General features: G+C 39.3%; 8 protein-coding genes, 7 long non-coding RNA genes, 1 other non-coding gene and 1 pseudogene across 25 annotated transcripts; 9 read left to right on the top strand and 8 right to left on the bottom strand.

Annotated features, from left to right (window-relative positions):
- Positions 1-57355: 57355 nt before the first annotated feature.
- On the top strand, positions 57356-60241 carry LOC124340449. Of its 2 annotated transcripts, XR_006918048.1 has the most exons (8): positions 57360-57402; positions 57471-57669; positions 57776-57867; positions 57929-58053; positions 58155-58286; positions 58357-58456; positions 58526-58613; positions 58794-60241. It is a non-coding gene; the product is annotated as an uncharacterized LOC124340449 (long non-coding RNA). The 2 variants fall into 2 exon arrangements; XR_006918049.1 differs by lacking the exon at positions 57471-57669 and having other exon boundaries at positions 57356-57402.
- Positions 60242-60247: 6 nt separating this feature from the next.
- LOC124340448 lies at positions 60248-72011 on the top strand. 4 transcript variants are annotated; one of them, XR_006918046.1, is made up of 8 exons: positions 60248-61590; positions 61656-61812; positions 61907-62454; positions 63220-63363; positions 64288-64381; positions 64444-64570; positions 71620-71732; positions 71801-72011. It is a non-coding gene; the product is annotated as an uncharacterized LOC124340448 (long non-coding RNA). The 4 variants fall into 4 exon arrangements; XR_006918047.1 differs by having other exon boundaries at positions 60248-61812; positions 61907-61996; positions 62092-62454; XR_006918045.1 differs by having other exon boundaries at positions 60248-61812.
- On the top strand, positions 66054-68699 carry LOC124340440 (annotated as a pseudogene).
- On the bottom strand, positions 68681-70292 carry LOC124340446. Of its 2 annotated transcripts, XR_006918040.1 has the most exons (7): positions 70141-70290; positions 69908-70065; positions 69676-69834; positions 69483-69604; positions 69353-69415; positions 69119-69280; positions 68681-69054 (listed from the first exon to the last, which is right to left on the bottom strand). It is a non-coding gene; the product is annotated as an uncharacterized LOC124340446 (long non-coding RNA). The 2 variants fall into 2 exon arrangements; XR_006918039.1 differs by having other exon boundaries at positions 69353-69604; positions 70141-70292.
- Positions 72012-72456: 445 nt separating the features above from the next.
- LOC124340447 lies at positions 72457-76961 on the bottom strand. 3 transcript variants are annotated; one of them, XR_006918042.1, is made up of 6 exons: positions 76661-76961; positions 74407-74591; positions 73587-74350; positions 73384-73523; positions 73115-73336; positions 72457-72727 (listed from the first exon to the last, which is right to left on the bottom strand). It is a non-coding gene; the product is annotated as an uncharacterized LOC124340447 (long non-coding RNA). The 3 variants fall into 3 exon arrangements; XR_006918041.1 differs by having other exon boundaries at positions 73115-73326; positions 76661-76960; XR_006918043.1 differs by having other exon boundaries at positions 73115-73326; positions 73649-74350; positions 76661-76960.
- On the bottom strand, positions 75168-76312 carry LOC124340445. Of its 2 annotated transcripts, XM_046792970.1 has the most exons (4): positions 75887-76312; positions 75726-75817; positions 75606-75614; positions 75168-75524 (listed from the first exon to the last, which is right to left on the bottom strand). In XM_046792970.1, the coding sequence occupies exons 1-4, from the start codon at positions 76176-76178 to the stop codon at positions 75276-75278; spliced, it is 642 nt and encodes a 213-aa protein (XP_046648926.1). In that variant the 5' UTR covers positions 76179-76312; the 3' UTR covers positions 75168-75275. The 2 variants fall into 2 exon arrangements, with proteins under 2 accessions (XP_046648926.1, XP_046648925.1); XM_046792969.1 differs by lacking the exon at positions 75606-75614 and having other exon boundaries at positions 75651-75817.
- Positions 76962-78264: 1303 nt separating the features above from the next.
- On the bottom strand, positions 78265-79675 carry LOC124340746. The gene is made up of 7 exons (XM_046793353.1): positions 79571-79675; positions 79385-79516; positions 79245-79308; positions 78879-79177; positions 78681-78814; positions 78500-78590; positions 78265-78436 (listed from the first exon to the last, which is right to left on the bottom strand). The coding sequence occupies exons 4-7, from the start codon at positions 79160-79162 to the stop codon at positions 78265-78267; spliced, it is 681 nt and encodes a 226-aa protein (XP_046649309.1). The 5' UTR covers positions 79163-79177; positions 79245-79308; positions 79385-79516; positions 79571-79675.
- Positions 79676-79783: 108 nt separating this feature from the next.
- On the bottom strand, positions 79784-80390 carry LOC124340450. The gene is made up of 4 exons (XR_006918050.1): positions 80352-80390; positions 80230-80293; positions 79998-80061; positions 79784-79831 (listed from the first exon to the last, which is right to left on the bottom strand). It is a non-coding gene; the product is annotated as an uncharacterized LOC124340450 (long non-coding RNA).
- On the bottom strand, positions 79892-79966 carry LOC124341643. The gene has a single exon (XR_006918559.1). It is a non-coding gene; the product is annotated as a small nucleolar RNA SNORD36 (small nucleolar RNA).
- A 602-nt stretch (positions 80391-80992) lies between the features above and the next one.
- Positions 80993-82027, top strand: LOC124340451. The gene is made up of 4 exons (XR_006918051.1): positions 80993-81307; positions 81369-81568; positions 81633-81878; positions 81938-82027. It is a non-coding gene; the product is annotated as an uncharacterized LOC124340451 (long non-coding RNA).
- Positions 82028-84583: 2556 nt separating this feature from the next.
- Positions 84584-88772, top strand: LOC124340745 (serine/threonine-protein phosphatase 6 regulatory ankyrin repeat subunit A-like). Its single transcript, XM_046793352.1, has one exon. It carries the CDS (start codon positions 84584-84586, stop codon positions 88493-88495), a length of 3912 nt encoding a protein of 1303 aa, XP_046649308.1. The 3' UTR covers positions 88496-88772.
- Positions 88773-90320: 1548 nt separating this feature from the next.
- LOC124340444 (prostatic acid phosphatase-like) lies at positions 90321-92546 on the top strand. The gene is made up of 8 exons (XM_046792968.1): positions 90321-90713; positions 90787-90885; positions 90949-91183; positions 91246-91436; positions 91493-91616; positions 91688-91902; positions 91969-92149; positions 92218-92546. Exons 1-8 carry the CDS (start codon positions 90609-90611, stop codon positions 92340-92342), a joined length of 1275 nt encoding a protein of 424 aa, XP_046648924.1. The 5' UTR covers positions 90321-90608; the 3' UTR covers positions 92343-92546.
- Positions 92547-94725: 2179 nt separating this feature from the next.
- LOC124340441 lies at positions 94726-97357 on the top strand. 2 transcript variants are annotated; one of them, XM_046792966.1, is made up of 6 exons: positions 94726-95089; positions 95166-95365; positions 95427-95577; positions 95641-95878; positions 95943-96551; positions 96607-97357. In XM_046792966.1, the coding sequence occupies exons 2-6, from the start codon at positions 95188-95190 to the stop codon at positions 97240-97242; spliced, it is 1812 nt and encodes a 603-aa protein (XP_046648922.1). In that variant the 5' UTR covers positions 94726-95089; positions 95166-95187; the 3' UTR covers positions 97243-97357. The 2 variants fall into 2 exon arrangements, with proteins under 2 accessions (XP_046648922.1, XP_046648921.1); XM_046792965.1 differs by having other exon boundaries at positions 94726-95094.
- A 49-nt stretch (positions 97358-97406) lies between these two features.
- LOC124340442 (serine/threonine-protein kinase Sgk2-like) lies at positions 97407-100525 on the bottom strand. Its single transcript, XM_046792967.1, has 9 exons — positions 100285-100525; positions 100058-100155; positions 99701-99796; positions 99492-99628; positions 99133-99423; positions 98774-99047; positions 98262-98711; positions 98057-98197; positions 97407-97991 (listed from the first exon to the last, which is right to left on the bottom strand). Exons 1-9 carry the CDS (start codon positions 100325-100327, stop codon positions 97821-97823), a joined length of 1701 nt encoding a protein of 566 aa, XP_046648923.1. The 5' UTR covers positions 100328-100525; the 3' UTR covers positions 97407-97820.
- A 103-nt stretch (positions 100526-100628) lies between these two features.
- LOC124340439 (importin subunit alpha-like) lies at positions 100629-113007 on the top strand. The gene is made up of 11 exons (XM_046792964.1): positions 100629-100774; positions 100977-101098; positions 102915-103016; positions 109367-109514; positions 110168-110359; positions 110425-110608; positions 110674-110929; positions 110988-111494; positions 111554-112106; positions 112170-112450; positions 112626-113007. The coding sequence occupies exons 5-11, from the start codon at positions 110191-110193 to the stop codon at positions 112677-112679; spliced, it is 2004 nt and encodes a 667-aa protein (XP_046648920.1). The 5' UTR covers positions 100629-100774; positions 100977-101098; positions 102915-103016; positions 109367-109514; positions 110168-110190; the 3' UTR covers positions 112680-113007.
- On the bottom strand, positions 106845-109025 carry LOC124340744 (girdin-like). The gene has a single exon (XM_046793351.1). It carries the CDS (start codon positions 109023-109025, stop codon positions 106845-106847), a length of 2181 nt encoding a protein of 726 aa, XP_046649307.1.
- Positions 113008-130621: 17614 nt separating the features above from the next.
- LOC124341638 lies at positions 130622-131259 on the top strand. Its single transcript, XR_006918555.1, has 3 exons — positions 130622-130729; positions 130918-131016; positions 131133-131259. It is a non-coding gene; the product is annotated as an uncharacterized LOC124341638 (long non-coding RNA).
- The last annotated feature ends 12920 nt before the right edge of the window (positions 131260-144179 follow it).

Below are 144179 nucleotides of genomic sequence, written 5' to 3'. Positions count from 1 at the left end.
AGTTCCAAAACTTGCAACTAGATGGCGCTAATTTCAATACTTAGAAAAACAATTTCACGCTGAGCACGATGCGATCAAAATAACATTTAGTTCCAAAACTTGCAACTAGATGGCGCTAATTTCAATACTTAGAAAAACGCACTTCTACTGCTCAGAACAATTTGAAACAAAAATATTCTTGATCAGAATTTCACGCCGAGCACGATGCGATCAAAATAAAATTTAGTTCCAAAACTTGCAACTAGATGGCGCTAATTTCAATACTTAGAAAAACGCACTTCTACTGCTCAGAACAATTTGAAACAAACATATTCTTGATCAGAATTTCACGCTGAGCACGATGCGATCAAAATAACATTTAGTTCCAAAACTTGCAACTAGATGGCGCTAATTTCAATACTTAGAAAAACGCACTTCTACTGCTCAGAACCATTTGAAACAAACATATTCTTGATCAGAATTTCACGCTGAGCACGATGCGATCAAAATAACATTTAGTTCTAAAACTTGCAACTAGATGGCGCTAATTTCAATACTTAGAAAAACGCACTTCTACTGCTCAGAACAATTTGAAACAAAAATATTCTTGATCAGAATTTCACGCCGAGCACGATGCGATCAAAATAAAATTTAGTTCCAAAACTTGCAACTAGATGGCGCTAATTTCAATACTTAGAAAAACGCACTTCTACTGCTCAGAACAATTTGAAACAAAAATATTCTTGATCAGAATTTCACGCTGAGCACGATGCGATCAAAATAAAATTTAGTTCCAAAACTTGCAACTAGATGGCGCTAATTTCAATACTTAGAAAAACGCACTTCTACTGCTCAGAACCATTTGAAACAAACATATTCTTGATCAGAATTTCACGCTGAGCACGATGCGATCAAAATAACATTTAGGTCCAAAACTTGCAACTAGATGGCGCTAATTTCAATACTTAGAAAAACGCACTTCTACTGCTCAGAACAATTTGAAACAAAAATATTCTTGATCAGAATTTCACGCTGAGCACGATGCGATCAAAATAAAATTTAGTTCCAAAACTTGCAACTAGATGGCGCTAATTTCAATACTTAGAAAAACGCACTTCTACTGCTCAGAACCATTTGAAACAAACATATTCTTGATCAGAATTTCACGCTGAGCACGATGCGATCAAAATAACATTTAGTTCCAAAACTTGCAACTAGATGGCGCTAATTTCAATACTTAGAAAAACGCACTTCTACTGCTCAGAACAATTTGAAACAAAAATATTCTTGATCAGAATTTCACGCTGAGCACGATGCGATCAAAATAAAATTTAGTTCCAAAACTTGCAACTAGATGGCGCTAATTTCAATACTTAGAAAAACGCACTTCTACTGCTTAGAACCATTTGAAACAAACATATTCTTGATCAGAATTTCACGCTGAGCACGATGCGATCAAAATAAAATTTAGTTCCAAAACTTGCAACTAGATGGCGCTAATTTCAATACTTAGAAAAACAATTTCACGCTGAGCACGATGCGATCAAAATAACATTTAGTTCCAAAACTTGCAACTAGATGGCGCTAATTTCAATACTTAGAAAAACGCACTTCTACTGCTCAGAACAATTTGAAACAAAAATATTCTTGATCAGAATTTCACGCTGAGCACGATGCGATCAAAATAAAATTTAGTTCCAAAACTTGCAACTAGATGGCGCTAATTTCAATACTTAGAAAAACGCACTTCTACTGCTCAGAACCATTTGAAACAAACATATTCTTGATCAGAATTTCACGCTGAGCACGATGCGATCAAAATAACATTTAGTTCCAAAACTTGCTACTAGATGGCGCTAATTTCAATACTTAGAAAAACGCACTTCTACTGCTCAGAACAATTTGAAACAAAAATATTCTTGATCAGAATTTCACGCTGAGCACGATGCGATCAAAATAAAATTTAGTTCCAAAACTTGCAACTAGATGGCGCTAATTTCAATACTTAGAAAAACGCACTTCTACTGCTCAGAACCATTTGAAACAAACATATTCTTGATCAGAATTTCACGCTGAGCACGATGCGATCAAAATAACATTTAGTTCCAAAACTTGCAACTAGATGGCGCTAATTTCAATACTTAGAAAAACGCACTTCTACTGCTCAGAACAATTTGAAACAAAAATATTCTTGATCAGAATTTCACGCCGAGCACGATGCGATCAAAATAAAATTTAGTTCCAAAACTTGCAACTAGATGGCGCTAATTTCAATACTTAGAAAAACGCACTTCTACTGCTCAGAACAATTTGAAACAAAAATATTCTTGATCAGAATTTCACGCTGAGCACGATGCGATCAAAATAAAATTTAGTTCCAAAACTTGCAACTAGATGGCGCTAATTTCAATACTTAGAAAAACGCACTTCTACTGCTCAGAACCATTTGAAACAAACATATTCTTGATCAGAATTTCACGCTGAGCACGATGCGATCAAAATAACATTTAGTTCCAAAACTTGCAACTAGATGGCGCTAATTTCAATACTTAGAAAAACGCACTTCTACTGCTCAGAACAATTTGAAACAAAAATATTCTTGATCAGAATTTCACGCTGAGCACGATGCGATCAAAATAACATTTAGTTCCAAAACTTGCAACTAGATGGCGCTAATTTCAATACTTAGAAAAACGCACTTCTACTGCTCAGAACAATTTGAAACAAAAATATTCTTGATCAGAATTTCACGCTGAGCACGATGCGATCAAAATAAAATTTAGTTCCAAAACTTGCAACTAGATGGCGCTAATTTCAATACTTAGAAAAACGCACTTCTACTGCTCAGAACCATTTGAAACAAACATATTCTTGATCAGAATTTCACGCTGAGCACGATGCGATCAAAATAACATTTAGTTCCAAAACTTGCAACTAGATGGCGCTAATTTCAATACTTAGAAAAACGCACTTCTACTGCTCAGAACCATTTGAAACAAACATATTCTTGATCAGAATTTCACGCTGAGCACGATGCGATCAAAATAACATTTAGTTCCAAAACTTGCAACTAGATGGCGCTAATTTCAATACTTAGAAAAACGCACTTCTACTGCTCAGAACCATTTGAAACAAACATATTCTTGATCAGAATTTCACGCTGAGCACGATGCGATCAAAATAACATTTAGTTCCAAAACTTGCAACTTGATGGCGCTAATTTCAATACTTAGAAAAACGCAATTCTACTGCTCAGAACAATTTGAAACAAACATATTCTTGATCAGAATTTCACGCTGAGCACGATGCGATCAAAATAACATTTAGTTCCAAAACTTGCAACTAGATGGCGCTAATTTCAATACTTAGAAAAACGCACTTCTACTGCTCAGAACAATTTGAAACAAAAATATTCTTGATCAGAATTTCACGCTGAGCACGATGCGATCAAAATAAAATTTAGTTCCAAAACTTGCAACTAGATGGCGCTAATTTCAATACTTAGAAAAACAATTTCACGCTGAGCACGATGCGATCAAAATAACATTTAGTTCCAAAACTTGCAACTAGATGGCGCTAATTTCAATACTTAGAAAAACGCACTTCTACTGCTCAGAACAATTTGAAACAAAAATATTCTTGATCAGAATTTCACGCCGAGCACGATGCGATCAAAATAAAATTTAGTTCCAAAACTTGCAACTAGATGGCGCTAATTTCAATACTTAGAAAAACGCACTTCTACTGCTCAGAACAATTTGAAACAAACATATTCTTGATCAGAATTTCACGCTGAGCACGATGCGATCAAAATAAAATTTAGTTCCAAAACTTGCAACTAGATGGCGCTAATTTCAATACTTAGAAAAACAATTTCACGCTGAGCACGATGCGATCAAAATAACATTTAGTTCCAAAACTTGCAACTAGATGGCGCTAATTTCAATACTTAGAAAAACGCACTTCTACTGCTCAGAACAATTTGAAACAAAAATATTCTTGATCAGAATTTCACGCCGAGCACGATGCGATCAAAATAAAATTTAGTTCCAAAACTTGCAACTAGATGGCGCTAATTTCAATACTTAGAAAAACGCACTTCTACTGCTCAGAACAATTTGAAACAAACATATTCTTGATCAGAATTTCACGCTGAGCACGATGCGATCAAAATAACATTTAGTTCCAAAACTTGCAACTAGATGGCGCTAATTTCAATACTTAGAAAAACGCACTTCTACTGCTCAGAACCATTTGAAACAAACATATTCTTGATCAGAATTTCACGCTGAGCACGATGCGATCAAAATAACATTTAGTTCTAAAACTTGCAACTAGATGGCGCTAATTTCAATACTTAGAAAAACGCACTTCTACTGCTCAGAACCATTTGAAACAAACATATTCTTGATCAGAATTTCACGCTGAGCACGATGCGATCAAAATAAAATTTAGTTCCAAAACTTGCAACTAGATGGCGCTAATTTCAATACTTAGAAAAACGCACTTCTACTGCTCAGAACAATTTGAAACAAACATATTCTTGATCAGAATTTCACGCTGAGCACGATGCGATCAAAATAACATTTAGTTCCAAAACTTGCAACTAGATGGCGCTAATTTCAATACTTAGAAAAACGCACTTCTACTGCTCAGAACCATTTGAAACAAACATATTCTTGATCAGAATTTCACGCTGAGCACGATGCGATCAAAATAACATTTAGTTCCAAAACTTGCAACTTGATGGCGCTAATTTCAATACTTAGAAAAACGCAATTCTACTGCTCAGAACCATTTGAAACAAACATATTCTTGATCAGAATTTCACGCTGAGCACGATGCGATCAAAATAACATTTAGTTCCAAAACTTGCAACTAGATGGCGCTAATTTCAATACTTAGAAAAACGCACTTCTACTGCTCAGAACAATTTGAAACAAAAATATTCTTGATCAGAATTTCACGCTGAGCACGATGCGATCAAAATAAAATTTAGTTCCAAAACTTGCAACTAGATGGCGCTAATTTCAATACTTAGAAAAACAATTTCACGCTGAGCACGATGCGATCAAAATAACATTTAGTTCCAAAACTTGCAACTAGATGGCGCTAATTTCAATACTTAGAAAAACGCACTTCTACTGCTCAGAACAATTTGAAACAAAAATATTCTTGATCAGAATTTCACGCCGAGCACGATGCGATCAAAATAAAATTTAGTTCCAAAACTTGCAACTAGATGGCGCTAATTTCAATACTTAGAAAAACGCACTTCTACTGCTCAGAACAATTTGAAACAAACATATTCTTGATCAGAATTTCACGCTGAGCACGATGCGATCAAAATAAAATTTAGTTCCAAAACTTGCAACTAGATGGCGCTAATTTCAATACTTAGAAAAACAATTTCACGCTGAGCACGATGCGATCAAAATAACATTTAGTTCCAAAACTTGCAACTAGATGGCGCTAATTTCAATACTTAGAAAAACGCACTTCTACTGCTCAGAACAATTTGAAACAAAAATATTCTTGATCAGAATTTCACGCCGAGCACGATGCGATCAAAATAAAATTTAGTTCCAAAACTTGCAACTAGATGGCGCTAATTTCAATACTTAGAAAAACGCACTTCTACTGCTCAGAACAATTTGAAACAAACATATTCTTGATCAGAATTTCACGCTGAGCACGATGCGATCAAAATAACATTTAGTTCCAAAACTTGCAACTAGATGGCGCTAATTTCAATACTTAGAAAAACGCACTTCTACTGCTCAGAACCATTTGAAACAAACATATTCTTGATCAGAATTTCACGCTGAGCACGATGCGATCAAAATAACATTTAGTTCTAAAACTTGCAACTAGATGGCGCTAATTTCAATACTTAGAAAAACGCACTTCTACTGCTCAGAACCATTTGAAACAAACATATTCTTGATCAGAATTTCACGCTGAGCACGATGCGATCAAAATAACATTTAGTTCCAAAACTTGCAACTAGATGGCGCTAATTTCAATACTTAGAAAAACGCACTTCTACTGCTCAGAACCATTTGAAACAAACATATTCTTGATCAGAATTTCACGCTGAGCACGATGCGATCAAAATAACATTTAGTTCCAAAACTTGCAACTTGATGGCGCTAATTTCAATACTTAGAAAAACGCAATTCTACTGCTCAGAACCATTTGAAACAAACATATTCTTGATCAGAATTTCACGCTGAGCACGATGCGATCAAAATAACATTTAGTTCCAAAACTTGCAACTAGATGGCGCTAATTTCAATACTTAGAAAAACGCACTTCTACTGCTCAGAACAATTTGAAACAAAAATATTCTTGATCAGAATTTCACGCTGAGCACGATGCGATCAAAATAAAATTTAGTTCCAAAACTTGCAACTAGATGGCGCTAATTTCAATACTTAGAAAAACAATTTCACGCTGAGCACGATGCGATCAAAATAACATTTAGTTCCAAAACTTGCAACTAGATGGCGCTAATTTCAATACTTAGAAAAACGCACTTCTACTGCTCAGAACAATTTGAAACAAAAATATTCTTGATCAGAATTTCACGCCGAGCACGATGCGATCAAAATAAAATTTAGTTCCAAAACTTGCAACTAGATGGCGCTAATTTCAATACTTAGAAAAACGCACTTCTACTGCTCAGAACAATTTGAAACAAACATATTCTTGATCAGAATTTCACGCTGAGCACGATGCGATCAAAATAAAATTTAGTTCCAAAACTTGCAACTAGATGGCGCTAATTTCAATACTTAGAAAAACAATTTCACGCTGAGCACGATGCGATCAAAATAACATTTAGTTCCAAAACTTGCAACTAGATGGCGCTAATTTCAATACTTAGAAAAACGCACTTCTACTGCTCAGAACAATTTGAAACAAAAATATTCTTGATCAGAATTTCACGCCGAGCACGATGCGATCAAAATAAAATTTAGTTCCAAAACTTGCAACTAGATGGCGCTAATTTCAATACTTAGAAAAACGCACTTCTACTGCTCAGAACAATTTGAAACAAACATATTCTTGATCAGAATTTCACGCTGAGCACGATGCGATCAAAATAACATTTAGTTCCAAAACTTGCAACTAGATGGCGCTAATTTCAATACTTAGAAAAACGCACTTCTACTGCTCAGAACCATTTGAAACAAACATATTCTTGATCAGAATTTCACGCTGAGCACGATGCGATCAAAATAACATTTAGTTCTAAAACTTGCAACTAGATGGCGCTAATTTCAATACTTAGAAAAACGCACTTCTACTGCTCAGAACAATTTGAAACAAAAATATTCTTGATCAGAATTTCACGCCGAGCACGATGCGATCAAAATAAAATTTAGTTCCAAAACTTGCAACTAGATGGCGCTAATTTCAATACTTAGAAAAACGCACTTCTACTGCTCAGAACAATTTGAAACAAAAATATTCTTGATCAGAATTTCACGCTGAGCACGATGCGATCAAAATAAAATTTAGTTCCAAAACTTGCAACTAGATGGCGCTAATTTCAATACTTAGAAAAACGCACTTCTACTGCTCAGAACCATTTGAAACAAACATATTCTTGATCAGAATTTCACGCTGAGCACGATGCGATCAAAATAACATTTAGGTCCAAAACTTGCAACTAGATGGCGCTAATTTCAATACTTAGAAAAACGCACTTCTACTGCTCAGAACAATTTGAAACAAAAATATTCTTGATCAGAATTTCACGCTGAGCACGATGCGATCAAAATAAAATTTAGTTCCAAAACTTGCAACTAGATGGCGCTAATTTCAATACTTAGAAAAACGCACTTCTACTGCTCAGAACCATTTGAAACAAACATATTCTTGATCAGAATTTCACGCTGAGCACGATGCGATCAAAATAACATTTAGTTCCAAAACTTGCAACTAGATGGCGCTAATTTCAATACTTAGAAAAACGCACTTCTACTGCTCAGAACAATTTGAAACAAAAATATTCTTGATCAGAATTTCACGCTGAGCACGATGCGATCAAAATAAAATTTAGTTCCAAAACTTGCAACTAGATGGCGCTAATTTCAATACTTAGAAAAACGAACTTCTACTGCTCAGAACCATTTGAAACAAACATATTCTTGATCAGAATTTCACGCTGAGCACGATGCGATCAAAATAACATTTAGTTCCAAAACTTGCAACTAGATGGCGCTAATTTCAATACTTAGAAAAACGCACTTCTACTGCTCAGAACAATTTGAAACAAAAATATTCTTGATCAGAATTTCACGCTGAGCACGATGCGATCAAAATAAAATTTAGTTCCAAAACTTGCAACTAGATGGCGCTAATTTCAATACTTAGAAAAACGCACTTCTACTGCTCAGAACCATTTGAAACAAACATATTCTTGATCAGAATTTCACGCTGAGCACGATGCGATCAAAATAACATTTAGTTCCAAAACTTGCAACTAGATGGCGCTAATTTCAATACTTAGAAAAACGCACTTCTACTGCTCAGAACAATTTGAAACAAAAATATTCTTGATCAGAATTTCACGCTGAGCACGATGCGATCAAAATAAAATTTAGTTCCAAAACTTGCAACTAGATGGCGCTAATTTCAATACTTAGAAAAACGCACTTCTACTGCTCAGAACCATTTGAAACAAACATATTCTTGATCAGAATTTCACGCTGAGCACGATGCGATCAAAATAACATTTAGTTCCAAAACTTGCAACTAGATGGCGCTAATTTCAATACTTAGAAAAACGCACTTCTACTGCTCAGAACCATTTGAAACAAACATATTCTTGATCAGAATTTCACGCTGAGCACGATGCGATCAAAATAACATTTAGTTCCAAAACTTGCAACTTGATGGCGCTAATTTCAATACTTAGAAAAACGCAATTCTACTGCTCAGAACCATTTGAAACAAACATATTCTTGATCAGAATTTCACGCTGAGCACGATGCGATCAAAATAACATTTAGTTCCAAAACTTGCAACTAGATGGCGCTAATTTCAATACTTAGAAAAACGCACTTCTACTGCTCAGAACAATTTGAAACAAAAATATTCTTGATCAGAATTTCACGCTGAGCACGATGCGATCAAAATAAAATTTAGTTCCAAAACTTGCAACTAGATGGCGCTAATTTCAATACTTAGAAAAACAATTTCACGCTGAGCACGATGCGATCAAAATAACATTTAGTTCCAAAACTTGCAACTAGATGGCGCTAATTTCAATACTTAGAAAAACGCACTTCTACTGCTCAGAACAATTTGAAACAAAAATATTCTTGATCAGAATTTCACGCCGAGCACGATGCGATCAAAATAAAATTTAGTTCCAAAACTTGCAACTAGATGGCGCTAATTTCAATACTTAGAAAAACGCACTTCTACTGCTCAGAACAATTTGAAACAAACATATTCTTGATCAGAATTTCACGCTGAGCACGATGCGATCAAAATAAAATTTAGTTCCAAAACTTGCAACTAGATGGCGCTAATTTCAATACTTAGAAAAACAATTTCACGCTGAGCACGATGCGATCAAAATAACATTTAGTTCCAAAACTTGCAACTAGATGGCGCTAATTTCAATACTTAGAAAAACGCACTTCTACTGCTCAGAACAATTTGAAACAAAAATATTCTTGATCAGAATTTCACGCTGAGCACGATGCGATCAAAATAAAATTTAGTTCCAAAACTTGCAACTAGATGGCGCTAATTTCAATACTTAGAAAAACGCACTTCTACTGCTCAGAACCATTTGAAACAAACATATTCTTGATCAGAATTTCACGCTGAGCACGATGCGATCAAAATAACATTTAGTTCCAAAACTTGCAACTAGATGGCGCTAATTTCAATACTTAGAAAAACGCACTTCTACTGCTCAGAACAATTTGAAACAAAAATATTCTTGATCAGAATTTCACGCTGAGCACGATGCGATCAAAATAAAATTTAGTTCCAAAACTTGCAACTAGATGGCGCTAATTTCAATACTTAGAAAAACGCACTTCTACTGCTTAGAACCATTTGAAACAAACATATTCTTGATCAGAATTTCACGCTGAGCACGATGCGATCAAAATAAAATTTAGTTCCAAAACTTGCAACTAGATGGCGCTAATTTCAATACTTAGAAAAACAATTTCACGCTGAGCACGATGCGATCAAAATAACATTTAGTTCCAAAACTTGCAACTAGATGGCGCTAATTTCAATACTTAGAAAAACGCACTTCTACTGCTCAGAACCATTTGAAACAAAAATATTCTTGATCAGAATTTCACGCTGAGCACGATGCGATCAAAATGAAATTTAGTTCCAAAACTTGCAACTAGATGGCGCTAATTTCAATACTTAGAAAAACGCACCTCTACTGCTCAGAACCATTTGAAACAAACATATTCTTGTTCAGAATTTCACGCTGAGCACGATGCGATCAAAATAACATTTAGTTCCAAAACTTGCAAATAGATAGCGCTAATTTCAATACTTAGAAAAACGCACTTCTACTGCTCAGAACCATTTGAAACAAACACATTCTTGATCAGAATTTCACGCTGAGCACGATGCGATCAAAATAACATTTAGTTCCAAAACTTGCAAATAGATGGCGCTAATTTCAATACTTAGAAAAACGCACTTCTACTGCTCAGAACCATTTGAAACAAACATATTCTTGATCAGAATTTCACGCTGAGCACGATGCGATCAAAATAACATTTAGTTCCAAAACTTGCAACTAGATGGCGCTAATTTCAATACTTAGAAAAACGCACTTCTACTGCTCAGAACCATTTGAAACAAACATATTCTTGATCAGAATTTCACGCTGAGCACGATGCGATCAAAATAACATTTAGTTCCAAAACTTGCAACTAGATGGCGCTAATTTCAATACTTAGAAAAACGCAATTCTACTGCTCAGAACCATTTGAAACAAACATATTCTTGATCAGAATTTCACGCTGAGCACGATGCGATCAAAATAACATTTAGTTCAAAAACTTGCAACTAGATGGCGCTAATTTCAATACTTAGAAAAACGCACTTCTACTGCTCAGAACAATTTGAAACAAAAATATTCTTGATCACAATTTCACGCTGAGCACGATGCGATCAAAATAAAATTTAGTTCCAAAACTTGCAACTAGATGGCGCTAATTTCAATACTTAGAAAAACGCACTTCTACTGCTCAGAACCATTTGAAACAAACATATTCTTGATCAGAATTTCACGCTGAGCACGATGCGATCAAAATAACATTTAGTTCCAAAACTTGCAACTAGATGGCGCTAATTTCAATACTTAGAAAAACGCACTTCTACTGCTCAGAACCATTTGAAACAAAAATATTCTTGATCAGAATTTCACGCTGAGCACGATGCGATCAAAATGAAATTTAGTTCCAAAACTTGCAACTAGATGGCGCTAATTTCAATACTTAGAAAAACGCACTTCTACTGCTCAGAACAATTTGAAACAAACATATTCTTGATCAGAATTTCACGCTGAGCACGATGCGATCAAAATAAAATTTAGTTCCAAAACTTGCAACTAGATGGCGCTGATTTCAATACTTTGAAAAACCCTTCTACTGCTCAGAATCATGCAATCTAGGGTATATTCTTGATCAGAATTTCACGCTGAGCACGATGCGATCAAAATGAAATTTAGTTCCAAAACTTGCAACTAGATGGCGCTAATTTCAATACTTAGAAAAACGCACCTCTACTGCTCAGAACCATTTGAAACAAACATATTCTTGTTCAGAATTTCACGCTGAGCACGATGCGATCAAAATAACATTTAGTTCCAAAACTTGCAACTAGATGGCGCTAATTTCAATACTTAGAAAAACGCACTTCTACTGCTCAGAACCATTTGAAACAAACATATTCTTGATCAGAATTTCACGCTGAGCACGATGCGATCAAAATAACATTTAGTTCCAAAACTTGCAACTAGATGGCGCTAATTTCAATACTTAGAAAAACGCACTTCTACTGCTCAGAACAATTTGAAACAAAAATATTCTTGATCAGAATTTCACGCTGAGCACGATGCGATCAAAATAAAATTTAGTTCCAAAACTTGCAACTAGATGGCGCTGATTTCAATACTTTGAAAAACCCTTCTACTGCTCAGAATCATGCAATCTAGGGTATATTCTTGATCAGAATTTCACGCTGAGCACGATGCGATCAAAATGAAATTTAGTTCCAAACTTGCAACTAGATGGCGCTAATTTCAATACTTAGAAAAACGCACTTCTACTGCTCAGAACCATTTGAAACAAACATATTCTTGATCAGAATTTCACGCTGAGCACGATGCGATCAAAATAACATTTAGTTCCAAAACTTGCAACTAGATGGCGCTAATTTCAATACTTAGAAAAACGCACTTCTACTGCTCAGAACCATTTGAAACAAACATATTCTTGATCAGAATTTCACGCTGAGCACGATGCGATCAAAATAACATTTAGTTCCAAAACTTGCAACTAGATGGCGCTAATTTCAATACTTAGAAAAACGCACTTCTACTGCTCAGAACAATTTGAAACAAAAATATTCTTGATCACAATTTCACGCTGAGCACGATGCGATCAAAATAAAATTTAGTTCCAAAACTTGCAACTAGATGGCGCTAATTTCAATACTTAGAAAAACGCACTTCTACTGCTCAGAACAATTTGAAACAAACATATTCTTGATCAGAATTTCACGCTGAGCACGATGCGATCAAAATAAAATTTAGTTCCAAAACTTGCAACTAGATGGCGCTGATTTCAATACTTTGAAAAACCCTTCTACTGCTCAGAATCATGCAATCTAGGGTATATTCTTGATCAGAATTTCACGCTGAGCACGATGCGATCAAAATAACATTTAGTTCCAAAACTTGCAACTAGATGGCGCTAATTTCAATACTTAGAAAAACGCACTTCTACTGCTCAGAACAATTTGAAACAAAAATATTCTTGATCACAATTTCACGCTGAGCACGATGCGATCAAAATAAAATTTAGTTCCAAAACTTGCAACTAGATGGCGCTAATTTCAATACTTAGAAAAACGCACTTCTACTGCTCAGAACCATTTGAAACAAACATATTCTTGATCAGAATTTCACGCTGAGCACGATGCGATCAAAATAACATTTAGTTCCAAAACTTGCAACTAGATGGCGCTAATTTCAATACTTAGAAAAACGCACTTCTACTGCTCAGAACCATTTGAAACAAACATATTCTTGATCAGAATTTCACGCTGAGCACGATGCGATCAAAATAACATTTAGTTCCAAAACTTGCAACTAGATGGCGCTAATTTCAATACTTAGAAAAACGCACTTCTACTGCTCAGAACCATTTGAAACAAACATATTCTTGATCAGAATTTCACGCTGAGCACGATGCGATCAAAATAACATTTAGTTCCAAAACTTGCAACTAGATGGCGCTAATTTCAATACTTAGAAAAACGCACTTCTACTGCTCAGAACAATTTGAAACAAAAATATTCTTGATCACAATTTCACGCTGAGCACGATGCGATCAAAATAAAATTTAGTTCCAAAACTTGCAACTAGATGGCGCTAATTTCAATACTTAGAAAAACGCACTTCTACTGCTCAGAACCATTTGAAACAAACATATTCTTGATCAGAATTTCACGCTGAGCACGATGCGATCAAAATAACATTTAGTTCCAAAACTTGCAACTAGATGGCGCTAATTTCAATACTTAGAAAAACGCACTTCTACTGCTCAGAACAATTTGAAACAAAAATATTCTTGATCAGAATTTCACGCTGAGCACGATGCGATCAAAATAAAATTTAGTTCCAAAACTTGCAACTAGATGGCGCTAATTTCAATACTTAGAAAAACGCACTTCTACTGCTCAGAACCATTTGAAACAAACATATTCTTGATCAGAATTTCACGCTGAGCACGATGCGATCATAATAAAATTTAGTTCCAAAACTTGCCACCAGGTGGCGCTGATTTCAATACTTAGAAAAAGGCACTTCTACTGCTCAGAACCATTTGAAACAAACATATTCTTGATCAGAATTTCACGCTGAGCACGATGCGATCATAATAAAATTTAGTTCCAAAACTTGCCACCAGGTGGCGCTGATTTCAATACTTAGAAAAACGCACTTCTACTGCTCAGAACCATTTGAAACAAACATATTCTTGAACAGAATTTCACGCTGAGCACGATGCGATCATAATAAAATTTAGTTCCAAAACTTGCAACTAGATGGCGCTGATTTCAATACTTTGAAAAACCCTTCTACTGCTCAGAATCATGCAATCTAGGGTATATTCTTGATCAGAATTTCACGCTGAGCACGATGCGATCAAAATAAAATTTAGTTCCAAAACTTGCAACTAGATGGCGCTAATTTCAATACTTAGAAAAACGCACTTCTACTGCTCAGAACCATTTGAAACAAACATATTCTTGATCAGAATTTCACGCTGAGCACGATGCGATCAAAATAACATTTAGTTCCAAAACTTGCAACTAGATGGCGCTAATTTCAATACTTAGAAAAACGCAATTCTACTGCTCAGAACCATTTGAAACAAACATATTCTTGATCAGAATTTCACGCTGAGCACGATGCGATCAAAATAACATTTAGTTCAAAAACTTGCAACTAGATGGCGCTAATTTCAATACTTAGAAAAACGCATTTCTACTGCTCAGAACAATTTGAAACAAAAATATTCTTGATCACAATTTCACGCTGAGCACGATGCGATCAAAATAAAATTTAGTTCCAAAACTTGCAACTAGATGGCGCTAATTTCAATACTTAGAAAAACGCACTTCTACTGCTCAGTACCATTTGAAACAAACATATTCTTGATCAAAATTTCACGCTGAGCACGATGCGATCATAAAAAAACTTGCCACCAGGTGGCGCTGTTTTCAACACTTAGAAAAAGACACTTCTACTGCTCAGAACCATTTGAAACAAACATATTCTTGATCAGAATTTCACGCTGAGCACGATGCGATCATAATAAAATTTAGTTCCAAAACTTGTCACTAGATGGCGCTGATTTCAACACTTAGAAAAAGGCACTTCTACTGCTCAGTACCATTTGAAACAAACATATTCTTGATCAGAATTTCACGCTGAGCACGATGCGATCATAATAAAATTTAGTTCCAAAACTTGTCACTAGATGGCGCTGATTTCAACACTTAGAAAAAGGCACTTCTACTGCTCAGTACCATTTGAAACAAACATATTCTTGATCAGAATTTCACGCTGAGCACGATGCGATCATAATAAAATTTGGTTCCTAAACTTGTCAATAGATGGCGCTGATTTCAACACTTAGAAAAAGGCACTTCTACTGCTCAGTACCATTTGAAACAAACATATTCTTGATCAAAATTTCACGCTGAGCACGATGCGATCATAAAAAAACTTGCCACCAGGTGGCGCTGTTTTCAACACTTAGAAAAAGACACTTCTACTGCTCAGAACCATTTGAAACAAACATATTCTTGATCAGAATTTCACGCTGAGCACGATGCGATCATAATAAAATTTAGTTCCAAAACTTGTCACTAGATGGCGCTGATTTCAACACTTAGAAAAAGGCACTTCTACTGCTCAGTACCATTTGAAACAAACATATTCTTGATCAGAATTTCACGCTGAGCACGATGCGATCATAATAAAATTTAGTTCCAAAACTTGTCACTAGATGGCGCTGATTTCAACACTTAGAAAAAGGCACTTCTACTGCTCAGTACCATTTGAAACAAACATATTCTTGATCAGAATTTCACGCTGAGCACGATGCGATCATAAAAAAACTTGCCACCAGGTGGCGCTGTTTTCAACACTTAGAAAAAGACACTTCTACTGCTCAGAACCATTTGAAACAAACATATTCTTGATCAGAATTTCACGCTGAGCACGATGCGATCATAATAAAATTTAGTTCCAAAACTTGTCACTAGATGGCGCTGATTTCAACACTTAGAAAAAGGCACTTCTACTGCTCAGAACCATTTGAAACAAACATATTCTTGATCAGAATTTCACGCTGAGCACGATGCGATCATAATAAAATTTAGTTTCAAAACTTGTCACTAGATGGCGCTGATTTCAACATTTAGAAAAACCCCTTCTTCTGCTCAGAAACATGCAATCTAGGGTATATTCTTGATCAGAATTTCACGCTGAGCACGATGCGATCATAATAAAATTTAGTTCCAAAACTTGTCACTAGATGGCGCTCTTAGAAAAAGGTACTTCTACTGCTCAGAACCATTAGAAACAAACATATTCTTGATCAGAATTTCACGCTGAGCACGATGCGATCAAAATAACATTTAGTTCTAAAACTTGCAACTAGATGGCGCTAATTTCAATACTTAGAAAAACGCACTTCTACTGCTCAGAACCATTTGAAACAAACATATTCTTGATCAGAATTTCACGCTGAGCACGATGCGATCAAAATAAAATTTAGTTCCAAAACTTGTCACTAGATGGCGCTGATTTCAACACTTAGAAAAAGGCACTTCTACTGCTCAGTACCATTTGAAACAAACATATTCTTGATCAGAATTTCACGCTGAGCACGATGCGATCATTATAAAATTTAGTTCCAAAACTTGTCAATAGATGGCGCTGATTTCAACACTTAGAAAAAGGCACTTCTACTGCTCAGAACCATTTGAAACAAACATATTCTTGATCAGAATTTCCCGCTGAGCACGATGCGATCATAATAAAATTTGGTTCCTAAACTTGTCAATAGATGGCGCTGATTTCAACACTTAGAAAAAGGCACTTCTACTGCTCAGTACCATTTGAAACAAACATATTCTTGATCAAAATTTCACGCTGAGCACGATGCGATCATAAAAAAACTTGCCACCAGGTGGCGCTGTTTTCAACACTTAGAAAAAGACACTTCTACTGCTCAGAACCATTTGAAACAAACATATTCTTGATCAGAATTTCACGCTGAGCACGATGCGATCATAATAAAATTTAGTTCCAAAACTTGTCACTAGATGGCGCTGATTTCAACACTTAGAAAAAGGCACTTCTACTGCTCAGTACCATTTGAAACAAACATATTCTTGATCAGAATTTCACGCTGAGCACGATGCGATCATAATAAAATTTAGTTCCAAAACTTGTCACTAGATGGCGCTGATTTCAACACTTAGAAAAAGGCACTTCTACTGCTCAGTACCATTTGAAACAAACATATTCTTGATCAGAATTTCACGCTGAGCACGATGCGATCATAAAAAAACTTGCCACCAGGTGGCGCTGTTTTCAACACTTAGAAAAAGACACTTCTACTGCTCAGAACCATTTGAAACAAAAATATTCTTGATCAGAATTTCACGCTGAGCACGATGCGATCATAATAAAATTTAGTTCCAAAACTTGTCACTAGATGGCGCTGATTTCAACACTTAGAAAAAGGCACTTCTACTGCTCAGAACCATTAGAAACAAACATATTCTTGATCAGAATTTCACGCTGAGCACGATGCGATCAAAATAACATTTAGTTCTAAAACTTGCAACTAGATGGCGCTAATTTCAATACTTAGAAAAACGCACTTCTACTGCTCAGAACCATTTGAAACAAACATATTCTTGATCAGAATTTCACGCTGAGCACGATGCGATCAAAATAAAATTTAGTTCCAAAACTTGCAACTAGATGGCGCTGATTTCAATACTTTGAAAAACCCTTCTACTGCTCAGAATCATGCAATCTAGGGTATATTCTTGATCAGAATTTCACGCTGAGCACGATGCGATCAAAATGAAATTTAGTTCCAAACTTGCAACTAGATGGCGCTAATTTCAATACTTAGAAAAACGCACTTCTACTGCTCAGAACCATTTGAAACAAACATATTCTTGATCAGAATTTCACGCTGAGCACGATGCGATCAAAATAACATTTAGTTCCAAAACTTGCAACTAGATGGCGCTAATTTCAATACTTAGAAAAACGCACTTCTACTGCTCAGAACTATTTGAAACAAACATATTCTTGATCAGAATTTCACGCTGAGCACGATGCGATCAAAATAACATTTAGTTCCAAAACTTGCAACTAGATGGCGCTAATTTCAATACTTAGAAAAACGCACTTCTACTGCTCAGAACAATTTGAAACAAACATATTCTTGATCAGAATTTCACGCTGAGCACGATGCGATCAAAATAAAATTTAGTTCCAAAACTTGCAACTAGATGGCGCTGATTTCAATACTTTGAAAAACCCTTCTACTGCTCAGAATCATGCAATCTAGGGTATATTCTTGATCAGAATTTCACGCTGAGCACGATGCGATCATAATAAAATTTAGTTCCAAAACTTGTCACTAGATGGCGCTGATTTCAACACTTAGAAAAAGGCACTTCTACTGCTCAGTACCATTTGAAACAAACATATTCTTGATCAGAATTTCACGCTGAGCACGATGCGATCATAATAAAATTTGGTTCCTAAACTTGTCAATAGATGGCGCTGATTTCAACACTTAGAAAAAGGCACTTCTACTGCTCAGTACCATTTGAAACAAACATATTCTTGATCAGAATTTCACGCTGAGCACGATGCGATCATAATAAAATTTAGTTCCAAAACTTGTCACTAGATGGCGCTGATTTCAACACTTAGAAAAAGGCACTTCTACTGCTCAGTACCATTTGAAACAAACATATTCTTGATCAGAATTTCACGCTGAGCACGATGCGATCATAAAAAAACTTGCCACCAGGTGGCGCTGTTTTCAACACTTAGAAAAAGACACTTCTACTGCTCAGAACCATTTGAAACAAAAATATTCTTGATCAGAATTTCACGCTGAGCACGATGCGATCATAATAAAATTTAGTTCCAAAACTTGTCACTAGATGGCGCTGATTTCAACACTTAGAAAAAGGCACTTCTACTGCTCAGAACCATTTGAAACAAACATATTCTTGATCAGAATTTCACGCTGAGCACGATGCGATCATAATAAAATTTAGTTTCAAAACTTGTCACTAGATGGCGCTGATTTCAACATTTAGAAAAACCCCTTCTTCTGCTCAGAAACATGCAATCTAGGGTATATTCTTGATCAGAATTTCACGCTGAGCACGATGCGATCATAATAAAATTTAGTTCCAAAACTTGTCACTAGATGGCGCTGATTTCAACACTTAGAAAAAGGCACTTCTACTGCTCAGTACCATTTGAAACAAACATATTCTTGATCAGAATTTCACGCTGAGCACGATGCGATCATAAAAAAACTTGCCACCAGGTGGCGCTGTTTTCAACACTTAGAAAAAGACACTTCTACTGCTCAGAACCATTTGAAACAAAAATATTCTTGATCAGAATTTCACGCTGAGCACGATGCGATCATAATAAAATTTAGTTCCAAAACTTGTCACTAGATGGCGCTGATTTCAACACTTAGAAAAAGGCACTTCTACTGCTCAGAACCATTTGAAACAAACATATTCTTGATCAGAATTTCACGCTGAGCACGATGCGATCATAATAAAATTTAGTTTCAAAACTTGTCACTAGATGGCGCTGATTTCAACATTTAGAAAAACCCCTTCTTCTGCTCAGAAACATGCAATCTAGGGTATATTCTTGATCAGAATTTCACGCTGAGCACGATGCGATCATAATAAAATTTAGTTCCAAAACTTGTCACTAGATGGCGCTGATTTCAATACTTAGAAAAAGGCAGTTCTACTGCTCAGAACCATTTGAAACAAACATATTCTTGATCAGAATTTCACGCTGAGCACGATGCGATCATAATAAAATTTAGTTCCAAAACTTGTCACTAGATGGCGCTCTTAGAAAAAGGTACTTCTACTGCTCAGAACCATTAGAAACAAACATATTCTTGATCAGAATTTCACGCTGAGCACGATGCGATCATAATAAAATTTAGTTCCAAAACTTGTCACTAGATGGCGCTGATTTCAACACTTAGAAAAAGGCACTTCTACTGCTCAGAACCATTTGAAACAAACATATTCTTGATCAGAATTTCACGCTGAGCACGATGCGATCATAATAAAATTTAGTTCCAAAACTTGTCACTAGATGGCGCTGATTTCAACACTTAGAAAAAAGCACTTCTACTGCTCAGAACCATTTGAAACAAACATATTCTTGATCAGAATTTCACGCTTAGCACGATGCGATCATAATAAAATTTAGTTCCAAAACTTGTCACTAGATGGCGCTGATTTCAACACTTAGAAAAAAAGCACTTCTACTGCTCAGAACCATTTGAAACAAACATATTCTTGATCAGAATTTCACGCTGAGCACGATGCGATCATAATAAAATTTAGTTCCAAAACTTGTCACTAGATGGCGCTGATTTCAACACTTAGAAAAAGGCACTTCTACTGCTCAGAACCATTTGAAACAAACATATTCTTGATCAGAATTTCACGCTGAGCACGATGCGATCATAATAAAATTTAGTTCCAAAACTTGTCACTAGATGGCGCTGATTTCAACACTTAGAAAAAAGCACTTCTACTGCTCAGAACCATTTGAAACAAACATATTCTTGATCAGAATTTCACGCTGAGCACGATGCGATCATAATAAAATTTAGTTCCAAAACTTGTCACTAGATGGCGCTGATTTCAACACTTAGAAAAAGGCACTTCTACTGCTCAGAACCATTTGAAACAAACATATTCTTGATCAGAATTTCACGCTGAGCACGATGCGATCATAAAAAAACTTGCCACCAGGTGGCGCTGTTTTCAACACTTAGAAAAAGACACTTCTACTGCTCAGAACCATTTGAAACAAACATATTCTTGATCAGAATTTCACGCTGAGCACGATGCGATCATAATAAAATTTAGTTTCAAAACTTGTCACTAGATGGCGCTGATTTCAACATTTAGAAAAACCCCTTCTTCTGCTCAGAAACATGCAATCTAGGGTATATTCTTGATCAGAATTTCACGCTGAGCACGATGCGATCATAATAAAATTTAGTTCCAAAACTTGTCACTAGATGGCGCTGATTTCAATACTTAGAAAAAGGCAGTTCTACTGCTCAGAACCATTTGAAACAAACATATTCTTGATCAGAATTTCACGCTGAGCACGATGCGATCATAATAAAATTTAGTTCCAAAACTTGTCACTAGATGGCGCTCTTAGAAAAAGGTACTTCTACTGCTCAGAACCATTAGAAACAAACATATTCTTGATCAGAATTTCACGCTGAGCACGATGCGATCATAATAAAATTTAGTTCCAAAACTTGTCACTAGATGGCGCTGATTTCAACACTTAGAAAAAGGCACTTCTACTGCTCAGAACCATTTGAAACAAACATATTCTTGATCAGAATTTCACGCTGAGCACGATGCGATCATAATAAAATTTAGTTCCAAAACTTGTCACTAGATGGCGCTGATTTCAATACTTAGAAAAAGGCAGTTCTACTGCTCAGAACCATTTGAAACAAACATATTCTTGATCAGAATTTCACGCTGAGCACGATGCGATCATAATAAAATTTAGTTCCAAAACTTGTCACTAGATGGCGCTCTTAGAAAAAGGTACTTCTACTGCTCAGAACCATTAGAAACAAACATATTCTTGATCAGAATTTCACGCTGAGCACGATGCGATCATAATAAAATTTAGTTCCAAAACTTGTCACTAGATGGCGCTGATTTCAACACTTAGAAAAAGGCACTTCTACTGCTCAGAACCATTTGAAACAAACATATTCTTGATCAGAATTTCACGCTGAGCACGATGCGATCATAATAAAATTTAGTTCCAAAACTTGTCACTAGATGGCGCTGATTTCAACACTTAGAAAAAAGCACTTCTACTGCTCAGAACCATTTGAAACAAACATATTCTTGATCAGAATTTCACGCTTAGCACGATGCGATCATAATAAAATTTAGTTCCAAAACTTGTCACTAGATGGCGCTGATTTCAACACTTAGAAAAAAAGCACTTCTACTGCTCAGAACCATTTGAAACAAACATATTCTTGATCAGAATTTCACGCTGAGCACGATGCGATCATAATAAAATTTAGTTCCAAAACTTGTCACTAGATGGCGCTGATTTCAACACTTAGAAAAAGGCACTTCTACTGCTCAGAACCATTTGAAACAAACATATTCTTGATCAGAATTTCACGCTGAGCACGATGCGATCATAATAAAATTTAGTTCCAAAACTTGTCACTAGATGGCGCTGATTTCAACACTTAGAAAAAAGCACTTCTACTGCTCAGAACCATTTGAAACAAACATATTCTTGATCAGAATTTCACGCTGAGCACGATGCGATCATAATAAAATTTAGTTCCAAAACTTGTCACTAGATGGCGCTGATTTCAACACTTAGAAAAAGGCACTTCTACTGCTCAGAACCATTTGAAACAAACATATTCTTGATCAGAATTTCACGCTGAGCACGATGCGATCATAAAAAAACTTGCCACCAGGTGGCGCTGTTTTCAACACTTAGAAAAAGACACTTCTACTGCTCAGAACCATTTGAAACAAACATATTCTTGATCAGAATTTCACGCTGAGCACGATGCGATCATAATAAAATTTAGTTTCAAAACTTGTCACTAGATGGCGCTGATTTCAACATTTAGAAAAACCCCTTCTTCTGCTCAGAAACATGCAATCTAGGGTATATTCTTGATCAGAATTTCACGCTGAGCACGATGCGATCATAATAAAATTTAGTTCCAAAACTTGTCACTAGATGGCGCTGATTTCAATACTTAGAAAAAGGCAGTTCTACTGCTCAGAACCATTTGAAACAAACATATTCTTGATCAGAATTTCACGCTGAGCACGATGCGATCATAATAAAATTTAGTTCCAAAACTTGTCACTAGATGGCGCTCTTAGAAAAAGGTACTTCTACTGCTCAGAACCATTAGAAACAAACATATTCTTGATCAGAATTTCACGCTGAGCACGATGCGATCATAATAAAATTTAGTTCCAAAACTTGTCACTAGATGGCGCTGATTTCAACACTTAGAAAAAGGCACTTCTACTGCTCAGAACCATTTGAAACAAACATATTCTTGATCAGAATTTCACGCTGAGCACGATGCGATCATAATAAAATTTAGTTCCAAAACTTGTCACTAGATGGCGCTGATTTCAACACTTAGAAAAAAGCACTTCTACTGCTCAGAACCATTTGAAACAAACATATTCTTGATCAGAATTTCACGCTGAGCACGATGCGATCATAATAAAATTTAGTTCCAAAACTTGTCACTAGATGGCGCTGATTTCAACACTTAGAAAAAGGCACTTCTACTGCTCAGAACCATTTGAAACAAACATATTCTTGATCAGAATTTCACGCTGAGCACGATGCGATCATAATAAACTTTAGTTTCAAAACTTGTCACTAGATGGCGCTGATTTCAACATTTAGAAAAACCCCTTCTTCTGCTCAGAAACATGCAATCTAGGGTATATTCTTGATCAGAATTTCACGCTGAGCACGATGCGATCATAATAAAATTTAGTTCCAAAACTTGTCACTAGATGGCGCTCTTAGAAAAAGGTACTTCTACTGCTCAGAACCATTAGAAACAAACATATTCTTGATCAGAATTTCACGCTGAGCACGATGCGATCATAATAAAATTTAGTTCCAAAACTTGTCACTAGATGGCGCTGATTTCAACACTTAGAAAAAGGCACTTCTACTGCTCAGAACCATTTGAAACAAACATATTCTTGATCAGAATTTCACGCTGAGCACGATGCGATCATAATAAAATTTAGTTCCAAAACTTGTCACTAGATGGCGCTGATTTCAACACTTAGAAAAAAGCACTTCTACTGCTCAGAACCATTTGAAACAAACATATTCTTGATCAGAATTTCACGCTGAGCACGATGCGATCATAATAAAATTTAGTTCCAAAACTTGTCACTAGATGGCGCTGATTTCAACACTTAGAAAAAGGCACTTCTACTGCTCAGAACCATTTGAAACAAACATATTCTTGATCAGAATTTCACGCTGAGCACGATGCGATCATAATAAAATTTAGTTTCAAAACTTGTCACTAGATGGCGCTGATTTCAACATTTAGAAAAACCCCTTCTTCTGCTCAGAAACATGCAATCTAGGGTATATTCTTGATCAGAATTTCACGCTGAGCACGATGCGATCATAATAAAATTTAGTTCCAAAACTTGTCACTAGATGGCGCTCTTAGAAAAAGGTACTTCTACTGCTCAGAACCATTAGAAACAAACATATTCTTGATCAGAATTTCACGCTGAGCACGATGCGATCATAATAAAATTTAGTTCCAAAACTTGTCACTAGATGGCGCTGATTTCAACACTTAGAAAAAAGCACTTCTACTGCTCAGAACCATTTGAAACAAACATATTCTTGATCAGAATTTCACGCTGAGCACGATGCGATCATAATAAAATTTAGTTCCAAAACTTGTCACTAGATGGCGCTGATTTCAACACTTAGAAAAAAGCACTTCTACTGCTCAGAACCATTTGAAACAAACATATTCTTGATCAGAATTTCACGCTGAGCACGATGCGATCATAATAAAATTTAGTTTCAAAACTTGTCACTAGATGGCGCTGATTTCAACATTTAGAAAAACCCCTTCTTCTGCTCAGAAACATGCAATCTAGGGTATATTCTTGATCAGAATTTCACGCTGAGCACGATGCGATCATAATAAAATTTAGTTCCAAAACTTGTCACTAGATGGCGCTGATTTCAATACTTAGAAAAAGGCAGTTCTACTGCTCAGAACCATTTGAAACAAACATATTCTTGATCAGAATTTCACGCTGAGCACGATGCGATCATAATAAAATTTAGTTCCAAAACTTGTCACTAGATGGCGCTCTTAGAAAAAGGTACTTCTACTGCTCAGAACCATTAGAAACAAACATATTCTTGATCAGAATTTCACGCTGAGCACGATGCGATCATAATAAAATTTAGTTCCAAAACTTGTCACTAGATGGCGCTGATTTCAACACTTAGAAAAAGGCACTTCTACTGCTCAGAACCATTTGAAACAAACATATTCTTGATCAGAATTTCACGCTGAGCACGATGCGATCATAATAAAATTTAGTTCCAAAACTTGTCACTAGATGGCGCTGATTTCAACACTTAGAAAAAAGCACTTCTACTGCTCAGAACCATTTGAAACAAACATATTCTTGATCAGAATTTCACGCTGAGCACGATGCGATCATAATAAAATTTAGTTCCAAAACTTGTCACTAGATGGCGCTGATTTCAACACTTAGAAAAAGGCACTTCTACTGCTCAGAACCATTTGAAACAAACATATTCTTGATCAGAATTTCACGCTGAGCACGATGCGATCATAATAAACTTTAGTTTCAAAACTTGTCACTAGATGGCGCTGATTTCAACATTTAGAAAAACCCCTTCTTCTGCTCAGAAACATGCAATCTAGGGTATATTCTTGATCAGAATTTCACGCTGAGCACGATGCGATCATAATAAAATTTAGTTCCAAAACTTGTCACTAGATGGCGCTCTTAGAAAAAGGTACTTCTACTGCTCAGAACCATTAGAAACAAACATATTCTTGATCAGAATTTCACGCTGAGCACGATGCGATCATAATAAAATTTAGTTCCAAAACTTGTCACTAGATGGCGCTGATTTCAACACTTAGAAAAAGGCACTTCTACTGCTCAGAACCATTTGAAACAAACATATTCTTGATCAGAATTTCACGCTGAGCACGATGCGATCATAATAAAATTTAGTTCCAAAACTTGTCACTAGATGGCGCTGATTTCAACACTTAGAAAAAAGCACTTCTACTGCTCAGAACCATTTGAAACAAACATATTCTTGATCAGAATTTCACGCTGAGCACGATGCGATCATAATAAAATTTAGTTCCAAAACTTGTCACTAGATGGCGCTGATTTCAACACTTAGAAAAAGGCACTTCTACTGCTCAGAACCATTTGAAACAAACATATTCTTGATCAGAATTTCACGCTGAGCACGATGCGATCATAATAAAATTTAGTTTCAAAACTTGTCACTAGATGGCGCTGATTTCAACATTTAGAAAAACCCCTTCTTCTGCTCAGAAACATGCAATCTAGGGTATATTCTTGATCAGAATTTCACGCTGAGCACGATGCGATCATAATAAAATTTAGTTCCAAAACTTGTCACTAGATGGCGCTCTTAGAAAAAGGTACTTCTACTGCTCAGAACCATTAGAAACAAACATATTCTTGATCAGAATTTCACGCTGAGCACGATGCGATCATAATAAAATTTAGTTCCAAAACTTGTCACTAGATGGCGCTGATTTCAACACTTAGAAAAAAGCACTTCTACTGCTCAGAACCATTTGAAACAAACATATTCTTGATCAGAATTTCACGCTGAGCACGATGCGATCATAATAAAATTTAGTTCCAAAACTTGTCACTAGATGGCGCTGATTTCAACACTTAGAAAAAAGCACTTCTACTGCTCAGAACCATTTGAAACAAACATATTCTTGATCAGAATTTCACGCTGAGCACGATGCGATCATAATAAAATTTAGTTCCAAAACTTGTCACTAGATGGCGCTGATTTCAACACTTAGAAAAAGGCACTTCTACTGCTCAGAACCATTTGAAACAAACATATTCTTGATCAGAATTTCACGCTGAGCACGATGCGATCATAATAAACTTTAGTTTCAAAACTTGTCACTAGATGGCGCTGATTTCAACATTTAGAAAAACCCCTTCTTCTGCTCAGAAACATGCAATCTAGGGTATATTCTTGATCAGAATTTCACGCTGAGCACGATGCGATCATAATAAAATTTAGTTCCAAAACTTGTCACTAGATGGCGCTCTTAGAAAAAGGTACTTCTACTGCTCAGAACCATTAGAAACAAACATATTCTTGATCAGAATTTCACGCTGAGCACGATGCGATCATAATAAAATTTAGTTCCAAAACTTGTCACTAGATGGCGCTGATTTCAACACTTAGAAAAAGGCACTTCTACTGCTCAGAACCATTTGAAACAAACATATTCTTGATCAGAATTTCACGCTGAGCACGATGCGATCATAATAAAATTTAGTTCCAAAACTTGTCACTAGATGGCGCTGATTTCAACACTTAGAAAAAAGCACTTCTACTGCTCAGAACCATTTGAAACAAACATATTCTTGATCAGAATTTCACGCTTAGCACGATGCGATCATAATAAAATTTAGTTCCAAAACTTGTCACTAGATGGCGCTGATTTCAACACTTAGAAAAAAGCACTTCTACTGCTCAGAACCATTTGAAACAAACATATTCTTGATCAGAATTTCACGCTGAGCACGATGCGATCATAATAAAATTTAGTTCCAAAACTTGTCACTAGATGGTGCTGATTTCAACACTTAGAAAAAGGCACTTCTACTGCTCAGAACCATTTGAAACAAACATATTCTTGATCAGAATTTCACGCTGAGCACGATGCGATCATAATAAAATTTAGTTCCAAAACTTGTCACTAGATGGCGCTGATTTCAACATTTAGAAAAACCCCTTCTTCTGCTCAGAAACATGCAATCTAGGGTATATTCTTGATCAGAATTTCACGCTGAGCACGATGCGATCATAATAAAATTTAGTTCCAAAACTTGTCACTAGATGGCGCTCTTAGAAAAAGGTACTTCTACTGCTCAGAACCATTAGAAACAAACATATTCTTGATCAGAATTTCACGCTGAGCACGATGCGATCATAATAAAATTTAGTTCCAAAACTTGTCACTAGATGGCGCTGATTTCAACACTTAGAAAAAAGCACTTCTACTGCTCAGAACCATTTGAAACAAACATATTCTTGATCAGAATTTCACGCTGAGCACGATGCGATCATAATAAAATTTAGTTCCAAAACTTGTCACTAGATGGCGCTGATTTCAACACTTAGAAAAAAGCACTTCTACTGCTCAGAACCATTTGAAACAAACATATTCTTGATCAGAATTTCACGCTGAGCACGATGCGATCATAATAAAATTTAGTTCCAAAACTTGTCACTAGATGGCGCTGATTTCAACACTTAGAAAAAAGCACTTCTACTGCTCAGAACCATTTGAAACAAACATATTCTTGATCAGAATTTCACGCTTAGCACGATGCGATCATAATAAAATTTAGTTCCAAAACTTGTCACTAGATGGCGCTGATTTCAACACTTAGAAAAAAGCACTTCTACTGCTCAGAACCATTTGAAACAAACATATTCTTGATCAGAATTTCACGCTGAGCACGATGCGATCATAATAAAATTTAGTTCCAAAACTTGTCACTAGATGGCGCTGATTTCAACACTTAGAAAAAGGCACTTCTACTGCTCAGAACCATTTGAAACAAACATATTCTTGATCAGAATTTCACGCTGAGCACGATGCGATCATAAAAAAACTTGCCACCAGGTGGCGCTGTTTTCAACACTTAGAAAAAGACACTTCTACTGCTCAGAACCATTTGAAACAAACATATTCTTGATCAGAATTTCACGCTGAGCACGATGCGATCATAATAAAATTTAGTTCCAAAACTTGTCACTAGATGGCGCTGATTTCAACACTTAGAAAAAAGCACTTCTACTGCTCAGAACCATTTGAAACAAACATATTCTTGATCAGAATTTCACGCTGAGCACGATGCGATCATAATAAAATTTAGTTCCAAAACTTGTCAATAGATGGCGCTGATTTCAACACTTAGAAAAAGGCACTTCTACTGCTCAGTACCATTTGAAACAAACATATTCTTGATCAGAATTTCACGCTGAGCACGATGCGATCATAAAAAAACTTGCCACCAGGTGGCGCTGTTTTCAACACTTAGAAAAAGGCACTTCTACTGCTCAGAACCATTTGAAACAAACATATTCTTGATCAGAATTTCACGCTGAGCACGATGCGATCATAATAAAATTTAGTTCCAAAACTTGTCACTAGATGGCGCTGATTTCAACACTTAGAAAAAAGCACTTCTACTGCTCAGAACCATTTGAAACAAACATATTCTTGATCAGAATTTCACGCTGAGCACGATGCGATCATAATAAAATTTAGTTCCAAAACTTGTCACTAGATGGCGCTGATTTCAACACTTAGAAAAAAGCACTTCTACTGCTCAGAACCATTTGAAACAAACATATTCTTGATCAGAATTTCACGCTGAGCACGATGCGATCATAATAAAATTTAGTTCCAAAACTTGTCACTAGATGGCGCTGATTTCAACACTTAGAAAAAGGCACTTCTACTGCTCAGAACCATTTGAAACAAACATATTCTTGATCAGAATTTCACGCTGAGCACGATGCGATCATAATAAACTTTAGTTTCAAAACTTGTCACTAGATGGCGCTGATTTCAACATTTAGAAAAACCCCTTCTTCTGCTCAGAAACATGCAATCTAGGGTATATTCTTGATCAGAATTTCACGCTGAGCACGATGCGATCATAATAAAATTTAGTTCCAAAACTTGTCACTAGATGGCGCTCTTAGAAAAAGGTACTTCTACTGCTCAGAACCATTAGAAACAAACATATTCTTGATCAGAATTTCACGCTGAGCACGATGCGATCATAATAAAATTTAGTTCCAAAACTTGTCACTAGATGGCGCTGATTTCAACATTTAGAAAAACCCCTTCTTCTGCTCAGAAACATGCAATCTAGGGTATATTCTTGATCAGAATTTCACGCTGAGCACGATGCGATCATAATAAAATTTAGTTCCAAAACTTGTCACTAGATGGCGCTCTTAGAAAAAGGTACTTCTACTGCTCAGAACCATTAGAAACAAACATATTCTTGATCAGAATTTCACGCTGAGCACGATGCGATCATAATAAAATTTAGTTCCAAAACTTGTCACTAGATGGCGCTGATTTCAACACTTAGAAAAAAGCACTTCTACTGCTCAGAACCATTTGAAACAAACATATTCTTGATCAGAATTTCACGCTGAGCACGATGCGATCATAATAAAATTTAGTTCCAAAACTTGTCACTAGATGGCGCTGATTTCAACACTTAGAAAAAAGCACTTCTACTGCTCAGAACCATTTGAAACAAACATATTCTTGATCAGAATTTCACGCTGAGCACGATGCGATCATAATAAAATTTAGTTCCAAAACTTGTCACTAGATGGCGCTGATTTCAACACTTAGAAAAAAGCACTTCTACTGCTCAGAACCATTTGAAACAAACATATTCTTGATCAGAATTTCACGCTTAGCACGATGCGATCATAATAAAATTTAGTTCCAAAACTTGTCACTAGATGGCGCTGATTTCAACACTTAGAAAAAAGCACTTCTACTGCTCAGAACCATTTGAAACAAACATATTCTTGATCAGAATTTCACGCTGAGCACGATGCGATCATAATAAAATTTAGTTCCAAAACTTGTCACTAGATGGCGCTGATTTCAACACTTAGAAAAAGGCACTTCTACTGCTCAGAACCATTTGAAACAAACATATTCTTGATCAGAATTTCACGCTGAGCACGATGCGATCATAAAAAAACTTGCCACCAGGTGGCGCTGTTTTCAACACTTAGAAAAAGACACTTCTACTGCTCAGAACCATTTGAAACAAACATATTCTTGATCAGAATTTCACGCTGAGCACGATGCGATCATAATAAAATTTAGTTCCAAAACTTGTCACTAGATGGCGCTGATTTCAACACTTAGAAAAAAGCACTTCTACTGCTCAGAACCATTTGAAACAAACATATTCTTGATCAGAATTTCACGCTGAGCACGATGCGATCATAATAAAATTTAGTTCCAAAACTTGTCAATAGATGGCGCTGATTTCAACACTTAGAAAAAGGCACTTCTACTGCTCAGTACCATTTGAAACAAACATATTCTTGATCAGAATTTCACGCTGAGCACGATGCGATCATAAAAAAACTTGCCACCAGGTGGCGCTGTTTTCAACACTTAGAAAAAGGCACTTCTACTGCTCAGAACCATTTGAAACAAACATATTCTTGATCAGAATTTCACGCTGAGCACGATGCGATCATAATAAAATTTAGTTCCAAAACTTGTCACTAGATGGCGCTGATTTCAACACTTAGAAAAAAGCACTTCTACTGCTCAGAACCATTTGAAACAAACATATTCTTGATCAGAATTTCACGATGAGCACGATGCGATCATAATAAAATTTAGTTCCAAAACTTGTCACTAGATGGCGCTGATTTCAACACTTAGAAAAAGGCACTTCTACTGCTCAGAACCATTTGAAACAAACATATTCTTGATCAGAATTTCACGCTGAGCACGATGCGATCATAAAAAAACTTGCCACCAGGTGGCGCTGTTTTCAACACTTAGAAAAAGACACTTCTACTGCTCAGAACCATTTGAAACAAACATATTCTTGATCAGAATTTCACGCTGAGCACGATGCGATCATAATAAAATTTAGTTCCAAAACTTGTCACTAGATGGCGCTGATTTCAACACTTAGAAAAAAGCACTTCTACTGCTCAGAACCATTTGAAACAAACATATTCTTGATCAGAATTTCACGCTGAGCACGATGCGATCATAAAAAAACTTGCCACCAGGTGGCGCTGTTTTCAACACTTAGAAAAAGACACTTCTACTGCTCAGAACCATTTGAAACAAACATATTCTTGATCAGAATTTCACGCTGAGCACGATGCGATCATAATAAAATTTAGTTCCAAAACTTGTCACTAGATGGCGCTGATTTCAACACTTAGAAAAAGGCACTTCTACTGCTCAGAACCATTTGAAACAAACATATTCTTGATCAGAATTTCACGCTGAGCACGATGCGATCATAATAAACTTTAGTTTCAAAACTTGTCACTAGATGGCGCTGATTTCAACATTTAGAAAAACCCCTTCTTCTGCTCAGAAACATGCAATCTAGGGTATATTCTTGATCAGAATTTCACGCTGAGCACGATGCGATCATAATAAAATTTAGTTCCAAAACTTGTCACTAGATGGCGCTGATTTCAACACTTAGAAAAAGGCACTTCTACTGCTCAGAACCATTTGAAACAAACATATTCTTGATCAGAATTTCACGCTGAGCACGATGCGATCATAATAAACTTTAGTTTCAAAACTTGTCACTAGATGGCGCTGATTTCAACATTTAGAAAAACCCCTTCTTCTGCTCAGAAACATGCAATCTAGGGTATATTCTTGATCAGAATTTCACGCTGAGCACGATGCGATCATAATAAAATTTAGTTCCAAAACTTGTCACTAGATGGCGCTCTTAGAAAAAGGTACTTCTACTGCTCAGAACCATTAGAAACAAACATATTCTTGATCAGAATTTCACGCTGAGCACGATGCGATCATAATAAAATTTAGTTCCAAAACTTGTCACTAGATGGCGCTGATTTCAACACTTAGAAAAAGGCACTTCTACTGCTCAGAACCATTTGAAACAAACATATTCTTGATCAGAATTTCACGCTGAGCACGATGCGATCATAATAAAATTTAGTTCCAAAACTTGTCACTAGATGGCGCTGATTTCAACACTTAGAAAAAAGCACTTCTACTGCTCAGAACCATTTGAAACAAACATATTCTTGATCAGAATTTCACGCTGAGCACGATGCGATCATAATAAAATTTAGTTCCAAAACTTGTCACTAGATGGCGCTGATTTCAACACTTAGAAAAAGGCACTTCTACTGCTCAGAACCATTTGAAACAAACATATTCTTGATCAGAATTTCACGCTGAGCACGATGCGATCATAATAAAATTTAGTTTCAAAACTTGTCACTAGATGGCGCTGATTTCAACATTTAGAAAAACCCCTTCTTCTGCTCAGAAACATGCAATCTAGGGTATATTCTTGATCAGAATTTCACGCTGAGCACGATGCGATCATAATAAAATTTAGTTCCAAAACTTGTCACTAGATGGCGCTCTTAGAAAAAGGTACTTCTACTGCTCAGAACCATTAGAAACAAACATATTCTTGATCAGAATTTCACGCTGAGCACGATGCGATCATAATAAAATTTAGTTCCAAAACTTGTCACTAGATGGCGCTGATTTCAACACTTAGAAAAAAGCACTTCTACTGCTCAGAACCATTTGAAACAAACATATTCTTGATCAGAATTTCACGCTGAGCACGATGCGATCATAATAAAATTTAGTTCCAAAACTTGTCACTAGATGGCGCTGATTTCAACACTTAGAAAAAAGCACTTCTACTGCTCAGAACCATTTGAAACAAACATATTCTTGATCAGAATTTCACGCTGAGCACGATGCGATCATAATAAAATTTAGTTCCAAAACTTGTCACTAGATGGCGCTGATTTCAACACTTAGAAAAAGGCACTTCTACTGCTCAGAACCATTTGAAACAAACATATTCTTGATCAGAATTTCACGCTGAGCACGATGCGATCATAATAAAATTTAGTTCCAAAACTTGTCACTAGATGGCGCTGATTTCAACACTTAGAAAAAAGCACTTCTACTGCTCAGAACCATTTGAAACAAACATATTCTTGATCAGAATTTCACGCTTAGCACGATGCGATCATAATAAAATTTAGTTCCAAAACTTGTCACTAGATGGCGCTGATTTCAACACTTAGAAAAAAGCACTTCTACTGCTCAGAACCATTTGAAACAAACATATTCTTGATCAGAATTTCACGCTGAGCACGATGCGATCATAATAAAATTTAGTTCCAAAACTTGTCACTAGATGGTGCTGATTTCAACACTTAGAAAAAGGCACTTCTACTGCTCAGAACCATTTGAAACAAACATATTCTTGATCAGAATTTCACGCTGAGCACGATGCGATCATAATAAAATTTAGTTTCAAAACTTGTCACTAGATGGCGCTGATTTCAACATTTAGAAAAACCCCTTCTTCTGCTCAGAAACATGCAATCTAGGGTATATTCTTGATCAGAATTTCACGCTGAGCACGATGCGATCATAATAAAATTTAGTTCCAAAACTTGTCACTAGATGGCGCTCTTAGAAAAAGGTACTTCTACTGCTCAGAACCATTAGAAACAAACATATTCTTGATCAGAATTTCACGCTGAGCACGATGCGATCATAATAAAATTTAGTTCCAAAACTTGTCACTAGATGGCGCTGATTTCAACACTTAGAAAAAAGCACTTCTACTGCTCAGAACCATTTGAAACAAACATATTCTTGATCAGAATTTCACGCTGAGCACGATGCGATCATAATAAAATTTAGTTCCAAAACTTGTCACTAGATGGCGCTGATTTCAACACTTAGAAAAAAGCACTTCTACTGCTCAGAACCATTTGAAACAAACATATTCTTGATCAGAATTTCACGCTGAGCACGATGCGATCATAATAAAATTTAGTTCCAAAACTTGTCACTAGATGGCGCTGATTTCAACACTTAGAAAAAAGCACTTCTACTGCTCAGAACCATTTGAAACAAACATATTCTTGATCAGAATTTCACGCTTAGCACGATGCGATCATAATAAAATTTAGTTCCAAAACTTGTCACTAGATGGCGCTGATTTCAACACTTAGAAAAAAGCACTTCTACTGCTCAGAACCATTTGAAACAAACATATTCTTGATCAGAATTTCACGCTGAGCACGATGCGATCATAATAAAATTTAGTTCCAAAACTTGTCACTAGATGGCGCTGATTTCAACACTTAGAAAAAGGCACTTCTACTGCTCAGAACCATTTGAAACAAACATATTCTTGATCAGAATTTCACGCTGAGCACGATGCGATCATAAAAAAACTTGCCACCAGGTGGCGCTGTTTTCAACACTTAGAAAAAGACACTTCTACTGCTCAGAACCATTTGAAACAAACATATTCTTGATCAGAATTTCACGCTGAGCACGATGCGATCATAATAAAATTTAGTTCCAAAACTTGTCACTAGATGGCGCTGATTTCAACACTTAGAAAAAAGCACTTCTACTGCTCAGAACCATTTGAAACAAACATATTCTTGATCAGAATTTCACGATGAGCACGATGCGATCATAATAAAATTTAGTTCCAAAACTTGTCAATAGATGGCGCTGATTTCAACACTTAGAAAAAGGCACTTCTACTGCTCAGTACCATTTGAAACAAACATATTCTTGATCAGAATTTCACGCTGAGCACGATGCGATCATAAAAAAACTTGCCACCAGGTGGCGCTGTTTTCAACACTTAGAAAAAGACACTTCTACTGCTCAGAACCATTTGAAACAAACATATTCTTGATCAGAATTTCACGCTGAGCACGATGCGATCATAATAAAATTTAGTTCCAAAACTTGTCACTAGATGGCGCTGATTTCAACACTTAGAAAAAAGCACTTCTACTGCTCAGAACCATTTGAAACAAACATATTCTTGATCAGAATTTCACGATGAGCACGATGCGATCATAATAAAATTTAGTTCCAAAACTTGTCACTAGATGGCGCTGATTTCAACACTTAGAAAAAGGCACTTCTACTGCTCAGAACCATTTGAAACAAACATATTCTTGATCAGAATTTCACGCTGAGCACGATGCGATCATAAAAAAACTTGCCACCAGGTGGCGCTGTTTTCAACACTTAGAAAAAGACACTTCTACTGCTCAGAACCATTTGAAACAAACATATTCTTGATCAGAATTTCACGCTGAGCACGATGCGATCATAATAAAATTTAGTTCCAAAACTTGTCACTAGATGGCGCTGATTTCAACACTTAGAAAAAAGCACTTCTACTGCTCAGAACCATTTGAAACAAACATATTCTTGATCAGAATTTCACGATGAGCACGATGCGATCATAATAAAATTTAGTTCCAAAACTTGTCAATAGATGGCGCTGATTTCAACACTTAGAAAAAGGCACTTCTACTGCTCAGTACCATTTGAAACAAACATATTCTTGATCAGAATTTCACGCTGAGCACGATGCGATCATAAAAAAACTTGCCACCAGGTGGCGCTGTTTTCAACACTTAGAAAAAGACACTTCTACTGCTCAGAACCATTTGAAACAAACATATTCTTGATCAGAATTTCACGATGAGCACGATGCGATCATAATAAAATTTAGTTCCAAAACTTGTCACTAGATGGCGCTGATTTCAACACTTAGAAAAAGGCACTTCTACTGCTCAGAACCATTTGAAACAAACATATTCTTGATCAGAATTTCACGCTGAGCACGATGCGATCATTATAAAATTTAGTTCCAAAACTTGTCACTAGATGGCGCTGATTTCAACACTTAGAAAAAGGCACTTCTACTGCTCAGAACCATTTGAAACAAACATATTCTTGATCAGAATTTCACGCTGAGCACGATGCGATCATAAAAAAACTTGCCACCAGGTGGCGCTGTTTTCAACACTTAGAAAAAGACACTTCTACTGCTCAGAACCATTTGAAACAAACATATTCTTGATCAGAATTTCACGCTGAGCACGATGCGATCATAATAAAATTTAGTTCCAAAACTTGTCACTAGATGGCGCTGATTTCAACACTTAGAAAAAAGCACTTCTACTGCTCAGAACCATTTGAAACAAACATATTCTTGATCAGAATTTCACGATGAGCACGATGCGATCATAATAAAATTTAGTTCCAAAACTTGTCACTAGATGGCGCTGATTTCAACACTTAGAAAAAGGCACTTCTACTGCTCAGAACCATTTGAAACAAACATATTCTTGATCAGAATTTCACGCTGAGCACGATGCGATCATAAAAAAACTTGCCACCAGGTGGCGCTGTTTTCAACACTTAGAAAAAGACACTTCTACTGCTCAGAACCATTTGAAACAAACATATTCTTGATCAGAATTTCACGCTGAGCACGATGCGATCATAATAAAATTTAGTTCCAAAACTTGTCACTAGATGGCGCTGATTTCAACACTTAGAAAAAGGCACTTCTACTGCTCAGAACCATTTGAAACAAACATATTCTTGATCAGAATTTCACGCTGAGCACGATGCGATCATAATAAAATTTAGTTTCAAAACTTGTCACTAGATGGCGCTGATTTCAACATTTAGAAAAACCCCTTCTTCTGCTCAGAAACATGCAATCTAGGGTATATTCTTGATCAGAATTTCACGCTGAGCACGATGCGATCATAATAAAATTTAGTTCCAAAACTTGTCACTAGATGGCGCTGATTTCAATACTTAGAAAAAGGCAGTTCTACTGCTCAGAACCATTTGAAACAAACATATTCTTGATCAGAATTTCACGCTGAGCACGATGCGATCATAATAAAATTTAGTTTCAAAACTTGTCACTAGATGGCGCTGATTTCAACATTTAGAAAAACCCCTTCTTCTGCTCAGAAACATGCAATCTAGGGTATATTCTTGATCAGAATTTCACGCTGAGCACGATGCGATCATAATAAAATTTAGTTCCAAAACTTGTCACTAGATGGCGCTCTTAGAAAAAGGTACTTCTACTGCTCAGAACCATTAGAAACAAACATATTCTTGATCAGAATTTCACGCTGAGCACGATGCGATCATAATAAAATTTAGTTCCAAAACTTGTCACTAGATGGCGCTGATTTCAACACTTAGAAAAAAGCACTTCTACTGCTCAGAACCATTTGAAACAAACATATTCTTGATCAGAATTTCACGCTGAGCACGATGCGATCATAATAAAATTTAGTTCCAAAACTTGTCACTAGATGGCGCTGATTTCAACACTTAGAAAAAAGCACTTCTACTGCTCAGAACCATTTGAAACAAACATATTCTTGATCAGAATTTCACGCTGAGCACGATGCGATCATAATAAAATTTAGTTCCAAAACTTGTCACTAGATGGCGCTGATTTCAACACTTAGAAAAAGGCACTTCTACTGCTCAGAACCATTTGAAACAAACATATTCTTGATCAGAATTTCACGCTGAGCACGATGCGATCATAATAAAATTTAGTTCCAAAACTTGTCACTAGATGGCGCTGATTTCAACACTTAGAAAAAAGCACTTCTACTGCTCAGAACCATTTGAAACAAACATATTCTTGATCAGAATTTCACGCTTAGCACGATGCGATCATAATAAAATTTAGTTCCAAAACTTGTCACTAGATGGCGCTGATTTCAACACTTAGAAAAAAGCACTTCTACTGCTCAGAACCATTTGAAACAAACATATTCTTGATCAGAATTTCACGCTGAGCACGATGCGATCATAATAAAATTTAGTTCCAAAACTTGTCACTAGATGGTGCTGATTTCAACACTTAGAAAAAGGCACTTCTACTGCTCAGAACCATTTGAAACAAACATATTCTTGATCAGAATTTCACGCTGAGCACGATGCGATCATAATAAAATTTAGTTTCAAAACTTGTCACTAGATGGCGCTGATTTCAACATTTAGAAAAACCCCTTCTTCTGCTCAGAAACATGCAATCTAGGGTATATTCTTGATCAGAATTTCACGCTGAGCACGATGCGATCATAATAAAATTTAGTTCCAAAACTTGTCACTAGATGGCGCTCTTAGAAAAAGGTACTTCTACTGCTCAGAACCATTAGAAACAAACATATTCTTGATCAGAATTTCACGCTGAGCACGATGCGATCATAATAAAATTTAGTTCCAAAACTTGTCACTAGATGGCGCTGATTTCAACACTTAGAAAAAAGCACTTCTACTGCTCAGAACCATTTGAAACAAACATATTCTTGATCAGAATTTCACGCTGAGCACGATGCGATCATAATAAAATTTAGTTCCAAAACTTGTCACTAGATGGCGCTGATTTCAACACTTAGAAAAAAGCACTTCTACTGCTCAGAACCATTTGAAACAAACATATTCTTGATCAGAATTTCACGCTGAGCACGATGCGATCATAATAAAATTTAGTTCCAAAACTTGTCACTAGATGGCGCTGATTTCAACACTTAGAAAAAAGCACTTCTACTGCTCAGAACCATTTGAAACAAACATATTCTTGATCAGAATTTCACGCTTAGCACGATGCGATCATAATAAAATTTAGTTCCAAAACTTGTCACTAGATGGCGCTGATTTCAACACTTAGAAAAAAGCACTTCTACTGCTCAGAACCATTTGAAACAAACATATTCTTGATCAGAATTTCACGCTGAGCACGATGCGATCATAATAAAATTTAGTTCCAAAACTTGTCACTAGATGGCGCTGATTTCAACACTTAGAAAAAGGCACTTCTACTGCTCAGAACCATTTGAAACAAACATATTCTTGATCAGAATTTCACGCTGAGCACGATGCGATCATAAAAAAACTTGCCACCAGGTGGCGCTGTTTTCAACACTTAGAAAAAGACACTTCTACTGCTCAGAACCATTTGAAACAAACATATTCTTGATCAGAATTTCACGCTGAGCACGATGCGATCATAATAAAATTTAGTTCCAAAACTTGTCACTAGATGGCGCTGATTTCAACACTTAGAAAAAAGCACTTCTACTGCTCAGAACCATTTGAAACAAACATATTCTTGATCAGAATTTCACGATGAGCACGATGCGATCATAATAAAATTTAGTTCCAAAACTTGTCAATAGATGGCGCTGATTTCAACACTTAGAAAAAGGCACTTCTACTGCTCAGTACCATTTGAAACAAACATATTCTTGATCAGAATTTCACGCTGAGCACGATGCGATCATAAAAAAACTTGCCACCAGGTGGCGCTGTTTTCAACACTTAGAAAAAGACACTTCTACTGCTCAGAACCATTTGAAACAAACATATTCTTGATCAGAATTTCACGCTGAGCACGATGCGATCATAATAAAATTTAGTTCCAAAACTTGTCACTAGATGGCGCTGATTTCAACACTTAGAAAAAAGCACTTCTACTGCTCAGAACCATTTGAAACAAACATATTCTTGATCAGAATTTCACGATGAGCACGATGCGATCATAATAAAATTTAGTTCCAAAACTTGTCACTAGATGGCGCTGATTTCAACACTTAGAAAAAGGCACTTCTACTGCTCAGAACCATTTGAAACAAACATATTCTTGATCAGAATTTCACGCTGAGCACGATGCGATCATAAAAAAACTTGCCACCAGGTGGCGCTGTTTTCAACACTTAGAAAAAGACACTTCTACTGCTCAGAACCATTTGAAACAAACATATTCTTGATCAGAATTTCACGCTGAGCACGATGCGATCATAATAAAATTTAGTTCCAAAACTTGTCACTAGATGGCGCTGATTTCAACACTTAGAAAAAAGCACTTCTACTGCTCAGAACCATTTGAAACAAACATATTCTTGATCAGAATTTCACGATGAGCACGATGCGATCATAATAAAATTTAGTTCCAAAACTTGTCAATAGATGGCGCTGATTTCAACACTTAGAAAAAGGCACTTCTACTGCTCAGTACCATTTGAAACAAACATATTCTTGATCAGAATTTCACGCTGAGCACGATGCGATCATAAAAAAACTTGCCACCAGGTGGCGCTGTTTTCAACACTTAGAAAAAGACACTTCTACTGCTCAGAACCATTTGAAACAAACATATTCTTGATCAGAATTTCACGATGAGCACGATGCGATCATAATAAAATTTAGTTCCAAAACTTGTCACTAGATGGCGCTGATTTCAACACTTAGAAAAAGGCACTTCTACTGCTCAGAACCATTTGAAACAAACATATTCTTGATCAGAATTTCACGCTGAGCACGATGCGATCATTATAAAATTTAGTTCCAAAACTTGTCACTAGATGGCGCTGATTTCAACACTTAGAAAAAGGCACTTCTACTGCTCAGAACCATTTGAAACAAACATATTCTTGATCAGAATTTCACGCTGAGCACGATGCGATCATAAAAAAACTTGCCACCAGGTGGCGCTGTTTTCAACACTTAGAAAAAGACACTTCTACTGCTCAGAACCATTTGAAACAAACATATTCTTGATCAGAATTTCACGCTGAGCACGATGCGATCATAATAAAATTTAGTTCCAAAACTTGTCACTAGATGGCGCTGATTTCAACACTTAGAAAAAAGCACTTCTACTGCTCAGAACCATTTGAAACAAACATATTCTTGATCAGAATTTCACGATGAGCACGATGCGATCATAATAAAATTTAGTTCCAAAACTTGTCACTAGATGGCGCTGATTTCAACACTTAGAAAAAGGCACTTCTACTGCTCAGAACCATTTGAAACAAACATATTCTTGATCAGAATTTCACGCTGAGCACGATGCGATCATAAAAAAACTTGCCACCAGGTGGCGCTGTTTTCAACACTTAGAAAAAGACACTTCTACTGCTCAGAACCATTTGAAACAAACATATTCTTGATCAGAATTTCACGCTGAGCACGATGCGATCATAATAAAATTTAGTTCCAAAACTTGTCACTAGATGGCGCTGATTTCAACACTTAGAAAAAGGCACTTCTACTGCTCAGAACCATTTGAAACAAACATATTCTTGATCAGAATTTCACGCTGAGCACGATGCGATCATAATAAAATTTAGTTTCAAAACTTGTCACTAGATGGCGCTGATTTCAACATTTAGAAAAACCCCTTCTTCTGCTCAGAAACATGCAATCTAGGGTATATTCTTGATCAGAATTTCACGCTGAGCACGATGCGATCATAATAAAATTTAGTTCCAAAACTTGTCACTAGATGGCGCTGATTTCAATACTTAGAAAAAGGCAGTTCTACTGCTCAGAACCATTTGAAACAAACATATTCTTGATCAGAATTTCACGCTGAGCACGATGCGATCATAATAAAATTTAGTTCCAAAACTTGTCACTAGATGGCGCTCTTAGAAAAAGGTACTTCTACTGCTCAGAACCATTAGAAACAAACATATTCTTGATCAGAATTTCACGCTGAGCACGATGCGATCATAATAAAATTTAGTTCCAAAACTTGTCACTAGATGGCGCTGATTTCAACACTTAGAAAAAGGCACTTCTACTGCTCAGAACCATTTGAAACAAACATATTCTTGATCAGAATTTCACGCTGAGCACGATGCGATCATAATAAAATTTAGTTCCAAAACTTGTCACTAGATGGCGCTGATTTCAACGCTTAGAAAAAAGCACTTCTACTGCTCAGAACCATTTGAAACAAACATATTCTTGATCAGAATTTCACGCTGAGCACGATGCGATCATAATAAAATTTAGTTCCAAAACTTGTCACTAGATGGCGCTGATTTCAACACTTAGAAAAAGGCACTTCTACTGCTCAGAACCATTTGAAACAAACATATTCTTGATCAGAATTTCACGCTGAGCACGATGCGATCATAATAAAATTTAGTTCCAAAACTTGTCACTAGATGGCGCTGATTTCAACACTTAGAAAAAAGCACTTCTACTGCTCAGAACCATTTGAAACAAACATATTCTTGATCAGAATTTCACGCTTAGCACGATGCGATCATAATAAAATTTAGTTCCAAAACTTGTCACTAGATGGCGCTGATTTCAACACTTAGAAAAAAAGCACTTCTACTGCTCAGAACCATTTGAAACAAACATATTCTTGATCAGAATTTCACGCTGAGCACGATGCGATCATAATAAAATTTAGTTCCAAAACTTGTCACTAGATGGCGCTGATTTCAACACTTAGAAAAAGGCACTTCTACTGCTCAGAACCATTTGAAACAAACATATTCTTGATCAGAATTTCACGCTGAGCACGATGCGATCATAATAAAATTTAGTTCCAAAACTTGTCACTAGATGGCGCTGATTTCAACACTTAGAAAAAAGCACTTCTACTGCTCAGAACCATTTGAAACAAACATATTCTTGATCAGAATTTCACGCTGAGCACGATGCGATCATAATAAAATTTAGTTCCAAAACTTGTCACTAGATGGCGCTGATTTCAACACTTAGAAAAAAGCACTTCTACTGCTCAGAACCATTTGAAACAAACATATTCTTGATCAGAATTTCACGCTTAGCACGATGCGATCATAATAAAATTTAGTTCCAAAACTTGTCACTAGATGGCGCTGATTTCAACACTTAGAAAAAAGCACTTCTACTGCTCAGAACCATTTGAAACAAACATATTCTTGATCAGAATTTCACGCTGAGCACGATGCGATCATAATAAAATTTAGTTCCAAAACTTGTCACTAGATGGCGCTGATTTCAACACTTAGAAAAAGGCACTTCTACTGCTCAGAACCATTTGAAACAAACATATTCTTGATCAGAATTTCACGCTGAGCACGATGCGATCATAATAAAATTTAGTTCCAAAACTTGTCACTAGATGGCGCTGATTTCAACACTTAGAAAAAAGCACTTCTACTGCTCAGAACCATTTGAAACAAACATATTCTTGATCAGAATTTCACGCTGAGCACGATGCGATCATAATAAAATTTAGTTCCAAAACTTGTCACTAGATGGCGCTGATTTCAACACTTAGAAAAAAGCACTTCTACTGCTCAGAACCATTTGAAACAAACATATTCTTGATCAGAATTTCACGCTGAGCACGATGCGATCATAATAAAATTTAGTTCCAAAACTTGTCACTAGATGGCGCTGATTTCAACACTTAGAAAAAGGCACTTCTACTGCTCAGAACCATTTGAAACAAACATATTCTTGATCAGAATTTCACGCTGAGCACGATGCGATCATAATAAAATTTAGTTTCAAAACTTGTCACTAGATGGCGCTGATTTCAACATTTAGAAAAACCCCTTCTTCTGCTCAGAAACATGCAATCTAGGGTATATTCTTGATCAGAATTTCACGCTGAGCACGATGCGATCATAATAAAATTTAGTTCCAAAACTTGTCACTAGATGGCGCTCTTAGAAAAAGGTACTTCTACTGCTCAGAACCATTAGAAACAAACATATTCTTGATCAGAATTTCACGCTGAGCACGATGCGATCATAATAAAATTTAGTTCCAAAACTTGTCACTAGATGGCGCTGATTTCAACACTTAGAAAAAAGCACTTCTACTGCTCAGAACCATTTGAAACAAACATATTCTTGATCAGAATTTCACGCTGAGCACGATGCGATCATAATAAAATTTAGTTCCAAAACTTGTCACTAGATGGCGCTGATTTCAACACTTAGAAAAAAGCACTTCTACTGCTCAGAACCATTTGAAACAAACATATTCTTGATCAGAATTTCACGCTGAGCACGATGCGATCATAATAAAATTTAGTTCCAAAACTTGTCACTAGATGGCGCTGATTTCAACACTTAGAAAAAGGCACTTCTACTGCTCAGAACCATTTGAAACAAACATATTCTTGATCAGAATTTCACGCTGAGCACGATGCGATCATAATAAACTTTAGTTTCAAAACTTGTCACTAGATGGCGCTGATTTCAACATTTAGAAAAACCCCTTCTTCTGCTCAGAAACATGCAATCTAGGGTATATTCTTGATCAGAATTTCACGCTGAGCACGATGCGATCATAATAAAATTTAGTTCCAAAACTTGTCACTAGATGGCGCTCTTAGAAAAAGGTACTTCTACTGCTCAGAACCATTAGAAACAAACATATTCTTGATCAGAATTTCACGCTGAGCACGATGCGATCATAATAAAATTTAGTTCCAAAACTTGTCACTAGATGGCGCTGATTTCAACACTTAGAAAAAGGCACTTCTACTGCTCAGAACCATTTGAAACAAACATATTCTTGATCAGAATTTCACGCTGAGCACGATGCGATCATAATAAAATTTAGTTCCAAAACTTGTCACTAGATGGCGCTGATTTCAACACTTAGAAAAAAGCACTTCTACTGCTCAGAACCATTTGAAACAAACATATTCTTGATCAGAATTTCACGCTTAGCACGATGCGATCATAATAAAATTTAGTTCCAAAACTTGTCACTAGATGGCGCTGATTTCAACACTTAGAAAAAAGCACTTCTACTGCTCAGAACCATTTGAAACAAACATATTCTTGATCAGAATTTCACGCTGAGCACGATGCGATCATAATAAAATTTAGTTCGGTTTGTTTCAAATGGTTCTGAGCAGTAGAAGTGTCTTTTTCTAAGTGTTGAAATCAGCGCCATCTAGTGACAAGTTTTGGAACTAAATTTTATTATGATCGCATCGTGCTAAGCGTGAAATTCTGATCAAGAATATGTTTGTTTCAAATGGTTCTGAGCAGTAGAAGTGCTTTTTTCTAAGTGTTGAAATCAGCGCCATCTAGTGACAAGTTTTGGAACTAAATTTTATTATGATCGCATCGTGCTCAGCGTGAAATTCTGATCAAATAATAAAATTTAGTTCCAAAACTTGTCACTAGATGGCGCTGATTTCAACACTTAGAAAAAGGCACTTCTACTGCTCAGAACCATTTGAAACAAACATATTCTTGATCAGAATTTCACGCTGAGCACGATGCGATCATAAAAAAACTTGCCACCAGGTGGCGCTGTTTTCAACACTTAGAAAAAGACACTTCTACTGCTCAGAACCATTTGAAACAAACATATTCTTGATCAGAATTTCACGCTGAGCACGATGCGATCATAATAAAATTTAGTTCCAAAACTTGTCACTAGATGGCGCTGATTTCAACACTTAGAAAAAAGCACTTCTACTGCTCAGAACCATTTGAAACAAACATATTCTTGATCAGAATTTCACGATGAGCACGATGCGATCATAATAAAATTTAGTTCCAAAACTTGTCAATAGATGGCGCTGATTTCAACACTTAGAAAAAGGCACTTCTACTGCTCAGTACCATTTGAAACAAACATATTCTTGATCAGAATTTCACGCTGAGCACGATGCGATCATAAAAAAACTTGCCACCAGGTGGCGCTGTTTTCAACACTTAGAAAAAGACACTTCTACTGCTCAGAACCATTTGAAACAAACATATTCTTGATCAGAATTTCACGCTGAGCACGATGCGATCATAATAAAATTTAGTTCCAAAACTTGTCACTAGATGGCGCTGATTTCAACACTTAGAAAAAAGCACTTCTACTGCTCAGAACCATTTGAAACAAACATATTCTTGATCAGAATTTCACGATGAGCACGATGCGATCATAATAAAATTTAGTTCCAAAACTTGTCACTAGATGGCGCTGATTTCAACACTTAGAAAAAGGCACTTCTACTGCTCAGAACCATTTGAAACAAACATATTCTTGATCAGAATTTCACGCTGAGCACGATGCGATCATAATAAAATTTAGTTTCAAAACTTGTCACTAGATGGCGCTGATTTCAACATTTAGAAAAACCCCTTCTTCTGCTCAGAAACATGCAATCTAGGGTATATTCTTGATCAGAATTTCACGCTGAGCACGATGCGATCATAATAAAATTTAGTTCCAAAACTTGTCACTAGATGGCGCTCTTAGAAAAAGGTACTTCTACTGCTCAGAACCATTAGAAACAAACATATTCTTGATCAGAATTTCACGCTGAGCACGATGCGATCATAATAAAATTTAGTTCCAAAACTTGTCACTAGATGGCGCTGATTTCAACACTTAGAAAAAAGCACTTCTACTGCTCAGAACCATTTGAAACAAACATATTCTTGATCAGAATTTCACGCTGAGCACGATGCGATCATAATAAAATTTAGTTCCAAAACTTGTCACTAGATGGCGCTGATTTCAACACTTAGAAAAAAGCACTTCTACTGCTCAGAACCATTTGAAACAAACATATTCTTGATCAGAATTTCACGCTGAGCACGATGCGATCATAATAAAATTTAGTTCCAAAACTTGTCACTAGATGGCGCTGATTTCAACACTTAGAAAAAGGCACTTCTACTGCTCAGAACCATTTGAAACAAACATATTCTTGATCAGAATTTCACGCTGAGCACGATGCGATCATAATAAACTTTAGTTTCAAAACTTGTCACTAGATGGCGCTGATTTCAACATTTAGAAAAACCCCTTCTTCTGCTCAGAAACATGCAATCTAGGGTATATTCTTGATCAGAATTTCACGCTGAGCACGATGCGATCATAATAAAATTTAGTTCCAAAACTTGTCACTAGATGGCGCTCTTAGAAAAAGGTACTTCTACTGCTCAGAACCATTAGAAACAAACATATTCTTGATCAGAATTTCACGCTGAGCACGATGCGATCATAATAAAATTTAGTTCCAAAACTTGTCACTAGATGGCGCTGATTTCAACACTTAGAAAAAGGCACTTCTACTGCTCAGAACCATTTGAAACAAACATATTCTTGATCAGAATTTCACGCTGAGCACGATGCGATCATAATAAAATTTAGTTCCAAAACTTGTCACTAGATGGCGCTGATTTCAACACTTAGAAAAAAGCACTTCTACTGCTCAGAACCATTTGAAACAAACATATTCTTGATCAGAATTTCACGCTTAGCACGATGCGATCATAATAAAATTTAGTTCCAAAACTTGTCACTAGATGGCGCTGATTTCAACACTTAGAAAAAAGCACTTCTACTGCTCAGAACCATTTGAAACAAACATATTCTTGATCAGAATTTCACGCTGAGCACGATGCGATCATAATAAAATTTAGTTCGGTTTGTTTCAAATGGTTCTGAGCAGTAGAAGTGTCTTTTTCTAAGTGTTGAAATCAGCGCCATCTAGTGACAAGTTTTGGAACTAAATTTTATTATGATCGCATCGTGCTAAGCGTGAAATTCTGATCAAGAATATGTTTGTTTCAAATGGTTCTGAGCAGTAGAAGTGCTTTTTTCTAAGTGTTGAAATCAGCGCCATCTAGTGACAAGTTTTGGAACTAAATTTTATTATGATCGCATCGTGCTCAGCGTGAAATTCTGATCAAATAATAAAATTTAGTTCCAAAACTTGTCACTAGATGGCGCTGATTTCAACACTTAGAAAAAGGCACTTCTACTGCTCAGAACCATTTGAAACAAACATATTCTTGATCAGAATTTCACGCTGAGCACGATGCGATCATAAAAAAACTTGCCACCAGGTGGCGCTGTTTTCAACACTTAGAAAAAGACACTTCTACTGCTCAGAACCATTTGAAACAAACATATTCTTGATCAGAATTTCACGCTGAGCACGATGCGATCATAATAAAATTTAGTTCCAAAACTTGTCACTAGATGGCGCTGATTTCAACACTTAGAAAAAAGCACTTCTACTGCTCAGAACCATTTGAAACAAACATATTCTTGATCAGAATTTCACGATGAGCACGATGCGATCATAATAAAATTTAGTTCCAAAACTTGTCAATAGATGGCGCTGATTTCAACACTTAGAAAAAGGCACTTCTACTGCTCAGTACCATTTGAAACAAACATATTCTTGATCAGAATTTCACGCTGAGCACGATGCGATCATAAAAAAACTTGCCACCAGGTGGCGCTGTTTTCAACACTTAGAAAAAGACACTTCTACTGCTCAGAACCATTTGAAACAAACATATTCTTGATCAGAATTTCACGCTGAGCACGATGCGATCATAATAAAATTTAGTTCCAAAACTTGTCACTAGATGGCGCTGATTTCAACACTTAGAAAAAAGCACTTCTACTGCTCAGAACCATTTGAAACAAACATATTCTTGATCAGAATTTCACGATGAGCACGATGCGATCATAATAAAATTTAGTTCCAAAACTTGTCACTAGATGGCGCTGATTTCAACACTTAGAAAAAGGCACTTCTACTGCTCAGAACCATTTGAAACAAACATATTCTTGATCAGAATTTCACGCTGAGCACGATGCGATCATTATAAAATTTAGTTCCAAAACTTGTCACTAGATGGCGCTGATTTCAACACTTAGAAAAAGGCACTTCTACTGCTCAGTACCATTTGAAACAAACATATTCTTGATCAGAATTTCACGCTGAGCACGATGCGATCATAAAAAAACTTGCCACCAGGTGGCGCTGTTTTCAACACTTAGAAAAAGACACTTCTACTGCTCAGAACCATTTGAAACAAACATATTCTTGATCAGAATTTCACGCTGAGCACGATGCGATCATAATAAAATTTAGTTCCAAAACTTGTCACTAGATGGCGCTGATTTCAACACTTAGAAAAAAGCACTTCTACTGCTCAGAACCATTTGAAACAAACATATTCTTGATCAGAATTTCACGATGAGCACGATGCGATCATAATAAAATTTAGTTCCAAAACTTGTCACTAGATGGCGCTGATTTCAACACTTAGAAAAAGGCACTTCTACTGCTCAGAACCATTTGAAACAAACATATTCTTGATCAGAATTTCACGCTGAGCACGATGCGATCATTATAAAATTTAGTTCCAAAACTTGTCACTAGATGGCGCTGATTTCAACACTTAGAAAAAGGCACTTCTACTGCTCAGAACCATTTGAAACAAACATATTCTTGATCAGAATTTCACGCTGAGCACGATGCGATCATAAAAAAACTTGCCACCAGGTGGCGCTGTTTTCAACACTTAGAAAAAGACACTTCTACTGCTCAGAACCATTTGAAACAAACATATTCTTGATCAGAATTTCACGCTGAGCACGATGCGATCATAATAAAATTTAGTTCCAAAACTTGTCACTAGATGGCGCTGATTTCAACACTTAGAAAAAAGCACTTCTACTGCTCAGAACCATTTGAAACAAACATATTCTTGATCAGAATTTCACGATGAGCACGATGCGATCATAATAAAATTTAGTTCCAAAACTTGTCACTAGATGGCGCTGATTTCAACACTTAGAAAAAGGCACTTCTACTGCTCAGAACCATTTGAAACAAACATATTCTTGATCAGAATTTCACGCTGAGCACGATGCGATCATAAAAAAACTTGCCACCAGGTGGCGCTGTTTTCAACACTTAGAAAAAGACACTTCTACTGCTCAGAACCATTTGAAACAAACATATTCTTGATCAGAATTTCACGCTGAGCACGATGCGATCATAATAAAATTTAGTTCCAAAACTTGTCACTAGATGGCGCTGATTTCAACACTTAGAAAAAGGCACTTCTACTGCTCAGAACCATTTGAAACAAACATATTCTTGATCAGAATTTCACGCTGAGCACGATGCGATCATAATAAAATTTAGTTTCAAAACTTGTCACTAGATGGCGCTGATTTCAACATTTAGAAAAACCCCTTCTTCTGCTCAGAAACATGCAATCTAGGGTATATTCTTGATCAGAATTTCACGCTGAGCACGATGCGATCATAATAAAATTTAGTTCCAAAACTTGTCACTAGATGGCGCTGATTTCAATACTTAGAAAAAGGCAGTTCTACTGCTCAGAACCATTTGAAACAAACATATTCTTGATCAGAATTTCACGCTGAGCACGATGCGATCATAATAAAATTTAGTTCCAAAACTTGTCACTAGATGGCGCTCTTAGAAAAAGGTACTTCTACTGCTCAGAACCATTAGAAACAAACATATTCTTGATCAGAATTTCACGCTGAGCACGATGCGATCATAATAAAATTTAGTTCCAAAACTTGTCACTAGATGGCGCTGATTTCAACACTTAGAAAAAGGCACTTCTACTGCTCAGAACCATTTGAAACAAACATATTCTTGATCAGAATTTCACGCTGAGCACGATGCGATCATAATAAAATTTAGTTCCAAAACTTGTCACTAGATGGCGCTGATTTCAACGCTTAGAAAAAAGCACTTCTACTGCTCAGAACCATTTGAAACAAACATATTCTTGATCAGAATTTCACGCTGAGCACGATGCGATCATAATAAAATTTAGTTCCAAAACTTGTCACTTGATGGCGCTGATTTCAACACTTAGAAAAAGGCACTTCTACTGCTCAGAACCATTTGAAACAAACATATTCTTGATCAGAATTTCACGCTGAGCACGATGCGATCATAATAAAATTTAGTTCCAAAACTTGTCACTAGATGGCGCTGATTTCAACACTTAGAAAAAAGCACTTCTACTGCTCAGAACCATTTGAAACAAACATATTCTTGATCAGAATTTCACGCTTAGCACGATGCGATCATAATAAAATTTAGTTCCAAAACTTGTCACTAGATGGCGCTGATTTCAACACTTAGAAAAAAAGCACTTCTACTGCTCAGAACCATTTGAAACAAACATATTCTTGATCAGAATTTCACGCTGAGCACGATGCGATCATAATAAAATTTAGTTCCAAAACTTGTCACTAGATGGCGCTGATTTCAACACTTAGAAAAAGGCACTTCTACTGCTCAGAACCATTTGAAACAAACATATTCTTGATCAGAATTTCACGCTGAGCACGATGCGATCATAATAAAATTTAGTTCCAAAACTTGTCACTAGATGGCGCTGATTTCAACACTTAGAAAAAAGCACTTCTACTGCTCAGAACCATTTGAAACAAACATATTCTTGATCAGAATTTCACGCTGAGCACGATGCGATCATAATAAAATTTAGTTCCAAAACTTGTCACTAGATGGCGCTGATTTCAACACTTAGAAAAAAGCACTTCTACTGCTCAGAACCATTTGAAACAAACATATTCTTGATCAGAATTTCACGCTTAGCACGATGCGATCATAATAAAATTTAGTTCCAAAACTTGTCACTAGATGGCGCTGATTTCAACACTTAGAAAAAAGCACTTCTACTGCTCAGAACCATTTGAAACAAACATATTCTTGATCAGAATTTCACGCTGAGCACGATGCGATCATAATAAAATTTAGTTCCAAAACTTGTCACTAGATGGCGCTGATTTCAACACTTAGAAAAAGGCACTTCTACTGCTCAGAACCATTTGAAACAAACATATTCTTGATCAGAATTTCACGCTGAGCACGATGCGATCATAATAAAATTTAGTTCCAAAACTTGTCACTAGATGGCGCTGATTTCAACACTTAGAAAAAAGCACTTCTACTGCTCAGAACCATTTGAAACAAACATATTCTTGATCAGAATTTCACGCTGAGCACGATGCGATCATAATAAAATTTAGTTCCAAAACTTGTCACTAGATGGCGCTGATTTCAACACTTAGAAAAAAGCACTTCTACTGCTCAGAACCATTTGAAACAAACATATTCTTGATCAGAATTTCACGCTTAGCACGATGCGATCATAATAAAATTTAGTTCCAAAACTTGTCACTAGATGGCGCTGATTTCAACACTTAGAAAAAGACACTTCTACTGCTCAGAACCATTTGAAACAAACATATTCTTGATCAGAATTTCACGCTGAGCACGATGCGATCATAATAAAATTTAGTTCCAAAACTTGTCACTAGATGGCGCTGATTTCAACACTTAGAAAAAGGCACTTCTACTGCTCAGAACCATTTGAAACAAACATATTCTTGATCAGAATTTCACGCTGAGCACGATGCGATCATTATAAAATTTAGTTCCAAAACTTGTCACTAGATGGCGCTGATTTCAACACTTAGAAAAAGGCACTTCTACTGCTCAGAACCATTTGAAACAAACATATTCTTGATCAGAATTTCACGCTGAGCACGATGCGATCATAAAAAAACTTGCCACTAGGTGGCGCTGTTTTCAACACTTAGAAAAAGACACTTCTACTGCTCAGAACCATTTGAAACAAACATATTCTTGATCAGAATTTCACGCTGAGCACGATGCGATCATAAAAAAACTTGCCACTAGGTGGCGCTGTTTTCAACACTTAGAAAAAGACACTTCTACTGCTCAGAACCATTTGAAACAAACATATTCTTGATCAGAATTTCACGCTGAGCACGATGCGATCATAATAAAATTTAGTTCCAAAACTTGTCACTAGATGGCGCTGATTTCAACACTTAGAAAAAAGCACTTCTACTGCTCAGAACCATTTGAAACAAACATATTCTTGATCAGAATTTCACGATGAGCACGATGCGATCATAATAAAATTTAGTTCCAAAACTTGTCACTAGATGGCGCTGATTTCAACACTTAGAAAAAGGCACTTCTACTGCTCAGAACCATTTGAAACAAACATATTCTTGATCAGAATTTCACGCTGAGCACGATGCGATCATTATAAAATTTAGTTCCAAAACTTGTCAATAGATGGCGCTGATTTCAACACTTAGAAAAAGGCACTTCTACTGCTCAGAACCATTTGAAACAAACATATTCTTGATCAGAATTTCACGCTGAGCACGATGCGATCATAATAAAATTTAGTTCTAAAACTTGTCAATAGATGGCGCTGATTTCAACACTTAGAAAAAGGCACTTCTACTGCTCAGTACCATTTGAAACAAACATATTCTTGATCAAAATTTCACGCTGAGCACGATGCGATCATAAAAAAACTTGCCACCAGGTGGCGCTGTTTTCAACACTTAGAAAAAGACACTTCTACTGCTCAGAACCATTTGAAACAAACATATTCTTGATCAGAATTTCACGCTGAGCACGATGCGATCATAATAAAATTTAGTTCCAAAACTTGTCACTAGATGGCGCTGATTTCAACACTTAGAAAAAGACACTTCTACTGCTCAGTACCATTTGAAACAAACATATTCTTGATCAGAATTTCACGCTGAGCACGATGCGATCATAATAAAATTTAGTTCCAAAACTTGTCAATAGATGGCGCTGATTTCAACACTTAGAAAAAGGACCTTCTACTGCTCAGTACCATTTGAAACAAACATATTCTTGATCAGAATTTCACGCTGAGCACGATGCGATCATAAAAAAACTTGCCACCAGGTGGCGCTGTTTTCAACACTTAGAAAAAGACACTTCTACTGCTCAGAACCATTTGAAACAAACATATTCTTGATCAGAATTTCACGCTGAGCACGATGCGATCATAATAAAATTTAGTTCCAAAACTTGTCACTAGATGGCGCTGATTTCAACACTTAGAAAAAGGCACTTCTACTGCTCAGAACCATTTGAAACAAACATATTCTTGATCAGAATTTCACGCTGAGCACGATGCGATCATAATAAAATTTAGTTCCAAAACTTGTCAATAGATGGCGCTGATTTCAATACTTAGAAAAAGGCACTTCTACTGCTCAGAACCATTTGAAACATACATATTCTTGATCAGAATTTAACGCTTAGCACGATGCGATCATAATAAAATTTAGTTCCTAAACTTGCCACCAGGTGGCGCTGATTTCAATACTTAGAAAAAGGCACTTCTACTGCTCAGAACTACGTGAAACAAACATATTCTTGATCAGAATTTCACGCTGAGCACGATGCGATCAAAATAAAATTTAGTTCCAAAACTTGCCACCAGGTGGCGCTGATTTAAACACTTATAAAAAGGCACTTCTTCTGCTCAGAACCATTTGAAACAAACATATTCTTGATCAGAATTTAACGCTGAACACGATGCGATCATAATAAAATTTAGTTCCAAAACTTGCCACTAGGTGGCGCTGTTTTCAATACTTAGAAAAAGGCACTTCTACTGCTCAGAACCATTTGAAACAAACATATTCATGATCAGAATTTCACGCTGAGCACGATGCGATCAAAATAAAATTTAGTTCCTAAACTGGCCACCAGGAGGCGCTGATAGTTCCAAAACTTGCCACCAGGTGGCGCTGATTTCCATACTTAGAAAAAGGCACTTCTACTGCTCAGAACCATTTGAAACAAACATATTCTTGATCAGAATTTCACGCTGAGCACGATGCGATCAAAATAAAATTTAGTTCCAAAACTTGCCACTAGGTGGCGCTGTTTTCAATACTTAGAAAAAGGCACTTCTACTGCTCAGAACCATTTGAAACAAACATATTCTTAATCAGAATTTCACGCTGAGCACGATGCGATCAAAATAAAATTTAGTTCCTAAACTTGCCACCAGGTGGCGCTCATTTCAACACTTAGAAAAAGGCACTTCTGCTGCTCAGAACCATGTGAAACAAACATATTCTTGATCAGAATTTCACGCTGAGCACGATGCGATCAAAATAAAATTTAGTTCCTAAACTGGCCACCAGGTGGCGCTGATAGTCCCAAAACTTGCCACCAGGTGGCGCTGATTTCAACACTTATAAAAAGGCACTTCTACTGCTCAGAACCATGTGAAACAAACATATTCTAGATCAGAATTTAACGCTGAACACGATGCGATCATAATTAAATTTAGTTCCAAAACTTGCCACTAGGTGGCGCTGTTTTCAATACTTAGAAAAAGGCACTTCTACTTTTCAGAACCATTTGAAACAAACATATTCTTGATCAGAATTTCACGCTGAGCACGATGCGATCAAAATAAAATTTAGTTCCTAAACTGGCCACCAGGTGGCGCTGATAGTTCCAAAACTTGCCACCAGGTGGCGCTGATTTCAACACTTATAAAAAGGCACTTCTACTGCTCAGAACCATGTGAAACAAACATATTCTTAATCAGAATTTAACGCTGAACACGATGCGATCATAATAAAATTTAGTTCCAAAACTTGCCCCTAGGTGGCGCTGTTTTCAATACTTAGAAAAAGGCACTTCTACTGCTCAGAACCATTTGAAACAAACATATTCTTGATCAGAATTTCACGCTGAGCACGATGCGATCAAAATAAAATTTAGTTCCTAAACTGGCCACCAGGTGGCGCTGATAGTTCCTAAACTTGCCACCAGGTGGCGCTGATTTCAACACTTAGAAAAAGGCACTTCTACTGCTCAGAACCATGTGAAACAAACATATTCTTGATCAGAATTTCACGCTGAGCACGATGCGATCAAAATAAAATTTAGTTCCAAAACTTGCCACCAGGTGGCGCTGATTTCAACACTTAGAAAAAGGCACTTCTACTGCTCAGAACCATGTGAAACAAACATATTCTTGATCAGAATTTCACGCTGAGAACGAAATAAAATTTAGTTCCAAAACTTGCCACTAGGTGGGGCTGATTTCAACACTTAGAAAAAGGCACTTCTACTGCTCAGAACCTTTAGAAACATACATATTCTTGATCAGAATTTAACGCTGAACACGATGCGATCATAATAAAATTTAGTTCCAAAACTTGCCACTAGGTGGCGCTGATTTCAATACTTAGAAAAAGGCACTTCTACTGCTCAGAACCATTTGAAACATACATATTCTTGATCAGAATTTAACGCTGAACACGATGCGATCATAATAAAATTTAGTTCCAAAACTTGCCACCAGGTGGCGCTGATTTCAATACTTAGAAAAAGGCACTTCTACTGCTCAGAACTACGTGAAACAAACATATTCTTGATCAGAATTTCACGCTGAGCACGATGCGATCAAAATAAAATTTAGTTCCAAAACTTGCCACCAGGTGGCGCTGATTTAAACACTTATAAAAAGGCACTTCTTCTGCTCAGAACCATTTGAAACAAACATATTCTTGATCAGAATTTAACGCTGAACACGATGCGATCATAATAAAATTTAGTTCCAAAACTTGCCACTAGGTGGCGCTGATTTCAATACTTAGAAAAAGGCACTTCTACTGCTCAGAACCATTTGAAACAAACATATTCTTGATCAGAATTTAACGCTGAACACGATGCGATCATAATAAAATTTAGTTCCAAAACTTGCCACCAGGTGGCGCTGATTGCAATACTTAGAACCCCTTCTACTGCTCAGAAACATGCAATCTAGGGTATATTCTTGATCAGCATTTCACGCTGAACACGATGCGATCATAATAAGGTCAAGGAGAACTAGATTCAATCAATTATGGGCTTTTTTATGTTGCCACTAGTTGTCAATAGATGGCGCTGATGTTGAAACTTTTAAATTGCATTCTAACGCACTTCTACTGGTCGGATCATTTTAAAAAAAGTATATTCTTGTTTCTCAGGTCAAGGAGAACAAGATGCAATCAATCCTGGGCTTTTTTCACGTTGCCACTAGTTGTCAATAGATGGCGTTGATATAGAAAACTTTGAATTGAGTTTTAAAGCACTTCTTACTGGTCAGATAATTTTTTAAATCCTATATTCGTGTTCCCCATATCAATTATTATCTTTTAAGTACATTTTGGCAAGTTTTTAAGGTCTTTTTATTTTAAAAAAGATGGCGCTGCATAAAACTTTATTGTGTGCGATTGTCGTCTGCATTATTGTCACGTGATACCATTCGGTGTTGGCGTGTGAAACTGTGACGGCGTAGGATTGTTGGTAATGGAAAAAGAACAGTTTCTTGAGATTGCCTTGATCTTCTTATTATGTTTTTTTTTATGGTTTAGTTGTTACTGAGAGTATGTACAAGTTTAAAGGACACAGTCAAATTGTCATTATGTTGGTGCACTTTGTTCCCAAAACCGAAACAAAATTTAAACAGCAAGTTTTTGTCATGGCTAGTTGTTGTGTTGGACGTTTATGATGAAACTGATGGATCAGAACTTTGATTATCACCTTGAATGCCGAATAACTGTGACAGAATCAGTAAATTCTATGCACATCCACTCTGCTTAATGAACAATTTGTTTTTCGTTACTTGCTATTTTTCATCTCTAAACTTTTATGAAATTTTTCATTTGTTGATTAACAGATAAGGAAGGACCGTATAAAGGCATCACATGTTCACATCACTATTTACACCAAAATTTCAAAGCAAGACATTGAACCTGCCCAACTTGACAAGTAATTTTAATACTTCAGTTTCTATTCCTGTCTGAAGATCAACCTGCCTTTTTCCCTATAGGTTTTGATGGCCATTTGATGTTCAAGGTGATAATGTAGATGCTGAATTTCTGTGAATTTCAATGTCATGGCTTTCTACTAGTAGCGATTGCATGTCTCAACCCATGCTGAAACACAACAGCAAAAGTAAATGTGTTATATTGACCAATTTCTATTTAGGTTTAGTTTATCGGTGATGTTATGGTTAGTTGGCCAACCATTATAATTCATATTTTCATATATTGTAGGTATTCTTGCTCATGGACCATAGGATCTTTTCCGAATCTTGGAATTTTGGTAGTGAAACCTGTGACAGCATACTCGTTATGACTGTTTCTACATCCCTGTATGTGGTTGGAGGCAACCCATCTGAGAGATAGGTAGAATTTTATTTTCATTGATAAATTTGTAAATAATTTAGATAATTATCCTTATCCCATTGCTACTTAGAGTTTCAGTTACAGTCACATGACGAGTGTGAAGTGAATGGAATTCTCATTTACTTTGCTGTTTGTGAAAATCTTCAACACATGACATACACTAATTGAAGGTCAGTAGGTGACTGTTATCCAGTTGAGATTTTACAATAATGTGCTTAAGCTTTGATTCCATTGGTTAGTTTCAACATTTCGAAATTTCATCAAGTCAACAGCTATTACCTTCAATCACATGTGTGCTGTTGTAAAGGGGAGTTTGTTGTTCCACTGGTGAGTTTTCTATATTTCTATTGATTTGTATTTATATCTTATTGTCACCCAGTTTTGTGTAAATTTTAGTTTCAACAATACTAAAATAGATATCGGATAATATTGCCATATTATATTTGGGTTGACTATTTTAAGTGATAAAATGCAACATTTATTTTTTTATTTTATTTTTTATTGTAGGTTCATGTGTAGCAGTGATATAGCTGTCCAAAGTGTATTGTTGCAGCCTGTGGTGAAAGATATTGTGCAACGAATTGCGAAGGAAGGAGCTGCGGTGGTGTAATATCCTGTACTACTGTATGGGGCTGTGGTGTAGTAAGTTGGACTCTCTTGCAGGTACCGCGTAACTTTGTTGGCGTCATATTCAGAAGAGTCCTGCTGGTAGGACGGCGTAGCAGCTGAGTAATATGAATCAGTTTCCTCGGGTAAATCGCCGGCATTATAGTGGGAAGAAGATTCTTCGTAGGCCTACCGGGAGTAGATTCCAGGTCGTATGGGCTATAGTAATCGCTGGGCAAATAGTAGCTCGCTACAGCTTGGGTGAAGGGAGCAGGTCCATATGCGTAGCTAGAAGTAGTGGTATGGTAACCATGCTCTTCGTACCGGTAGCCATCAGTGGTAAAAGTTGGCGCTGAATAATAAGAACTCTTTGTGAGTGGCTCGTACACACTCATTTCATTGGGTGCTACTTATCTGGTAGCACTCCCTTAAGTAGCACTAAGTAGCATTTTTTTCGCAACCTAGAGAGTAGCGTCCTCTACGTATTAGGTAGAGGATCTACTTTATAGTAGTACTTTGCTACTATTGAACTACTTTCTGCTGCAAGTAGCATTTCACTACTAATAATAATACTGAAATGCTACCACAATCACAGTAGCGGTCGCTACGATCGCACTAGCCTATATGGAACCTGCATGGCCGTTCTCTTACACTAGAACACAATCATTCTAACGTGGATTTGTGTTTGAATAATAATGCTGTGCATGCGTGTGCATGCTATAGCTTTTCATCTATGAAACGAGTGTGTATGCTGAGAAACGGTCGAAGATACACAATAAAATTAAAATATACAACGCAGAAAGCATTCGAAGTTAGAATTCTTGAAAATATACAACAAGGTATTATTTGCATCAAAACTTCTAGATAAGAATTTTGATTCGATGCTGTAAATAATTTACAAAGACGGATAAGGTGCATCTATGTAGTTTATGGAACGATCAAACCCATGATGAGAGAAAAGAAGAGTAAGAAGGCAGTGCGGGGAATGGGGGGGGAGGTGACGTTAGAGGAAGGAGAGAGTTAGAACGAGGACGGGTTCTGGAGCTGTTAGATCAAGAAGTAAGAAGGATTGGGATCCGAAGAGAGTTAGAACCTAGAGCGTTATAGCAATCATAAGGAACGATGGGTGTAGTGGTTAGCGTACAGCGCTACGGATCCCAAGGTGTAAGGTTCGATCCCAGCCTCAGACAACTTTTCATTATTGAAAAAAAGGTTATTAAGTAGCCTATCTACTAATGAATTGATGGTTGCGACGGTTACTATGCAAGTAGCGTTCCTCAACTTATAAGTTGCACTGTCCATTTCGCATCTTATAAGTAGCGCTAAGTAGCACTCATTTGAATGAGAGTGTACTCGTGATGGTCGGATCAGCTCCATAATTCGGTGCAACATCGTAGTGAGGAGCAGCTGTTGTGTAAGCGAAATAGGCAGTACTCTCGTAGTAATAACCAGCTGTGGTGTAGTAGCCAGAAGTGGTGTAAGCTGTTGAAGTATAATAAGTAGCCGTTGTTGCGTAATGGGATTCGGCTTCAGCTTTGTAGCTAAGAGAGGCGTAAGATGGAGCAGAGAAGTAAGAAGCTGACGTCGAGTAGTAAGTTGGAGCCTCAGTTCTGTAGCCAGCAGTGGAATAAGACGGCAGAAAATAACGAGAAGTCGTTGACGCGGATAGTACGAAGGAGCCGGAGTGGAGTAGTACGAATTCGACTTGACAGTAGTCGTTCCGTATTTCTGTAAATAACAAAAAAAAATCTGGGTATGAATGACTCTTTTTAAAACGTTCACATCTACAGTGACGTACCTGATAAGGCGTGTTGGTTGTCGTGTAGCTCTCGCCGTAAGTAGAAGAAGGTTTTAATATATATGACGCCACTCCGATCCCGTATCCAGGTTTGACGACGCCACAGGAGACATTAACAACGCTAGTCATTAGCGGAACAAGTGAAAGAATCAATCCCAATCTTCCTAATGCATTTCAAACAGTAGGGAAGCATAACTATTGTTAAAGTACTAAAGTTTCAACTTTCAACAAAGATCAAGAAGTTTCTTAATTACAGAATTTAAAAAAAAAAGCAGACGAAATTAAATAAGGCAAAGAATGTAAACAATGGACAAGGCGAAAGCTAATTATACTTGATGGTTTGTTTGAATACACCACAATGTTAAATAATAATAATAACTTACCTATGACGATTTCAAAAAGTACCAAAGTTGAATGAAGCTCAACTAAGGGTTTTCACACGTTTCTGATTTTTATATACCTGTGCCCTCTTTGATGCAATGCCTAATTACTCCCCCAAAACAGATGATCCTTAATGGCGCGTTAAAATTTCAACATTTTTTACAGTTTTTCAGTATACAATTTTTCAGTTGATTGAAAACTGACACATTGGTACAATTCCCTTACACTGAATTAATTTTGTATTAGTCCAATCCAAATCCTATTTTTTTAGGGCATTTGTCTAAATTATAAATGTGGAATTCTCAATAGAATGGTTTTCTCAATAGATGGCGGTATTGATTCATGATTTTTGTTCTCAATAGAGGGCCTGACTGACTCTCCACCAGGAACTAGCACAACAGCAGGTGTGTGTCTGTGCTAACAAAACTGCGTATTTTGAAATTTAATTTAATCCGTTTTAAACGGGTCATTTCGATAAATGGGTTAATTCACCCACAATCTTAACATACTTCAGTACAGGTTGTAAATAGGATGTGTAGTAACAGTATTTGGGAAACTGTTAATCTGTTATGTGTTATTATTAGTCCATTATGTGCATGTGCATCCAGCATTTGGTTGACATGAGATCAAAAATGCGCTTTTCAAGTTTTGTGGGTATGTTAAGACCAGTCCTTCAACTACGGCGGTTTGCTGTCAAAAGTTAAGCTATCTTTTCTTCGAAAATTTCCAATGAATTCATAGGTAAATTCGAGTGATTTTGTCTGTAACTTGTCAGTAATGTGTTCTATTCTGTGTACATGTTGGATAACCTTAATGTTTTTCATCAAACTTACAGTCTGAGGAAACGTGAAAGTGGTGCAGCCTACCGTCAACTATTTTGTTCAAATGCATTCTATTCTACTGAATGTGCCATTGAAATGATACAGTTAACAACCAACACTAGCTTAAACTAACCTACATTCTTCTCATGTTTTATTAGAATTTATCTTAATTATCGGCTGTTTCTTTTGGACTTGCTAGATCACCGACCCCAGAATGGACCATTCTCTCATTCCATTTTCTAGAGAGCCTTGGATAACTGATTTATGGTTTCATGTGTAAGTTCACTTATCATGTTACTGAACTTTCTTCGTTCAAAAAGGTCAAAGACTACACGTTCAACAAGATTCCTTGTTTGCTAACCCGTTGTCTGCCACCCTTGAATCTCTCTGTTTGTCAACAACTGAAAAAGAGGTTCCTGAATGGATGGAAATGATGAAAAATCGCCCGGAATTGTGCCTCAAGGCCAACCAGAAAATAGCTCAACGGATGAAACACGGGCAGTTTCCTTACTCCAAAGAATTTGAACAAGATTCTGATGGCTTAGCATAATCCTGCTTGGTGGTGAGGAACTAGTAACACATTTCTACTTACTGTTCTAATTTTAATTTCCTTAATCCTTACTTTAGTCTTTAGATATCCTTTTTTGAGTTAAAGAAAGGTTTTCGGACGGCATTTCTTTTAAACCTGGAAAAGTTGTTCAAGTTACTTGGGGCTCAAAGAAAAACAGAGACATCATCTTATACAAGACACTCAATACTTCATTAAGTGCAACTGAACAGTTAAATTAATTTCAGTGTAGAATTGTGTATCTCTTTTTGAAAACAAAGCATTTCAATTTCGGCTGCCATTTTGCTTAAACTCTTCTTTTTCCTTGGTGTAAACATAGGATCAATATATTTTTGTTTGCATTAATGTAAACTGCAAGGTTGATTTTTTTTTGTAACTGATAGACTACAACTTTTCAATGCCTGTTAACTGATTTCGTCAGGGGAAACTTGTCAGCAACACAGAAAGTATCTGAAATTTGAAAATTATTCTTCTGATGTTTACATTAATAACCGATTTTTTTAAGTTAACACGTTGAATGCCACGTATTTTCCCCTGTTGTCAGTTCCTGAGGTTCACTCTGATCAGTTTTGGTGCTTCTATGAGTGGGAATGGGAAGGATCTCTCGCTGGCGTAATGGGTCTTTTTCTAACAGTTTTGTTTCGTTTCTTTGTTTTTAGTTTCTGATGCAATGGACTCTTTGTATATTGCAGAATAGATCAATAAATGTGCAAATAAAAATAATTTGCTATATGGCCTTGTTTTTTTTACTTTATAAAGGGTGTTCATGGCAGACTGAGCGGGAGCGCGAGTGTTGCAGGTCACTGGAATGATCGCCATTTGGAGTTTAGTGTTTGGCTGTTGAAGATGTGTTGCGATTTCTTGGTGATGAAAATATGATGATTCTAGTGAAGAGGATATTGCGTAAGTTTCGACGTTTCTTATGCCTTTATTATTTCAATGAGTGTCAAATTGTCAATGACCTAGAGCGGGAATTGTTTACAAACAATTTTAAACATTTCTTCTTTCTAACGCTAGACGGCCTATTTCAACGGTTTTTTTCCAATTATTTTGAATTACTTTGCACATCTCTAAAACATTTATCGGCAGTTACTGTTAGACAATTTTTAGTGAAAACTGACGAAAACGATTCCACCAACAAAGCTCACTTGTTAGAATTTTGAAAAATTGCTTTTTTTTCTACTTCCGGTTTTCTCATTTCAGACAGTAGTTCAGTAAATATTCATCCCACACACAAAAGAACCACATATTCGTGATCCTCGTCAAATTTGTGGTAAAGTTCATGTTTTGTTTTGTGCGTTTTCGTTCTTCCGGTTTCAAAAATTTTCCTGAACAATAGTTCAGGAAAATTCTCGATTTTGACCAAAATCTGGATTTCGTTTAAATAACACTTTTTCGACCCTAAATTTCATGGAGATCACGAATATTTGGTTTGTTTGATCATCAGCTCAATGGTTAAGGCGCTATCGCTTACTTCCGGTCTACTTCCGGAAAATTTGCATGAAACTAACAAGTGAGCTTTGTTCTCTGTAGAGTTCTAAAGATACCGTGCTAGGTTTAAGCAAACAAAAATCATGTTTTCAAGTTTTGTGACTATCTAAAGGTTAGCCCTTTAGATACTGAGTTTTAGATGTGTCAAACAGATGGCGTGATGATTGTAAGTTATGGGCTAATGGCGGTTCGTTGTCAAAAGTTTAGCTTTAGCTATTTTCTTCGTAAATTACCAATTAATTTGTAAGTAAATTAGATTGATTTCGTGTGGAATTTGCTGAGCATGTGTTCTTTTTCTTGAATATGTTGGATAACCTAAATATCATTAATTTGCAGGAGAAAACGTGAAAGAGGCTTGCAGGCTACTGTCAACTTTTTTTGCCAAAATCATTGTATGCCTGCTGAATATGTCAAATGATACAGCATACAGGTATTAACCAACAATAGCTTTATTAAAGTATTGCTAAAACATATTCTTCATCTTTGGTATAGGATTCAACACAATTATCGGCTGATTTTCATTGGACTCGCTAGATCACCATAACCCCAGTTTGGAGTTTGGACCAATGTTGGCTGTAGCAACATCTTTTTCTAACAAATTTACATTGGCAGTGTTGTGGTATTATATTCTTTTATCAGAAATGAAACTTTATGTTGTGTCTTAACTTGAACATTCTGTCGTAGAGAAGGTTGGCGGAGATATAGGCCCGGTCGAAATAGGCCCCGACGAAATAGGCCCGGCAAATAGGCCCGGACGAAATAGGCCCCTACGAAATAGGCCCACTTTAAAAATATTTTTAAAGTGGGCCTATTTCTCCGTCAAAGTGGGCCTATTTCTCCCAATTATTTCTAAGTTCCATAAGGTACTCTGAAATATTTTCATAAAAACATTCGACCTACTCTACATGAGCGAGCAGGCGGAATAATCTGCGAGAGATCCGCCACCGTATATATTCATTGCCGTAGCTCAAACCACGATGAGTGATTTCACACATTGCCGTTTCGTTTTTCACATGTTAGGCAGCTGATTCCCGTCTTTATTTTTTGATGAACGTATTCCCCTTGATCTTAACTGTAAAACTCATTTGTTCAAACGTCGTTTTCACTTATTAACTATCGCTAATTTAAAAAAATGAACAAATTTCCGTGTTTTCTTCGCCATTTATTTGTTCCGTAGCTCGATCCCCCCTTCAGCGGCTCAGCCTTGAACGCGTCTCTCCCCTTCAGCGGCTCAGCCTTGAACGCATCTCCCCCCTCTACCTATGCCAATGCCAGTACTCAGGTGAAGTAGGAAATGAAAATGTTTGATGAAATAAATCTTACGGATTGATTTCAAACATATCCATCTTAATTTCATGTTTTTTTTAAAGCAACAAACGCATATCACTTTTAAGTTTCTTGTTTTATGGGGCTGACGCGAGGTGCTGCTCAAGCCGCCAGAAGGGTGGTCAAGCGGGGGAGGCTGCACGCACTCATGGGAGAGCGGTGAGTGAAGGGGGGTTTACCTGGGCCATACCATACACGCCCATGTTTTCTCTTTTCCGTCTATGTCAACGGGTGGTCTAGTGGTTAGCAACTCGGGGTAATAATCTCAAGTGCCGGTGTTCGAATCTCGGACATGTCGCCAAGGAATTTTATTTACAAAATATTTTAGAAAAATTAATAGCTCAACAGCATAAAGCGGTGTGGAACTACCCTGGCGAAATTGATGGTTTTTTTTTTTTTTTTTTATTGATGATGTATACATTAATTGATTTAATATACAGCACGAAAAGAAAATTTCTATTATAGTTGATTGAATACCAAATGTGGTTTTGAAGATTTCCATCTATCGGTGATAGTGGCGTCACTAGCGTGGTTCAATAGCGTCATGAAGATGGCGTCATCTGCTCATCGTCAACTTCAGCGTTTAATTTACAAATAAGAAATAGAAATCTTATAAAAAAATTTAAATAGCTTCAACATGTGTACATTTTATTTTTAATCGTTTTAAAATTTGAATTACAATTTTCGTTACATTTGATCTGTAAGAATTCAATTTTGAATCATTTTCATTTCAAATTGATTCACACACATAGCAGACGCCAACACATCAAGCGTCATCAATAGCGTGGTCTATGGTGCAATGCTATCGCTGGAGTAAGTTGTTTACCTTCAATTCGGGTATGTTAGAGAATTATATCATGTTATTTTCAATCTTAAGTTGCTACTATTGTAATTATCAACTTGTGTGAATAGGTAGCGTCATGATCGCTGCTGATTGCCTTTCAAATAGGTTTTCAGCATTCTGCTTACACCTTTGGCATAGTCACATATTTCACAATCCAACATCAATTGGTACCAACAGCAGCCCTTCTCTCCATCATCCAGAAGGGTCTGAGATCAGTGTTGGAGATGTGAGTGACAATTTTAATATGATGAAATTTATCTACCACCAAATTTTTACTCGTTTATGTTTTTGTTTTTCAGGATGGTTCGGAACAACCCATGGAAAGCTTATCACTCATTGATGCTGTGATGCCTGATGTTGTTGCAAGTCGTCAACAGCAAACACAGAGCAATCAGAAATCAAAGTGGTAAAGACAGAACCACCAAATTCCAATGGAGATGAACCCATGCATTCCTATCGTAAGATAGTCAATACTTTTCTTTGATTGATTTGACAGCTACAAAGGAACTGGAGGCATTTTTGAAGTGTGCTGGAATTCTCGGGGCGATCTGAAGAATATCGGCCAGTTGACGGACGTCATCAGTTCCAAAGCCTTGGGTTTCATGGAGACGGGCTATCAGAAAGAGTTGACTTACAAACGGGACGATTGATCCTTCAGTGCTTTTGGGTAAATATTTAATTCCAACAAAAATGCGTCCAGTCTTTTAATTCATCATTTGAAATGTTAGTAAAAGCGATGCCGCTGGTAGCACCTGGTTAACGGCTTTTGTGGCCCGATCCTTCCGCCAAGCTCAGCCTTACATCACCATCGAGGATCACGTCATCGAAGACTCTCTCAAGTGGCTGTCGGCCAATCAAGCGCCCAACGAATCATTCCCCGAGATGGGCAAAGTATCTCACACGGACATGCAGGGCGGATCCGGCAAAGGTGTCCCTCTGAGGCCTACGTCGTTTTGGCATTCCTGGAGAACAAGGCTGGACTCAGGTACGGGCCCAGTATGCAGAAAGCGGCCGAGTTTCTCGTCAAGGAACTGCCCTCCATCACGGATCCTTATGCCCTGTCCTTGGTGACTTACGCCCTTCATTTGGCCGAGGTTGAAGAGAGGGATGAGTCCTTTGATATGCGTCAGGCTAAAGCCAACACGACGGAAGAAGAGTTCCGTTTCTAGTCGAAACCCAAGTCGGAAAAGGACAAATCCAATCCTTGGTCCAGCTTGACGACGTCTGTCGACGTGGAAATGACGGCCTACGCCTTGTTGACTTTCCTCCAACGTGGACTGGTGATTGAGGCCCTGCCCATCATGAAATGGATGGTAGCCAACAGGAACTCGAACGGCGGTTTCTCTTCCACTAAGGACACGGTAATTGGTTTGTATGCCCTGGCCAAATTAGCCGAGAAGATTACAGTGCCCAACACCAACATTAACGTCAAAATCAAACACGACACCGGTGCGGAGACATTTTCTCTCAGTCGTGAAAACGCCATGGTTCTCCAAAAGTTCGAGGTAAAACGACTGAAACTTATTCTGTTTCCATTTTAACAAGTAATTCATTTGGTTTTTCTGTAACGACAGCTTCCTCCCAAGACCACCCATGTGGAAATTTCAGCCGTTGGAAGTGGATTCTCCATTATCCAAGTGTCAACTTCTTACAATTTGAATGTCACTGGAGAGTGGCCGCTATTCACGCTGGATCCTCAACTCTTTAAGAACGCCAATCAGAACCGCATGCAGTGGACCATCTGCTCCAGGTATCAATTGAATCCCGTGTCTAATTATCGTCTCCAATTTCATTTTAAAACTTATTTGAATTGATTTCAGTTTCGTCGGTGAGGAGAGCAACATGGCCGTTATGGAAATCACTATCAGTTTGCCGTCGGGTTACGTCATGGACGAGGATTCCCTACCGAGTCTCAGAGCCACCAAAGTTATCAAGAAAGTTGAAACGAAAGAAGGTGGCACTGGAATTTCTTTGTATTTCGACAAGTTAAAAACCCCTTTTTAATGCGACAGTTTTCCTTATTTAACGAGAAGGTTAATTAAAATTTTAGATGACGAGGAATACGGTTTGCCCAACTGTTCAAGCGTATCGCGTTTTCAAAGTGGCCGAGCAACGTAAAGTACCCGTCATCATGTACGATTATTACGACAGTTGTAAGTCTCAGGCTGCTGATAATTAATTTCAGGATTTTAGTCAACTGATTTCCCCCCTCTTTCCATTAGCTCGAAGTGCTCGAGTGTTTTACGAACCAGTTCCAGCCAATGTGTACGACATTTGCCAGTCAAACGACTGCAAAAATCAATGCTCTTCTTATCCGGGTTGGAGTGGAGACGAAGAAGGAACCAAAGGATGGGGAACGCTGGACGGTCGTAGCAATAGCCGCCCCACTAGTGGCCAGCAGTCATTGCTCCCGACGTTACTCTGTTTTGTTTTGTCAGGTCTCACAAGTGCTTTACTCTTAATTTAACAATAACATAACAAAAATTATTATCTAACTTGTCTCTCATTTATCCTAAAAAATTTTTCATTGATTGATTGTTTCTCTCTCTTTTAAAAAAATAAATAATTTGAACCCTTATTTTTCCATGTGCTGATTGATCCCCCGTCAAGGCTGTATACTGTTGATTGTCGATCCAGTTTTAAAGCAAAACAACAAATTTTGCGTCCAGGAAAATGTAAAATTGATAATACACCTGATCTGAATTGATCGCTTGATAACATATGCTTTATAGTTAAAACAATCAGCCGCAATCAGCACACCGCAGTTTCATTGATTGTAGGCTACCTAGATTTTACTTCCAAACATGAATACACTGGTCAGTGGAGCATGAGGCAAAACTGACATTCGACTGCCAATCTACGTCGAGTGCTGGGGCGGAATGGAAAGCAAACTGCTGCGTGCACTGACTCGTTGAAGCGTCCCAAATGGTCGTCTAATGAAATAAATAAATTAATATCAACAGTTTTCGTTTTAAAAAAATGAAAACTTAGGTCTACTTTGTCGAATCCAGCACTAAGGATATAGTTGCCATTTTTGTTCCATTTTAGTGCGACAGTAGGTCCTTTATGCTGTCCCAAAGTGCTAGCTAATCTTCCATCAGTTGTCCAAATGCGAGCGTAATCATCGTAAGAGCCAGTTGCAAGCAGAGTTCCATCACACTAAAAAAAAAGAACTCTGTTATTAAACAGCAAACTATTTGGCGCTTAAGTTATAAGAAAAAACATACATACCAGTAAAGTGAGGTGGCATCTTTGTTGCTCGGAACTTCAGTTCCACCCTTCTGAATTAAATGCCTAATAACAAGTTGAGTTGGTGAAGACAAGTTGTCATTCATGTTCAAAATTCTGGCAGTACTATCACCAGAGCCAGAAGCCAATAAATCAGTTGTTGGGTTCAGGCGCAGATGAAAACTTCAGATTCATGGCCACGAAGTACAGTTGATTTGCTGGCAGGTATCTCTACTCCTGTTTCCTCTTCCCAGCCTTCATTAAATAGTTGAAGGGAAAATAAGTAAGCAGTTCAGGGGATCAAAAAAAAGTATTGACCATCTTACGATAGGAATGCATGGGTTCATCTCCATTGGAATTTGGTGGTTCTGTCTTTACCACTTTGATTTCTGATTGCTCTGTGTTTGCTGTTGACGACTTGCAACAACATCAGGCATCACAGCATCAATGAGTGATAAGCTTTCCATGGGTTGTTCCGAACCATCCTGAAAAACAAAAACATAAACGAGTAAAAATTTGGTGGTAGATAAATTTCATCATATTAAAATTGTCACTCACATCTCCAACACTGATCTCAGACCCTTCTGGATGATGGAGAGAAGGGCTGCTGTTGGTACCAATTGATGTTGGATTGTGAAATATGTGACTATGCCAAAGGTGTAAGCAGAATGCTGAAAACCTATTTGAAAGGCAATCAGCAGCGATCATGACGCTACCTATTCACACAAGTTGATAATTACAATAGTAGCAACTTAAGATTGAAAATAACATGATATAATTCTCTAACATACCCGAATTGAAGGTAAACAACTTACTCCAGCGATAGCATTGCACCATAGACCACGCTATTGATGACGCTTGATGTGTTGGCGTCTGCTATGTGTGTGAATCAATTTGAAATGAAAATGATTCAAAATTGAATTCTTACAGATCAAATGTAACGAAAATTGTAATTCAAATTTTAAAACGATTAAAAATAAAATGTACACATGTTGAAGCTATTTAAATTTTTTTATAAGATTTCTATTTCTTATTTGTAAATTAAACGCTGAAGTTGACGATGAGCAGATGACGCCATCTTCATGACGCTATTGAACCACGCTAGTGACGCCACTATCACCGATAGATGGAAATCTTCAAAACCACATTTGGTATTCAATCAACTATAATAGAAATTTTCTTTTCGTGCTGTATATTAAATCAATTAATGTATACATCATCAATAAAAAAAAAATAAAAAAACCATCAATTTCGCCAGGGTAGTTCCACACCGCTTTATGCTGTTGAGCTATTAATTTTTCTAAAATATTTTGTAAATAAAATTCCTTGGCGACATGTCCGAGATTCGAACACCGGCACTTGAGATTATTACCCCGAGTTGCTAACCACTAGACCACCCGTTGACATAGACGGAAAAGAGAAAACATGGGCGTGTATGGTATGGCCCAGGTAAACCCCCCTTCACTCACCGCTCTCCCATGAGTGCGTGCAGCCTCCCCCGCTTGACCACCCTTCTGGCGGCTTGAGCAGCACCTCGCGTCAGCCCCATAAAACAAGAAACTTAAAAGTGATATGCGTTTGTTGCTTTAAAAAAAACATGAAATTAAGATGGATATGTTTGAAATCAATCCGTAAGATTTATTTCATCAAACATTTTCATTTCCTACTTCACCTGAGTACTGGCATTGGCATAGGTAGAGGGGGGAGATGCGTTCAAGGCTGAGCCGCTGAAGGGGAGAGACGCGTTCAAGGCTGAGCCGCTGAAGGGGGGATCGAGCTACGGAACAAATAAATGGCGAAGAAAACACGGAAATTTGTTCATTTTTTTAAATTAGCGATAGTTAATAAGTGAAAACGACGTTTGAACAAATGAGTTTTACAGTTAAGATCAAGGGGAATACGTTCATCAAAAAATAAAGACGGGAATCAGCTGCCTAACATGTGAAAAACGAAACGGCAATGTGTGAAATCACTCATCGTGGTTTGAGCTACGGCAATGAATATATACGGTGGCGGATCTCTCGCAGATTATTCCGCCTGCTCGCTCATGTAGAGTAGGTCGAATGTTTTTATGAAAATATTTCAGAGTACCTTATGGAACTTAGAAATAATTGGGAGAAATAGGCCCACTTTGACGGAGAAATAGGCCCACTTTAAAAATATTTTTAAAGTGGGCCTATTTCGTAGGGGCCTATTTCGTCCGGGCCTATTTGCCGGGCCTATTTCGTCGGGGCCTATTTCGACCGGGCCTATATCTCCGGCTTCCGTAGAGAAAGCTGTGACCAAAGTAATTTTCTCTGGACTCATTCCGTCTATTGGAGACCTTGAGAATGGGAACTACTACATCTACTGGGGAAACCTGATTGGTGTCAACTCATCATGTGTAAGTTCAGTTGCCATGTCCTGAATTGAATTCTTGTTATTATCTTGTTGTTCTTGATCTCCATGTAGGTAATAGCCAAGAGTTGAACATGGAAAGGGGGTTGGCATCTCTACAACATCAATTTGGCGTTGACTTCTCTACAACATCAACTTGGCGTTGACTCTACGATATCAATTTGGCGGTGACATCCGACATGTGCTTCGCAGATCATCTATTGTTATTGGTATGATGTTTTGTTAGTTAACCCGTTGTCTGCCACGCCTTTGTTCTCCCCTAGCTCCTTAGTACGGGCCGCGCTGTTCGGTCTCGTGGTTTTCATGCCGCGGGGTCGGACAGTCGCACCAGCCCCAGATTCGCCGAAAGGCCCCGTTAGGCAATGCACCATAGGGACTTCCCCCTTGTCGATGCGGTGATGGATTCTAGAGGTTGTGCATTCCATCTTCTCCTGTCACCGTGTCAGCCCGGACTTGTCAGCAATGGCAAGTCCCACTTTGGTCATAGATCCTTCAGACGTGGCGCGTAGAGTAGTAGAGAGCAACCTACGGGTTGTATGGCGTGGCAGCCAACGGGTTAACTTAAGTGTATGTATGTGTGTGTGTGTATGTGATTGTAAAATGTGGTGGAATTGTGGGTGGAGGTGGGACAATAAAGCAATTCCTATTAAAGTTTCTTGTTTGCTGTGTCTTATAACTTATAATAAAATCATGTTTAGAATAAAATCATGTTTAGCACTTGACTTGTATATTTCTTACAACTTTGAAGTTTCACATAAGTTATAGTCAGAAGTGGATGATCATCTCCAAACTCTTTAAACAAACTTCTATGAGGAACCAAACACTATCTGCAACTCCTGTGGCACAGCAATTTCAGGAGAACACCAGCACAGCTACTTCAGTTCTTTTTCTTCAATCCTGTATCAGCTGCATAATCACATCTCTCAACTGGAAACAGGCTGCAAAACCACTGCACAGGCATAGTTTAAGTATCATCAAGTCCTATGGGGAAAAAGGAATATTATTTTCCATGATCAAACATCAGATGCAAAAGAAATTGTGTAAAACAAATGACAGACATTTTTCCAAGATTCCATTGGCATTTGGCAATGAAATTTTAAATGGAGATTAAATCCCAGGAAAAGAGAATTCTGTACATCTAATTCTTAAGGGTTAGAAAAAGTTTGCAATACAGAGAGGAAAATGTTGTTCTAGTTTGATCAAAATAAAGTTGTTAACTCAAGGAATCTGATATCTTTCACGGAAACTATAATTTGGAAGCAAGAAATAGTACCACTTGTTGTCTACATCAGATCAGAGTTCACTTGTCAGTTGAATTTCACAAAAATAAGACTTCCCAAGTTACAACCAATAAATTCATCAACTTACCATTTCAAAAAGTCTTCCTGCAATGACACTTCAGGATAACACCAGCTCGATAAACTGCATGCAGCAGCAGCAGCTCAACTTGACTCGATTACACCTTTTACCAGCTGGCTCCAACGAAATCACTGTAATGATGCCGACCATGTAGCTCAGACTTTGTTGAGTTCTCACATTCTGCAACAGTTAAGCAACGGGATCTCCAACCTGAACACCAACTAATAAAATCTATAGCATCATTGCAGGGAAATTTATCATCAAAATTACTCTACTACCTCTGTAGTGTTTCGGCGTGAGATGAGACGTGCATCCGAACAGGTAAAGCTAATAACCGACGACATTTCGGCAAATTGGAAAGCAGTTTCAGTCCACGTGATCGATTATTTGGCCAAATGAAAATTATATGCCAGATTGCCTGTAAATTCACACAGCAACGTCTAGGGTTAACTACATTTGAGAAATCCAAACTAGAATTTACCATTAAATTTCACTGCTGAAAATGTAGATCGACATCTCAATTCCGTAACGAATTTGGAATACCTTTTCACTTGGCGTTTCGGAACAAAATGGCGAAAATTTCGTCCCCTCAAAGACACTCGCGTCATCTGGCGGCTGGGGGGGACAACTTGATTTTAGCCACCTACTGACGGAGCCAAAAGATTCCTCCACGTTTGACTGTACGGAAAGGAATCAAGGATGGATGGATTGTCGGACACTTGGAGATATTCAAAATTCAATGAAGTTCTTCTATTCTACTATCGGACATGAAAATAGTTTTAAAATCGTTGGAGTTCTATTGTCGGACATTTAAAATTCAATGTAGTTCTATTGTTGATCATGAAAATAATTAAAGAATTTATTGGAGTTCTACTGTCTCTGAGCAGGTATCGGAATCGCATGTGCTATAAGTAAAATTTTGGCAAACAAAAATTCAAGGTCCCTTTAAGAGATAAAGAAGAAGTCCCCCTAATAAAGGTGAAGATTAGAATAAACAGAAAATCTATGGTATTAGCTATAAATACAAGAGTTAATTTCCAGGCTTAGTTTCTTGCCACAATTTTTGAAATTCAGCACAAAAAGGTTCAACGGTCCAGGGATCATTAGTGATTATGACAGATTCGTTGTTACCAGTGACAGCTTGTGAAGTCCAGTTGAAGGACCCAGAGCAAAGCAGCTCATCGTCAATAATAAAAAACTTGTGGTGCATTAGAAATGGGGGTTTGTTGGTATATACCCGGATCCCTGTTTGATAAGTGGAAAATAAGCATGCTTTCTAAAATTTGTATAAAGTCCTTTACCATCTTTCATAAAACGGTGATTCTGGGATCCGAAAGCTATCTCCATGCTCTGGTCTGTAATCACTCTGACTCTGACTCCAACTTTGTGACGTTGCAACACAACATCTGCAATCTCAAAACAAGAGATGCAATAAACAGCAATGTCGATAGATTTCCTTGCTGACTTTATGTGGGAAAGTAGTTGCCTGCATTGCAAAAAGTGATAAAATAAAGGTTATCTTCTACAGTCATAGACCGACACACAAAAAACTCATATATCTCCAACCCATGGTATAATAGGTTGAGAGGTACCTCCACTCTGAGAGGAGTCCCCACCCCGATGGGGGGCCCGATTTCAGGCGGTGTGGTGGCGCTAGTTGGAGGTAAAGTTAGTCTCAACATGGGAAAGATAGGAAATAGCATCTTATTTGTTATTCTGTTAAGTATAAAATTACAGTTTTCGAATAATTTATTTTTTTTATTGTTTAACATATTTGTAGCATCACATTTCATTATGTCATGTGATGATTCGTTAAATACAATAATTTTTAAAAATTTTAATGTTGCGCTCTTCCGTTTTTCTAGCAACAGCTAGTTTGGTAGAGGTCGCGGCGGGTATATAAAGGATAAAGGGGAAAAAAAAATTTTGATATAGAAGAAACCATGGCAACCAAGCAGAAGAACCATGTTAGCCAGCCGTCATTTACTCAGTTTCTGTTTGTTTTTATTGTGTGAAAACTACGACGATATATCGGTAATTAAATAATCAAACAACTAGGTTTTAACACATTTTGAACGCGTTTTATTGCTTGAATTGTTTCTTCAACTGTACATTAGTCAGTAAGAAACTAAGAACGGCAGTACGGTAAAATGAAACAAAGAAAAAGAGACTAAGAGATCACTTTAGCTTGTTTACGCAGTGATTTTGACTTTGATTGTTGACTGAATTCTTTAACCCACTTTTTAGTTTCCAGGTAATTTCTGATGATTAAATACTCCAAAACTAATTTTCCGACAAGTTCCTTCCGGTGTGTGTTGCAGCAAATGGTGGGATTGAATTTACTTTCCTTCACCATCACACCCAGAGTTTCCATCGATCTTTCAAACCAGTCCAGGATGTTCAATTTCCCTAAGTCAACCTATTTAATAGAGAAAAGTTAATTTTAACTGTTTGGTGGAAAGCGTGTAAGAATTTATGATTTCATGAATAATAAATGTACCATGCAATAGTTTTGAAATGTTTTTTTCTTAAAAACTAAAAGTACCTCTGCCCGATAAGCTTCTTCAACAATTATGAACAAGTCGAACATTTTCATGTTGATAATTCCCGTTTCCCAATAAAGGGCCTTCTCAGTTTCTTGTAATGGCATATGTTGAGCTTCATGTGCTTCATGTTGGCTGCATGTGACTTTTGTCATGTGAGATGGGCAATCTATAACACGATAAAAAATATTTTATTACAGTGGATAATGCAGCATAAAGACACGTAAACAATACTTACTAGGAAATATCTTAGGAATTGCACCCGGTTTCAGTATCCATCTTTTCCGTTCCTGGAAAACTTGTTGTCCTGCAACAGTCAAGAAATACCCTTTGTCTATGTCACAATCTGCAAAATGATGGGAGCAAACCCTCGACTTGTCAGTGAATATGTAATTTTTTCTAGGGATATATTTCATCCAAAGTTTTTGCATTTTTTTGTCTTTTGTCGAGAACAACGCAACTTTTTCTGGGACAGTTCCCTTTCTTACATAACCAGAAGTGCACATCGGGACACAACAATAATTCGGCATTTTTTACAACTTTTTACAACCGACTGTCACGAAGAAAAACGAAAAACACTTACAAGAAATGAAACGCCATTTCTTTTTCTAATGACAGCCATTTGTCTGCTTGGTTGCCATGGTTTCTTCTATATCAAACATTTTTTTTCCCCTTTATCCTTTATATACCCGCCGCGACCTCTACCAAACTAGCTGTTGCTAGAAAAACGGAAGAGCGCAACATTAAAATTTTTAAAATTATTGTATTTAACGAATCATCACATGACATAATGAAATGTGATGCTACAAATATGTTAAACAATAAAAAAAATAAATTATTCGAAAACTGTAATTTTATACTTAACAGAATAACAAATAAGATGCTATTTCCTATCTTTCCCATGTTGAGACTAACTTTACCTCCAACTAGCGCCACCACACCGCCTGAAATCGGGCCCAACCGGGAAGGGCCCAGTGGAGGTACCTTTCAACCTATTATACCATGCTCCAACCTGAAGCCAGTTGTTGTGTGGCTGAAATCGCAGCGAATCCTCGAACAGCCTTCGACTGAATCGAAAAAGTCTTTACAGGCAATTTGTTTATCAGGAAAGAAAATCACTTGTCTAATCACTGGCTTTGAATTTTTTCGCTGCAGGTAATTCAAGCCTTGCCGAGTGCATTCTACCAACACAATTCCTACTACGACTAGACCAAGTTTGGGGATAAAACCAGAGATTTCTACCGAATTCATTTCGTTTATCGACTTTTCTTCAACGAGTTTTGTTGTATGCCAACTTACTTAACAAGTTTCGACTAGGAAATAAATTAATAACAACGTAAACGTGTGAAGAACGAAGATGGGATTTGAAAGGGAAGGGAAAATAAATCAACGTTGCCGGGTTATTAAAAACAGTTTTCAAAGTTTCGGAAAGAATAAAACATTTTAGAAACGCGTCTGGGAAATGTATTTTCAATTTTCATAGCTTCTACACATGAAACAAAATAAAGAAAAAAAAACGAATAAAAATCCCAACAGAATCTCAATCAATCACCTTGAGATGACCTTTATTGGTTCCCAATACAAATCCCTGCCCAGCAGTAGGAAATTTAGGAATCCAGCGAATGCAATTGAGACTTGTCAATCCAACGTCAGTCGTTTGACTTAAATCACGTACGTGGAGCAAACTGCCTTGTGGCGGGGGAATGCTCTGCTTCTTTTCTAACAACGGATGCATTTGGTCTGCCGGAAGGTCGCCGACACTATTTTGGCCAGCAGCATTAGCAGCCGTAGTTGACGGATTGTTTCTCTGAGCTTGAAAGACTTTGGTAGGAATCTGATACACCTGGGCCCAGAGTGTTGGAAGAGCATGATCACGACTGGCCACAGACAGAGCGCGGGAACTCGCCAAGCCCAGCAAAAGATGGCGACAAGTTGGTGAAATGCTGACGGACACGACAAACTGGTCGACATTGACTTGTGCAAGGCACAAACCCAACCGAGACGGTTCTAAACTATGCAGACCTGGTAAAAAATACAAAAAAACACAATCAATTCAATAATAACAAATTTAAATTCTGTTTTGTTAGTACTAATGAGAGCTCCAGTGAGTGAAGTGCAAGGGACGAGCGTAACGAGGATCCGGCCGTCAGCTGAAACATCGACACTGGCGTCATTGTGGATTTTGCTTTCGGGAACGACAATGTTGGCGTAAGGATCGCGGATGTCGGGATTGCATCCGTCTTTGGCGAAGAAATTCCAGGCCTGGATGCGGTACGTCAGATGGGCGCTGACTGACACTTGTGATTCCGCATTCCGGCGGAGAGTCCAGCGCTGCTGCCCTGGTCCTTGTTCGGCTCCCCCGAAAGCAATTCCGGCAGCTCCAGTGCCTCCTCCCATGACATGTCCGACACGCGGGAAACGTAAGGGAATGACTGTGGAACGGCTGAAGTTCCAGGTCTGGGTGGAATTCCTGGAAGTGGTCTGGCCTGACTGCTTCCGGCTACTGATGTTGTCGTCGTTGCTGTTGGTGGTTGCGGAGTAGGAGCAGGAGTCGCATCGACCGAATCAGATGAATTGATTCCGTGTTGGGAAAATAAACTGGTGAGACTTTCCACCTTAGTCGAAAGCCAGAGACGATAACGAGTTCGTTCTTGGATCGTTGTTATCGCCTCCGCTATCCGGCGCTCCTGGCTGTTGAGAGCTGGGAGCGTTTCTGCTTCCGACGCCGTAACCCATATTGTTTAGCTGCACATTAACTACCTGAGACAAATACTCTCTCCACAAAAGCCTGTCAAATATAATTGGCAAGTTAAAAACTGCAGTCCCAATGAAGCGATTAACATTCGTTTACCTCATTCGCTGCTTAACGCCTCGGGGTGAACGAATGGGACTCGACTGTCGCCAACGATTCGCTGCCGTTACGTCGGACTCGGCCGTCACATCTGAAAGAGTGGGCCAGTAAATTAAAAACATGAACAGTCAAAATTTATGATAAAATGATAAATGTTCGTCCCAACAGAGACGAATTTTACCAGTGTCTGTATCGGAACTGTCTTCATCTTCAACAAGGCGAAACGGGCGATAACGTGGCGGAAATCCAATGTTTAGGCTACTATCCATCCGCCTGGGCGGTTGACAATGATCCAAGCTGCCACCCGAGGATAATCTGTTTCGAATAAAAGTGATAATATTTAACTTGTCAGCAAGTCATACAACGAAACCAAATTTACCTGGACTCGAAAGAACGAGCTCTTTCCAATGCCAATCTCTTCTGGCTCGCCAATGGCGGATGCTGTGCAGGACATAAAGAGGCCCACGGCCCGCCACGGGATGATACGCTGCTATCACTAAAACTGGCCGTGGACGCACCACCACTGTCGATCAAACTTTCTCCAGCGGCCGTGGAACTATCGGTATTTGTGCCAATGCCGTTGGCTACAGCGGCTTCGTTCAGCTGGACCAATATGCCCATTGTCTGACGCTGAAATCGGAAATGTGACTCTAGACGCTCCATCAAAGGATGAAGTGACTGAAAAAAAAATGGTAAAAATAACAAATTAATCCACGACAATTTCATTATAATCTCAAAATGTTACCTGATCGCCGGAAAATGGCTGTCAAACAATATTTGGTCAGACGGTATCCAAAGTTTCACGGCATCAGAGTGGAGTCTGAGGTATATTCGAATTCTTAAAATATAACCTGAACGAACGAGATTAACAGCTACGCGGCTTACCTCGTTACACACTTGCATGGGCTAGACAACACGCAGACGATTAAATTAACGACTTCACGAGGTCCCTGTAACCTCATTTATCATTTCGTTATCGGTTTTAAGGTAACAGCCTCGTCAACTTTTGAAACGTTCCTAAATGAAACAGAGCTACAGACAGTACAAAGCAAGCAGATCTTGAAATAATACCTTAGCATTTAAAGAATTCTATTCTGCACCATTAAAGACCTATGGAGATTCAGGAACAACAGATGGGTCCAACTAAACTTTAAAAAGCATAGCGCCGACAAATGACTGAAAGTGTTAAGATTAAATTGTAGTAAAGTAACAGGAAGATTACGAAAATAGACTTTATTGGTAGTAACCTATACAATCAGTTGAAATGTCTTGGCTTTCATTTTACAGATCCATACATTGTTAAGATCGACATCCAGTCACAAATCCAGTAACCTAGAAACAAAACAGATAGTGAGCAAAATGTCTATGGTGGAGAAAAAAAAGATAACTTTGAAAATTCAGTATTAAAAAGCTCGTAATTTGGTAGTCAACATCATGATCTGCCAAATGTTAGTTCATCATCAACTCAAAACTAAACGATAAAGAGATAGGTAGTCACCTTATGCATTTTAAGGTGATCTTTTTAACTGGTGCCAATCAGCTAATCACTCAGTAGAAGTTAACTGAAACCAAAACACAAACCATTAATACTTTATCATAAGTTAGGTGAAAATAGATGCCAATTTTGAAGTCAGTATTAAAAAGCTCGTAATTTGGTAGTCAACATTGTGATCTGCCAATAATTTGTTCATCACAAGCATAACATATAATCAACAAAGAATTCTTTTTACCTGGTTTTCACACCCGATTTTAACTCATACCAGCTATGACACTTATAACTACAAAAGACTTTACCTAGAAAAGAAAGAGCAATTAAATAAAGAATACAGGTGGAATTGATATTAACACTTACAAATTCAGGATTGCAATTCATTGTTGCTCATTTTGTGGATTAGGCATCTATAGAAATTCAATAAAAATTTAGAACCATCTCTAGAGACAAAAGCGAAAGCATGCAGAACTAAACGTGTTCTAATTGGCAAGTGTTCAGTAGACAAATAAGTCAACAAGGTTGTTCAGTATAGCGTATAACAAGGCATCACGACACTAGCAAAGAAACAGGTCAATAGAATCAATTCAAGTTTAAACATATTACCATAATTTCAATTAAGTGGGGTCTACAGCAACAGAGTCAGTCAGATTCGGAGATTCCATATTTTACTCTACAATCTTATAAGCATCCTCAATGAGTCCACTCCTTCCTGGCATGCTTGACAGAAAGAACTCAAAAAAGACTTCTGCTTATAAATGTCTTTCAAGTCCAGCCAATACTGACCAAGAGTCGGTCGCTCCCTAAACACAAATGACAAAAACACCAGAAAAATTATTTCAGATACTTTGCGTTATTCTTTTTACTTCAATTAAACTAAAACATAGATTCTCCATCAAATATATTTTCGAATTAAAAATTAAATCAAAATTGTAACAAATTAAATGTGTTCCCGCAAATTAGATTCTGCATTTTAGCAGAATTTCATCTGTAGTCTGCTACAATGTTTTTGAAAAATCACAACAATGAAATAGATTGTCAAAATGCCTTCGTGTTACGTTGCTTACTGTCAAAGTGATTCTAGATGTAATACCAGCCTTGTTTCATTCTTTGGAGTACCTAAGGACCAGTCTTTATTTGAAGAAGGGAAAAGGGTAATCCCCATCAAAAGAAAAAGCTCTCAATCCAAACTCCAAAGTCACTGGTCTGAGTGGCTCCTGTCAACTCCACTTCCAAGAAAAATGTTTTAAGAAAACCAACAGGGAACACAGTCCTAGGCGTTTGAAGGCTGGTTCCAATATGAATATTGAGCCTTATATGTAAGCAACGTGTGGATCTAACAAGTTGCCGGAAAATAATAATTTGTGTTATACATTGCAGCTGAATCAAATCATTTCTATCAGGACACAGAAAATCAAACAAGCTTGTCGAGGGTCTTCTCAGTACCTGGTGGATTGATTGTATTAAAGCAGACAAAGACTGTGCATGGATCGGCTGATACTGCCTGGGGAATCTTGGTGATCTGTAAAACAAGTGAATGACCAACGAATGAAACTCCAAGGAACTTGGAGAACCAACTTGTAAGTCAAACATTTACTTCACTTGATCATGATGACTACTAACAATTCATTTTTATGTTTGAAGTTAGTTGCTGCAGTCAATCAAAAAACAGAGAATGACCTTCTTAAACATGCCTGTTCAAAATGTAATAAAACGCTGAGGACAACTCTGCAGCCGCATCTTGACAAGACCATGCAAAGTCCAGCTAATGTTTGAAAAACCAATATTTGCCAAGGGAGGTTCTACTCGCGAAATTGACGGGACCTCCAGAAACAAAACCGGACGTTGGAATCGGCACTGAAACGTCAAGAAGAGCCTGAAATTGCCATGGTAATTTCACCGTATAAAGATGCACAATTTGGACATTTTTTTATTTTGTAAAATTCTAGACGGATGTTTTAAAAGTGGAAATGTTTCAACCGATCGATAACGACGAAGAAATCACAGCTAGGAAAGGCCAGCTGGAAATAAGAAGCGGAAATACTCGAGAAAGAATTCAGATTTATTTGGTTTTGGTTAACATTTTTGTTATTAGTTTAGTTGTCTGTAAACTAATTTAAAAACAAAAATTTTAAATTTTGTTAAATAAATCGTTTTTAAAATACCATTTACATATTTACCTTTGAAATTGATGTGTAGAAATAACGCGGCCATTGACATTTCCCGGTATAATATTCATTAATATAATTTGCATTAGCTACACGCACGAGACGTATATTATTATTATTCTACAGCAGTAGATCTAGTACATCAACATTTTCAAATGAATGGCAAGTTATGGGTTTTAAGAAGTGTACCACATATAGTTATATAGGTAACAGTTGCTTTGTGCTTACGAATGGTATCAGCATGTTTTGTTGACCATCTTGGGCTGCTATTGAGATTCAATCATACTATTGCTGGCTTCGTGCTACTGCCGGCCGAGCTCTAGTTGTTGCAGTTGCTGGCTGCTGAGACTGCCCCGTTGTTAGTTGCTGATTGACGACGACACATCGATGGAAATGGTAAACGACACAGGGCAGGGATCGTTCCAGACTGTTCACTGGGCTCTGCTGCTGCTGCTGGACCTGGTGGTACAGCAGCAGACTGCCACGGTTCTTGCTGTTGGCCTTTTTTTATGCTTTCGTAATAATCGTCCATTTTATTATTATCCGGCTGCACTACTGCAGTTGCTGAAGGTGTGGCTGCTCTTCAGACAACGACAGGGAATCCCTTAGAGCCAATCGGGTCCTTAATTTGTGAGATGATCCAATCGACAAACAAACCTAAAGAATAAAAATTGCCGGAGCAAATGGAGATGTCAACCGAATCGAAGTCTTTGATGTCGCGGCGCGCTTTGCCCTGTCGACTGGCGGATAAAAAGTCAAACGCGACAAATCCCAGACGATCCGGTTCCTCCCGTCGCCCGACACCAGGATCTCACTGGGTAATGCATCAGGTCGTTTTACCGACGTTTCGCCCATCAAGCCGGTAGACTACTCCACATCGGTCACCCACTTTTGGCCGGCTAAATACCGACTGGCTGGCTGAATAGGAAAGTGCCGTGGCCTTGGCCAGCAACCACTTGTAGACACTAAGCGGACTCTTGGCGGGAAGGCCAGCAGGTGGTTGCGGGCATCGTTAGAGAAGATCTCCAGGGCGATGATGGACTGGTGGGAGGTAGTGCAGCTCGCGGATGTCCTCGTAGCCCAGCAGGGAGCACTTGTGTACCGAATTCAATTCGTGACGGTTGTTGCGGCGGGAACGCCTCCCGGGAAATTCAAAACGTTGCGGATATCTCGCGACGAAGTCTGACCAAAGCCGTCCACCACGTACTGTAGGAGTGCTAATTTCCTGTTTTATTAAAGTAATGAGATGAAAACCCTGGCCATCAGCAATTCGGGAAAGTGCAAAGAAGTAATTAGGCACCTAAGAGGAGGAGTCCGTCCACCGATTTCAAGTTCTTGGACGCGGGTCGAGCTTGGAGCTGGGCTTACAGTTCATGGGTTCATGACGTCCAATTCCTCCTAGATGCGCTGGGCAGCCACGGCGGCTAAATGTTCAATCAAAATACTAAGAAGGAAACGGATAAAGAATTTCGATCTATATGAAATCATTTAAATGAAACAAATGGCACGCACCTGTGATTAGGCAATTGGTGAAGGACTTCCAGCAACGGCATTGGCTCGCTGATCCGAGTCGGCCGGCGAAGAGAGAGGAGGAACAGGATGCAGCGATGGAGACGGGCAGTAAATGTTGTCCAGCAACTGAGAGAGGCCAGGCCGGAAGAGCCCGAATCGCTGCTGGCGCTGTTGCCGCCGACGCTCGATGTTCGCTTCTTGGCCTGCGTGATGAGCTTGACGGCAAAAAGTCGAAGACGTGATGGACGCAGAAGACCTGAAACGCCAGGATGTTCCTCACACGCTCGACCCTGGAATAAATATTTAAAAATGTAAAAGCAAACACGAAAAAATGGCATGAAAATGGTGACAGGATTGGATATACCTTTGCCCAGCGGATGAGTGGGGCTGTCTAGAGTTTGGCTACTGAAGAAAAATCCGGCGGAAATAGGCCATGGGGACGGACTTGGTGGAATCTGCACGTATTCAACGATGAAACCAGAAAATCAAATTCCTCAGAGCCTCTTGAGATTCCACGACCGCGTCGTGTGCCGCTTTATTCCGCCAGAATTATTCCTGCTTGAAATATAATTAATCAGATGAATAAAATCAAGCGTTAAAATAACCTGCGACTTATGTGTAACAAATTAGACCAAAGCACATTTTAAACATTTTTCTTTCACATTGGCTCCCCCATGTGAGAATCTTCTTCTTTTTTGAGGAAGAATTCCTCAAAATGTGCAACTCAGCATCGATTGCACAATCCAAACTGCCACGTATTATTAGAGCCACACCCTTGGTGACAAACAGCGATTTCACGTCCGTTTGGTTAATTCTCGAATCGAGAACTGATTTTCACGGCGAAATATTTTGAAGAAATGTTTTGAAGATATCCGAAAGTTATTTGGTGCCGAGTCCCAGCCAAAATTGTTCGTCATGCCCGACGCTGATAGTGAACCTGACGTGGACCACGAAACATGGAAAGTTGATATGAACTTAACTTATTCTATGATTATTGGTATTTTAATATTTTTAGTGTTTTCTGGACTATTAAAATATTTCGTTGGCAAGTACCGGCAAAAGGTGGGAGACTTCTCAAGACATGTATTACGCCGTTATATCGAGCCGGTGCTTCTAATTATCCCGGGTGTGAAAGGCTGGATTGGTGCCGAGTTCAAGGTCAAGTTGCTTTTCGTGCCCGATGCTGATAACAAACCTGAAGAGAAACACGAAATCTCGGAACCTGCGCTATTTCGTTTTCTAATCAACGAAGAAATTTATAAAAAAATCAATGAAGCTGGAGTTAGAATGCCTGAAATGCTGAATGTTTTAAAAGACATCGACAGACAATCGAAAATCATTCAAGTCGAAGCCTACCAAAGCAGCATGATGAAAGCGTCAGATAAAATCAAGAAATTTCACGTCTTCATCGTCTTCAAATCGACAAGTGTAACAGATGAAGTCTACTGGTGGTCGTTAGAAAAAGGCCTAGAATACATCGTCTTGCAACGATCCCGCAACAAAGAAAACGTCAAGGACAAGTTAGATGGACAAACGCGAGATCAAGCGAAACCCATCAAAGAAGATTTGAAAGGAAAAGGTACGATTCAAGATCTGTTTGAAATCCTTTGGGCCAATCAGAAGATTGCAGAAAAGTACAACATCTTTTACTCAAACTGCCAGTCCTTAGTCACTTTCGTTGGCCAACAAATTACCGAAATAGGATACAAATACAAGGGGAAATCCCCTTTCTCTGCTCCTCGTGAAAGAGGCTGGAACCAAAAAATGTTGGATTTTATCAAAATCCTAAGAGGCCTTAACAGTTGTGACTGTCATCCTTTATTCCAACTCCTTTTATTGGGAAATACCGATCTGGTTGATAAAATGATAAAGAGTGGCAAGTACGACATCGACGCCTCCTGCAATGGACTCACTCCGCTCCACTTTGCCATTATGGATTCGAAAACCAAAATGGTCAAACATCTTCTCGAACCTCCACTGAATGCCGATCCCACGAGGCGCGATAAACACGGCTGGAGCGCCCTTCTATGGGCGGCCATGATCACAATGAAAGCGGAAATCTTCGATTGGCTCCTAGCTCATAGCAAAGTCAAAGTTGACGATGTAGGCGAACACGGAGAAACGGCTCTCCATTTGGCCGCTTTGGCATCCAACGTCGTCGCTGCTCAAAAATTATTAGAAAAAGGAGCCAATCCCAACATTTTCGCCAACAAAGGTGTGTCTCCTCTTCATGTAGCAGCAACGCAAAGTGATGGTGACGCGATGTTCGATTTGCTACTGGCACATGACAAAATCAACGTTGACGATGTGGACGAACACGGATTCACGGCTCTCCATTGGGCCGCTTTGGCATCCAACGTCATCGCTGTTCAAAAATTATTAGAAAAAGGAGCCAATCCCAATGCTGTAGGCAAATCGGGTGATTCTCCTCTTCATGTGGCAGCAACGCAAAGAGACGGTATCCCTATAATAGATCTACTGCTGGAAGCTCAAAAAGTCAAAGGCCTGGGCGATGTCAACGATCGAGATAAAGAAGGATGGACTGCACTTCATTACGCCGCCGCCTATTCCAATGAAATCACGGCCGAGCATTTGATCAAAAAGGGAGCCGATCTCCATTGTCGAGACAATGATGGCCTTACTCCACTTGACATGGCTGCACTTGGTGCTATAAACATGAAAATCATCGACTTGTTATTGCAGAACATTAACCAAGGAGAAATTGAACAGTACTTAAACGACGAAAGACTTTTCTTTTGCGCCATGTCTAACGTGCTCGGACTAGAAATGGAAATAGGTGAGCGGTTGGTAAAAAAGGGCATCAAACCTCCAAGTACCGAAACTGACGAGGTGACAGAAGAATCTGATGAGGAAACTCCCCTTTTTTTCGCAATACGCGCCAACAACGTGACTAGGGTTAGAACATTGCTGGAAAGAGGAGCCGATCACACCATACGCAACAACAAAGGCCTCACTCCATTTCATCTGGCAGCGGGTATCGATAGAGATTCTGAGATTCTCAAATTACTTCTGGATAGTGGAAAAGTTGACATCAATGAAACTACAACTGAATATGGACGGACTGCCCTCCATATAGCAATTGCAACACCCAACGTGACTGCCGCTCGCTTCCTGTTATCTAAAGGAGCCAACCCCAATGTGGCTGACAAATATGGATGGACTCCGCTTCATTTTGCGACAAAAATTGCAAAAGACCTGGACATTGTCGAATTACTACTCGATCACAAAGACGTGGATGTTAACCGCTTAGACAAATGGGGAAAATATGCGCTATATTACGCAACGTTCAACGAGACCAATCAAGGCGAAAAAATTGTCAACCGTTTGAAAGAGAAAGGCGCCGTGGACACAGCAAACGGACTACCCAAAGTAAACAATGAATTCTTAAAAAAACGTATGCGGACTTTCGGCAATCAAAAGCCCAGCAAATTGGAAAACATTTTAAGCGACGATACAGTACCAATTGAGGATAAATTGGATAGAATTTCCGGGGAATTTCCGGCTTCAGCAATCACAGGTTTGAACGTAGAAACACTTCGTCGCCTATTGAAAAATGGAGCAGATATCAGCAGAGCACGTGGAGAATATGGAATGAATGCGCTTCATTTGGCATCAATTTATGCAAATACGACCGATCTGATCGAATTCATTCGGGAAACGAGAGAATTCGACATCAACGGAATTGACAACGATGGAAACGCACCTCTCCATTATGCAATAGTGGGCAGCAACGTCACAACTGCTTGCTACTTGCTGGAAAAAGGAGCCGATCCCACCATACGCAACAACGAAGGTCTCACTCCACTTCATTTGGTGGCAACGTATGCAAAAGAAATGGACATTGTCAAACTACTCGTCAATCATAAAGACACAAATGTCAACTATTTAGACAATGAAGGAAACAATGCACTACACTACGCAATGGACAACGATCACGGCCTTGCCGAAGAAATTGCAAATCTGTTGAAGGGAAAAACTGTGTTGCTGAAGGCAGAAGGAAACAATCACGAACCGGAGAACATTGCGGCATTGGTTGATTCGCACATGAAAACGATTCGTTTGCTAATAGAAGATGGACAAGATATTACCGCGATGACATGGGGAGAAAACGGAGCGAACGCACTTCACCTGGCGGCAGCTGGCGAAGAGACGACAGATCTGATCAACGCCTTTCTGGAAACTGGAGAATTCGACATCAACGGAGGTGACAACGATGGATGGACACCACTCCATTACGCAATAACGGGATCTAATGCGACAACAAATGTTCCTCACCTAATTCAACTGGGAGCCGATCCCAGCAGCATTGCCAATAACACCAATAAAGTCACTCCACTGCATTTGGCGGCCAAAAATGAAGAGACGGCGGAACTTATCGACACCATACTAAAAACCGGGCAATGCGACATCAACGGAGTTGACAGCGACGGAAGGACGCCTCTTTATTACGCAATCAAGAGACCCGACCCTGTTTCAACCAATGTTCGTCATCTGATTGAAATGGGAGCCGACCCAGGCATCGCCGACAGGAATAGAGTCACCCTTCTTCACTTGGCGGCGATATATGCAGAATCGATGGATCTCATCGAGCTACTCCTCAATACTAAAAAACTGGACGTCACTGACTGCGACGACAACGGACTTACTGCTCGCGATTACGCTCGATACAACAAACACGGACTAGGCGACACGATTGTCGATCGTCTGACGAAAAATTTATTAGCTTCCCGTATAAAAGTTCTCGTTTGTTTATGCTGGATTTTCTGTTTCGTTTTTCTATTGGCAGTCTACATAGTAGAAGCCTGACAAAACAACCCCTCTAGGCCTCTACTCCTGCTGCAATAACCCCAATAATTTCTTTTTAAAATAATTCAACTTGTTTCAGTTATTACTCCTCCCGCTTACGCTTATTCATATTGCCATGCCTTACGCTTGTCGCTTACGGTTTGAGAATCTAGACACTGATGTGGTCTTTATCTGTGATTGTCTGTGATCTAGAGAAGCAAGTTAAACGGGGCGACAGCGCTAAAAGTTACAAATACTGCATCGTTGGCTGCTCTGTATTAACAATGTTATTCTTTCATTCAATGGTCAATTGTCAATAAACTTGTGACGCACCAGTGGCGTTATCCAATATTTCGTAGTGTGTAACTACTATAATTGGTTAAGAAACTGACCTGAACAAAGGCGGTTGCGGTGTGCTGTGTGAGGATCAATCTCACGTTTTCCTAGTCTTCGGCATAGACATCGTCCGACAGCAGGAGCACTGACCATAATGCGGAGTTGACGGGAGGTGAAGACGCAGCAAGAATATTTCCTGGATTGAATTGACTTTGTTATTATTAATGAAATGGGACAGTTGAAGATTTTCACATATTATCTAGATTTAGTGTAAAATCCTTGGCTTACTTAAAGACCTCATTAAATGCAATTTCCCATCGTGAATAAGCCACCCTCTTTTAAAGTTAAGTTTAATCTTTAATATAAGCTGGCTATAAAATTCTAAAAGTGAAGCATGTAAACCTTAAATTCACCCTGCTATATGCTAATCTCATAATGTAACCCCAATTAATCGTCCTATAACCCCCTTATTTCGCAAAAACACTAATATCCTACATAAAACTGCCTATCCCGATAACCTGGCAAAAATCAAGGCTGTATCTGAATGCTCTTTGGTAAATACTGTGAAATTGAATGAAATTAACTTGCCAGTCAGTTGTGTCATATGGATATCTATAATAACATCGACACCGAAAACCTTGAAAACTATGGCATTAAAAATTGTTCTCTCGTGATCCTGTTTCTCCTTTGTTTATCAACACGGGAGTCTTTATAAAGACTTTTTCAAAATTGGTAAAAAATTAAAAAAACAAACATCTTTCGTTTGCTCTAGACATCACAATCACTTATCCGAACTGCGAACTGCCAATACAAACGAAGTTGAACAGGTTTTAATGACTGGCTAGCGAGCAACGTTAGAAGTGGGAATTGAAATTAGATAATGTCATAAGTCAATACGATCAGAAAATATGAGTATTTAAACAATTTTTTTAACAGATGAGTGGGCAATCTTGATAATAATAAAAAGGATTACCTGTTACACGGGTAAATAAAACATTTTCAGTCGGCTACGAGACGACGATTGAATCGGATTGAAAAATGACCACATGGAAATGTGGAAAGAATCAGAATTCACCAGAATTATTCGTTTGTCACTCCAATTGTTTTTGTCTGTATCTCCCATGGAACATCAATGGGAAAATTTGAATCTTTCTCAATTTATAGAGTTTACCAATTCTCATCCAACAAGAACCAAATGTCCAGAATCTGTAGAGTCTGCACACGAGAAAGCAGACCAGACGACGACAATACGCAATCTGCATGATTTCTGATCATATTGTTGCCATCTGGCGCAATTTATTGATGACAATCTAAGAAATAAAGAAACAAGCTATAGGGATTTTCTGAAAATTTAACTAACCTTGATTTATGTGTGCCACTGAATTGTCAATGACTAAATAAATAAAATATTAGACCCAGATTGCGTTTGAATTCAAACCCGCACCAAAAAACGCCATCTATCAACAAACATTACACTTGATACTACACGCTTCACACAAATGTGTCGTCTGCAAAATTCTTGTCTCGTCTCAAAAATCACATCAAGATCAGATTACTAACAAAGAAATGCTAATGCGCCAATCGGCACTTTTTGCCTTTCTCTTTCAAAGTTGATCGACCCCCACACATTAATTCACTTTATCTAACGTCGTGGGCTGAGTAAGAGTGAGGCGTTTTTCCTCCGCTGCTAAACCCCATCGACCACAGGTCCACTGCAACTCCTTCACCTTCCTTTGACACTACCGATTTTACCTCGAAATATTTTCCTATTTTTGCTACTTTGTCGTAAATTTACAACATGGACTGGTTCACGTTGGCACTGAGTTTCGCCCTGTTTCTATGTGTATCAGGGGAAACAGAGTATTTAGGAAAAGCAACCAACACTCTCAGACTTGTGCACATGGTATGTAGTAACTTGTTGATTCTGTCTAAATGTTTCGTGTATGTATAACTATCAAGTTAATTTCTGTTTCTAGTTGTATCGTCATGGTGACAGGACTCCAGTGCGACCATATCCTTTGGACCCCTACCTCAACTTAACCCATTGGCCTGTATCGTGGGGCCAGCTGACCAAAGTGAGTTTCACATTCTCCATGCATATTTCTCCAAGCCTAATTATCTTGACATTTCCCTCACAGGAAGGCAAAGAGAGGCATTTTAAACTGGGACAGTTGAACCGGGAACGCTATGGAGATTTCCTCTCAGAAACTTACAACCCAGATGAAATTTACGTCAGATCCACTGATGTCGACAGGACCTTGATGAGTGCAGAATGTCATTTGGCGGGACTCTTCCAGCCCAATGACAATCAGACTTGGCATCCAGATCTAGCCTGGCAGCCCATTCCAGTCCACACTATTGCAAAAGAGCAGGGTCAGTTTGAATTTAAGTCACGTGAAATTGAGAATATTCTTTCAATTTTCTTGTCATTTAAGATCTGCTGCTGGTGTTGGAATCGGAGTGCCCTCGTTATGACGAGCTCCTCGCCCAGCTCAACTCTTCACCAGACGTTCGCAAACGCATGGACAGTAACAAGGAAATGCTGGATTATTTGGCTGTCAAGAGTGGCCTGAATATGACAGAGATTGATGACATCGAATACCTTTACGACACGCTCTTTATCGAAGTATATTTCATTTCAAAATCAATCGATTGATGAACAATGATAAACCTTTTTTACAGGATCGTTTCAACAAGACGCTGCCCGAATGGACTACAAAGTACTTTCCCAGTCCAATGAAGGAATTTTCCGACTTTAGTTTCGAGATGAAAGCTTACAATTTGGAAATGCAGCGTCTCCGTGGAGGTAAGACAAATGAGTCACAAGTTCACGTCATTTCCCTGTTGTAAAACCAAATTGATGATGTGCAATGACAGGCCCGTTGGTGAAGGAGTTGGTTGAACATCTGGGCGCTTACGCCCAGTCGAAGCTAACCCCACCCAATAGGAAGCTGTTCATGTATTCGGCTCATGACGTCACTGTGGCCACTTTTCTTTCTGCCCTCAACATCTTTAACGGCATCCAGCCACCGTACGCGTCCATGGTCCTGGTGGAGCTGCACGAACGCAAACCCAACGACTTTTACGTCAAGGTGAATTTGAAATCAATTGCGCAACATTTCTTGATCATTCGAAATTTCATGCAACTTTTAAATTAGATTTTGTACAAGAACGTGTCGGATGATGGGCGGAATCCCGAGGTTCTTTCGCTGCCCGGCTGCACGCGATTCTGTCCCCTTGACAAGTTTTTCCAGCTCGTCCAAAATGCGACGAGCGACGACATCAAAGTCGAGTGCAAATTGGTGAAGCCTGATGCCTCCACCTTTGACACCATGCTAGGTTAGTCACTTGTTAACAAGTTGACAAGCCTGAAACTAAACCGCATAATTTCTGTTTGTTTTAACTAGTCATTAGCCTGTTGGCTTCCTTGAGCTGCCTGTTGCTGGTCGCCTTGCTGGTGATTGGCGCCCTGTGGTACCGCAAAGTGAGGCAAGAGAACGGTTACGCCTACAGCACCATTCAAGCCGAATGAGCAGCCCCAAATCATTTCATTTTCCTGTGTTATTTTTCTTTCTTTCCCTCCATTGGTGACAGTATAAGTTCGAACCATCTTTTTCTTCATCTATTTTTTTTTGAAACTCTTGTGTGTTATGTTGACCGTAATTCCTCTCTCAGTTGTCAATTTAAGTGGTAAAAAATGGCGAAAAATAATAAAAAAAAGGAAGAGAAATGTAAATGGCGTCATTCCAGATGTTGAACACGCACTCCACCTTTTTTCATTATTATTTTTCATCTCTTCAAAATTCTTTTTAAAAAGGTGGAAAATGTAGGCGAATGATTTCTCTTCCGGCTCCTGGATGATGACAACTCGTCAACAACACGTTCAGTTTAAAAAAAAAAATCGTTTGGCAGTTGGCACCTTCTACCCGATTTTCTCGAAGCCCATTTTTCTGTTTGTTTGTTCAAAAAAAGATTTCAGAACGTGTTTAGTTCCTTTTTTCTACTCAACGAAAAAAGGTGAAACAGCCCCTTTTATTTTCTCCTAAACTGGAGGGGGGGACCCGCTGGCAGACAGATCCGGGAGAAAGTGGAGTAGCCCGAGTGGAGTAGTAGCTAGCTAGTAGAGAGAGCATTGGTCGTGTTTTCTTATTTCCTCGGACTCTTTTAAATATTTGTCGAAGAATAAAAGAAAAAAACCCAAAAGTTTAGAATCAGGTAAAAATTCAGACTTGAAATTATTTCCCTGTTTTAACTTGAAAAAATTCAGATGGTCCAAATTAAAAATGAAATAATAAAAGGTGTTGGTGAGTGCGTAACATAACTGGCGGTGATGAGATTAAGGAGGTTGTTGCGGGGTATATAGGGGCGTATCCGGCAGTCAGTCTAGGTGCTGTGTGCCACGCCGTCGGGAGAGACGACGACCGAGTGCAGTGACCGCGCAAGGACGTTCTCTTCTTCTTCTTTCTTCTTCTTCTGGTTTTCTCTTTTCTTTCTTGTGAGCTGAACGAACGAACGTTTGGAATGTCGGTCACAGGTGGCAAGGACGAGGACGCGACCAAAGAGTTTGGGGTTCTTGTCCTATTTATCGAACCGTCGCATCGTCGGTCGTCGTCGTTGGTCGCCCCTTTTGGCTATTCAAACACGCCAGACTACTCACGCGGGCCTTAATATTCTCTACTATACCAACTGCTGCTGCTGCTGCTGCTGCTGCTGATGGAAAGAAAGAGATCACTCCCTTTTCTTTTCTCCCGGAATAAAAAATAAGGAGAAAGAAAAATAGGCACCTTTCTCCTGGCATACCTTAGCGGTTTTTCACCTCAATCATTACTAAATATTCTTTTATTTATTTTTATTTATTTTAAAAATTAAAACGGATGTCGCCCAGTTTTGTGTGTCTACTCCCAACAGGCCATTGGACAGATAAAGAAAACACTAAAATTCCATTGAATCATCAAGTTGAATGGAGCCCATAATTAATAAAATCGGCGTGACGTAACTACCGGATTGATTGGCTCCCACATGACAGCAGAGTCGCCAAGAAGAAGAAGTTAAGAAAAAGAGAAAACGAATTGTAAAAATTGAGGGCCTTTGGAGAAAAGAGTAGTATAAGATCCGGCTTTTCCCCCAAATAAGGCGGCCGCCTCACGCCGGATGCCCCCAGTTCTCTCCTCCTTCTCCTTGTTGTATTATTCAACCGAACGAATGTTGTACAACATACGCACAAGACTGACAGCCATGTGCTGTCGCTTGAGCATTTGGGCTTTGAGAGAAGAGAGAAATGTTTTAGTAGGGCTCACGTTCGGTTATAGGTGTTGGTTGGAATGACGTCACAAACTCGGCCCCAAGACTCGCCTTTTTTCCGCTGCTGGCCCGGCACTTTCAACCGTAGGGGAAGGAGGAGAGATAGTAGGGCATCAAAGATGGGACTAGCAGCAGCAGCTCACAAGGAGAGAAATTCACAAAACAACAAACGAGACCCAACAGCAAGAAAGAGAATGCAATCCTCGACTGCATTGGCCCTTAGTCTCGCATCGGCAGCATCCGCGACATCATCTTCTTCTTGTGAAGCTCCTCATAATAATCAGAGATAATCATCGAGTCAATTTTGAAGTGTTTTCGTCACCTCCGGACAAGAGTCTTCCATCGGCCGTGCCCATTTTTGCGACAAGAATTCTCATCTCTCGACGACGGAGCATCTTTCGATTTAGTTCATTTTTTAAAATGTTGAAAAGTTTTCTCTGTTTTCGAGAGACGGAAGTCTTGCACAAGAAATTAAAAAAAACAGGTCGGTGGGACTTTCGTCCGTGTGTGATGCACTTGACAACACCGCGCCATTTTATTTTTATTAAGTATTTTTAATTTTAAAATTTTAAAATAAAATTGGTTTTATTTTTTTGAATAATTTTGTCTGTTTTAAACGGCACTGGGGCGGTGGCGCCCCAGTGGAAAACGATTCGTATCGCAACATTGACACGTTGCGCCATCTCAAGTTGAGAAACAGCTGATTCAGCTTCCGGCCTCCCGCAACCAGCCACTTCATCAGCTGTGTGTGTGTCTGTGTGTGTTGCGATAGGGAAAGAAAAAAACCCGTTAAATGGGCAAAAGATAAGCCCCAAATCGACTCTTGATTCTATTTAGTTCAGTCCCTGTCATATCGGGGAAAGCAGGGGCCATCTTGTTTGACGTTTCAGGCTGAATTTACAGGCGACAGCTGGAGAGATCTTGCAGTGCAACAGGTGTCCAAGGCCAACAGGAAATAAACAGTTGATCAAACAGGTGGTGAGGTAAAAATTTGTCATCTCTTTATAATCTTCGTGTTCTCTGCCAGTTTCATTTTTGGCTTCTCTCCTCGCAGGTGTCTTCTTCTCTGATGATGAATGCGAGCGCAAGTCCTACCAATGAGTACCTGCACCATCAGTAAACGTATTTGCCAAGATGACGAAACCCCCTACCCCGCCACCAGCTACAACTCTTGCTGGGAGTGGGTGGCCTCTTTGCCCGGTGACCAAGACAATGCCAACCTGAATGTAGATTGCAGTCCCAACAACGAACCCAGTGAGTGTCATTCCACCATTATCTTTATCCTGATTGCTGATAACTTTTTTTTCCCCTGCAGTTTTGGCTGGTAGTGATTTTATCGTCAGGAAAAAAGGTATCCTCGGACTCCACAATGGTGGAGGTAAACACAATGCAGCAGACATTTATCAGTTGGCCCAGGCCACGAGGAAAGCCAGGGACAGACCATCGGTGGTTTCTGAAGGACCCAGGTGAGTGCAAATACCGACTGCAACTCTTGATAATATAATTCCAATTTCCAATCATTTCTGCAGGGAAAGGGTCAGCCAGGACAGATCCTCAATGCTCCGTTCGGCGTTTGCAGCTCAACGTTTGGACAAGACCAATTCGGAAGGAACTTTCTCTTTCGATTCGTCCACGATGGATGCGTTTGGTGTGTGCGATGACGAGTACAGCCTTCCATCAGCTGAAGAACTTCTCTTGCAAATGGGATTTGGTGGGCCATCCCAAGGACTAGACAGGGTACCAGAACGTTTCCTCCAATCATCTCAGGTTATTACATAATTCAATCAAAACTAAACCAAAATCCTAATAGGAATATTATTTTTAAATTCAGATGCGTGGTGTGGATATTGAACAGTTTTTCTTAACCCAACAAGAATTGAACGATACGTTTGAAACGGGTTCACTCGGTTACAGGGGACTGGCCGGTCCTCCGACACGACGGCCTTCCGGAATTGTGGCCAGATTGTACGAGCGGATGCTGCGGAAGAGTTCCGGGCCGACGATATGCAGTAGTTTTGAAAATCCTCCTGGATCCAACCACCCGATGGAGCCACTCACTTTGAAACTGCCCCAGCCGGAAGTGTTGATCGAGTCGGAAGAATCAGCCGTCACGCCCACTAATAACAATCAGGGCGCTTACAATTTCAACACTCAATCGGGGACGATGATGCCGCCCAGCGGATCGCACAATTCCAGTCTGGCCAGCTCGAGAAGGTCCAGTTTGCGTCGACAGGAGTGTGTCGACGAGGAAACGTTGGCATCCGCCGAGCCGGCTGAAGAAATTCTCTGCCAGCAATCGGAGCAAAGTAGCGGATTCGTTAGTGGTCGAATGCTGGCCAACGCTTCGCAAGTCTTGCCCACCGTCTACGTGACTCCTCCCCCGTCTACAATTTTCTCACAGGCCAGTCTGGACATGCCGGAATCGGTCACTACTCACGAGGTTGATCATTTTTAATCTTTTAGAAGAATTTTGGTTAATGAAATTTGATTTCCAGATTGACCCTATCATCTCTGTGCTGCAATTGGCTGCCGAGGCGTACCGGGTCCGGATGGCCACCGCTCCACTTGCCCAGGAACTTCCTCACGAAGAAGATCCTTGCGATTGGAATCACAACTTGGAAGACGTCAAGGAAGAGTTGCGGGGCGAGCTGGATAAAACGGACGATTTGCTGCAGAGACTCCAGCAGCGTCTGTCTCACGCCCGTTCCATCCATCAAACGTACGACTCGTCGGCACTCCGCGGCGTCCTGACGGACATGACGACTTTGCTCCAGCAACAACAGCGTCTCTACCGTCGAGTCAACCAAATGAGAAACGACTCGCTGGAAACTGTCCAGCACTTTCACGTCAATCACCACGAATCCGTCATCGATCCAGCGAAAACAACGACATCCCTTCCGGCGGAAGAGTCTTCTAGTCTGCTCAAATCGAGCGCCAACGTCTCTTCCTCCTCCCCATCCAGCGACGACGACGATGAAATAATTTTCCCTTCCGGAATCCATTCACGTCTGTGGATGAAATCGTTTGAGCGCCGACTGACTACACACATTCGTAAAACGATCCGGCAAGAGTTGCGTCGAGTCCGACCATCAGCTACTAGAATAACGGCACGCTCAAAGTTAAAAAAATAATTATTACCCATCAAATTATCAAATTTTGCACAATTTTTTTTCTATAATCATGTTAGGAATTCTTTTTCAATTATTTAAAAAATATAATTATGGTACGCGTTTTTCTCCTGCTTCCCAAAATAAGCTTTTTGTTATTCTGTTTTTGAATAATTCTTCAAAAAATGTTTAAATTCAACGTGGGTTTCTTTTTTTCTCAAACATTTTGGTAATTAGGGGAAATTTCAAACCGAAAAGAAGACGAAAAAGTAGGAAAGGTAACAAAAACATGCCGGTATAAAGGGGTGGGACTATTAACACACACACAATTTTCTTTGTTTTGGCCCGTAGAGTATTTGGGTGATTGAAGTTATAATCGTGGAATTGTTTCTCAAGTGTGATGGCACAAATAGGACTAGGTAAAGTAAACGTAGGAGTGAGTAAGGTTATAATTGATATAAACGAGGGACTAGCACGAACAGTGCGGAATGATTTCCATTCGTAAAACGCGTTGGATTCTGTGGGTTGGAGGGTGGGGGGGATGACAATGGGAACGGAAATTTGTTTTTAATTAATAATTTCTCTCTTGATTCATTTTTCAATTAATTTATGAGGGTAGTGGGCACATAGGAAAATCCGGCAAAGACATTGTCGCCGTCACGGTTGCAACCCAGCGACGATGCGGCGCGGACGGAACGGGCTTGAAGCAAAGAGGCCGGCACAGGTTCTCTCGTGAATTCCGGATCAATGTTGCGCAAATCGTAAGCGTCACTCTACGTCAAAAACCCAAAATCAATTTAATCCCAGTTCTTTATTATTGGCGGGAAATTCAAATTACCAATTCGGGACGGAACGGCGGAGTCATTTTGCGCTGCATCAAATCGTCCCAATTCAAACTGCGGTAAAAGGCGTGATTGCGCACATCATCGAAATCGGCTGGACCCGAACCCAGACGAGTTCGCCCGTCTTTCTGTAACAACTAAAGAAAACAAAATTAATTTTTATTTACCAAATTGCCCAGAAATTTAAAATGAAAAACTTACGGCACTGAGTAAATCCTTGCCGGCCGTGGAGACTTGAATGTGATCACGAAAGTGGAGCGGCTTGTTGAGAATGGCGTCGTACATGACGGCCGTGTCGCGGCTGTAGAAGGGCGGCAGGCCGTAGAGCATCTCGTAGAGGACGGCGCCTAGACACCACCAGTCGACCGACCGACCGTAGGCCTCTTTGCGGATGACTTCCGGCGCCAAGTACTCGGGCGTGCCGCAGAATGTGGCCGTCGTCTGGTCGCTATCCACCAGACCTTCCTTGCACAGGCCGAAATCCGTCAACACCAAATGGCCCTCGCTGTCCAGCAAAATGTTTTCCGGCTTCAAGTCGCGGTACACGACGCCGGCAGAGTGCAAATAGCCCAAGGCAGAGGCCATTTCGGCGCTGTAGAAACGGGCCCGGGCCTCGCTGAAATGCCGTTCCCTTTGCAAGTGGAAAAATAACTATCCACAATAAAAGATGAAATTAATTCAAATTCATTTAAATATTTAATTAAAGTAGTCACCTCTCCACCATTGACAAAGTCGAGAACGAAATAAAGTTTCTCCCTGGTCTGAAAAGAGGCGTGCAGAGAGACGAGAAAGGGGTGGAGTTGATTATTGCGCAACACGTTGCGCTCGGCCATAATGTGCTGAGTCTCGTTGCGTCTCACGACGGCCCTTTTCTCCAAGACCTTGACGGCGTAGAGATGCTGGTCGGCATAACGACGGGCCAGCAAAACTTTGCCGAAACTGCCCCGGCCGAGCACGCGCAGGAATTCAAAATCATCCGGTTTCAACCTTTTATTTAAATAGTAAACAAAGAGTTAAGAGAGTTCCAACAGGAAGTGGCTCGTTTGTTTACACCAAAAGAAAAAATCCTTACGGCCGTTCGGAGGGTCCCAGATTAATGTTTCCTTTGACGATGGGGACGGAACGTTGCTGGGTGATGCTGAGATGGTGGTTAGTCGTCGTTGTGGTCGTGATGTTAATCATGGCGGAACCGGGTCGAGACTCGTCTGATTCATTTTCATCCTCTTCGCTGCTGCGGGTGGCCTGTCGGCCGTCACCGCCTGACTCATTGCCGCTACTCGTCTCGACGCCGCTATCGTCAGAATTGGCCGATTTCTTGGCGTTGCTGCGTTCGTCCAGCGACAGGAACTCCCTCACTTCCCGTCTGAATGTGTACGGAAATAAAGATTACTAACCACACGTCAAAAATGACATAACAAGGCAAATACTGACATGGAGAGGAGTCGGCCGTCGTTGATTATGAGCCGGATGTACTCTGTTAGTCCGTCACAACGTGACTTTAAAAAGGCTGGATCGAAATTACTCCCAAAGAGCCGCTTCCCTGGTAATTTCAGATTGAGTCCAGCTATCTGTTGACAATAAACGTTTGAATTCAATTAATAGGTTTTATCTGGATAAATTTGATAGAGTGGATATGATACCTGTTTCTTTAGGACGGCGTGGAGCCGGCAAAATTCAGTGTAACGCCGGTAAACGTCCCACGAGCGCCCTGCATCCTTCATTTCGACGTGATAAACCTGTCGGCGCATTTCATTAATGGAAAAAGAAAATTAATAATGCAGCGAGGAAATGATTCACAGATATTTGAAGGCTGGTCAAGTGGGAATAGGATCAAACCGGTTGTGCAATCCAAACTCTTCGTTTTGTCGGGTTTAAAGGTTATCTCCATTTAGAAAAGATTAGGAAATGCCCAAATAAGGAAAAGGAGGAAATGGTGGGCAATGCACATCAGTCGACTCGATCTCAAAATTTTGAAAAGGAAATTTTAAAACACTTACGGCGTATTTCTTGCTGGCTGTTTCCATAACCTGGGCCGAAATGACAAGGGCCGTCAGTGTGGGTTTCCTCGTGGGCGATGTGTTCTCCACCGTCAAAACTGGCCATCGTCGAAATAACACGAGGCAGGTATTAAGACAAAAGTTGCAAAAACAAAATAATGAGCAACACCGACACACACACACGTTTTGACACGACACGAGAGACAATATGGCCGACGACGACTAACCTGGTCGAACTATGGACATGAAATGTGACGTGATTTTGTGCATCTTGTTGACTCTTGATTTTTTGGCGTGCAGAATATAACTATCTTGATTCAATTAATTTTTTTTAAGGCACTATGAATTAAATGTCTTGATAAATATCACAGATGAAAATGCGAGTCGTAACGTGTTTTCTTTTAATGTGGCCGCGCCAGTTCGTGGAGCAGCACGTCGTTTGTCGACCGTTACCAACGTCGGAATGAATTGCCCACCAGCCTCTCCGTCTCATACTTGACTAGGCACCTAAGCCAGCGCTGCCTGGTGGCCGAAATTATCGACTGATTAGCACAATTAACTCGGGCGCAGTAGAGGCCCTGTGTTATCTTATTGACAATCCAACACACACGAACTGGAAACGACGAGGGGGTTTGAGTTTTTGTTTGTCTAAAAAAGAAGTTTCAAAGTCGAGGGGAACCATAGCAGCAGTTGGCTCTTCTGGGATATGAATTATTGGTAAAAGAGAAGAAGATTATTTCCATGTTGTTTCTACTATTTACACGAAGGGGCGGCCATGGCTTGTGGCTGTGACGTCACAGCCATTAAACGCCCCTCTCAGGCCTATCGACATTTTCCGTCGTGTTCATCAATGAACATTTCAAAACTAATTATTCTCCGAGCAGACTTTCAATTCAAGATGACTTCATTTTATTACCAGGCCCGAGAAATTCCTGTTTCATCAGAGCAACAGGAATGTTAAGCTCACACGAGTTGGCAGCAGTTTAATCTGGCCAAGACCTTTGCATGACTCGGCGGCATTATTCCAGTTTTCCAGCCTACGTAAGTATATTTATTTTGTTTTACGATTCATAGGCGATTAAAAGAATTGAGGGTCAATGTGTGCAACAACAACAACAGCACAAAATGAAATCTTTTTATGAAAGGTCCGGTCTAGTACTTGTTTCCATGCACAGGGACACACCAGTGATATCAACAGCACAGGTCGCCAATCTTATTTTCTCTCTGTTTTATCGACACAACAACCTCACCAAATGTTATTTGTTCACTGTCTGGCGTAGATTGATACCTTGATACCTTTTCATACTGCCGAAATCGAAATAGCCTGTAGCTACAATATCATTTTTCGAGTCTTTCGATCACGTGCTGGAATTCAATTTTATTATCTAATCATTTTCACCTGTCAATAATGCTTAATCTCTTGAGACGATGACCAAGGGCTTTTTTTCTAATTTCAAATAGATTTGACTCGAATTGGAAATCATTTCCCGGTAATAAACACTTGAAAACTGACGTGGCCAATGTCAACGTCAAGTGCCCATCATTAGCTTCAAAATGGGATGCGATTGACACTTGACGTCCATTTATTTGTTTATGTAACAGTAACATTTCCCAATCGACTTTTTTTAAATTCGTAGTCGGCGCCATTGATTCTTTAATGTGAATTTTTGATCGAGGCCAATGGCGGAAATAGATCGCCCATCTCGAATTCTTACAGTCGCCCTTGGCACGTTGAAAAGTTGACAGCATTGAATTATTTTTGACGTCATTTTTAATCATTCAATAGATTTGATCGTAACCTTGACGTTGTCCAATAACGATTGGAAATTCATCCGCTACTTTATACTTGCATTTACCTGGGACTATGCGAACTTGAATGTGATCCACTAACCCCATTCCGTGCATGTTTCAAGTGACATAATCATTATTACGACACTGCCAATGCGAGATTCTCGACTGGGCATCTCTGCCGCGTTATTGCTCGTTCCCCATGACGTTTGTGGGTAGTAAAAACAGCCGCAAACCAGTTTCTTTATTGTTTCCACTTTTAATTCTTTGATAATCCCTCAATAAAACGCTTTAATCTTAAATACCAGACGATCAGGGTTCAATCCAGCAGCTGGATTAATCCTGAATTATTTTATTTCAGTCGAGTGAGAGCATCGCTAAAGATAGACGAGATCATAAAATTAATTTGCCAGATCGAGCCGAGTAATAGTCTGATAACTAAACGTGTGGTCTTATTTCTTTTTTCGTGTGCATTAACTTGCCCTTGTGCCTTGTCTCACGTTGGATTCCATTTTTATCAGTGAAATGTGGCGCTATAGGGCAGTTCAGCAGCTCAGGGGTTGGGTTTTTTCGATGTGAGTGTAGTACGAGAGTCTAAATTACAACACCCAATGGGCCCAGGGAAAAAAATAGCCGGGCGCAGATGTGTATCGTTTCTCCCACTGTCCTCAAAAATATCCCCCAACCCGATGAAAGATCAAAAGTCCAAAGTCTCGATTGCTTACGGTGGTACCACTCGCCCGTCCGCTGCACGGCCGCACGCACTTTGCTCGTGATGGTAACTCGATACGGAAAAACAACACTCACACCGCCCGCTAAAGAAATGGACTTTTTATTATATTTAAAACATTCAAAGTCTATAACCTGAATTAGTCGAAACAAATAACGTGACATTTTAATTAACTTTTTCAAAAAACAAATTTGATGAATTTTGTTGAGCTCAAATTCCCACCCACAGATGTCGTTGATGACGGCCCAAAATGAAATTTAGTTTAAATTCTTATTTTTTGCGCGTTTTATTTCTGAATTTTGACAATAATGCTTTATTTGTATTTGTTTTACTTGACAGGTGAACATTAACCCATTGGAATTGGAACAGCCCCCATTCAACCCTTTGGATTGAATTATCCACAGGACGGCACTTGCCCTTAAATCCTCCTACTGCTCCAAGGTAGGACACAATCATTTTTCACTATATGCGGGTGCCATTGCGCATAGACCAAAGAACAATCTGCTTTATTTTAAAACAGTCAGGCATCTTTTGATCAGACAACAACAGACTAGCGATAGATTTTTTACATTTTTATTGTTTCAGACCTGGAGAGGTATCCGATCAATTCACAGTAGCCTTATTCAAACGTAAATGATATTAAATGTTTCCATTCAATTTCTTATGCGTCAACTGCTGGACTGTTGGGTTAGGCCCTACCGTTTCTTGGTTTCGTATCGGTTCGGTTGGTCTATAGGAAACGGTGATTCGACTCGACCATCTGGCGGACAGTATAGCGTTGACCTTCTCCAGCAAAAGCCAATTTTTGAATAGCGATGACTTTTTTGTCGCAAGCGTCCAGTAATTTGCCCAGGCTCTCATTGTCCAGGTGACTTGAATTCCCCGTACTGACGTCCATTTAGAACTGCGATCGATGAACTTTGGGGGTTCATCACCTCTGATAATCCCTCGAGATGTGCTATTAGTAAATCGACGCCAATTGATTAGCCACGGTCGACATTTGATTGGGTCTGACCATTTTATTTCGTATTTTCTTCCTTTCGAGACCTTTGATACCTTCGTTTAAAATCGTGTACGACCTAGTGCCGATCGTCATGTTCAGTTGCTTGATGAAATCGTGATTCCACCTTCCTGGGATGGAATCCTATCCCTCCTCTTCTCCTGGCTCCTGGTCCAATCCGCCCTCCTTCCGCCCACCCTTTACCCACCCTTTACCCACTCTCTTCCCATCCGGTACCCAACTAGACAAAACCTGAGAGACGAATATGAGCAAGTTGACCGATATTTAGTTAATAGCTCCGAAAACTTGTGGCACTGTCGACGCGTTTAACGATTCTTCGGGTGGAAATTCATTCGTCAAGAAACTCATCCAGCTTCCGCGTCAGGCTAATACGTTTTGGTACATGCGGTATAACATTCTCCACCGTTGGAGCAATCTTTTCGCCTTCCTTGTGAGCTATTGCCTTTAGACCTCTGCCGGACTGGGAATCTCCACCTCAAGACAAGCTTGGCCCACCGAGTTGCCCACTGGATTGCGAGACACTGGATTGTCGTACAGTCGCAGATGAGTGAGACTGTCGTCACAACAGGACAAGTAAATTACGGCAGAGCCGACCGTGATGCTGGACGTCTTCCAAAATGATTTCGACGACTTTTTGACTTTGAAAGTCATCATAGATCCTTCTTGATATTGAGTTTTGATGGTAAAGTTTTGATTCCATTCCGGCTGGCTACCGCGGATGATTTTGGTTTTGATTTTCTTGACCTGGTCGCGGTTCATGCCGTGCCATTCCTCGACCCGCATTGAAACGTAATATTGGTCAGAATCCTTGGCTTCTGGAAAGTTTACTCCTCTCACAATTTTGATTTGGAAATTTTTGGGCTTCCGGTTTCCTTCATCGCAATCAGGTAGCGGCTCTGGTGCTTCCGGTTTCTCATCATCCGTTGCCGGATTCTGTACAAGTTGAGATTTTTCGGGATTTGGGGGCAATGCGTGTGGGTCTTTTGTTATAAGGCGGGGCTGATTGTCAGTGGTCTTGGATTGAGCCTTCGTTGGCTGTTGCTCAACCTCGGGTATAATTGTTTCTTCGGCCATTTCAAGTAGATCAGTTTCACCCAGCACCTGCTGATCTATGTTTGTCACATATCCGATATTGTCAATAGTCTTCAGCAAATTCTCGTTCAGACTCTCCGGTACTGGGTTTATCTCGTCCATTTCAAGTTCATGTCCGTTAGCCGAAGGTACTTCAGCCGGAGTTTCCTTGGGTTCAGAAATTATATTTGGGCGTGGAATGACTTCCGTCAGGTATTCGATCTTTATATCCAGCTCAAGACAAGATTTACCCACTGGATTGTGAGACTCGTCGTACAGTTGCAGCTTATTGAGGCCGTTCTCCAAGCTGCACATGTCAAGTTGAACGAAGCCGACCGTGGACTTCTTCAAACCAAATATCGACGACTTTTTTAGTTTCATTGTCAACATCCACTTTTCCGGATTCTGAGTCTTGATACTGGTCAAGGCTTTGTTCCATTCCGGCTGGCTGCCGCGGATGGTTTTAGTTTTGTGTTTCTTGGAATGGACGTGGATCATGCCGAGCCATGCATCGACCCGAACGGAAACATAATAATTGTCCTTTGCATCCGGAAGGTTTACTCCTCCCACAACTTTGATTTTGAAATTCTTTGGTGCTGTCCGGTTTCTTTCCCCGCAATCAGGTAGCGGTGACATGTCAGTCATTTCAATTTTTTTTTCTTCGAGTTCGTTTTTGGTAGTTGCCAACTCGTCGTGTACGTTCTGAAACATTTGCAGCTTTGATGAGGAGTCTGTCAGTTTGGATTGAAGCAGACTCAACTCATTCTCCAAGCGTTCATTTTCCAATACAGTCAGGTTTTTATCATCGTCTTTCGCCATCAAAGGAAGACAACTTTGTTGGTTCAAGTCATCTCCGCTGGGAGTCGGAAGACCTTTGTCAATTGCAAGTTTGGTTGCGCATAAAACGTCAGGTTCAATCATCTTCAGGTTAACAGCCGAAAGCTGAGTTGGGGTTTCAGTCAGTCGACTGATGGATTGGATTCTGTCTTCAATTTTTTCGCCTTGGTAGCGAATGAGTTAAGCGGAGATTTTTCTCTTTAAGGTCAGGTAATACACGAATAACACGTTTGTTATTTTCGAGTTTATTCCGATTTCTGAGGAGTCTGTCGGTTGGGATTGATCAGACTCAACTCATTTATCCAATTATTCGATTTCCAATAAAATCTGGGTTTGAAAAAAGATTCGCTTTGACGTCAGTAATAAGACGTTTGTTATTTTCGAGTTGGCTTTTGGTGATTGCTAGCTCGTTCTGAGATTGTCGCAGTTTGGAGTTGGAGTCTATCAGTTGGTATTGAAGACGACTCAACTCATTTGCCAAGCGTTCTTTTTCCAATAAAATCTGGGTTTTTTCTTTGAATACTTTATCCATCAAATGATGAAGACAATTATGTTGGTTAAAGTCATCATCTCCAATGGGAGTCGATAATTCATCGTTAATCGCAGGTTTGGTTGCGCAATAACGGTCAGGTATAATCATTTTTGGGGTCACAACTGAACGCCGAGTTTGGGATTCGGTCGATCTAGTGGTGAATGCATGCAGTGCTGCGGCATACAGTTCTTTCAATGAGTCTATGAAACTCAAGAAGAAATAAGTAGCCATTTTGAAAAGCAATAAAGCACTAGCAAGTATAAGTGAAGCGACTTCCACAATTGCGATCATTTTTACCACTGGTAGATTGGGTGTTTACAATCGAAAATTGCGATATTGTCTGTTGCCTATTTTCTTGCCTTTATATAGACTTGCCAGGGGAATCCTATTTAGCATCCGTTCATTTCCTCTGTTTTAATCGGATTTCTAATTATGTTTATTCTATTTAACTTTTTCTTTTGATGTTTTATCATAGTTTAAGGTGTAACGGACATTGTTCAATTAGTTTGGAATCGATTGCAATTCATTTAAATATTTTAATGGCATTTTGAATTAAAGGTTCTCGGAATTCCGGTTGCGATTCACATGTTGCAGGTCTGGACTTGTCTGGAAATCGACAGGGCGCCCATAGCGGTGAATCCACAAACTAAAGAAGTATTACGTAATAGTATTACAGAATTTCTTAATTCTTATTACTTTTGTATTTATTGCGTTCGGTTGTACCGTGTGTATTTTAATATATTTTGAAATACGTGGGAAGAATATGTTCGTTTTTTTTAATGGTTAAAGTTTAGGTTAAAGTTAAAGTTTATTTTGGAAGTGTTTTAGCTTTCTTCTTCAACGCTTTCCCTTCTGCTTTGATGTTGTTTGCATGATCTTGCAAAATTTTGGCCCTTTCCACCATTTGGAGCCCTGTCGTTTCCAGCAAATTCGCGTATCCATCTTCATACTCTCGGGTCTTGCGCTTGGCAATCAGTTTTTTAATCCAATTTCCCTTTTCCTTGTCTTCTCCTTTGGTTTTGGTCGCACCGGATTTCAACGATTCACGTTCGGTTTTCGTAGCTTTAGCTGCGTTTTGGGTATGTTGAGTTGCTTCTTGCATTGCAGCCAGAGCTCCCGATAGCGCCTCCACTTGCTCTTTAGCCAACTTTGTCGATTTTTGCACGGAAGACAAAGTTTCCTCCTGAGTGTCCAAAAGTTTTTGATTCTCTTGTTTTAATCTCTCTAGTTCTTCTCGGCAATCTTCAGCCTCCTTCTTTAGGTTGTCATTATTTAACTCGAGTAAAGATTTATCGCTTTCCAGGTCCAAATTACGGGACGTTAATTCCTTATTTTCCCTCTCCTTTTCTGTGAGCGTAGCTTTGACAGATTCCAAGCTTATTTTTAGAAAACTGTCATCTTGTTTGATGCGCTCCAACTCCGACATCGTTGATGATAGGGTCTCATTCTGAGTTCCTATTGTAGATTTCAAATGGACGATTTCGTTTCTGAGAAGTTTTTCGGTGATTTCCCACGTCGAGGCATTGCAGAGCAGAACGGATTTTTCTTTCTTGAGCTCGTCGATTTGAGACTCGAATGCAGTTAACTCTGATTTTAGTTGAGTTATATTCGTCTGAAGGAGACCATTTGCAACTTTTCGTTCGTCGGCTAATTGTGCGGATTCTTCTGCTAATTTGTTGACTTTTTCCACGAACACGAAAGCAGCGGCTTTTTCCTCTGAAATGCGTCGAAATTCCGCCTGTATCACTTCCGTTGTCCTTTTCAATTCGGTTAACTCATTTTCTAACTGATCATTTAGACTTGTCAAAACCAGATTTTTCTGATGGGCTAGTTTAAGTTCGAGCTGCCATTTGTGCATCTCCTCGACTTTCTCATCGGCAACCTTTTTGGCCTGCAGGGTAGAATTCAAAATTGCTTCTTTTTCCTCCAAGATTTTCTGCTTCCTGTTCAACTGATCCTTTAATTCGTTTATCTCCTTTTCCAATTTCGATTCAATCTTATGAAATGTATCTGTAATTGTCAGAGCCTTATCTCGTGAAGTAGCCAACTTCAAAATGAGCTCATCATTTTTCAAAGCTTTTCTCTGCAACTTGTTGTTCAGTTCGTTGGTTCTAGCCGTCAGGTTTTTAATTTCCTCCGATTGGAAACTCATCATACAAGCTGACGTCTCGAGATTAGTTTTCAAATTGGAATTCTCGTCTCTTAGTTGCTTCACAAGTTCATTGATATCTTCCGGTTTCTCTCCATCTAGCGGCTGAATTTTTTCGCTATCCGATTCGTCCTTAGCGACTTCCGAAGCCACGTCTTTATCCATCAGCTCATCGTATTGCAATAAGGTTTCCTTCAATTTATTGTTCAGATCGTTTGTCGTATCCATCAGGTTCTGTATTTCATCCGATTGGAGACTCACCGTACGATCTGACAGCTCGAGATTAGTTTTCAGCTTGGAATTTTCATCTCTGAGTTGCGTAAGTTCATCGGAATCCAGTTTCTCTTGATTCCGGCTATCCGATTCGTACTTAGCCACAGTTTCATTTAGATATTTCACCTCGTCTTGGAGTCTCTCCTTCTCCTCTACAATCTCTTCAACACCGTGTAACATGGCGCTGACATTGTGAAGCCTATTCTGACATACCCCAATTTCGTTTTTTAGATTCTGGTTGTCGTTTTCTAAGTTTTTCACATACTCTTCGCTTATTTTCGCCGCCGGGAAATGATCGACCGGCGACTTTTCGGTATTTTTATCCATAGAATCAGTACTGTCAGGTAATACGGCGGAAGCTTGTTCCGGTTTCCACATAACAGATTGGGGTGTTATGTGTGTCCGGCTGGTTGCCTCTTGCACTTTGGTTGTCGGAACTTGATTGTGACAAGATTCCGGATTAGGTTCTAGTCTGGTTTCAGTTGTGGTATCTGATTCAGAATTTTTGACCAGTAGAAACCAGACCCAAGCAAATATGGTTGCGCAAACGAATACTAAAAGAGCCATTTTTTCAATAGACGAATTGTTCGTAGTAATAGTATTTAGACTATATACTCTTCTAGCTATATTAGCCTATATAGCTTTTGACTCTTCATTATATAGACTCTGGCCGACAATGGAGAGTACGCACGAGAGGAATTTTCGTATTTTTGTTCAATATTTCAATTTTCTATGTAATTATTTCAAAATTTTTTATCTGAATGTAATCAGCAGAATTTTACGATCAATGTTCAAAAGAAATTATTGCGTTAAAGTTAATTTTGATTATTATATCGCCGATTTAATAATCGCTTAAGCTTGATTCTTAATTTCTAAGATTGCCGTCAATTAATTTGCGATTGATGTAGTTTTTTAGCGCCAGATGGCTACGATCAGGAATCGTAACTCGTGTCGTCTGCAGTCTGCTTCCTCGTGACTAAAACATTTTTCTGAAACTACTTGGGTGTGGAAGTTCCTCGTTGGGTGTGGTAAACTGACGATTTTCTCGTTAAACAGGTAATATTTTTTTATTTTTATCGAATTCTCATCTGTTAAAAGATTGTTCACATAGTCAAATTCTGTAATGTCCTTTGTGAATTCTGACGTTTTAAATTCCCACATCAAACGTTGCTCGCTTCCCAGTTATTAACACCTGTTCAACTTCCTTTGTATTGACAGTTCAGATATGACTGATGCCTAGAACACGAGGAAACTAATTTTATGCCAAAGTTTGCAAGGTTTTTCTGTTTTGGTGTTCCCATGTTAGGTATTCACATGACATAGCTGACTGTCAAGTTAATTTCATTCCATTTTTCACTATTACCCAAGATGCCAAGAGAATTTAGGTGATTCAGCCTTGATTTCAAGTTATCGGATGGGTTTTTGGTATTGAGTTATTCATTTTCCAGGTACACAAGAACCAGGACAGTTTTACGTAGGATATTTTGGTTTTTGTAATACTAGGCCTAAACCAACGCTGTAGCTCAGTAGGGAAATGTTTTCTTATTGGGCTGAATAGCTCCCGACTGCCTTCTCAATTTTTTCTCTCTACCTTTTCCCTTCTTTTTGTGGTAGGGGCTGAATAGTAGTTGTAAGATAGGGCATTCTTAGGTTGCAAATGACGATTTGATACCATATGTTTTAATATATATATTTAAATCTATGGACAGACTGTTCATTTTCTGTAAAGGAAATGAGGCGTATTGAGGTGAATGTTGAGTTGCGGAAGTCCCAGAAGGAAGACCACCTAGGTGTTCATCGACAGCTGTCGATGAAAATAATCGATGATAAGCCCCTCAGCCCTCTTCAAAAAAGAATTCATGTGGCTGCAGCCAATATGAGCATTGAGGACATAGTTAATGGTATGTGTGTGGCAGCTTTTGTTTTCTCCATATCCTATTTTCTCATATTTTTCTACATCACGTAGGTATCAATAGTGGTGATGAAAAGGAGGAAATTACTGCCACACACGCACTGCACACACACGCTGCACATCTAATCTTCAGCAGGGGACGTAATCCCCTAAAAGTAATTGTATGTAAATTAATTGACATCCTCATCGATACCAACGTCATTCCCAAGCTGGTAGAGTTTCTCAGTCGTGTCAATAAGTATGTCGTGTCTTAATAATTTGGTTTCCAAACCTCTCTGAATATAAGATTTCTTTATGTTTTAGACCTGATCTTCAGTATGCGTCAGCCTGGGCTCTCACCAACATTGTTACACTCACATCTGATCAGACGAAAGCTGTCGTCAGTGCTGGGGCTGTTCCAGTATTAATATCTTTGTTGGGATCATCTCATCAATTTCTGGCCGAGCAAGCTGTCTGGGCTCTCGGTAACATCGCCGGAAACGGACCAGAGCTTCGAGATCACGTCATCGAGCTAGGCATTATTAATCCTTTGATCACCTTGATTAAACCCGATGCTCCAGTAAGTTTATTTTGAAATTAAATACATGTGAACATTTAATAAGTGATTTTCTTATTAGGATACATTATTGCGTAAAGTCGCTTGTACTTTGCGTCACTTGTGTTTCAACAGTTATCCTCCACCCAGTGTCCATGCAGTCCGGCAGATTCTTCCCGCCCTTGCCCAGCTTATCCACAAGAACAACAGAGATATTCTCGTCGACGCTTGCTGGGCTCTGTCGTACCTCACCGATGGTGCGAATGAACGCATTCAAGAAGTTGTCGACGCCGGAGTCGTCCCTCGTCTCGTCGCTTTGCTGGACAACAATGAATTGGCCGTCATCGCCCCCACTCTGAGTGCTATCGGAAACATCGTTGCAGGAAGTGATATTCAGACGAAAGCTGTCGTCAGTGCTGGGGCTGTTCCTGTATTAATATCTTTGTTGGGATCATCTCATCAATTTCTGGCCGACCAAGCTGTCTGGGCTCTCGGTAACATCGCCGTAGACGGACCAGAGCTTCGAGATCACGTCATCGAGCTAGGCATTATTAATCCTTTGATCACCTTGATTAAACCCGATGCTCCAGTAAGTTTATTTTGAAATTAAATACATGTGAACATTTAATAAGTGAGTTTATTTTTTAGGATACATTATTGCCTAATGTCGTTTCGACTTTGTCCAACTTGTGTCGTAACAAGAATCCTCCGCCCAGTGTCCTTGCCGTCCGACAACTTCTTCCCGCCTTGGCCCACCTGATCCACAACAACGACAAAGAGATCCTAGTCGACGCTTGCTGGGCTCTGTCGTACCTCACCGATGGTGCGAATGAACGCATTCAAGAAGTTGTCGACGCCGGAGTCGTCCCGCGGCTTGTCGCTTTGCTGGAAAATAATGAAGCGGCCGTCATCATCCCCACTCTGAGGACTATCGGAAATATCGTTACAGGAAGTGATGTTCAGACCGATTCCGTCCTTGCTGCTGGTGCCTGCCCATTGCTGGCCAAGTTACTCGTTCATGCTAACATGAAGATCGTCAAGTTTGCTGCCTGGACCGTGTCCAACATTGCTGCCGGAAATGCCATCCAGATTCAGGCTCTCTTCACCAACAACGTTGTTCGTCCGTTGTTGGACGTGCTGGGCAAAGGTGACTTCAAATGCCAAAAGAAAGCAGCTAGGGCCATCACCAACATAACCTTGAGTAATACATTTCAGTTTAACTGGTGCTGATTGATATTTTTCAACTTCGTCTTTTTAATTTTAGATGGCACTGTCGAGCAGATCGCTTTGTTGCGCCAATTTGATGTCATTCCTCCGCTGTGCGCTTTGCTAGAGGCCAAGGAAGATAGCAAGACTATCTTGGTCGTTTTGGATGGCTTGGCTAATATTTTGGCCGCTGCCGAGAAAATGGGTGAACTGGAGAAAGTTTCCCTTCACGTCGAAGATTGTGGTGGCCTGGATCGCATCGAAGATTTGCAGAGCCACGAAAACGATGAGATTTATCGCAAGGCGCATGCCATTCTGAAGCAGTACTTCTCAACTGACGTAAAAGATTCTTTTTTATTGCTTCTTTTCGGTTTTATTTCGATGATTATCACAACTGTTCACATTCAGAGTGTTTGTGTTGACAAATTCACCATGTACTGAGATTTTCAAAAATTATTTTTATTTTGAAATCCCCTTCATTTTTATGTAATATTTTTGTTTTTTGTTTCGACAGTGGGATGAAGATTCCGAGTTGGCGTTATCTCGATCGCAGAGTGCCCATTGCTAATTAAACAACCGGCCATCTCAAAAAGCCCGAATGAGGTTTATAATTCTAAATTTTGTCATCCAAAATTTTTTTTCTGCCTTTACAACGGTAAATATGTTCTTCACTTCTTTCCACGCTATCCTAATTCCTAACTTGTTTTGGCCTTTTTTAAGATTTCAAAATTTATTTTAATTTAAAGTTTCCATTTGCTTTCATTTCTGTTTATGCACGACGTCTTCTTTCCTCTTTCTGAATGCGCGATAAAAGAGCAATACAAAACAACTCAATCAAACATGGATCAACTTTGCATTGGGGTCGTTTGATGTTGCAAGTTGTTTTGTGTTTCAAATTGATTTCCTAATTGCAGGTTGTCGGTCGCTGTTTATCCATGTTCAGTCGTTTATATTTGTTTGTTAAAGTAGATATTTTCTGCAAGCATCCATGATGGAAGTCATTTCATCTGATATTGCAATCGAATTCAGGAATTATCTTACCACGCCTTATTACCAACTAAAGTCAAATTAATTTTCCGTCGTTAGTTATTTAAGTGTTAGCTAATATTTTACTGGACTCGGGACTTCCATTTCCTTTCTGAAGTTGAGCATCAAGTAGTTATCGATCCTTACGGCAGTTCCCATGCAACAACTGGGAGGAAAACTTTTTCGACTGCGTGTCACGACCTGTATACCCAAATGAAGGACAGTTAATTCAGATTTGCCACCGTCGTTGATGTCAACCTCTTCGTTTGCTAAAATTATTTAAGTAGAGAATCTCGAAATCTTTTTTCGTGTCGTTGCCACTTGCAAATGAAACGGAGGGATTCCATTCTCGTCATGCATGGTGGGATCGGTTCCTTTTTCCAGCATCCCCATCCAACCCATTCACGTTGTTGGCGAGTGTTGTAATGAAGTTTCCTCATTTTGATCGCAGTCATTGATATCGATTTCTCTTCTCAGGAGCTAATAAGTATATGACTGTATGAGTTTGAATCAGATCTCACAGGTTGCGCAACTGGTGATCCAGTTTTGTCAAAATATGGGATTTCAGGCAGATTTGTCCTATTTTTTCGCTTCGGTAATTTAAGTATTAAAGTTCTATTTTTATCAATTGATTTCGGAAATTGTTGGGTTGTTGCTGTTCCATAGACCAGGAGATGCTGAACTTGTTCGAGGTATCTTCTCATTATCTTTTTTTTTTTTACTGCACTCTTAATTAGTCTTTTTATCCAATTTCAGGTTCACCCTTCATCATTGTGCTAGGATTTTTTTAAGTTGTCCGGACGACGGATCTGGACTCTCTAGAGGCTGAGGTATTATTAGAGCTCTTTTCGTTGGTTTGCCGGCTATACTTTTTGTTGGTTGAATTCTATCCAGTTTAAATCAAGATGGAAATTTGTTTAATACGATTGCGTTTTATTCTTGATAGGATATTGTGTTCAATGCCCTAATATTAACAACGACAATTCATTCCAGGAAATATTCATCCCGACCTCAACTTCTGATTCCGCCTTGTGTTTTCTTCAACTTGTTGTGTTCCCGCCTGTGCTCCTCGACCACGAAATCTGTGATTGATACACACCACCACTATACCTTTGTTCAGGTGAAAACAGTTTATTTACTTCTGGTGCATGTTACTCCTAGTTGTTCGATGACACAGACACTTTTCTATGACTTTGGTTTTGAAAAGCGAAAACAGGTCATCTATTGTAACATTATTTAGTTAATTGCTTTGGAAATTCAAAGTTCAATGTTTGCATATAGACGTTGCCATGCCAAGAAAGGTGATGAATCCATTTTTGTTAGCAATGCCGGGGTCGGCTCCCAGTTGAATTTGTTGACGAACGTTTATCGTAGGACGTTTATTGTAGACTCTCATTATTACCATCGCATTCGCCGGTTTGTTTTCTCTTTTTCCGTTGCGCTTTTCTCTTTCAACAAATTGGCAATTTTTTCACCGTGGCCATTCTCGTTGATCGTTGTGTAATATAGCGCCTTTCTGTGTAGACTTTAAAACTCAGGAAATCAGTCATTGATCAAAAGCAATATCGATTTGCCATGACACGAGGATAATGTGTAGCTTTTTCGCCATTTTGGTGGAAGGTTCCATCCCTATTACCTACATAGTTGGATGGATTTTCTTTTCCACGTTCGTGGACGGATGCAGCTACTTGTGTTCTGGTTGTCTTTCGTTCTTGGAAAAGGTTTGGCGCTGCTGGGGGGAAAAAACTTTGCTCTTTAATTATCTTTTCCTCATTGTGTCACTTTATGGCACGAATAAACCTTGCCTATTTTCAAAAGAGGAATAATCGCAAATCAATTTTGTGCCGGGAATTTCGACGTTGCTCCCCAAGGCTTGAATTGTCGACAGCTCAATATCGCCATTTTCCATAAAGTTTTATTGCTAAAATTGACCGAAATTAGTCTTCTACATTGTCGTTTAATAGCCGGACAGCACAAGACAAAGACCTTTTTTGTTCGTTGTTATTAATCAAAAGTAAATCGTTTCATCTTTTCGTCAAGATCTTGTGACTCTGCTTCTTGACTTTTTTATTCCTCCTCAATATTCGCTTTGATGGAAAAAAAAATCTAGACATTGCAAAGACGACAACCTCTTGTTGACGTTTTCTCCTTTTTACCATTTTCGTTTAATATTCAACATAAAATCAGCTAGGAATCTGTTTTTTCTTTTTCCCCTTGGCCTAGTAAAATGAATGACACAACGAAACTAAAAGATTTGAAATTTAAAAATGAAATTTTATTTGAGTCGAAAAAGAGAGGGAAAAACAAAATCAAAGGGTAAACAAAAGAAACTACTGGACCAGCCCTACCATCGATATAGTCGTCATCTTGCTCGACTACCTCCACCCGAACGCACGTTAGAAACTGATGGACTCGTTTAAGGGTAATGAAACCCCCCGTCAAGGTGTTAGTCAACTGTACACTGGCGTGCGAGTGAAGACGATCTAATTCCTTTCACCGTGTATAGAGAAGTCATGATAACTCAACTCGTACACAAGTGCCAGGAATTTCGAAAGTCTTCACTCACATCACACCAGCGACCAGCTCACCAACTCCGTCGACGGGTTCATCCGCCAATCCCTTTGGATTGTCACGAGAGGAGGTAACGTCATCGCAAGATGACAACTATACTGATAGGCAAAACTGACGTCCAGCTTCAATTGTAACTTAACTTTAATTTAAGAAAAAAATAATAAAAAACTAGCGAGTTCCGTTTTGAAGAATTGCGTACACTCTTTTGCAATTGGCTAGTGCACCCCAGATCGTGACGTACTTATTTTCTCGACACGGACGATAAATCTGAACATTATGGTTAAACGCTAATTCGCTCAACAAATAATCCTCGGAAAAGATGTTTCTTCTCAAATTGATTGTAGGACACTCGATGGTGACTGGCAGGTTGTCGATAACGTCGTAGCAAGCGGCCAGTCGGCTTTCAGCATCTCCGCCGGTGATGAAAAGATTCCCATTGATAAAGTAGACACTTACCCAATATTCATTTTCTAGCCTTTTTACATTTGTTCCATGGCGTCCAATAACTCGCCCGCAATCCTTATTCGCTATCCCAGTCACTACGATTCGATCGACGTAGACTTCTTTTTCTATAGTGGTTGTGATGGAAAATTCGGGTAATGCAGCCTGCGGTTGTTTAGTGCACTGCTTGACGGCTTTCTTTTCATTAATGGTGCGGGCCGGGGAATTCTCCATTGCGTCAGTTACTAGAGGCTGTGGTTCGGTCAGTGGTGGTTTAGCTTGAACTGCAGTGGAATTACAAGCTAAGAATGGCGTTAAGATTTCAGTAATTTCTGTGTCTGGAGGGATGATGGGCTCTTCGATTTGGAGTTGGTTGAATACCTCCTCATCGGTGCTGCATCCAACGTCCACTGTCAATTTTGGTTTCATTTGTTTCTGATTATTTTCCATTTCTGCCAACTTCTGGAGGGCCTCGTCTTTTTCCTTTTCTAGACTTTTTACTTGATCCTGTAGTTGCTCGATTGTGTCTGTCTGGTTGGTAAGGGATGCCCGTAGTTCATCCACTTCCGCTTTACTGGATAAAAGAAGACGATTGGTATCTTCTATTTTTCGCCTCAGCTGTGAATCATTTTCGGATAAACGGAGATTGTTTGCTTCGAGTTCAGAAATGGTTCTACTCTTTGACTCCAGCTCTCGTGTAGCCACGGTCAACTGCGAGGTGTCTAATTGTTGTTCACTTAGGCAAGTCCGCAGTTTCTCCAATTCTGCTCGACTTTCTTGATTTTGCTCTTGAAGTTTAATAATGGCTCTGTTTTTGGATACCAGAGCACGTTGACTTGAAGCTAGCTCATTGTGTACCTTGTGCAATTTTTTTTCTTCATAACAATTATGAAGTTCCTGCAATTTCGTTCGTTTATATGCGATAAGTCGATCTCTGGCTTCAATTTTTCGCATTAGCCCCGAATTCTCTTTTGTCAAATGGAAATTTTCCCCTGCAATGTCAGTAATTTCACGTTTCTTTTCTTCGAGTTCGTTTTTGGTGGTTGCCAACTCGTCTTGTACATTTTGGTACTGTTGCAGCTTTGATGAGGAGTCCGTCAATTGTGATTGAAGCAGACTCAACTCATTCTCCAAACGTTCTTTATCCAAAACAAATAGATTATTCTCAATCGCTCGACTGGATGCTAAACATGCAGTTTCGATTTCGGGGATTTCAATGACTGGAGTGCTGGGCTCTTCAATTCGCATCAGTTGTGAATCGTTTTCGTCCAAGGTGACATTTTTCGCTTCGAGTTCAGAAATGGTTTTATTCTTTGACTCAAGCTCACGTGTATTCACGGCCAACTCGCGAGTGTTCAATTGTTGTTCGGCAAGGCAAACGCGAAGATTTTCCAATTCCGCCCGACTGGATGCGATCAGTCTATCTCTGTCTTCAATTTTTCGTCTTAGACGCGAATCATAATTTGCCAAGCGGAGATTTTTCTCTGTCATGTCAGTCATTTCAATTTTTTTTTCTTCGAGTTCGTTTTTGGTAGTTGCCAACTCGTCGTGTACGTTCTGAAACATTTGCAGCTTTGATGAGGAGTCTGTCAGTTTGGATTGAACTAGACTCAACTCATTCACCAAGCGTTCATTTTCCAATACAATCAGGTGGTTTTCTGCCATCAAACGAAGAAAACTTTGGTTGTTCAAGTCTTCTCCGCTGGCAGTCGAAAATTCATCGTTAATTACAGGTCGGGGAAGTGCATGCTGGTTAGTGCATGCAAAGTCAGGTTCAATCATATTCAGGTTATCAGCCGAATGCCGAGTTGGTGATTCGGTCAGTCGACTGAGGATGAAGGCACACAGTGCATTGATGATTAAGGTATACAGTGCATTCACTGTCCATATGAGCTCCAAGATGATATACAGTGCAGCCATAAGCGAAAGGAAAGCCAATATAGTGACTGCCAAAAGGATGATCATTTTCACTGCTGTTAGATGGTTTGTTTGCAATTGAAAACTGCGATGTTGACTATTGCCGTTGGGGTTGCCTTTATAGACTTGCCAGGGGGAATTCCGTTTTGCACTGTCCATTTCCACCGTTTTCATCAGATTTCTACTTATGTTTATACTATTTAACTTTTTGTATTAAATTGTAATCATACTTTAAGGTGTAACGAACATTGTTCAATTAGTTTAAAATTTATTGCTATTCATTTTAATCTTTTAATTTCATTTTGAAATGAAGTTTATTCGGAATTCCGGTTGGGATTCAAATGTTGCCGGTCTGGACAAGTCTGGAAAACGACAGGGCGCCCGTAGCGGTAAGTCCACCAACTAAGAAGAATAAAAGTTAAAGGAATCATTTTTCATTGAATTGAGATTCTACACGGCAATTATTTTGTTTCTAGTTGGGTTTGCCCTAAAAAACCGATAACGAAATGATAAATGAAGTTACATGAATACATGACCCCAAGAAGTCGTTAATTTAATCGTCTGCGTGTTGTCATCTAGCCTAATGTAAGTGTGTAACGAGGTAAGCCGTGTTAAGCTCGTTAGGGCGTTAAGATCGTTCAGGTTATATTTTAAGAATTCAAATTTCAGTTACTCCATACTCCACTCGATGAGAGACGACGTGAAACTTTTGATACCATATCTGACCAAATATTGTTTGACAACCGTTTTCCCGTAAACTAAAATCAGTAACAAAACTCGTTAACGTTAATCACTTCTTCTTTTAATGGGTTTATTTCGAGATCTTTTTTGGTGTTTGTTTTATAATGGAAATAATTGGACATTATCATGAAAAAAGTACCTTCCGTATAATCAAGTCATTCTGACCAGATCAAGCGACGGAGAAGAGGACGAACGTTACCACATTATATACATACGTAATTATACAAAACGTTTCCATTACTATATATTGGGCCGGTCTTAAAGTAATTATCTCTGCACGGGTTTCGTGCAAATTTGTATTTTTATCTGGACTATGGTAGGGAGCTCAGTGTAACTTGTTCACGAACAGATACTAAAATAATCCCAATCCGTTCAACTGTCGTAGATGTCGAGAGCTAAACTGAGAAAAAAGGTTAGATCGTTTTTGATCGGTTTGTTTAATTGTGAAAAGGGTCGATTTTTTAAATTGCTATCGATATCTTAAGCTTAGTGTCGTCTGCTCTCATTTCGTTATTCGTTTGCAAGTTGCACGTTTACCAGTTCCGAAAAAGACTAAAAGAGACAAAGTTTAAGATTTCAAATTAAATGAAACGATACGTGGGCTGCACGAAAAATAGCAGTGAGTTCACATCAAATTACAAACAAATGTGTTCGTCGAGTAAACTTTGTGTCGTGGCACTTTAATAGAATCACCTAAATCACACTCCATGCTTTTTAGCGGGTAAAAAAGATAAAGTTTACATAAAAAGAATGATTATGGTGGGATCTTAAGTGAAAGAGTTATCCAAAGTTATGAATAGTTTCTTACTAGCTTTTACTGCATTTAACCAGCATTAATGAAAGCCTTCTGTCAATCATGGCAGTTTGTTCGCACTGACTAACCTTTTTCTTTGTGCAGATTTGAGTCCTGAACCACAGCCAACGTAACAACAAGATATTCCAGTTTTGCTTCTGCTTCACATGTCAACAGCAACAATCTTAGCATCATCGCTTTGGTAAATTATTTTCAGTACTGTTATTCCTGTGACCTGATAGATTTTCAACTTTGCCTTACTTGTTGTCCAAATATTTTTCGTGACTAAATGTTTATTTTTCATTTAGATAAACAGCATCCCTGTTGATTGGAGATTCTACCCGATGGCCGAGCTATGTATCTCTTCCTTAACGTCCCCCTTTCTTTAAATGTCCTCGTGTACACTTCATGTGAGTGTGGGTGTATTCACGAGGACCCCCTTTTTTCCCTATCCCGCCTGGTGGACTCAACTTTTCGGTGGATGGATGGAGCACTTGTGGTTGTGGTGCCTGGCTGAATTTCTTAGGTTCAAAGGTAGGAAAAATATTTATCTCTATTCTTCCTATTTGACTATTGAGTGGGCGTTGATTGTAAATTGTTACCGAGTACGATTACTCCTGAGATATAGGCAGTTATTGACTGGGACTGATTTGTCTTGTCGTTTTTGTTGAATCGGTCAGGGTTCATTTATTAGCTCAGTACGACTACAGATCAGACTTGTTTTTTTTCCCAAAAATATTTCCAATTTGAATTGTTCAATAAAAGTTCAACTAGGAGATTTTATTGAGCAAGAGGGGGACCTTCCGCCACACTGCGTGCACCTCCTTGTATATAGATGCTGGTCGGTCATTGTCGGTTTACCGTTTTTGATTGCAGTCACTTTTTTTTCGGTTCTTCTTTCCAGGAAAGGAGAATAGAACAAATGAACAATGTACTGCGCACACGTTGATTGTTTGCGCTGCACTGTTGATCCGCATCAATCGATCCGCATCAATCGATCGGTCGTTAGTTTTTTCGTTCGAACAGGAAAGAGATGAGACACAAATATCTACAGCACAGTGGGACTTTTGTTGCTGGTACGGATCATCCACACTAGACTTTTTCTTTCTTTTTCTTTCGGGAAAGAATAAAAGGGCCCCTCGTGAATTTTTGATTCTTTTTTTTCCCTCTCTGTTTGTACTGAAATACCGGTTTATTTTGGCGGTGTGTTGTGTTGCTTTTGTGGCGTCCTGTTTTTCCCTGCGTTTCTTTCATTTCTCTCCTCCATTCTCGCTGTTCCATCAAAGGATGTGATGATGATGACTTGTCGACTGATGAATGATGATCGAGTGGCTAAGCATTACAGGGTCACAAGCTCATCGGTTCGGCTTCTGGAACTTGCTGGTCGACATAAAAAAAATGAGAAATAACAGCTGTTTTCGTGAAAAAAAAGAAGGCGAAAAGGTTGGCTAATTTGGAATTATTTTCTCTAGAAGAGGAAGTGGGTAGTAAATCAGACCATAATGGCCGTTCCCTATCAAGCCTATCCTCCTTTTCTAATAGCAGTTTCTGAGTTAAAATCGGATCTTTCTTCTGTTTTTTCACCTTGCCAGTTTCTCGAAGCGTAGTATATCAAGGTGTAGTAGTTGGTGGAATGAATTGAAATAATCCCAATTCCCAATCAATGTGATCAAGGGAAACTGATTTTTCTATTAGTTATAGATCCGCCAAAGATCGCTATGGTGACGTAAACTGAGGACGAACTGTGTCACGAAAATGAACTGCCGTTTCATCACCTCCAACGACATCCGAATGGAATGCAGAAAATCCAAGGCCAGCCCGGAATGGACGCAACTATAGACGAGTTGGATCTGCAGTCTGCACGGTTGGATCGGCACCCAATCCAGAGTCCGGCTGTTTCGTCGACCATCGCTGATATCCAATCAGTTCAAGGTATGAAATCATGTCAATTCATTTACCACCATAGAATATTGCGCAGCTCAGTTTGGAATTCGTTGGCAATGGTCGAATCGATGGATGACGGAAGTCCAGCTGATCTACAGCTATGATAGGCCTCTTTATTTCTTCCTATACTCTTTATTTTTCCTTCAAGTTTGTGATTGGCCATCGTGTTTATTTTTAGGCTTGTTGACTTGAATCATTCGAATTCGATTTAGACTTGCTGCTTTTCTTATTGCCTTACTGCCGAAGTTTTTTTTAAAGTTTGCTTTCATATTTTTATTTGAAATTTGAAGCACATTGTCAGCTATAGGTCTTGGTGAGTAATAGGAGCGAGTCAAAAGAATTTAGATGGAATATGATGGGGAGCTTTATTCATTCGGGGGTGCAGGTATATGGGAAAAGAGAGGTAATGGAGAGTGGGGGTTAACATTTGAAGTTTAAAAGCTAGAAAAGAAAAAGAAAGTGAAAGATAGAAAAGAAATCGGGTTGGAATACTAACACGTTCACCCAACAAAACTTAATAATTCGACACCAATTATTCGACGCATCTTCAACAAGCAAAGCAACTTCATTTCCACAATGGTCTATAAATAGTTCGACAACAGAGATGTAGCGTACAATTACTTTGACCTAACCTAACTTAAACTTATCTCAACTAACTTAACCTAATCTTAAAAACGAATTGTCAAAGTACTTTTTTGCTACACTGTGTCGACGTATTTTGTCACCAGTCGAAATAAAGTTTGCCTTATGTCGAAGGTACATCAAATCGGTGTCGAATTAAAGTTTGGTCGGATGAAACTTTTAATATCCGACCCAATTATGAAAGAAGATGAAGAAAAAGATTGAAAAAAAATTATGAAGGTAAAGAATTTAGGGGAAGAAAAAGAATAAGAAAGAAAGAATACTCGGGTCATCAATTTTCTCATCTTCCGATCATCTACCTTTCCTGTCTACTTCCGGTTTCCACCTTCCCGTCATTTCTCGGATCCTCAATTCTCTTTTCTTTCAGTTCCTTCCCATCCACTCTCGATCTCAACTTCCTCATCTCCTCTTCTCTTGGCTCCTGGTCCAATCCAACCTCCTTCCGCCCTCCAACTCTCCTCCCATCCGGTACCAAACTGGACGAAACCTGCAAGTTCCCCCAGAGATATATCGAACAATGGTAGCCCTGTAGATTTGTACTGCCGACGCGTGTAACGATCATCTGGGTGGAGAAACTGGCGTTTGGTGAGAAACTCATTCAGCTTTCGCGTCAGGCTAACGGTTTTTTGTACATCCGGTATCACATTCTCCACCGTTTGAGCAGTCGTCAATTCGCCTTTCTTGTGAGCTATTGCCTTTTGGCCTCGGTCGGACTGGGAATCTCCACCTCAAGACAAACTTCGCCCACTCGATTGTAAAACTTGTCGTACAGTTGCAGCTTATTGAGGCCGTCGTCCAAACTGGACAAGTCAACTTTAACGAAGCCGACCGTCTTCAAACCCAATTTTGACGATTTTTTTACTTTGATGCTCATTCGACACTCTTCCGGATTTCGAGTCTTGATGGTAAAGTCTTCGTTCCATTCCGGCTGGCTACCGCGGATGGTTTTGGTTTTTATTTTCCTGACCAGGTCACGGGACATCAGGCTGTGCCATTGCTCGACCCGCATTGAAATGTAATACTTGTCAGAATCCTTTGCTTTTGGAAAGTCTACTCCTCTCACAACTTTGACATTGAAATGCTTCAAAGGCTTCTGGTTTCCTTCCTCGCAATCATATTTTTCGGGATTTGGGGGCAGTACCTGTCGATCTATAGGCTTATCACGGAATTGATTATCAGTGCTCCTATTGGATATAGCCTTCGGTGGCTGTTTCTCAACTTGTTCATTTTTCTCAGGTATAATCGTCTCTTTGGCGATTTCAAGTAGTTCAGTTTCACCCAGCACCGGATCTTTGTTTGTCACATTTCCGGTGTCGTCAATCGTCTTCTGCAAATTCTCGTTCAGACTTTCCGCTTCCGGATTTTTCTCTTTCGTTTCAAGTTCATGTCCGGTAGACGGAGGTACTTCAGCCAGAGTTTCCTTGGGTTTAGAAACGATCTCTGGGCTTGGAATGACTTCCGGCAGGTATTCGATCTCCAGCTCAAGACAAAATTTACCCACTGGATTGTGAGACTCGTCGTAGAGTTGCAGCTTATTGAGGCCGTTCTCCAAGCTGCACATGTCAAGTTTAACGAAGCCAACCGTGGACGTCTTCAAACCCAATATCGACGACTTTTTCAGTTTCATTGTTAACATCCACTTTTCCGGATGCTCAGTAATGGTACTGGTATATTGTTTATTCCACTGCGGCTGGCTGCCGCGGATTGTTTTAGTTTTGAAATTCCTGGACTGGAAGTGGATCATGCCGTACCATACATCGACCTGCATGGAAACGTAATAATTTTCCTTGGCTTCCGGAAGGTTTACTCCACCGACAACTCTGATTTGGATCTCTCTATAATGCTTCCGGTTTCCTTTCTCGCAATCATGGTGCAGCTCTGGTGCTTCCCGTTTCTCATCCGTTGCCCTATCATGTAGAAGTTGAGATTTTTCGGTATTTGGGGGTAATGCGTGTCGATCTCCAGGCTTATGACGGAATTGATTATCAATGCTCCTATCGGATTGAGCCTTCGATGGTTGTTTCTCAACTTGTTCACTTTTTTCAGGTATAATTGTCTCTTTGGCGATTTCAAGTAGTATAGTTTCAACCACCGGATCTTCATTTGTCACATTTCCGGTGTCGTCAATCGTCTGCTGCAAATTCTCGTTCAGACTCTCCGCTTCCGGCCTTTTCTCGTCTATTTCAAATCGTTCGTTAGACGAAGGTATTTCAGCCGGAGTCTCCTTGGGTTTAGAAACGATAACTGGGCTTGGAATGACTACCGGCAGCAGGTACTCGATCTCCACTTCAAGACAAGCTTTGCCCACTGGATTGTAAGACTTGTCGTACAGTTGCAGCTTATTGAGGCCGTCGTCCAAGCTGGACAAGTCAAGTTTAACGAATCCGACCGTGGACGTCTTTAAACCCAATATCGACGACTTTTTTACTTTGATGGTCATTCGACACTCTTCCGGATTATGAGTCTTGATGGTAAAGTCTTTGTTCCATTCCGGCTGGCTACCGCGGATGGTTTTGGTTTTAATTTTATTGTCCTGGACGCGGTTCATGCTGCGGCATTGCTCGACCCGCATGGAAACGTAATATTTGTCAGACTCCTTTGCTTTCGGAAGGTTTACTCCTCTCACAATTCTGATTTGGAAATGCTTCAAAGGCTTCTGGTTTCCTTCCTCGAAAACAGGTAGCGGCTGTGGTACTTCCCGTTTCTCATCCATTGCCCCATTCTGTTTCTGTGGAAGTTGAGATTTTTCGGAATTTGAGGGCAGTACCTGTCGATCTCCAGGCTTATTACGGAATTGATTATCAGCGCTCTTATTGGATTTAGCCTTCGATGGTTGTTCCTCAACTTGTTCACTTTCCTTGGGTATAATCATCTCTTCGGCGATTTCAAGCAGTTTAGTTTCAACCACCGGATCTTCTTTTGTTACATTTCCGGTGTCGTCAATCGTCTGCTGCAAATTCTCGTTCAAACTCTCCGGTTCCGGCCTTTTCTCGTCCGTTTCAAATTGTCCGTTAGACGCAGGTTCTACAGCTTCAGGCGTGTCCTTGGGCTTAGAAACGATCTCTGGGCTGGGTTCTTCCGGTTTCTCATCCATTGTCTGATCATTAAGAAGTTCAGGTTTTTCAGGAATTTGGGACTGCACCTGTGGATCTCCATAATTATCACGGAATTGAGCCTTTGATGGCTGTTCCTCAACTTGTTCACTTTCCTCTAATATCGTCTCTTTGGCTTTTTCAAGTAATTCAGTGTCACCTACTGCATCTTCATTAGTCACATTTTTGCCGTCGTTTATCGTCTGCTGCAAATTCTCGGTCGGACTCTTCGGTTCCGGCTTTTTCTCATCCGTTTCAAGTTCATGTTCGTTAGACGGAGGTACTTCAGCCGGAGTCTTCTTGGGTTCAGAAATGATCTTTGAGCTGGGAATTACTTCTGGCAGGTAGTCGATCTTGTACTCAACCTCAAGACAAGCATGTCCCACTGGAGAATAACAGTCGTACAGTTTCAGCCTATTGATTTCATTGACTTTCATTTGGGATACGCAAATAACGAATGAAAAGACCGTGATTGACGTCTTCAAACCCCATTTCGACAACTTTTTGAGTTTAATGACCATCACCCACTTTTCCGGATTTCGAGTCTTGATGGTAAAGTTTTGATTCCACTGTGGCTGGCTACCGTGGATGATTTTGGTTTTTATTTTCTTGAATTGGACGCGGTTCATGCCGTGCCATTCCTCTAACCGCATGGAAACGTAGTAGTACTTGTCAGAATCCTTTGCTTCCGGAAAGTTTACTCCTCTCACAACTTTGATTTTGAAATGCTTGGGCGTCCTTTTTCCTTGCTTGCAATCACGCAGCGGCTCTGGTGCTTTCGCTTTCTCATCCATTGCCCCATTCTGTTTCTGTGGAAGTTGAGATTTTTCGGGATTTGAGGGTAATGCGTGTGGGTCTTTTGGTACTTGGCGGGGCTGATTATCAGCAGTGGTCTTGGATTGAGCCTTTGATGGTTGTTGCTCAACTTGTTCACTTTCCTTCGGTATAATCGTCTCTTCGGCCATTTCAAGTGGTTCAGTTTCACCTAGCACCGGATTTTTGTTAGTCATATTTTTTCCGTCGTCAATAGTCTTCTGCAAATTCTCGTTCAGATTCTTCGGTTCCGGCTTTTTCTCGTCCGTTTCAAGTTGTTCGTTAGACGGAGGTACTTCAGCCGGAGTTACCTTGGGTTTAGAAACGATCTCTGGGCTGGGTTCTTCCGGTTTCTCATCCAATGTCTGATCATTTAGAAGTTCAGGTTTTTCAGGAATTTGGGACTGTACCTGTGGATTTTCAGGCTTATGAAGGAATTGATTATCAGTGCTCTTATTGGATTGAGCCTTTGATGACTGTTCCTCAACTTGTTCACTTTCCTCAGGTATAATCGTCTCTTCGGTGATTTCAGTTAGTTCAGTTTTACCCAGCACCGGATCTTTGTTAGAAATATTTTCGATATCGTCAATAATCTCGGCCAAACTCTCCGGTTTCGGCTTTTTCTCGTCCATTTCAAGTTGTTGGTTGGATGGACGTTCTTCAACCGGAATGTCTTTGGGTTTAGAAACTGGCTCTTCTGGCGCTTCCAGTTCCTGATTCTCGGCTTGCATTTCGTTGGATAAACTCTCGGTGGCGTAAATAGCTTCCCGTGTTTGAAAGTTGAGACTCTTCGGGTTGTTTTGGAGCATTTCAAATTGTTCTTTCACCATTATCTCATTTGGTTTTTCGACTTTAATGCCGACTTCCTCGCCATTCCTTGGGGTCAGACTACTCATTTGATCTCCCAGTTGCTCGATTGTGTCGGTCTGGTTGTTAAGGAATGCTCGTAGTTCTTCCACTTCCGCCTTACTGGATAGAAGAAGACGATTGGTATCTTCCATTTTTCGCCTCATCTGTGAATCGTTTTCGGCCAAACGGAGATTTTTCGTTTCAAGTTCAGAAATGGTTCTACTCTTTGACTCAAGTTCACGTGTAGCCACGGCCAACTCGCGCGTGTCTAATTGTTGTTCGGCAAGGCAAACGCGGAGATTTTCCAATTCCGCTCGACTGGATGCGATAAGGTTATCCTTGTCTTTTATTTCTCGCCTTAGCTGGGAATCGTCATTTGTCAAGCGGAGATTTTTCTCTTTTATGTCAGAAATTTCTCGTTTCTTTTCTTCCAGTTCACTTTTGGTAGTTGCCAACTCGTCGTGTACGTTTTGAAACATTTTCAGCTTTGATGAGGAGTCTGTCAGTTTGGATTGAAGCAGACTCAACTCATTCTCCAAGCGTTCATTTTCCAATACAGTCAGGTTTTTATCATCGTCTTTCGCCATCAAAGGAAGACAACTTTGTTGGTTCAAGTCATCTCCGCTGGGAATCGAAACACCTTTGTCAATTGCAAGTTTGGTTGCGTAATTAACATGCGGTTCAATCATCTTCAGGTTAACAGCCGAAAGCCGAGTTTGTGATTCGGTCGATCGACTGAATAAATCCATCAAGTTACAATCTCTGCCTATATCCCAGCAGACATAAGCAAAAAGCAAAGCCAATATTGTGACTGCCAAAATGTCTATAACGATCATTTTCACCACTGGTAGTTAGGGTGTCTGCTAGTGAAAACTGCTATGTCTGCTATTGCCGTTGGTGTTGCCTATATAGACTTGCCAGGGGAATCCCATTTAGCATCCGTTCATTTCCTCTGTTTTAATCAGATTTCTAATTACGAAAAAGGTTTTTACTTTTCGTATTGAATTGTATTCATACAGTAAGGGCTAACGCACATTGTTCAATTAGTTTAAAATGTATTGCAATTCATTTTAATCTTTTAATTGGATTTTGAAATGAAAGTTTTCGGAATTCCGGTTTGGATTCAAATGTTGCCGGTCTGGACAAGTCTGGAAAACGACAGGGCGCCCGTAGCGGTAAGTCCACCAACTAAGAAGAATAAAAGTTAAAGGAATCATTTTTCATTGAATTGAGATTTTACACGGCAATTATTTTGTTTCTAGGTGGGTTTGCCCTAAAACCGATAACGAAATTATAAATGACGTTACATGACCCCGTGAAGGTCGTTAATTTAATCGTCTGCGTGTTGTCTAGCCTAATGTAAGTGTGTAACGAGGTAAGCCGTGTTAAGCTCGTTAGGGCGTTAAGATCGTTCAGGTTATATTTTAAGAATTCAAATTTCAGTTACTCCATACTCCACTCGATGAGAGACGACGTGAAACTTTTGATACCATATCTGACCAAATATTGTTTGACAACCGTTTTCCCGTAAACTAAAATCAGTAACAAAACTCGTTAACGTTAATCACTTCTTCTTTTAATGGGTTTATTTCGAGATCTTTTTGGTGTTGTTTTTATAATGGAAATAATTGGACATTATCATGAAAAAAAAGTACCTTCCGTATAATCAATGAATATTGCAAAAGTTGCCGGGAATATGCGTGTTAGTTGTTTCTTTTTTCCCTTTATCGAATTCAAGTTCAAGACGAATTCAAGATCTCTACCTCAAGACAAGCTTTGCCGATTGGATAGAAATTGTTTTTGAACAGTTGCAGCTTATAGACTTGATTTACTTCCAAGGCAGACACGTAAATTCTGACGGAGCCGACCGTGGACGTCTTTAAACCCAATTTCGATGACTTTTTCAGTTTAATTGTTATTAGGCACGCTTCCGGATTGAGAGTCTTGATGGGAAAGTCTTGATTCCATTCCGGCTGGCTGCCGCGGATCGTTTTGGTTTTGCTGACTTTCTTGTTGTTCTTGTCCTGTTCGCGAATCTTGCCGCCCCATTCCTGGACCCGCGTGGAAACTGAAAGGTAATATTTGTCAGAATCCTTTTCCTTGGCTTCCGGAAGGTTTACTCCTCTCAGAACTCTTGACATTGAAATGCTTTGGTGTCTGGTTTCCTGCGTTGCAATCAGACTTTTCGGGATTTGGGGGCAATGCATGTGGGTCTCCAGGATTATCCAGGAATTGATCTTTTTTTAGAAGTGACCACGGATAGAGGAGTTCTTGTGGAATTTTCTCATCAGATAGATTTGCCATGGCTACTTCTTCAGTTAGTTTGATTCGTCAAGCCTTGAAAATGGAAATCAGACAAAGACGCTCAAAGACGATATAACTGAAGACAAACGGTCAACCCCCTTTATACCTACGGAACAGATTGTTGACGCGGCAGCTATCAGAAATTCACTTTTTGTTAAGCATTTCATAATTTAGAGTAGCCAAATCTTGTTATTTTTATTGAATTCCAATTTATTTTAATATAGAAATTTCGTTTAATTCTATTATCTTTATTTTTTACGTCGATTTGAATCTAGATGATGGGCCAAGACTTGGGTTAGATTGTAGAGGTTGCGAAATCAAGGTTGCGAATCTTATTTCAAAAATGTTTCATAGATGGCTGCTCGAAAAATATCAACTTTCATGAAAATTAATTAATTAAAAATTAAAAGCCTCTTACCTCCTAGTTCGATAACTGTGTTAATTCCCGTTCGATTAACGATGAAGATTTGGGAGACTAGCTCATGATTGTTGTCTCATAGAGTCGAATGCATCATGCATCATACCGGCTGGTGGTGATGTATGAAATATGGTGTACAAAATATGTACAAAATTTGAATAATATCTATTCAATTCAATTCTTTAAATTACAAATTTGGTTTAAATTTGGAAAAATCTGGATTATTTGCTCGGAAAACCTTTGACTGTCATGTCGTTCGCCTCGCCGACACAACTGGGCTCAACATTTACCGCGCGTCCAGGGGCGGCAAAACTACCTCAGCAAGTCCCTTTACCAGTTATTCAGTCCAGCGGCCATTCTGAACAGCTCAAGCATCACCCAGTGGTACAGCGGAGTCAACAGCCAGCACACACAAGCAAGCTGTCGCTACCCATCTCAGACTAGGTTAAGTCGATCCCGTCCGACCGGGTCATCGGTCATCCTGGCCAGATTCAGGCATCCAGCGACGGAGAAGAGGACGAACGTTTCCATATGATACATACGTAATTATACAAAACGTTTCCATTACTATATATTGGGCCGGTCTTAAAGTAATTATCTCTGCACGGGTTTCGTGCCAATTTGTATTTTTATCTGGACTATGGTAGGGGGGCTCAGTGTAACTTCTTCACGAACTATTAGATACTAAAATCATCCCAATCCGTTCAGCTATCGAGGATGTCGAGAGCTAAACTGAGAAAAAAGGTTTGATCGTTTTTGATTGGTTTGTTTAATTAGAATAGGGTCGATTTTTTAAATTGCTATCGATATCTTAAGCTGATTAGAATATTAGTGTCGTCTGCTCTCAGTCATTTTGTTGCAAGTTTACCAACAGTTTCGGTTTCGAAAAAGACTAAAAGAGTCAAAGTTTAAGATTTCAAATTAAATGAAACGATACGTGGGCTGCACGAAAAATAGCAGTGAGTTCACATCAAATTACAAAAAAATGTGTTCGTCGAGTAAACTTTGTGTCGTGGCTCTTTAATAGAATCGCCTAAATCACATTCACACTTCATACTTTTTAGCGGGTAAATAAGATAAAGTTTACATAAAAGAAAGTTCATGGGAGCTTAAGTAAAACAGTTAAGCCTGTTACAAATTTTTGAATAGTTATTTTCTGACTAGCCTTTAACTGCATTTAAATAGCATTCATGATGTAATCCTCCTGTCAATGCACGGCAGTTTGTTCGCACTGTCTAACCTTTTCTTTGTGCAGATTTGAGTCCTGAACCACAGCCAACGTAACAACAAGATATTCCAGTTTTGCTTCTGCTGGAACTGTCATCTCAGCAACAACCTTTGCATCACCACTTGGGTAAATTATTTTCAATACTTTCATTCCTGTGACTTGCCAGTTAATGTTTCATTTTCAACTTTGCCTTACTTGTTGTCCAAATATTTTTCGTGACTAAATGTTTATTTTTCATTTAGATAAACAGCATCCCTGTTGATTGGAGATTCTAACCATGGCCGAGCTACGTATCTCTTCCTTCGTCTCCCTTTCTTTAAATGTTTTCGTGTACACTTCATGTGAATGTGGGTGTATTCACGAGGACCCCCTTTTCTCCCTATCCCGCCTGGTGGACCCAACTTTTCAGCGGATGGATGGATCACTTGTGGATGGATGCCTGGCTGAATTTCCAAAGTTCAAAAGTAGGAAAAACATTTATCTCTATTCCTCTTTCTGACTATTTAGTGGGCGTTGATTATGAATCGTTACCGAGTTCGATTATTCCTGATCTATATGCGGTTATTGACTGGAACTGTTTTCTCTTGCCGTTTTCATCGACTCGTTCAGGGTTGATTAAACAGCTCAAAGGACGACTACAGATCAGACATTTTTTTTCCCCCAAAACATTTCAACTCGGTAATTTAAGTATTAAAGTTCAATTTTTATCAATTGATTTCGGAAATTGTTGGGTTGTTGCTGTTCCATAGACCAGGAGATGCTGAACTTGTTCGAGGTATCTTATCATTTTTTTTTTTTTTTTTTACTGCACTCTTAATTAGTCTTTTTATCCAATTTCAGGTTCACCCTTCACCATTGTGATAGGATTTTTTTAAGTTGTCCGGACGACGGATCTGGACTCTCTAGAGGCTGAGGTATTATTAGAGCTCTTTTCGTTGGTTTGCCGGCTATACTTTTTTGTTGGTTGAATTCTATCCAGTTTAAATCAAGATGGAAATTTGTTTAACACGATTGCGTTTTATTCTTGATAGGATATTGCGTTTAATGCCCTAATATTAACAACGACAATTCATTCCAGGAAATATTCATCCCGACCTCAACTTCTGATTCCGCCCTGTGTTTTCTTCAACTTGTTGTGTTCCCGCCTGTGCTCCTCGACCACGAAATCTGTGATTGATACACACCGCCACTATACCTTTGTTCAGGTGAAAACAGTTTATTTACTTCTGGTGCATGTTATTCCTAGTTGTTCGATGACACAGACACTTTTCTATGACTTTGGTTTTGAAAAGCGAAAACAGGTCATCTATTGTAACATTATTTAGTTAATTGCTTTGGAAATTCAAAGTTCAATGTTTGCATATAGACGTTGCCATGCCAAGAAAGGTGATGAATCCATTTTTGTTAACAATGCCGGGGTCGGTTCCCAGTTGAATTTGTTGACGAACGTTTATCGTAGGACGTTTATTGTAGACTCTCATTATTACCATCGCATTCGCCGGTTTGTTTTCTCTTTTTCCGTTGCGCTTTTCTCTTTCAACAAATTGGCAATTTTTTCACCGTGGCCATTCTCGTTGATCGTTGTGTAATATAGCGCCTTTCTGTGTAGACTTTAAAACTCAGGAAATCAGTCATTGATCAAAAGCAATATCGATTTGCCATGACACGAGGATAATGTGTAGCTTTTTCGCCATTTTGGTGGAAGGTTCCATCCCTATTACCTACATAGTTGGATGGATTTTCTTTTCCACGTTCGTGGACGGATGCAGCTACTTGTGTTCTGGTTGTCTTTCGTTCTTGGAAAAGGTTTGGCGCTGCTGGGGGGAAAAAACTTTGCTCTTTAATTATCTTTTCCTCATTGTGTCACTTTATGGCACGAATAAACCTTGCCTATTTTCAAAAGAGGAATAATCGCAAATCAATTTTGTGCCGGGAATTTCGACGTTGCTCCCCAAGGCTTGAATTGTCGACAGCTCAATATCGCCATTTTCCATAAAGTTTTATTGCTAAAATTGACCGAAATTAGTCTTCTACATTGTCGTTTAATAGCCGGACAGCACAAGACAAAGACCTTTTTTGTTCGTTGTTATTAATCAAAAGTAAATCGTTTCATCTTTTCGTCAAGATCTTGTGACTCTGCTTCTTGACTTTTTTATTCCTCCTCAATATTCGCTTTGATGGAAAAAAAAATCTAGACATTGCAAAGACGACAACCTCTTGTTGACGTTTTCTCCTTTTTACCATTTTCGTTTAATATTCAACATAAAATCAGCTAGGAATCTGTTTTTTCTTTTTCCCCTTGGCCTAGTAAAATGAATGACACAACGAAACTAAAAGATTTGAAATTTAAAAATGAAATTTTATTTGAGTCGAAAAAGAGAGGGAAAAACAAAATCAAAGGGTAAACAAAAGAAACTACTGGACCAGCCCTACCATCGATATAGTCGTCATCTTGCTCGACTACCTCCACCCGAACGCACGTTAGAAACTGATGGACTCGTTTAAGGGTAATGAAACCCCCCGTCAAGGTGTTAGTCAACTGTACACTGGCGTGCGAGTGAAGACGATCTAATTCCTTTCACCGTGTATAGAGAAGTCATGATAACTCAACTCGTACACAAGTGCCAGGAATTTCGAAAGTCTTCACTCACATCACACCAGCGACCAGCTCACCAACTCCGTCGACGGGTTCATCCGCCAATCCCTTTGGATTGTCACGAGAGGAGGTAACGTCATCGCAAGTTGACAACTATACTGATAGGCAAAACTGACGTCCAGCTTCAATTGTAACTTAACTTTAATTTAAGAAAAAAATAATAAAAAACTAGCGAGTTCCGTTTTGAAGAATTGCGTACACTCTTTTGCAATTGGCTAGTGCACCCCAGATCGTGACGTACTTATTTTCTCGACACGGACGATAAATCTGAACATTATGGTTAAACGCTAATTCGCTCAACAAATAATCCTCGGAAAAGATGTTTCTTCTCAAATTGATTGTAGGACACTCGATGGTGACTGGCAGGTTGTCGATAACGTCGTAGCAAGCGGCCAGTCGGCTTTCAGCATCTCCGCCGGTGATGAAAAGATTCCCATTGATAAAGTAGACACTTACCCAATATTCATTTTCTAGCCTTTTTACATTTGTTCCATGGCGTCCAATAACTCGCCCGCAATCCTTATTCGCTATCCCAGTCACTACGATTCGATCGACGTAGACTTCTTTTTCTATAGTGGTTGTGATGGAAAATTCGGGTAATGCAGCCTGCGGTTGTTTAGTGCACTGCTTGACGGCTTTCTTTTCATTAATGGTGCGGGCCGGGGAATTCTCCATTGCGTCAGTTACTAGAGGCTGTGGTTCGGTCAGTGGTGGTTTAGCTTGAACTGCAGTGGAATTACAAGCTAAGAATGGCGTTAAGATTTCAGTAATTTCTGTGTCTGGAGGGATGATGGGCTCTTCGATTTGGAGTTGGTTGAATACCTCCTCATCGGTGCTGCATCCAACGTCCACTGTCAATTTTGGTTTCATTTGTTTCTGATTATTTTCCATTTCTGCCAACTTCTGGAGGGCCTCGTCTTTTTCCTTTTCTAGACTTTTTACTTGATCCTGTAGTTGCTCGATTGTGTCTGTCTGGTTGGTAAGGGATGCCCGTAGTTCATCCACTTCCGCTTTACTGGATAAAAGAAGACGATTGGTATCTTCTATTTTTCGCCTCAGCTGTGAATCATTTTCGGATAAACGGAGATTGTTTGCTTCGAGTTCAGAAATGGTTCTACTCTTTGACTCCAGCTCTCGTGTAGCCACGGTCAACTGCGAGGTGTCTAATTGTTGTTCACTTAGGCAAGTCCGCAGTTTCTCCAATTCTGCTCGACTTTCTTGATTTTGCTCTTGAAGTTTAATAATGGCTCTGTTTTTGGATACCAGAGCACGTTGACTTGAAGCTAGCTCATTGTGTACCTTGTGCAATTTTTTTTCTTCATAACAATTATGAAGTTCCTGCAATTTCGTTCGTTTATATGCGATAAGTCGATCTCTGGCTTCAATTTTTCGCATTAGCCCCGAATTCTCTTTTGTCAAATGGAAATTTTCCCCTGCAATGTCAGTAATTTCACGTTTCTTTTCTTCGAGTTCGTTTTTGGTGGTTGCCAACTCGTCTTGTACATTTTGGTACTGTTGCAGCTTTGATGAGGAGTCCGTCAATTGTGATTGAAGCAGACTCAACTCATTCTCCAAACGTTCTTTATCCAAAACAAATAGATTATTCTCAATCGCTCGACTGGATGCTAAACATGCAGTTTCGATTTCGGGGATTTCAATGACTGGAGTGCTGGGCTCTTCAATTCGCATCAGTTGTGAATCGTTTTCGTCCAAGGTGACATTTTTCGCTTCGAGTTCAGAAATGGTTTTATTCTTTGACTCAAGCTCACGTGTATTCACGGCCAACTCGCGAGTGTTCAATTGTTGTTCGGCAAGGCAAACGCGAAGATTTTCCAATTCCGCCCGACTGGATGCGATCAGTCTATCTCTGTCTTCAATTTTTCGTCTTAGACGCGAATCATAATTTGCCAAGCGGAGATTTTTCTCTGTCATGTCAGTCATTTCAATTTTTTTTTCTTCGAGTTCGTTTTTGGTAGTTGCCAACTCGTCGTGTACGTTCTGAAACATTTGCAGCTTTGATGAGGAGTCTGTCAGTTTGGATTGAACTAGACTCAACTCATTCACCAAGCGTTCATTTTCCAATACAATCAGGTGGTTTTCTGCCATCAAACGAAGAAAACTTTGGTTGTTCAAGTCTTCTCCGCTGGCAGTCGAAAATTCATCGTTAATTACAGGTCGGGGAAGTGCATGCTGGTTAGTGCATGCAAAGTCAGGTTCAATCATATTCAGGTTATCAGCCGAATGCCGAGTTGGTGATTCGGTCAGTCGACTGAGGATGAAGGCACACAGTGCATTGATGATTAAGGTATACAGTGCATTCACTGTCCATATGAGCTCCAAGATGATATACAGTGCAGCCATAAGCGAAAGGAAAGCCAATATAGTGACTGCCAAAAGGATGATCATTTTCACTGCTGTTAGATGGTTTGTTTGCAATTGAAAACTGCGATGTTGACTATTGCCGTTGGGGTTGCCTTTATAGACTTGCCAGGGGGAATTCCGTTTTGCACTGTCCATTTCCACCGTTTTCATCAGATTTCTACTTATGTTTATACTATTTAACTTTTTGTATTAAATTGTAATCATACTTTAAGGTGTAACGAACATTGTTCAATTAGTTTAAAATTTATTGCTATTCATTTTAATCTTTTAATTTCATTTTGAAATGAAGTTTATTCGGAATTCCGGTTGGGATTCAAATGTTGCCGGTCTGGACAAGTCTGGAAAACGACAGGGCGCCCGTAGCGGTAAGTCCACCAACTAAGAAGAATAAAAGTTAAAGGAATCATTTTTCATTGAATTGAGATTCTACACGGCAATTATTTTGTTTCTAGTTGGGTTTGCCCTAAAAAACCGATAACGAAATGATAAATGAAGTTACATGAATACATGACCCCAAGAAGTCGTTAATTTAATCGTCTGCGTGTTGTCATCTAGCCTAATGTAAGTGTGTAACGAGGTAAGCCGTGTTAAGCTCGTTAGGGCGTTAAGATCGTTCAGGTTATATTTTAAGAATTCAAATTTCAGTTACTCCATACTCCACTCGATGAGAGACGACGTGAAACTTTTGATACCATATCTGACCAAATATTGTTTGACAACCGTTTTCCCGTAAACTAAAATCAGTAACAAAACTCGTTAACGTTAATCACTTCTTCTTTTAATGGGTTTATTTCGAGATCTTTTTTGGTGTTTGTTTTATAATGGAAATAATTGGACATTATCATGAAAAAAGTACCTTCCGTATAATCAAGTCATTCTGACCAGATCAAGCGACGGAGAAGAGGACGAACGTTACCACATTATATACATACGTAATTATACAAAACGTTTCCATTACTATATATTGGGCCGGTCTTAAAGTAATTATCTCTGCACGGGTTTCGTGCAAATTTGTATTTTTATCTGGACTATGGTAGGGAGCTCAGTGTAACTTGTTCACGAACAGATACTAAAATAATCCCAATCCGTTCAACTGTCGTAGATGTCGAGAGCTAAACTGAGAAAAAAGGTTAGATCGTTTTTGATCGGTTTGTTTAATTGTGAAAAGGGTCGATTTTTTAAATTGCTATCGATATCTTAAGCTTAGTGTCGTCTGCTCTCATTTCGTTATTCGTTTGCAAGTTGCACGTTTACCAGTTCCGAAAAAGACTAAAAGAGACAAAGTTTAAGATTTCAAATTAAATGAAACGATACGTGGGCTGCACGAAAAATAGCAGTGAGTTCACATCAAATTACAAACAAATGTGTTCGTCGAGTAAACTTTGTGTCGTGGCACTTTAATAGAATCACCTAAATCACACTCCATGCTTTTTAGCGGGTAAAAAAGATAAAGTTTACATAAAAAGAATGATTATGGTGGGATCTTAAGTGAAAGAGTTATCCAAAGTTATGAATAGTTTCTTACTAGCTTTTACTGCATTTAACCAGCATTAATGAAAGCCTTCTGTCAATCATGGCAGTTTGTTCGCACTGACTAACCTTTTTCTTTGTGCAGATTTGAGTCCTGAACCACAGCCAACGTAACAACAAGATATTCCAGTTTTGCTTCTGCTTCACATGTCAACAGCAACAATCTTAGCATCATCGCTTTGGTAAATTATTTTCAGTACTGTTATTCCTGTGACCTGATAGATTTTCAACTTTGCCTTACTTGTTGTCCAAATATTTTTCGTGACTAAATGTTTATTTTTCATTTAGATAAACAGCATCCCTGTTGATTGGAGATTCTACCCGATGGCCGAGCTATGTATCTCTTCCTTAACGTCCCCCTTTCTTTAAATGTCCTCGTGTACACTTCATGTGAGTGTGGGTGTATTCACGAGGACCCCCTTTTTTCCCTATCCCGCCTGGTGGACTCAACTTTTCGGTGGATGGATGGAGCACTTGTGGTTGTGGTGCCTGGCTGAATTTCTTAGGTTCAAAGGTAGGAAAAATATTTATCTCTATTCTTCCTATTTGACTATTGAGTGGGCGTTGATTGTAAATTGTTACCGAGTACGATTACTCCTGAGATATAGGCAGTTATTGACTGGGACTGATTTGTCTTGTCGTTTTTGTTGAATCGGTCAGGGTTCATTTATTAGCTCAGTACGACTACAGATCAGACTTGTTTTTTTTCCCAAAAATATTTCCAATTTGAATTGTTCAATAAAAGTTCAACTAGGAGATTTTATTGAGCAAGAGGGGGACCTTCCGCCACACTGCGTGCACCTCCTTGTATATAGATGCTGGTCGGTCATTGTCGGTTTACCGTTTTTGATTGCAGTCACTTTTTTTTCGGTTCTTCTTTCCAGGAAAGGAGAATAGAACAAATGAACAATGTACTGCGCACACGTTGATTGTTTGCGCTGCACTGTTGATCCGCATCAATCGATCCGCATCAATCGATCGGTCGTTAGTTTTTTCGTTCGAACAGGAAAGAGATGAGACACAAATATCTACAGCACAGTGGGACTTTTGTTGCTGGTACGGATCATCCACACTAGACTTTTTCTTTCTTTTTCTTTCGGGAAAGAATAAAAGGGCCCCTCGTGAATTTTTGATTCTTTTTTTTCCCTCTCTGTTTGTACTGAAATACCGGTTTATTTTGGCGGTGTGTTGTGTTGCTTTTGTGGCGTCCTGTTTTTCCCTGCGTTTCTTTCATTTCTCTCCTCCATTCTCGCTGTTCCATCAAAGGATGTGATGATGATGACTTGTCGACTGATGAATGATGATCGAGTGGCTAAGCATTACAGGGTCACAAGCTCATCGGTTCGGCTTCTGGAACTTGCTGGTCGACATAAAAAAAATGAGAAATAACAGCTGTTTTCGTGAAAAAAAAGAAGGCGAAAAGGTTGGCTAATTTGGAATTATTTTCTCTAGAAGAGGAAGTGGGTAGTAAATCAGACCATAATGGCCGTTCCCTATCAAGCCTATCCTCCTTTTCTAATAGCAGTTTCTGAGTTAAAATCGGATCTTTCTTCTGTTTTTTCACCTTGCCAGTTTCTCGAAGCGTAGTATATCAAGGTGTAGTAGTTGGTGGAATGAATTGAAATAATCCCAATTCCCAATCAATGTGATCAAGGGAAACTGATTTTTCTATTAGTTATAGATCCGCCAAAGATCGCTATGGTGACGTAAACTGAGGACGAACTGTGTCACGAAAATGAACTGCCGTTTCATCACCTCCAACGACATCCGAATGGAATGCAGAAAATCCAAGGCCAGCCCGGAATGGACGCAACTATAGACGAGTTGGATCTGCAGTCTGCACGGTTGGATCGGCACCCAATCCAGAGTCCGGCTGTTTCGTCGACCATCGCTGATATCCAATCAGTTCAAGGTATGAAATCATGTCAATTCATTTACCACCATAGAATATTGCGCAGCTCAGTTTGGAATTCGTTGGCAATGGTCGAATCGATGGATGACGGAAGTCCAGCTGATCTACAGCTATGATAGGCCTCTTTATTTCTTCCTATACTCTTTATTTTTCCTTCAAGTTTGTGATTGGCCATCGTGTTTATTTTTAGGCTTGTTGACTTGAATCATTCGAATTCGATTTAGACTTGCTGCTTTTCTTATTGCCTTACTGCCGAAGTTTTTTTTAAAGTTTGCTTTCATATTTTTATTTGAAATTTGAAGCACATTGTCAGCTATAGGTCTTGGTGAGTAATAGGAGCGAGTCAAAAGAATTTAGATGGAATATGATGGGGAGCTTTATTCATTCGGGGGTGCAGGTATATGGGAAAAGAGAGGTAATGGAGAGTGGGGGTTAACATTTGAAGTTTAAAAGCTAGAAAAGAAAAAGAAAGTGAAAGATAGAAAAGAAATCGGGTTGGAATACTAACACGTTCACCCAACAAAACTTAATAATTCGACACCAATTATTCGACGCATCTTCAACAAGCAAAGCAACTTCATTTCCACAATGGTCTATAAATAGTTCGACAACAGAGATGTAGCGTACAATTACTTTGACCTAACCTAACTTAAACTTATCTCAACTAACTTAACCTAATCTTAAAAACGAATTGTCAAAGTACTTTTTTGCTACACTGTGTCGACGTATTTTGTCACCAGTCGAAATAAAGTTTGCCTTATGTCGAAGGTACATCAAATCGGTGTCGAATTAAAGTTTGGTCGGATGAAACTTTTAATATCCGACCCAATTATGAAAGAAGATGAAGAAAAAGATTGAAAAAAAATTATGAAGGTAAAGAATTTAGGGGAAGAAAAAGAATAAGAAAGAAAGAATACTCGGGTCATCAATTTTCTCATCTTCCGATCATCTACCTTTCCTGTCTACTTCCGGTTTCCACCTTCCCGTCATTTCTCGGATCCTCAATTCTCTTTTCTTTCAGTTCCTTCCCATCCACTCTCGATCTCAACTTCCTCATCTCCTCTTCTCTTGGCTCCTGGTCCAATCCAACCTCCTTCCGCCCTCCAACTCTCCTCCCATCCGGTACCAAACTGGACGAAACCTGCAAGTTCCCCCAGAGATATATCGAACAATGGTAGCCCTGTAGATTTGTACTGCCGACGCGTGTAACGATCATCTGGGTGGAGAAACTGGCGTTTGGTGAGAAACTCATTCAGCTTTCGCGTCAGGCTAACGGTTTTTTGTACATCCGGTATCACATTCTCCACCGTTTGAGCAGTCGTCAATTCGCCTTTCTTGTGAGCTATTGCCTTTTGGCCTCGGTCGGACTGGGAATCTCCACCTCAAGACAAACTTCGCCCACTCGATTGTAAAACTTGTCGTACAGTTGCAGCTTATTGAGGCCGTCGTCCAAACTGGACAAGTCAACTTTAACGAAGCCGACCGTCTTCAAACCCAATTTTGACGATTTTTTTACTTTGATGCTCATTCGACACTCTTCCGGATTTCGAGTCTTGATGGTAAAGTCTTCGTTCCATTCCGGCTGGCTACCGCGGATGGTTTTGGTTTTTATTTTCCTGACCAGGTCACGGGACATCAGGCTGTGCCATTGCTCGACCCGCATTGAAATGTAATACTTGTCAGAATCCTTTGCTTTTGGAAAGTCTACTCCTCTCACAACTTTGACATTGAAATGCTTCAAAGGCTTCTGGTTTCCTTCCTCGCAATCATATTTTTCGGGATTTGGGGGCAGTACCTGTCGATCTATAGGCTTATCACGGAATTGATTATCAGTGCTCCTATTGGATATAGCCTTCGGTGGCTGTTTCTCAACTTGTTCATTTTTCTCAGGTATAATCGTCTCTTTGGCGATTTCAAGTAGTTCAGTTTCACCCAGCACCGGATCTTTGTTTGTCACATTTCCGGTGTCGTCAATCGTCTTCTGCAAATTCTCGTTCAGACTTTCCGCTTCCGGATTTTTCTCTTTCGTTTCAAGTTCATGTCCGGTAGACGGAGGTACTTCAGCCAGAGTTTCCTTGGGTTTAGAAACGATCTCTGGGCTTGGAATGACTTCCGGCAGGTATTCGATCTCCAGCTCAAGACAAAATTTACCCACTGGATTGTGAGACTCGTCGTAGAGTTGCAGCTTATTGAGGCCGTTCTCCAAGCTGCACATGTCAAGTTTAACGAAGCCAACCGTGGACGTCTTCAAACCCAATATCGACGACTTTTTCAGTTTCATTGTTAACATCCACTTTTCCGGATGCTCAGTAATGGTACTGGTATATTGTTTATTCCACTGCGGCTGGCTGCCGCGGATTGTTTTAGTTTTGAAATTCCTGGACTGGAAGTGGATCATGCCGTACCATACATCGACCTGCATGGAAACGTAATAATTTTCCTTGGCTTCCGGAAGGTTTACTCCACCGACAACTCTGATTTGGATCTCTCTATAATGCTTCCGGTTTCCTTTCTCGCAATCATGGTGCAGCTCTGGTGCTTCCCGTTTCTCATCCGTTGCCCTATCATGTAGAAGTTGAGATTTTTCGGTATTTGGGGGTAATGCGTGTCGATCTCCAGGCTTATGACGGAATTGATTATCAATGCTCCTATCGGATTGAGCCTTCGATGGTTGTTTCTCAACTTGTTCACTTTTTTCAGGTATAATTGTCTCTTTGGCGATTTCAAGTAGTATAGTTTCAACCACCGGATCTTCATTTGTCACATTTCCGGTGTCGTCAATCGTCTGCTGCAAATTCTCGTTCAGACTCTCCGCTTCCGGCCTTTTCTCGTCTATTTCAAATCGTTCGTTAGACGAAGGTATTTCAGCCGGAGTCTCCTTGGGTTTAGAAACGATAACTGGGCTTGGAATGACTACCGGCAGCAGGTACTCGATCTCCACTTCAAGACAAGCTTTGCCCACTGGATTGTAAGACTTGTCGTACAGTTGCAGCTTATTGAGGCCGTCGTCCAAGCTGGACAAGTCAAGTTTAACGAATCCGACCGTGGACGTCTTTAAACCCAATATCGACGACTTTTTTACTTTGATGGTCATTCGACACTCTTCCGGATTATGAGTCTTGATGGTAAAGTCTTTGTTCCATTCCGGCTGGCTACCGCGGATGGTTTTGGTTTTAATTTTATTGTCCTGGACGCGGTTCATGCTGCGGCATTGCTCGACCCGCATGGAAACGTAATATTTGTCAGACTCCTTTGCTTTCGGAAGGTTTACTCCTCTCACAATTCTGATTTGGAAATGCTTCAAAGGCTTCTGGTTTCCTTCCTCGAAAACAGGTAGCGGCTGTGGTACTTCCCGTTTCTCATCCATTGCCCCATTCTGTTTCTGTGGAAGTTGAGATTTTTCGGAATTTGAGGGCAGTACCTGTCGATCTCCAGGCTTATTACGGAATTGATTATCAGCGCTCTTATTGGATTTAGCCTTCGATGGTTGTTCCTCAACTTGTTCACTTTCCTTGGGTATAATCATCTCTTCGGCGATTTCAAGCAGTTTAGTTTCAACCACCGGATCTTCTTTTGTTACATTTCCGGTGTCGTCAATCGTCTGCTGCAAATTCTCGTTCAAACTCTCCGGTTCCGGCCTTTTCTCGTCCGTTTCAAATTGTCCGTTAGACGCAGGTTCTACAGCTTCAGGCGTGTCCTTGGGCTTAGAAACGATCTCTGGGCTGGGTTCTTCCGGTTTCTCATCCATTGTCTGATCATTAAGAAGTTCAGGTTTTTCAGGAATTTGGGACTGCACCTGTGGATCTCCATAATTATCACGGAATTGAGCCTTTGATGGCTGTTCCTCAACTTGTTCACTTTCCTCTAATATCGTCTCTTTGGCTTTTTCAAGTAATTCAGTGTCACCTACTGCATCTTCATTAGTCACATTTTTGCCGTCGTTTATCGTCTGCTGCAAATTCTCGGTCGGACTCTTCGGTTCCGGCTTTTTCTCATCCGTTTCAAGTTCATGTTCGTTAGACGGAGGTACTTCAGCCGGAGTCTTCTTGGGTTCAGAAATGATCTTTGAGCTGGGAATTACTTCTGGCAGGTAGTCGATCTTGTACTCAACCTCAAGACAAGCATGTCCCACTGGAGAATAACAGTCGTACAGTTTCAGCCTATTGATTTCATTGACTTTCATTTGGGATACGCAAATAACGAATGAAAAGACCGTGATTGACGTCTTCAAACCCCATTTCGACAACTTTTTGAGTTTAATGACCATCACCCACTTTTCCGGATTTCGAGTCTTGATGGTAAAGTTTTGATTCCACTGTGGCTGGCTACCGTGGATGATTTTGGTTTTTATTTTCTTGAATTGGACGCGGTTCATGCCGTGCCATTCCTCTAACCGCATGGAAACGTAGTAGTACTTGTCAGAATCCTTTGCTTCCGGAAAGTTTACTCCTCTCACAACTTTGATTTTGAAATGCTTGGGCGTCCTTTTTCCTTGCTTGCAATCACGCAGCGGCTCTGGTGCTTTCGCTTTCTCATCCATTGCCCCATTCTGTTTCTGTGGAAGTTGAGATTTTTCGGGATTTGAGGGTAATGCGTGTGGGTCTTTTGGTACTTGGCGGGGCTGATTATCAGCAGTGGTCTTGGATTGAGCCTTTGATGGTTGTTGCTCAACTTGTTCACTTTCCTTCGGTATAATCGTCTCTTCGGCCATTTCAAGTGGTTCAGTTTCACCTAGCACCGGATTTTTGTTAGTCATATTTTTTCCGTCGTCAATAGTCTTCTGCAAATTCTCGTTCAGATTCTTCGGTT

This window comes from Daphnia pulicaria, chromosome 5, assembly GCF_021234035.1.
Source record: "Daphnia pulicaria isolate SC F1-1A chromosome 5, SC_F0-13Bv2, whole genome shotgun sequence".
Taxonomy (NCBI): Eukaryota; Metazoa; Arthropoda; class Branchiopoda; order Diplostraca; family Daphniidae; genus Daphnia; species Daphnia pulicaria.
This window is presented reverse-complemented; position numbering and strand designations above follow the sequence as displayed.

Excerpts from the sequence above, each read along its gene's own strand:
- LOC124340439 (XM_046792964.1), top strand. The coding sequence starts at position 110,191 with ATGAGGCGTATTGAGGTGAATGTTGAGTTGCGGAAGTCCCAGAAGGAA. Across the intron at positions 110,930-110,987 it reads TGATTAAACCCGATGCTCCA|GATACATTATTGCGTAAAGT; the intron begins GTAAGTTTATTT and ends TTTTCTTATTAG. Across the intron at positions 112,451-112,625 it reads AGCAGTACTTCTCAACTGAC|TGGGATGAAGATTCCGAGTT; the intron begins GTAAAAGATTCT and ends TTGTTTCGACAG.
- LOC124340445 (XM_046792969.1), bottom strand. The coding sequence starts at position 76,178 with ATGCCGAATTATTGTTGTGTCCCGATGTGCACTTCTGGTTATGTAAGA. Across the intron at positions 75,818-75,886 it reads AATTCCTAAGATATTTCCTA|ATTGCCCATCTCACATGACA; the intron begins GTAAGTATTGTT and ends ATCGTGTTATAG. Across the intron at positions 75,525-75,650 it reads AAGAAGCTTATCGGGCAGAG|GTTGACTTAGGGAAATTGAA; the intron begins GTACTTTTAGTT and ends TCTATTAAATAG.
- LOC124340442 (XM_046792967.1), bottom strand. The coding sequence starts at position 100,327 with ATGCACAAAATCACGTCACATTTCATGTCCATAGTTCGACCAG. Across the intron at positions 99,048-99,132 it reads CTGGGACCCTCCGAACGGCC|GTTGAAACCGGATGATTTTG; the intron begins GTAAGGATTTTT and ends TTTAAATAAAAG. Across the intron at positions 98,198-98,261 it reads GCAAGGATTTACTCAGTGCC|TTGTTACAGAAAGACGGGCG; the intron begins GTAAGTTTTTCA and ends TGTTTTCTTTAG.
- LOC124340746 (XM_046793353.1), bottom strand. The coding sequence starts at position 79,162 with ATGGAGCGTCTAGAGTCACATTTCCGATTTCAGCGTCAGACAATGGGC. Across the intron at positions 78,815-78,878 it reads GCTCGTTCTTTCGAGTCCAG|ATTATCCTCGGGTGGCAGCT; the intron begins GTAAATTTGGTT and ends TATTCGAAACAG. Across the intron at positions 78,591-78,680 it reads CAGTTCCGATACAGACACTG|ATGTGACGGCCGAGTCCGAC; the intron begins GTAAAATTCGTC and ends CCACTCTTTCAG.
- LOC124340441 (XM_046792966.1), top strand. The coding sequence starts at position 95,188 with ATGCGAGCGCAAGTCCTACCAATGAGTACCTGCACCATCAGTAAACGT. Across the intron at positions 95,578-95,640 it reads GTGGTTTCTGAAGGACCCAG|GGAAAGGGTCAGCCAGGACA; the intron begins GTGAGTGCAAAT and ends TCATTTCTGCAG. Across the intron at positions 96,552-96,606 it reads AATCGGTCACTACTCACGAG|ATTGACCCTATCATCTCTGT; the intron begins GTTGATCATTTT and ends TTTGATTTCCAG.
- LOC124340745 (XM_046793352.1), top strand. The coding sequence starts at position 84,584 with ATGCCCGACGCTGATAGTGAACCTGACGTGGACCACGAAACATGGAAA.
- LOC124340444 (XM_046792968.1), top strand. The coding sequence starts at position 90,609 with ATGGACTGGTTCACGTTGGCACTGAGTTTCGCCCTGTTTCTATGTGTA. Across the intron at positions 90,886-90,948 it reads CGTGGGGCCAGCTGACCAAA|GAAGGCAAAGAGAGGCATTT; the intron begins GTGAGTTTCACA and ends TTTCCCTCACAG. Across the intron at positions 91,437-91,492 it reads ACGACACGCTCTTTATCGAA|GATCGTTTCAACAAGACGCT; the intron begins GTATATTTCATT and ends CCTTTTTTACAG.
- LOC124340744 (XM_046793351.1), bottom strand. The coding sequence starts at position 109,025 with ATGGCTCTTTTAGTATTCGTTTGCGCAACCATATTTGCTTGGGTCTGG.